General features: G+C 35.8%; 4 protein-coding genes and 1 long non-coding RNA gene across 8 annotated transcripts in view; 4 read left to right on the forward strand and 1 right to left on the reverse strand.

Annotated features, from left to right (window-relative positions):
- LOC123559921 (uncharacterized) overlaps positions 1-225 on the forward strand; it is a 13475-nt gene extending 13250 nt beyond the window's left edge. The window contains exon 4 of the long non-coding RNA XR_006688064.2: positions 1-225. This exon is cut by the window's left edge and continues 460 nt beyond it. This is a non-coding gene — a long non-coding RNA (uncharacterized LOC123559921).
- Positions 226-7433: 7208 nt separating this feature from the next.
- LOC128548692 (uncharacterized) lies at positions 7434-12681 on the forward strand. The gene is made up of 9 exons (XM_053524053.1): positions 7434-7466; positions 8827-8989; positions 9172-9380; positions 10178-10265; positions 10717-10790; positions 11040-11277; positions 11464-11669; positions 11842-12064; positions 12341-12681. The coding sequence occupies exons 1-8, from the start codon at positions 7434-7436 to the stop codon at positions 11905-11907; spliced, it is 1077 nt and encodes a 358-aa protein (XP_053380028.1). The 3' UTR covers positions 11908-12064; positions 12341-12681.
- Positions 12682-17336: 4655 nt separating this feature from the next.
- LOC123546554 (uncharacterized) lies at positions 17337-43521 on the forward strand. 2 transcript variants are annotated; one of them, XM_045332931.2, is made up of 8 exons: positions 17337-17529; positions 25998-26013; positions 28145-29009; positions 36625-36839; positions 37670-37761; positions 39634-39751; positions 41233-41358; positions 42363-43521. In XM_045332931.2, exons 3-8 carry the CDS (start codon positions 28147-28149, stop codon positions 42488-42490), a joined length of 1542 nt encoding a protein of 513 aa, XP_045188866.2. In that variant the 5' UTR covers positions 17337-17529; positions 25998-26013; positions 28145-28146; the 3' UTR covers positions 42491-43521. The 2 variants fall into 2 exon arrangements, with proteins under 2 accessions (XP_045188866.2, XP_045188875.2); XM_045332940.2 differs by lacking the exon at positions 25998-26013.
- Positions 43522-46244: 2723 nt separating this feature from the next.
- Positions 46245-94913, reverse strand: LOC123546573 (medium-chain specific acyl-CoA dehydrogenase, mitochondrial-like). Of its 2 annotated transcripts, none has more exons than XM_053524535.1 (14): positions 94887-94913; positions 81599-81701; positions 73265-73362; positions 67944-68013; positions 65530-65630; positions 63374-63454; positions 62980-63172; positions 60238-60284; positions 59805-59876; positions 58885-58953; positions 58056-58151; positions 55253-55429; positions 53047-53118; positions 46245-48300 (listed from the first exon to the last, which is right to left on the reverse strand). In XM_053524535.1, exons 1-14 carry the CDS (start codon positions 94896-94898, stop codon positions 48226-48228), a joined length of 1266 nt encoding a protein of 421 aa, XP_053380510.1. In that variant the 5' UTR covers positions 94899-94913; the 3' UTR covers positions 46245-48225. The 2 variants fall into 2 exon arrangements, with proteins under 2 accessions (XP_053380510.1, XP_053380509.1); XM_053524534.1 differs by lacking the exon at positions 94887-94913 and adding an exon at positions 84189-84229.
- LOC123546565 (uncharacterized) lies at positions 81311-116188 on the forward strand. 2 transcript variants are annotated; one of them, XM_053524532.1, is made up of 11 exons: positions 81311-81454; positions 92879-93083; positions 94212-94344; positions 94963-95070; positions 99761-99940; positions 101500-101660; positions 102590-102833; positions 106145-106250; positions 108703-108863; positions 110255-110333; positions 113139-116188. In XM_053524532.1, the coding sequence occupies exons 1-11, from the start codon at positions 81405-81407 to the stop codon at positions 113500-113502; spliced, it is 1791 nt and encodes a 596-aa protein (XP_053380507.1). In that variant the 5' UTR covers positions 81311-81404; the 3' UTR covers positions 113503-116188. The 2 variants fall into 2 exon arrangements, with proteins under 2 accessions (XP_053380507.1, XP_053380508.1); XM_053524533.1 differs by lacking the exon at positions 81311-81454 and adding an exon at positions 92666-92751.
- Positions 116189-144179: the final 27991 nt, after the last annotated feature.

Raw genomic sequence — 144179 nt, forward strand, 5'->3', positions numbered from 1 at the left:
GAACTTTCCAGCTTTTTAGGAATAGTAATACTCTAAATGTCCATACCAGCATTTTTCATGTACTGGCAGGCATCCGGGTAGAACCAACCTAATTTATGGCTTACTATATGAAAGAATTTTACAACCCAAGCAAGTTTTTGAACCGACAGCTTTGAGGGGCAAGTGATTTGAACAAAAGTTTTAATCTCAACCAATTTAAATTTGGTAGGAAGATCATTAGATTATTTAAGTTTTAAATGAAAGAATCTTCATGAATGGCTTTTTATGAGGTTAATATTTTATACAGAATGGAATTGTGCAATGGCTGTTCCGTATTATTAGATGTAAGCCACATGTGACCAAAGAAGAAGGTCAGAAATGCTTATTAAACTCCCAAAACGACGTATTATGTTATGATGCCGGTGTCCGTCTGTCTGTTAGCAGTTTTGTATCCACTCTCTAACTGTAGAACCCCATGAAGGATTTCAAAGAAACTAGACACAAATGTTTAATACATGCAGATGACATGCAGAGCACAATCGTGTTCTGGATGGCTCGCTTCAATGACATATATTGATTAATTAATATATGTTTTCCAGTTTCTGGCCCCATAGAACACTTAAGGTTTTCATGACTTTTGCATTAAAAAAACTCTTCAGAATTTAAGGGTTTTCAAAGAAGTTGTCCCCCTTTTTTGCACCATACAATACTAAAGTCTTTCATGCAATCTGTTCTACCGAGCCACACAGCTTTTGTTGCCAACAGAGTGAAAAGATTTAATTGTGTGTGGCAAAACATTAATGCAAGTAGAGTTTTCCTCCAGTTTCTGGCCCCATACAATACTTGTGAGCATGGTGAGATTTTGTGACCGCTCAATGTCCTGTGTGTATTGTGCATCCATCAACATTTTCTAAAAAAGTCTTCTTGAAAACCACTGGGTAGAATTACACCAAACTTCACAGGAATGATCCTTGGGTGGTCCCCTTTCAAATTTGTTCAAAGAATTGAATTCCATGCAAAACTCTGGTTGCCATGGCAACCGAAAGGCAAAACTATAAAAAATCTTCATGTCCAAAACCGTAAGGCATAGAGTAGTCTAGGCGTATAGCCTTGATATTTGGCATGTGACAGCATCTTATGGTCCTCTATCAAGATTGTTCAAATTGTGCCCCTGGGATGAAAAGAGGCCCCACTCCAGGGGGTCACAAGTTTTACATAGACTTGTATAGTAAAAAAACTTCAAAAAACTTCAAAAATCTTCTTTTCTAAACCCACAAGACCTAGGCCTTTGATATTATGTATGTAGCATTGTCTTGTGGTCCTCTACCAAAATTGTTCAAATTATGCCTCTGGGATGAAAAGAGACCCTGCCCCGGTGGTTCTCAAGTTTTACATAGGAAAAAAACTTCAAAAACCTTCTTGTCTGAAACTGCAAGGCCTATGCTTTTGGTATTTGGTATGTTGCCTTTCCTTGTGTTTCTCTACTATAAAAATTATTTAATACTTTATATCTCCTCTATTAAATTATGCCATTTATTGCGGGTCTTTCACTCAAAAATTCATCAATATTCACCATATTGTGCCAGTAGTCCAAAATGTAGCTCGATCCATTCTGTTGATGAAATTTGATATAGTGAGTCATATATGGCAGTAATATTTTTGGCTTAGATTTATTGCTTACTGTATTGAGAAAAGATCTAGACCATTTTCAGTATGAATTTCCAGGTATCAGTTTTGTTCTTTGAGAAAATGTCTATAAATGCGTAATTGCGAAACGGCTATTTTTATGGGAGCATTTTTCTGACGGTGATGTTTTTCAGAAAATATTATTTTTTCCTTAAATGTAACATAATATATTTTTGCGTCCTGGAGACACAGCATACACTGTAATATTTCGTCTCTCGTGTTTTGTTTCAATTTCTTCAAATTAGTTTGATGAATCATTTTCAATTCATTCTTTTTCCATTTCCGTTTCCGAGTATTTTTGTTTGTTTTCATCCTCCTAGACATTTTAGTACCCCTATAATTAGGACGAATTATTTTTCAATGCAGTTTATTTATAATCGTATTCGCATGGATGTTGCCACACAATTAAAAAACAGCAACTGATGTTTTTTTATACATGTATATGTTTGATCAAAGAACTATAAAAATAATATATTTTATACTTCTTTGGTTTGATTAATCTTACAAGTATACACATAATAAATAAAGCGCTGTATTCTTTATGTTGTACAAAGATGACTTTTTATGCCCCCGAAGGGAGGCATATAGTTTTTGAACCGTCGGTCTGTCCGCAATTTTCGTGTCCGGTCCATATCTTTGTCATCGATGGATGGATTTTCAAATAACTTGGCATGAATGTGTACCACAGTAAGACGACGTGTCGCGCGCAAGACCCAGGTCCGTAGCTCAAAGGTCAAGGTCACACTTGGACATTAAAGGATAGTGCATTGATGGGCGTGTCCGGTCCATATCTTTGTCAACAGTGGATGGATTTTCAAATAACTTGGCATGAATGTGTACCACAGTAAGACGACATGTCACACGCAAGACCCAGGTCCGTAGCTCAAAGGTCAAGGTCACACTTAGACGTTAAAGGTCATTTTTCATGATAGTGCATTGATGGGCATGTCCAGTCCATATCTTTGTCATTCATGCATGGGTTTTAAAATAACTATGCATGAATGTGTGACACAGTAAGATGACGTGTCGCGCGCAAGACCCAGCTCCGTAGGTCAAAGCACAGGTGTCTGAAGCTCAATCAATAAAATATATATGCGGGTTAGATCTCTTGAAGAGATCGTACATCTCTGAAAGAGATCCAGGTTGGCAACTTCACGGCTCGATTCGATTTTTATAACGGCGATTTTGAAGGCAAATGACGTTGGAATTATGTCTATGATACACCATTCCAAAGAGAAAGAATTAAATTTTGTACGTACTTATACGTCTATGACTGATTTCATGTATAGAATACACATATAGCAAATAAATTACATAAAATGTTCTGGTATTCGGCCATTCCGTATCTAACTTCCGGTCAGTCGGAGAGAATATATCGCTTAGCAACAAATTAAGTTAAGAATCTTTCATCCCAAAATGTCTACGAACAAGGAAGAGCAGTTGTTCAACTCGTAAAAACTGGACATAGCGTCATTTATAAATACTGGTCGTTGTGGAACAGAAAGAACATTTATTGCTACCCCTGGTTTGAAACATACAGCAATTTAAGAGTGTAAAGTGTACAGTACCTGACACATTTTAGAAGCTGAATATCCGATTGCCGAAGTTATCACGAATATGTTTTACACGAAATCTCCAATAACATAGTTACTTCCAAAGTCCATTTATCACATTTTATCGCAAATGACATTATAAACATGGCTGCAACAATTTCCAAGTACTATATGTATGTGATGTCATTTGTTATCTACGTCAGTAATGAAATGAAACCATTGAGGCCCGTCAAGGGTTTATTATTCAGTTTTGTGTATCCTGTGAAAAAAAGTTGATGCTCTGGAAATTATCGTTACTCAGACCGCTGGAATGTATAGCACTGAATTACTTCTTGGATAAATTAACAAGATATTAGAAAAAAATTATTGGAGAGTGTCATGGAGAAAAATATCTAACAGCACCTCAGGCGCGTAGCTGGAAACTTTTTCATTGTACGCAGGCGTGGTATTAAAGAGGTATATTGTCCCCCGCTATATTTTTAAAGTTAAAACGGCAAATCATGCATTTTGTCATATATTTGAAGTAAAAGCATTGTTAAATATATTTATATCTTGAATAATTTTCGTTCAAAATGTATAGATCTAATTTCACTAGACCTACACGCCTGTGAAATATGCACCACATCTGACATTTGCGACTTTTTTTATTACAGATTTATTTTCATTACATAGAATACCATAATTCTCACAGAAGAATTTTTATTGACGGGTGGTGGGGTCCATCGGAAAATCATAATTATGGGTGGTGGGGTCTATCAGAAAATCACAATTATGGGTGGTTGTCCTCACAAAAATCGTCTTTATGGGTGGTGGGTTGATTGTAAAAAATATGGGGTGTGGGTAGGTGTTTGATCACCTCTCTTAATTAATTACGTACATTTTTCTTTCTTTTTAACGACAAGTCGCTACTTTACTGACCGCGATACATGGAATGCAATTTTGACATCACCGATCTAAAAAAATATGATCTTTCTTTTTATTATTTCTGTTCATTAAATATTTCATTTTTCTCGTTGAATTCGGAGTCTGGATGATGCGTGCAGCATCCTTAATCGCCAAAAGTATGTCAGTCAACATTTCCTGATGTAATAGAATCGTGTCATCGATTATATCTCGCACTTGTGTAGAAGTGAATAAAATCTGTGGAGACCGATTGATACTTCTTTTTCATTCGCATTCGTGTATTCTGACTGGCACGTGACGCGTATATGAAATCGAGGCCTGTCGAAACGAAAAGATGCGAGAACTGAGTAAAAATTCTTTGCATGAAGATCATTTTTCCCTAAAATTAGTCGAATTTTTCCATGCACGCAGCCGTACAAAATATATGTTTATATGTTAATAAATGAATGGTACCGATTTCATTATCCGATGCCGACGTAAATTACCGTCATCATCAATATCTGACTCGGGTATTTCAATATATTTGCGAAGCATTTGCCGATTCGGAAACTTTTTCTTTACAAGAAACATGTAAGCCGTTAAGAAAACCCACATCATAGTATTCCCGACATTCTCATTTATAATTATGGGAAGTCACTAATGTCGCACACAATCATATTTACTGCAGTATTACGCAGAAGTTTTATTTGCTAATACGTGGCCTAACATGGATTTGAACTATTAAGCTGTTGCACACGCGGTGTCGAATTGTTCTGTTAAATCGCTTATGTATCAGTGCAAAGTTAAACTGTAAAAATCGCGAACATCAGTTTCTTTAAAATACTTGAATGATTTATGTTGGCATGATAAAAAACAAAAGCCACGTGTTCATTTGATTTCCAATCATATCTTGCCTCCAGATTAAAGCAAATGATAGATAGACCTATCATAAATGAGTGCATTTCTGCAGTTTAAAGTATAAATGACAAAGCCAGCATCGTAAAAAGGATTTTTGACTTGCGAAATATTTAATTTCTTTCCGGAAACATAACCTGCCTTAATTATTTCTGTTATATGTTAAATAGTATGTGGCCAAAAAGAACTCTTGAAAGTTGTTACTTTCGCGTTTAGCCATTTAAAGACACTGACCTCGAGATTTTCGCTTGGAGTTTGGTCATATTTTGAACATCAGAACACGAGTTTTTCTTTCTAATCTGTCTTAAAATGCCAAATCAAGAGAGAGAGAGAGAGTGAGAGAAAACATGCTCGAGTTGGGACTCAAACCCGAACAGCCGCGGCAATAAAAAATTTCCTGCGGTCTTGGTCAGTACACCATGGAAGAATATGCGCGAACGGTCGTTAAATAAATGTAAAGCTTTTATGATTAAGACTGTTAACCTCCAGAATCCCGAGTTTTGAATGGAAAAATCGCAAAAACAACTGATTCTTACATGCTTTTATAACATAATCTGTCAGTAACTAAGTTTTAAAACTTTAAGAAATAAAAACGGATGACTAAATTTCCATTGAATCGTGTCCAAAGGAATGACAAGTCTTGTCGGCGTCAGGACATGATACAATGTATGTTTTAACGACTCGACTTGGCTGGTTCGATATATATACATTTTTGTACGCTGTTCGGCAGATTTTCTGATGTTTAGTTGAACACACCTACAGATGTGAAAGTTAAGATGGAAACGTGAATAATAAAATAATCAGCCTTTCCGAATAAAAATCCTGTTTAAATATGCGTAAATATCGGGCCGATGAATTTCTTGTTAGAACCGGAAGCAGACGTTTCTTCTTTGTATTTTGGCGGGAAAACAGCACTTGCATTCCACGATGCTCCTTCGGTGCTTATAGTAAATAACGTATTGGCGTTATATTTTCGCGTTTACGTCCGTGACAGGCTCTGAAATGTCTGAATTTATAATATCTTTTATTAGAGTTCTTAATAGTCGGAGCCCGCCCACTTAGCTCAATAGGGAGAGCCTTGGTCTACGGATCGCGAGGTCGTGAGTTCGATACCCGGGTGGGGCGTATGTCCTCTACCTCTGATTCATGTGGGAGATTTGGCAACAGGTTTGTACTGGGGCAGAATCCAGGAGCACTGATTAGGTTAACTGCCCACCGTTACATAACTGAAATGCTGTTGGAAGTTGGCAGTTACTTCGTACTTGCAGAGAACAGGTTTGTACTGGTACAGAATCCAGGAACACTGGTTAGGTTAACTGCCCGCCGTTACATAACTGAAATACTGTTGAAAAACGGCGTTAAACCCAAAACAAACAAACTTAAAAGTCGGAAGCGGTAAACGTACATGTTTTAGGAAACGTGCTTAAAATAAATCTGGTGTGAGGGGTATAAACATTTTTCTATTCTAGCGGCAAATTTTCGAAGCGGAATGAAGCATTTGTGACTCTTTGATGTTTTTGAGATATAGAAAGGGAAAACGGTAAATGCTTCCGTCATTGGTTATAACAATAATACCTCTTTATGTTTTGATTTTCGTATATCTAATAATTATAGGTGGTGGGTTAGTGGAAAATTCATAATTATGGGTAGTGGGGTTGGAGGAAAATTAAAAATCATGGGTAGTGGGGTTGGAGGAAAATAAAAAACAAAAATATGGGTGGTGGGTTTTTTCAAAAAGTGCCTTCCGATCCCCATTTCGTTTAGAGAAACGTTTTCGTTAGACGTATATGTTGTTAAGATTTACAAATAAACCAACAAAGTATGACTTGTTGTGTTGGCTCTTTGTGTGTGTGTGTGTTCCTTTGTTTGTTCGTTTTGTCCTAATGTGTTGGCTGTGTGTGTGTGTGTGTGTGTGTGTGTGTGTGTATGTGTGGTGCACGCGTCTGCGTGCTGTGGGTTTCGTTTTGAGGAGGCTGCGTTTTTGGTGCGTGGCATTCCCTGTTTGATATTTGTCTTTGTTTTTTTAATATATTGAAAGTTTAGCGATCAAACATTAAGTATTACATATATTTTAATATAACGGCAATGAAAACGGTAAAATTGAAAATGATAAATAGAACTACTAAAATGCTAGGTTTCCGTCGTCGCTCATCTCGATAAAATAAGCACACGGCAGAACCTCTTTATCCCAAGGCTGTTATGACGTCACGAACATTACGTCACAGTTCCTTGAAACCGCTGGGGATTTCCAAAGTAAATAAAAGTTTTATTGACTGTATTCAGCTCGGATGGTTTACAAATTGGCGTTTTATAATTCTTTAATCACCATTGTTGTTCGATACGAATTGTTATCGGTGAATTTAGGTTTTTCTTAGAAGTGAGTCACCTCGAATTTTAAAACCGGAAGCTGGAGAAGGTATGGCGGAATACCAGTACGGCGATTTCGATAGTGTAAGATAACGAATGAAATGTACGACTTGGGTATGTTTCTCACTAGATGTGCTCAGCGTCCCGTAAGAGGAATGATTATTTTACTATTTGAAAGGGTATTTTCCTTGGTAGTTGCCTTGTGGTTCGATTTATCAGTCGATAAAAATTGATAAAAAAAGACAAGATTTACTTGCCAACCTGTACTATTTCATAGTATATTAGGTGGGTGGGATATGGTAATGCATATATCTATTGACAGAGCTTCAAGCGCCTGTGGTCAAAGGTCCTAAACTCTAACATCGGCCATAACTATTCATTCAAAGTGCCATCGGTGGGCATGTGTCATCCTATGGAGACAGCTCTTGCTATTATTATTTTCTGTTCACGCAAGTAGATCTATACTGGGTTCCCAGTAGTTTCCGGACCCAAGTAGTTTTCCGGACCTTTTACATTTCGTGCCGTATAAACTTTACACCGTCGTAAAGCATTTGGGTAACAATATCACATCATCTAGGCGTTTGTTGTCTTTACACGGCAGCGAAAACCTAGCGTTACCGACTTTATTCATTATTTGAATATCCCGGTTGTTTCAACTCACTTCGGTGCAATTGTTTACATAGAGACTCGCATCAGCTGGGGAATTCCATTTACAGCGCGCATGCGCAGCAATTGAGGCCCCTTGAAGGTAACTATCAGTTAAATGATACTCGTATTTGCAGACGATGTTTTAAAAATATCCACAGAGTAATAAAATAAAACAGTGAAAGTCAGGAAAAAATCACCATGTCCAATTAACGACCAACAATTACACGACCTTAAATTATCGATTAAAAATAGGAACCAAAATGAACGGAGATTTACCTCCTATACCGTATACAGTACGTATCTATTGTTAATACATATTTAGCACAAAGAGAAAGACAGTAGATATGGTGTTCGAGTGGTTAAGGCGTTGGACTTGCAATTTTAAAGTGCGGGATCGATTCCTACTCACGTCATTTTTTTTTTAATTTGTTAATTAAACTGAAAGTTGTTATTTTTTAAACTTGTTAATTAAACTGCAACTGAAAGTTGTTATTTTTTAAACTTGTTAATTAAACTGAAAGTTGTTAATTTCCTTTTTAAAAACATTTTTTCAGTCGGCTCAGAACGTCCCGTTGGACACATTATTTTCTTTTTTTAAGGTTTTGCAAACGTTCCTACGAATGAGCTGAAAACTCCTATCTGTTGAATTCTTATCTTAATCTTAGGTCAAGAACATGCCAAAGCAATACACCGAGGACCAACTTAAGCTGGCATTGTCAGCAGTCCGGCAAAAGAAAATGAAAAAAAGACGGCTGCTCGGCTTTACAATGTGCCGAAATCTACTTTATTTGATAAGGTGAAGGGAACATACATCGGCAAACAGCGGGGACCGGCGAGGCAGCTTCTCCCTGATGAAGAAGAGTCTCTGGTTCAGTACTTACTGTACATGGCTAATCAGGGGTTCCCGTTGACAAGGGCCATGATGAGATGTTATATTCAAGAAATAGTTCTTCACTCAGGTTACTGTTTATAATAGAAGCAAAATCAGTTTAATGTTCGAACTATACACTACCTAAAAGTAGGCTAATCTAATGTTTTATAATAGTTCAGAGTCTTAAAAGAAAACTGATTTTATAGAGTTGAATTTGTCATACAAAAGTAAAAAAATACCAAATTGTTGTATGACTAAATGAAATTTCAGGTCGAGAAACGTTATTCAATATACAGAAGGGCCCATCTGATGACTGGTTTGTGAAGTTTTTTAGTCGCCATCCAAACCTAGCACAAAGGAAACCGGAGAATATGGATAAAGCTAGAGTGTCCATGTCTTCAAAAAAGATGCTTGACGAGTTCTTTCCCTTTCTAGAAGGTGTACTGGATAAATATGGAATACGAGACAAACCTCACAGGGTATAGACTTTTATTATATACCTATATAAATTCTGTAAAAAATCGGCTTGTATTTCACAATTAAATATGAAGAGACAGACAAAAAATCCGTATTGTACCTTTTAAATTCCGTATTGTACCTTCCGTATTGCATGCTGCCGGACTATTTTCATTAATATGCATGATCCGATACATTACTATAAATAGCGCACATAAAAAACTTCACTAAGTCCCATCTAATATCGATAAACATTGAAGATTTCGTTCAAGAACAAAACAAGAATCAAAATGGTAAAGGTATATAATAAAAGGGTCATTATAACAGTAGCCAGTTCTGGGACTTTGTATTCCGCCCTCGTGGATTTTGCAAGGTCGGATCACACTCGGCGCTTGCGCGCCTCGTGAGATCCGATCTGGCAAAATCCACTCACCCTATTTTATTGTTCGGGTTATTTTTCAGCTAGGACTGTTTGAAAAATATAGACTTACACAATATAAGATTTTCACCATTTTGACACTCCAACACCGTCCAGTTGTCAAGGTTGTTAAATTCAAATCACTGTAACGTCTCACTGATACAGGGTTGTGGGTTCGAGCCCCGTTACAGACCATGTCTCTTTATGAGAGAAAGTAAGCAGTTTCGTACGGAAGACTGGAGTTTACACAGGAACGATAGTATGACTTTGATTGATAAAAGGGGGCATAACCTAAATATTTGTCCGTGCGTTCTTCTAGAATAACAGTTTTAACTGCTAAATTTAACCAGTTACTGTAATAAATATCTGTCTGTTCTATTCTGCTATGCTAAACATTTGTAGATTTTCAACTGTGATGAAACAGGATTCACAGGGAAAGAAGCTCCACGGGCAAAAGTAATCGGACCCCGCGGAGGACACCTGTTCAGACGTAAAACAGTTTCTGCTGACCATGTGACAGCTCACCTATGCGTTTCAGCAGATGGACATTTTTTACCACCTGCAATAATTTACAAGGTGCTAATAATGTTGTAATATTTTCATATAAGAATGTTCAGTCAGTTAATATCGTACAAGTATTTTTTTCACTTAAATTTGTATTGATTCAAAAGAAAAAAATATGTGTAATTTATGCAAGTGGTCAAAATGTTTTGAAAAATATGGCATACTTTCTCTCGCAGGGATCATTACCACATCAGCACTACAAAGACAGCGTCCCATCCTCATGGCACTTCGGTCACAGTGAAAATGGCTATATGGACCGTGATCTTTTTCACAAATGGTTTGTCAACGTGTTTGTCCCTAACTGCGGCAGAGAGAGACCCGTAATACTTGTAATGGACAACCATGACTCTCATATAAGTATCGCTGTCATTGAGAAGGCAATATCAGAGGTATTGTGCTTCTTGGTCTGCCTGGGCATTCCACTCATATCCTGCAACCTTTAGACGTCAATGTAAGTTAATGTTTTATCTGTGGGCTAACTTATTGTCTGCTATAAAAAAATAAATACTTCTTTGATTCAATGACATAAACTCGCACGATTAATCTACGTCAATTCCTCTAGTTCCTGGTAAATTAATTAATACAAAAATGTATTGAAAATGCCGAAACATTTATTCCAGATAAATGCTATAAAACTGCTCATTTAATCTAAGACAGCTGTATTATGATTTGTTTTGTAATTAATGATATTCTATTTCAGATTATATCACCGCTGAAAGACGCGTACACGAAAGTGGCAGCCGGTCTTGGCTACTTAAATACCGCTGTCAGTGTTGGGAAAGCCAAGTTTCCGGTCGTCTTAAAGCATGCAATGGACAAGATTGCGCCAGCTACCATAGTCAACGGTTTCGCTAAAACTGGCATCTGTCCGTTCAGTCCTTCTGTGATAGACACGTCACAGATAGTAGAACCGACTTTCAGAGACGACGCAAACGGAGGTACTAATTGTAATGCTAAGTTTTATGTATCTGTACAATGAGAGCTAATTCTAAATGCCTTTTTAGCTCCACAATCAAAACACATATTCACGGTGAAAATAAACCATATCGTCATTTGAAATACATTGAGAATTTATGTCAATCCTCTTAAGTTTAGCTATGCAGTTATATTTATATGATTTGTAGGACCAGATGAGCCCGAGGTGAGGACCTGTGGTACCTGTGGGTCTTACATTACTAACCCATTGGTGAGAAGAGGACTCATTTCAAATTCACTGGCAAACATTCTGGTACCCCCTCCCACAAAACCACAGAATAAACAGCAGAAAAGAACACGGGTTGTAGCCGAGGGCAGACTTATCAGCGGCAATGATATGCTGAGTCAGCTAAAGGTAAACATGTTTGAAAGTATTTAGTAATTTGTTACTCATATCATCAATCCCACTGTAATTAGTGTAGTTGCAATTTTTAAAACATACGTACCTTTCTCCCTATTAACTAAGGATTTAAATAAAATATTAGAAGCATCAATACGGATAAAAACTGTACTTTATGATATTCAAGGAGAAGGAAGAACTTGCTGAAAAAAGAAGAGTGAATCAGAAAAAAGGAAAACGGAAATGGAAATGAAAAGAAAACTGAAAGAAGAAGATGATAGGATGAAAAAGATAAAGAGAATGAAAGAAAAAGAAGAAAGAGAAGCTAGAAAGCTAAAGGACAAAGAAATGAAAAGTATTAGGAAACAGAAAAAAAAAAGGAAGAGCAAGAACGAAAACAGAAGGAGAAGGTATGATTTGCTTGGTATTGACTTTTTTCTAAAGGGACTTCTAAATTACATGTTGTGTGATATATGCGTAACTTACATAACAAATTTACGTTTTTAAATACTAATTTTACTACTAGGACGGTATATTACATGTTTATCAAATCCATTCATTCATTTTCTTAAGTTTTATCTAGTGCAAGTGGTCTTTAATTGGGCAAAAACAAAAGATATACCAAATCAATACTTTTTCAATACTTTTTTATGAATAATCAAATTCTTTATATTCGTCTGTCTAAGGTGGACCTTAAGAGAAAACGTCTATTTACTGAGGAGCAGATCATGTCAGCGAGCATGTATGTATGTGGCGGCTGTAAAGAGAAGGGGAGGCCAGATGATGAGATTAACGGCATTCTTTGGTTCGGCTGCGATGAAGAGACATATGGATTATGGTTTCATGAGCATTGTCTGACACAACAGGCCAAGGAATATCTTTTGGAAAGTTTAGAAAATGGGGAGGAGTGGTTTTGCCACAGGTGTAAGCCGTGGCTTTACGAGGAGTAGACTTGATTGTTGAATTCCATATCTGTGATATTCAGTTTGAGCCAGTTTTAATGATATCATATGAATATAAATTTTAACCTGTGTTTCCTTTTTGTATTTCCAACAGGTCCTCATTTTAATTAGATACCAACTCATTTTCTTTCTTAATTATAGCAGTCTGCAGGATTTTTATGGGGACAAAGTGTGTATACAGGTAGTCTCCAGGAAAACCAGTCTTAATGTAATAATAAATGTAAAATTAGAAAGATTAGATTTTTATGATCAGTTCCTGAAAATTCGAGTCAAATACATAATCTGTTTACAAATCTACAGATCTTCAAAACCCAACCACCGATATCATTTTAGCGTGACGTTGCAAACGTCATTCAAACGTGATTTTGCGTATTTGTACTGAGCGATTTATGAATCTAGTATTTGATAAACTCTTGAAACAGACTTTTCAAATCATCATCACGCTTCAGGATTATGTTTTAATTTTGAATATATATAACAAAATTTGAAATATTTTCGCTTACAGAAAGGTTACAACTGCTACAATGGAAGGTCCGGAAAACTACTCGGACTAACTGTGATATTAATAGAATTAATTGCCCCTTTTGAGGCCTCATCTACATTCGTGCCGCGAACAATGACGTAATACGAAAAACTGCATGGTGTTAACGAAGAACCCAGCTTTTTTTCAGTGAAAATTTTATGTTTCTACTATGTTTTGTTCGAAAGTTATTGGCAAAAAATAGCGATTTCGGTCCGGAAACTACTGGGAACCCAGTAGTTTTCATAGCAGAAGCTACTCTGCAAAGAAAGCATTTCTTTTCCCTTTTTACTGTTGTTTGCACATTTTTCAAAATGTGTATGACCACAAGGAACTGCAGTAAATCTTTTTGCGTCCTGAAGACATATCATACAATGCAATATTTCGTCTCTCGGGTTTTGTCTCATTTGATGTTCATTCTCCCTTTATTTCCATTTCTGTTTCCTAGTATTTCTTTTTCAATTTATATAAGCCCTTTATTCCTTTAAAAGAAGTTTTAGACTTTTTTTTGATTGATGTTAATGATATATCTGCAGTTGTTAAACATAAACTACTGACTCTGCAGTCTTAGATAAGAAAGGCTCAGAATGTCTCTCGAGTGAGGACTTGAATATTATAAGGGAGTGACTTGTTGCTAACACACTTTCTTTGCACCGTGGTAAAACTGAAACCAAACTGAAACCATCCTGTTTGGGACTAAACATAGGTCCTAGCTCAACATGAAATGCAAAGATCATAGCACTGAATCCAAAACTTCTGTTAAATATCTTGGTGCAACTCTTGATTAAAGTCTTCTTTTGAAACTATGACAAAGTCTATAATAAGAAACTCAAATACCAGATTAAAATTTATATACAGGAAAGATCATCTCTTCACTCAGCATACAAAGAAACTCCTCGTAGCGCCCCTCATACAATGCCATTTTGATTATGCGTCTTCTGCTTGGTTCTGTAGTTTAACTCAAGAGTTAAAACAGAAGTTACGGGTAACCCAGAACAAATTAATCTGATTTATTTGTTATTTAAACCCCAGGTCACATATTGATAAAGAACATTTTGCACGCCTTAACTAGCTACTTGTGGCAAGTAGGGTCGATCAAATAACTCTATGCCATGTCTTTAAGATGCACTCTAACCTTAATCCTGTTTAAATGAGAGAGCATTTTATTCCTGTTAGTGCAGTATATAAGTACCCCACAAGAGTTATTGTATATAAGTTATCTCTGCTTCGGACAATATTCAGATAGTAAACGTTTTACTTTTCCAAAAGTAAAAGGTTTCTGTAAAAATTCTTTTACATATAAATGGTTGTAACCTGTGGAATAGCTTGCCACAAACTGTTAGGAAATTTAGAAATTTCAACGTTAAAGTCAAAGGTCAAAGAACAACTGATTAGTAATATCTGCATTTGAATTTGCAATCGATTTTATTTTTATAGATTTATTTTCTGCTAACCATTTATATCAGATTGTTTTTCATGGAATGATTTTACCATAGTAAGTTTCATACCTTACATTTCATGATTTAGCTTCAAGTTTTAAATAAGGTGCAGTACTGCGCGCTTGGACTGCCCAGGCAGCGTACTTGTAACCTTATTTTACCAGATAATTTAGCAATTTCAGTTATAAAGAATAATATATATTACAAAAATACTTTTTTTTTTAATCAATCTATTGTGAAAATGTTAAGTCTTTTATAATTTTTATCTATGAATTGTGACAACCTAAGTCTTTCGGTTCTTTTTCTGTGATATGTCATCCCATGTCATAACCATATTATACTACAATGGAAATAAAGGATGATCTCTCTTTTTTGTGTAATCATTTGTGTTATAATGTATATGAAATGGCTTTATTTAACAGTCTTACTTGTTCATTCTTATCTGTATGTTATTATATATATTGCCATGATGTGAAATCCATCCATCCATCCATCTGTCATGTCAGTATTTTTCTATTTTTGATAAGAAGACATGCCATATTTTTCATATCATTGAAATGCTCTAAAGTACTGAAAATGAGGTCTCAAGATTTCATAGATTGTATGAAATAAATAAGAAGCTGAATTGGTATAGTGTAACCTGCTAGGGTTTTCGAATTATGTTACATGTGGTACTGTGTTGAATATGGATCACAGACCAGTTACTAGAGCACACACATCCGTCTTACAATCGTCTTGCATGTTTCATTTACTAGCTCGACTATAGGAAGTATGAAGAGCTATCCTACTTTACCTGGCGTCAGCCGCGGAGTCCTTCCGCGTCCGCACATTGGTTAAGTTTTGATGCATTTTCTCTTTATCTCTATTATTACTTGATGGATTTTCTTCAAACTAAACAAAAAATATTTCTCATCATCGCCAAAGGTTTATAACTCTCACACCAATATTTTGTTAAATATCCCCCTTTTTACTTAGAATTTTAGGTTAAGTTTTGGTGTTACTCTATCTCAGTTAATACTAAATTGATTTAATTCAGACTTAAAATATTTGTTTGACATCATCACCTACATCACATGACACATTGTCAATAAATCTGGCACCAATTTGTTATGAATTATGCCCCCTTTTTACTTAGAATTTTATGTTAATAATTTTGATGCATTTCCACTATATATCTGTTGGTAGAAAGGGATTTGATTCGAACTTAAAGAATGTCATATTAATTATGTATATTTTTGTTATTACTTAATGAATTTGATTAATTCTTAAATCAGTTCTTCCACGTCGTCCTCCTCATCATATGACACAAGGTCAGTAACTCGGGTACAAATATTTTATGAATTATGTCCCCCTTTTACTTAGAATTTCTGTTTAATTTTGATGGCTTTTCACCATATCTCTGTTGTTATTGAATGGATTTAATTGAATGTTAAATGGTTTTTCCATAGCTGCACCCACATAATATAACACGAAGTCACCAATACGTAATGAGGTATGCCCCCTTTCTACAAGTAGAATTTCGTGGCCGAGTGGTTAAGGTCGCTGACTTCAAATCACTTGCCCCTCATCGATGTGGGTTCGAGCCTCACTCGGGGCGTTGAATTCTTCATGTGAGGAAGCCATCCAGCTGGCTTACGGAAGGTCGGTGGTTCTACCCAGGTGCCCGCTCGTGATCAAATAATGCACGGAGGGGCACCTGGGGTCTTCCTCCACCATTAAAGCTGGAAAGTCGCCATATGACCTATCATGTGTCGGTGCGACGTTAAATCTAACAACAACAAGTAGAATTTCAGGTTCAGTTTGTGATGAACTTTAGTTCTGTGTCAGTTTTTACTTTGTAGATTTGAATCAAACTAAAAATATGTTCCACATTATTAGTCACATGATATGACACATGGTGTTTTACTTTTGCAGAAGTTTTCAATGAATTATGTCCCACTATTAATTTTGATACACTTTATCTCTGTTATTACCAAATTCATTTGACACAGACTTGTAAGCTGTGGGGCCCAATATCCGCATCCAAATTTAAGTTATTAAACACAACAGTGACAGCTCCAGCTTCCTCAGATGTGCCTATTTTCACTCTCCAGCGTCTAGTCCAAACAATAGGACGTTTTGGAAACGCGTGCTAACTTTTGACTGTCGCCGTCCCTTCCCTTTTAGAGGGATAACAACTATGAAATCGATCCCGATAAGCCAAATGAGTAAGGCTATCCAGCGTCGACAGCTCTTGTTACATACATGTAGCTATTTATTTGTTCAGCTCTATAGAGGTTTAAGGTTATGTAACCATACCTGTCAAAAGTGTTTCCTCTAGTGACTGGCAGCTTCTCCACTTGGTTCAGATGTGTATGGTGTATGATGCCTGTTAAACTCCTCTTTTTCATAAAAAGTGCAGTTCTTTAGATATAACAGAATTATAATTTACTTTGATTTAAAACATTTTGTTTGCATATATATGCTTAAATTTGGGACGTAGAAAAATTAGATATACGTATTAAGTTTTGGGCTATTCTTTATCAGGTATACATAAACTGTTACAAAATTTTAAACCAACACTTGTTTCAAACACATCGATCTCTTTTTATATTGAGAAAAATCGTATCTTTGTCTGTTCACATGATTATACGACATGATAAATAATTGATCGTGCTGAGTTTAAACCCAACAAAAAATAAAACGAACGCCCTATTACATTTTTAATTTTCATTCATAGTCGTGAAATACACAGGGTATTTAATTACCTCGGATTGGTTAATCGCCAAAGCTTCATTGGTTACAACATGGCGGCATTAAATCCTTATAGAGTTTCTTAAATTATTGAATAGATCTTGTCAAATTACAAGGTCTTGACACTGGAACCTTTAATTTCGATTAGCTTGTAAACAGATTGTTAACAGTGTAGAGATATGGAGTTGAAAATTTAACAGGATTTTAGACCCTTTAATCAAGTAAGTAAAATTTAAAATCGTTCAAAACTTTAACTCGAATATTATAATTTGAAATTAAGTGCTCCTTTTATTAAGTTAGTTAAAAGAGATCATTGACATCTTCGTGTCTGGGTTCTTTTGTGAAGGAAAAAAAAATGAAATGTGTTTATCATTACAAGTGCCTGCCAGTTATGAATTTGATATTGTTTAGCCAAAAGTCCGTGTTGATAGGTAGACACAGTTGCTTCTTCATAGTATTTTTCATACTTCGTTGAAGTTGTATTTGATGGTTTTAATTATAACGTTTTTTTCTTTGAAACATATTTTATAAAGTTTCTGATATTTTCGCACTAAGGTGTACTACAGCACATGATTCTTAATCAAAATAACACACTAAGTGAAAATAAAACAAATTTAATTCATAACCCGACACATTTATATAAAGTAAGTAAGTAAGTAATTTATTATAAGGACATGTATTATACAATATACATTTAGAACTAAATGTTTCCTACATAATTCTAAGAGCACCTGGCTTCCCGTGGGCTTATAAGTACATTTTTCAATGTGGTCAAATTTTATATAAATATTAGAAGAGAAACAAAAGTAAGAAATTCAGGTATACGTTTCAAAGTTTAATACATTTGTACTGTGTAATTTTAGTTGTTGTTTTTTTTTTTTGTTTTTTTTTTTCCGAACAGATGCCTTAAAATGGTTTTTACTTAAAGCTACATTCTTGCACAATAATTCCATACGAAAAAAGTTTGAAATGTAGTGCTTACAATAACTTGACGGGATAACGTCAACTGGAATCAAGTGCCGAAAATGTAGACTGTATATACTTTGTGCCATCCTTCATAATTGAGCCCACACTACCCCCTGAATCAAATGAGCGGTACCATGAGAAAGCCAACATAGTGCATTTGCGACCAGCATGGATCCAAACCAGCCTGCGCATCCGCGCAGTCTGGTCAGTATCCATACTGTTAGCTTTTAAAGCCTAATACGTGTATGTAATTTAGCTTCGGAGACCCTTGGAAGCAACTTGCTCACATTTTTTCTGGGGGAAAAACTTTTTCAAAGGACAAACTTATGCAAAAAAAAGATGTTTAAAAAAGAGTAAAATGTCTTAAGAGGCTGTTGGATGTTCACCTAGGTTTTTCACTAATAAGTGATATGATACTTATTTACTCATCATTATCATTCGCAAATAAATGTATTATTTGATTTTCTCTTTCTTTCTAACAAAAATTTGAACGATCCACTGTATTTTAATCCCATTTTCCCGTACCATTCTTTTAACATTTCAAATTAATAGTGTTTAGATGTATGGTATCTTTAGGCGAAAATGTATTTTCCATTTATCAGTATTAAATCTTTTGTCGGCCGGATAATACATGTACATGCAATATGGCCTAGGTATTGAACAAATACAGTGCTTTAAAATCTATTAAATCCTTTTATACATTAGAGATATTATAACTTGTCGCATTGTTAATACTTTGTACAGTAGGTCAATATATAAATTGCATTAAATTATAGATATTTACAAGTATAAATAAATCTAGCGATTGATTTTAGCATTATTTTGTACAAAAGTTAATCAGATGTTTTGATCTGTTCATGGATTTTTGTATGTGACGTTTTCCCAATTACAAGCACGAAATCTTCGAACCTGTTGACATTTGATAAAAGAAAATTTAGCGTTTTACACCAGATTGATTTTTAGATATTCGAAAGAAAAAAGACTCGTTTAGATAGATATGGCATGAAGTCTGTTGTATATGATGGTTCATGCAGGCAGTTTGTATATTTGAGTTGTTGTGTTATACTTTGGTATTACTATATGAGCTGCACCATGAGAAAACCAACATAGTGCGTTTGCGCAGTCTGGTCAGGATCCATGATGTTCGCTAACGGTTTCTCTAATTTCAATAGACTGAAAGCGAACAGTATGGATCCTGGCCAGACTGCGCGGATGCGCATGCTGGTCTGGATCCATGCTGGTCGTAAATGCACTATGTTGATTATTTCGACCATTGTTGGTTTGTTGCAAATGTAAATTGTCAGCCATCCAGTGGTCCATCGTTTATGTCATAAGATTTTGTTAGATACTTTGATACTGGAAGGCTCGGGGATCCATTGGTAGCAAGCTTGACTGCCAATCCTGGGATTTGGGTTTCAAACCCCGGCCGATCCGGGCGATGGAAATCACCTAGACGCCCTTGAATGTCTTCCAGCCTGCCGAGATGCCAGTACTGATTCTACCCATGGAATAGGGCTTTGAGTATATCGGTTCTTTATACTGAGCACATTAGAGAACAAAGTGGTATCTACTCTGAAAGAGCAACAGGGTATTGCACCAGGCCACTTGTATCTGTATCTGCACATCAAACGTAAGTTCTATATAGTGACTTCTAAACGGTTGTTTGGTAGTAAGACGTAGAAAAAAATTGGACATAGTCAGGCACTCAAAATCACTCATAGCCTTATCAAATAATGTGAAATCATATTTAGATAATGAATAGAACAACAACAGCAGCGTCTGGAGACAATCAAAACCTTGCGCTCAAACCCCCACCTCAACCAAAAACAAAAAATAAAACGAATGGAAATACATTGCAAAACGCGAGAATCCACAGAACAATAACTAACATTATGTTTTATGTACAAGCTAATCATTTGTTGCATATATACAGTATGTAACGGTATGAAACGAATTTAATTTCTAGGCAACTCAAAAAGCTAAAACTATATACAATTGGTAAAAGAATGAATGCTATTTGTAATCCATGCACCAAAATTCTAAAATCATTTTTATGACAAAAATAAAAGCACATTAAAAAAGTAACAATATTGTAATTACGTCTGCCTGAACATAAATATTTGCAATGGCTGGAAAAGACTGAAGAAAACTTTTCATGTTTATATATATTATATATTAAAATTTAAACATAGCAAAAACAATTACACTTAGTGATAAGATATAAAGCGGAAAATATATAAAAAAAATGCTGCGACAGAATTGTGATATGAAAATTGTAAATAACCAAAACGATACTAAAGCAATGCCTCTAAGTACAATTTAGTGAGAAATAATCGAAGAAACTGTGTAGATAATAATGAAAATATTATCTAAAAATAAACATTGAATAAAATTTTTATGTGAGAACTTACGAATGGGAATAATGAACAGTGCACGCACATGCAAAGATGTGGATGGTGGTAGTCAGAAAATTGAATGCACAAATCAAGAAAATGGAAATAAGCGGGCATAAGAGCAAGCTTTCCCTTGACGCTATCTTACCCCTGTTGCCAGATGCAAATGCTTAAGACGTTGCGTACGTTGTTGGCGAACATCGGAAATTTTTCAGTTTAGTTCACTTCAATGTTTCATGAAATTTGTTTTAGAAATACGGTTGTTTATCTTCTTATATCACAAGAAAGGCAAAACAATCTCCCTGTTAGTAAATATGATCGCATTTACGTTTAACAATTAGTAAAAATTTAATTCGACAGAGAATCATAGAAAACAACACTAAAACGTCATGTAAGATGTAACAGAATTCACCAATGCGCATTATTTAACGGCTTGGCAAATTCATAAAATTATTTTTTTCCGTCAAATAAGAAGACTCGGTGACGTGACGTTAACTATTATGTGACGTCATTGCAGTCATTTGCTGTTCAATACTTCCTGTAACAAACAGGAAGCAAAAGACAGATCCAACTTAAAACGTAAGATTTAATGTCTTCACTCGACAGGATTTGTTAAAATTTCTGTATTTTCTTTAACTATTGTATGCTTTCTATAATATTTATTTTGACAAAAAAGTACATAAATTCTACTTTTGAATTAATAAGTTTTTGTCGAATATTGACTTTGATAATGGCGTTTAATATATGTATACTTTAATCTAGCCGCGATGTCACACGTGTCAAAAAATGCAAAAAATAAAATTACGAAGTTGTTACGTGCCGAAATATTTAAAGAAATATGTATTTGTTTACAAAACAGCGACTACAGTCTGAAAGTACATACAATTGTCTGCAAATTGATATGCATAAGTCTTACGTTGAATATGAATTAAATTTAACACATGAAAATTGCAAAATCTAGCCGAGATGTCACAGCCGTGAAATTAATGTAACGTCGACGTTACGTTTGAAAACTAAATAATGTATATGTATTACAATTGTATCTGAACACCGCAATAAAATTCACTGTCTGATAAATAATTATATTGAATAAATATTATATAGTACATCTATATCAAATATTTCCTTAAATATCGAAACGACATGATTTATGAAAACTGTAGTCCAACCACCCCAAGTAATCCCTTTAACGTCTAAACGGCTAAAAACGACGATAACGTCAGTTACGCTAATGTACGCCAACAATGAGCGTAACGTCTTAAGGCCTCAAATGGTACGCCCAGGTGGATTGCACATAGGGTTTCAAACCCCTTGCATGTTTATTAATGCTATTTTTTTTATTTCTCGGAACATATTATACAACACTCCTGATGCGATAATACCATGGATCCTGTACCAGCAAATATGGAAACCTATACTGGATTATTAATGCATGGTAGCCCTGTCCGGAAGGTCTAAACATCCAGTTGGCAGCAGAAAGTAACCTGTCCAGTCTGTTGGATCATCCAGCTCACAACAGGCGCCTCCACTGCGGTGTAGACCAAGATTATTCATCATTCTGTCTTATCTTTCTTACCGGTTTCCTTACAAAATATTCCGCAATTTTAGTGTGTTTACGTATTCTCGATAGGCAATAACAAAAATATTTCCATAAAATCTGGAGAATGCTCAAGAAAACTTTATTTGCCGATTGTCGTTATATCTGGTATATTATATCATAAGTGTAAGGTAGATTAAAAAATAATTTTATGCTGTCGATAGTGTACAGTATTTAACGTGATACATGTATACTTTCTTTACATTTAAGGATTTTAGCTCGACTATTTAAAGAATAGTAGACTACTGTTGGACTCGCCTGTGTGTCGGCGTCCGCGTCCGCGTCCCGATTTGGTTAAGTTTTTTTATGTAAGTTGGTATCTCTGAAAATCTCAGAAATTACTTGTGGGAATGGATTGAAACTTCACACACTTATTCACTGTGATAAACTAACTTACATTGCACAGGTTCCATAACCACTCTATTTTGCTTTTTTACAAAATTATGCCCCTTTTTCGACTTAGAAATTTTTGGTTAAGGTTTTGTATGTAAGCTGGTATCTCAGTATCCACTAATGGGAATGGATTGAAACTTCACATACATTGTTCACTGTCATGATCTGACATGTAATGCACAGGTTCCATAACTCTACTTCGCATTTTTACAAAATTATGCTCCTTTTTCGACTTAGACATTTTTGGTTAAGGTTTTGTATGTAAGCTTATCTCAGTACACACTAATGGGAATGGTTTGAAACTTCACACTTGTCCGCTGTCATGAGCTGATATGCACTGTGCAAGTTTCGTAACCCTGTTTTGCATTTTTACAAGATTATGCCCCTTTTTCGACTTTTGTCTTCATTCAATTGACAAGGCTGTTGAATAGTCGAGCGTTGCTGTCCTCCGACAGCTCTTTTTTTTACATTTGATGGCCCGACAAGTACACTGATAACAAGATAATTCATGAAATAATCAACTTTTTTGTAACATTGGCCCTGACTTCGTTTGATAACACATTTTGATCACATGTTTTCAATATCATGCGAAACTGTCTTATATGTATTTGAAATGATTCACACCTACACTAGCTGGCTACACTTTATATTAAAAGTTGATTTTCATTCGTATTATTTTTTTATGTTTCTGGTTGAGGTGGGGGTGTGGCGAAGGAGGTCAAGACTAACACATGTCCATGTTCCATATATTGGCAAAATGTTTGTTGTTGTGTTTCTTTATTTTTGTTTTTGTGTTTCTTTATTTTTGTTTTTGTTTTTTGTTTCTGTTTTTTTTTTTTTGGCATGTCACCTGATTCGTTTTTTTCTTATTGTCGTAGAGGCACTAAAGAGTGATTGCTGTTTGTAACGTAAGAAGTGTTCAAGCTTTACATCATAAGCTACTTCATAATGCACTTGCTCTCCGACAATTTTAACCAAAATATGTATCATGAATTTTTTGAATAGCATGAATAAGATTGACATTAAAGAGCAAAATAAAAGAATTGATGCAACGACACATTAAATTAAGTCACACACCCGAAGTGGAATTCAGGCGTCAGAATATGAAAAAATATTGACGTTTCAGGTTCCACTGTAACTTAACGGGAAACAGAAACGAGTATGTAATAATTGTAAGTTATTGTGAATAAAATGCAATAAATAAAGTAGTTCAATAAGATCTATGTAATGCAAAATATTTAGTTTGTAACACGTGACAAAAAGCTTTCTGCTGCATTAGTTACACAGTAAAATGTTATGTCCAGCTGTTATGTAAGTAAAACATTTTCAAAGAACATCAACGAAAATGTAATTGATATTGCTATGATGTAGTATTTATTTAAATTTTGATATTGTGAAGTACGACTGGATGCTTTCCCGTTTACGGCATGAGATGAGTATCATATATTTTTTAGTGGAAGAATATTCCGCTCCTAAAGTCGCGCGATATTTACGCTGCAGAACTCGTGCATATTTTCCGATACAAAGCTAATAACCTATATATACTTATAGGTTATTAGCTTTGTATCGGGAAATATGCACGAGTTCTTCTGCTCCTAAAGTCGCGCAATATTCTTCCGCTGAAGAACGAGTGCATATTTCCCGATGCAAAGATAATAGCCTTTTTATTACATACGCATCTACATGTATAAATATTATGTAAATATCATAAATATGTTCAATAGCCTGAATAGGATTGACAATACTGAACTAAATAGAAAAAAAAATAGTGCAACAACACACACTGAATTACGTCACGCACCCGATATGAAATTCAGGCGTCAGTGTACGGAAAAATATTGACGTTTCCGGTACTAGTGTAACTTAACGGGGAATAAAAACGAGTATGTAATAAAATATAATACAATACTTTTTATTGCATAAAACATACAAATGAAAGAATAAACTGAGGTGCGTCCAGTTTAATTCATTTGAATGTGATGGCGCGCCCATCTCAATTTTAGCTTCACAACGATGCCTCCATCCTTTTTTGATTTTTGATTGAAAACCAACCTTTAAGATCGAATGTGTCTACTAAAGAATGATTTTTTCTTCTCTTTAAACGTAACATGTCAGGGAGACTTAAGCGATTAATAAATTAGTATTATTTTGTTGTGAAGAGATTGTCTGTCTATTCAACCTCTAGCTGGATATTTACATATACCCTCTACGGATTCAAATATTTAAATGAAACACTTGTGTATATTTAAACACGCGACAGTTTGTTTGTAAATTGTGTTTGATAAAGGAGAAATCCTTTTAATCTGGACAAAATTAGAATTTAGATATATTTAAACAGTATTACAAAGTTTGAAATACGCTCCCGTTTAACACTATCGAAATCTAAAGTTTTTGAATTTGAAACATATTAGCCAAAAAAAAAAAAGTTACAGGTTCAATAATGCACCATTGTCAACATATACGGACTATTTTTGATAGAAATCAGGCACAATGATAATAAAAATGGGGCCAGTGGTAAGTTGGAGCTTTATAAAGAGGCAAAGAGGCAAAACTTAGCTTTGATTTGGTACTCATTCCTATGTTGTAGCCATGAAAATGAATTTTTCTTGTAAATAATTTATAAATATCTGAATGTAATAATGGCTATGATTATTACTTATTAAAGAAACGTTGTCATCAACCAATGACCGGGTTGTCTAGTGGTAACTCAGGGCACCAGAAATTGAAACTACATCCAAATAAGAGGCCACCATGTTAAACAACTATGGGTTCTGTCTGCATAGAGCTAGGGTATCGCACCCAGATCCTCCGTATCTGAATCTGTCTCCTCAAATTATGTGTACCTGGCAGATAGCTCCTATACTAAAACTGTAGAGCCTAGGCATATTGTTAACGATTGTTCTTGAATTAAGTTTGGAATATTGTTCATTAGAGTTGTCCTACCTTAATTCCGTAAACTGATATATGTTCTTACTACAGTTTAAGCATTATATTGGTTCGCGAGTTTTAAGGCCATTCCTCATATTTCGGTGACGGATGCTGTACCAAATGCGACTTGTTCCATGCAAGCAATTGAAAATTTTCTGGCAAAATCAGATAGAAGGACGAATGTCTTAATTCCAAATTATAAAGAAACCTTTTATCATTATTAAAAATCAGTTTTCCACTTCTTTATAGGACTTTTACTGCGTAACTAACGCTATAATATACATGCAAGTTATATATATATATATATCTACAGTGCATCAAATTATGGTACTTTACAGTTTTTGTTCAGCTTTAATGTTTGTCGACATTTCCTTTTCCCAACTGACATTGTGTTTTATATCTTTATTTGCAGGAATGAACGTATACATGTAAGTTTTACAGAAGATTTTAACGAATGGAACTAATAACAGTTAAAGTTCGTGTTTGCACGTGTGTTAAATTGCATGTTTACTTGCACGATCCTGTTACGGTACTTCACCTGCTGGCTGAAAGTGGTTTTGCCTTTGCGGCCAATGCAGACCAAGACCAGCCTGCAAATCCGTGCAGGCTGATCATGGTCAGCACTGTTCGCTATTCAGTCAGTAAATTTTCAGTGAACATCCATTTGAATTGTAAGCGGTACTGCCTAAATTGAGTGATGGACCAGTCCATATTAGAGATCTAGCAGGGTTAAGGTTAAACCTACTTTGACATTTATTGGCTGGAAATACTTATAAGTGTTCAGTAGATGGCATCTCGTATTAGTTGGCTAAATCAGTGTTATATAGTGAAATAAATCTCTGAAAGGAAATAAGCTAAGCGATCGACTGCTGTATCTTAATGCTGGAGATTAGATTAATAATACGCTTCATAGTAAAGACTGATCATCTCTATTATGTCTGGCATGGGATTGGTTAAAAAAAGATGCAATATACTCTAAATGATACATTTTAACGAGCTATTTAGTGCTCCTTCTGAGGAAGAAAAATACAGAAATATGATCTCGTCTGGATGACTTTAACAAAGATCTTAATGCATATACTTTAGAATGATTTGTTTTAATGCATGCATGCTAAATGAACACTAATTGAGCATTTCTACAAGAGGATCAGCAGCAAGGAGGCGACCAAGACTGTTGTACTATGTTGAACATACAAAAATAAACAATAAAATAAAGAAGTTTTATTGCATTTGAATATTTAAAAAAAAAAAAACCGAAATAACCTGAGACACTAACAATTTTTGACCTTAATTGACATTTTAAAATCCACAATGTGATAATATTTTGCACTTTGCATCTTTACGCACAGTGGGTCAAACACTCTCAAAACCTTATTTGAGCCGCGCCATGAGAAAACCAACATAGTGGGTTTGCGACCAGCATGGATCCAGACCAGCCTGCGCATCCGCGCAGTCTGGTCAGGATCCATGCTGTTCGCTTAACAGTTTCTCCAATTCCAATAGGCTTTAGAAGCGAACAGCATGGATCCTGACCAGACTGCGCGGATGCGCAGGCTGGTCTGGATCCATGCTGGTCGCAAACCCACTATGTTGGTTTTCACATGGCGCGGCTCATTTAAGTGTTTGAAGCACACTTTCTAAAATATATAGATTGTATACAGCAATTATCATTAAGTAAACGAAAAAATATTTACCTAATATTAAGAGAACTAGAAACAGTTCAAAGATATCAAATGGCAAAATAAAGTTACGTCTTTCAAATGGTTGAAATATGAGAAGTATTTAAACAGGTCAAAGTTTTGTTAAGCATTTATTGTTTAGATTTTTTGATAATCTTAAACTAACCTTTTATTCAATAAACGTGACCCCTTTTACTGGATTTGTGTTTTGTTTTACTAGTGCCTATTTCCTTCAATCCGTTTATTATTACTATATGTTACATTCTATTTTCTGCCATCCTTTTCAAGAGTATTTGGACACGTTTAGTTCGTTTAAAAAGCGATAAATTTTGTATATTCGAAACGAAAACAAAACATTTAGTTTTCCTAGACAACCATGACTTTTTGCCTGTATTAAATGATGTAAAGGCACTGACAATACACATTAGTACAGGGATATTTTGAAACTTTGATACATTAGATTTTTGAATTTGAATACTGCATTTAAAATGAATACAATGAAAACTTGAGCATTAAAGATTAATACTTCATTAGAGATAATGGTCCATAAATCTCTCCTTTCTCAAAGAAAGACAAAATGAACTGCCGTGGAATAACGTAAGTGTGTAAAATGTAGTAAATTATAGAGAACTTTAGAAATTCTGTTATAAAATAAATGCTTGCATTTCGAGTTCTTTTGTGTAATTGTATGCTTGAGGTACAATTTTGTGGCTTTTAAATGCCATATACTCTTGTAAGAGCGAATTCAAAAGTTTGTTTTGTGCATTTTAATCTGTACTGTAAAGCTTCTTAATACGCGAACGATAGTTAATTAGAAATAAAAGAAAATAAATACAATATCCATCGCTTGGAAAATAACATTTTACTTTCACTTTTACAGGAATGTCCGCTACAGAAATTGCAGCCCCGCCCATCGGCCCTAATATACAGGGCGTACAGGGGCCAATCCTCGAAGATTCGAACCCGAAACCCTCCACAATCGATCCGGTCCCTGGACCAGATGGTCGTACTACCGGGGAGGACGTGGTCATTAGAAAAGAACCATCGCAAGCAAAACAAGAAAGTACCTGTGAAAAAGTAGATATAGAAAAAACAACTGCTTCAGTTAAAGAAGAACTTAAACTAGAACTAGATACAGCAAAAAGTGAAGAAAAGGTCAATAACAACGTTCCAATAGACACCAGAACAGATATGGAACCAGCCGAACAAAAGCCTGTAAAGGGCAATGCCAAAGTAACAGAATTCAAATTACCGGATAAAGTTGAAAAGGATTCTGGGAGAGGAGATGACGTAACTGATCGTTCAGAACACGTGGTGGACATTGTTAAACAATCAAAATTGAAAGAAACTCAAAAGAACGCGCCTTCAGAATTAGGAGAGTATTCAGATTTTCCATTATCCCGTCCATTGACCGAAACTTCTATACGAGATGGGACAAAAATGTCATATGACACAGAAAGGGAGAGAAAAGAAGTGAAATCAGAAATTGACCGAGACTCAAAAACTCCATTTTCAGTAAAGGTGGAACGGAAGCCCCTCCATACCGCACAAACACGCTCACATTCTGATTATTATTCGAAATCTCCATCTACAAGTAGATTCACTCATTTAGCTACTTCCCTTGGACAGTTTTACGGTTTTGCAACAGACCCGACAGCGAAAGATATGAGGTTCCAGCCACAAATGCCTAGAATGCGGAGACCACCAAAATTAGTGCGCCTTGCGACCGTAACCATGTCCCCAAAGTAAGTAAACTTTTGAAAATACATACAGTTATAAAGTTGACAAATAATGCGACAATTATATATTCAGTGTTTCCAAAGTAAGTAAACCTCTGAAAAAAGAAAAGACTTCCTAATTTGATTAAATGTTAATGTGTGATCAATTTGAACTTTCTAAGCACATCCCTCCAAAGCGGCTGAAGCTAGAATAGAAGAAACGAGTGATTGTCTACTATAAAATCAGACTATCATGCAAAAATATCCTGGGTTCGTATAATGGCTTGCCGCTTAATTATCATTAATAACTGTTATTGATTTTATTGTTTTATTCGTATTACAAGCAAATATATGATATTCAACTAATGGTGTACAAAATGAAAATATGAAAAATACGACTCTGCTTAAATCACTATGTATCATTAATTCGCAACAGTTTTCATGCAGTCTGTGCAAAATGAACATACTGTGTATTTAAGTTCATCCAAGTAGTTCGTCATTGCCTCTTCTAATACAGTTGAACTGACCAACTACATTAAATGAGATATTAAAGAGTTTTATTACAGAAATTTTGAACAACTCCAGCTGTTATATCGGATATATCGACACTTGTATTATCGGCCCTTATTGAATATTGTAATGCATAGATTAGCTTGAAAGTATTTTTGTAAAACACTCAAAACAAACGCGAAAATTGTTGATTTTACTGCGTATCTAAGTACTGTCACGATCGTGTTTTTGTACAGATTTATGGCGGGGAAAAATCTTGTTTTGTACAGATTTATGGCGGAGAAAATGCGTAGTGCTGCTCCCACTTAACCTATGTTCATTTCGTAGGACTATATAGTATTCGTGACGATAATAATAGTTATAATGATTGCGGACGATGACTGTGATGGAAGTGATGATGATGGTAACAACGATGATAAATATTGATGCTGCTGATGCTGATGAAAAAGACGACAATGACTACGACGACGATGATGCTGGTGGTTAAAATAATAAAGTATACGATCATACTGATAATAATAATGATGACGTTGGTGGTTGTGGTGATGATGATAACGATGATCGTGGTGACGATGATGATGATGATGGTGATGATGATGAAATCGTGTATCATACTTATGATTATAATTTTGGCAGTAATGATGATGGTGCATTCGTTTTGGGTTTATTTCAATGCTTGTACAGCATGTCATACAGGATTTATAGGGCAAGCGTTGTATATGGGGGTTTTGATACAAATTTGAAGTCGTTCAATTTCCTTTTAATCATAGATTGTCCACTTGTAATGCTGTAAAACATCGAGATAAAACGACCTTAAACACTTAAACAGCCTGTCTTGTATGGCTTTTATCAGTGTATGAAGATTTTGTGCGCTTTAAGACATATACCGAGAGTTGTTATGTTAATTTATTTTTCATAAATGTGGGGATTATAGAATGGATTAACAATCTTTGAGAATGGATTGTCAATGACAGGGTTTTACACCTTTTGTGTGCGCATGATTAAGTTCTAATTGTAGATTTATCGCTTGCTTAAGCAATGTATTGTAGACAAAAGTGTCTGGTATTAAAAAGCTGTAACATTGCAATCTCCTCACAATGATACTTACTTCTTGCACGGAAACTGAACTTTTTAAGTTGTACAGAGGATAATGTAAAGAGGTTAATCTACTGAGAATCTAAGAAAATATATCTCGTTGTATGGAGGGAGCTGATCTTCAGAAGTGACAGTATAAGAGGTTTAAGTAATATGACATAAAATACCCATGTCTGCCCATTCTGAAGAACTTGAGGAAACGGGACTGGAAAAAACGCGTGACCTTAAGGAACCATTTGATTTGCGATGTGTGTCATGTGACATAACACGTGACTACATGTTCCCTCCTCTGGAACCGACAGTAGTACCTAGATTTTGGTCGTACAATGGGAGGTCAGTATAACAGACCTACAATATATGAAAATATAAATATGAAAAACTTGCACTCTCTGTAGAACGAATACAACTCTGCACTGATGGTGTTAGTGATCAAGTTGAATAAATCGGATATTTTTTGTAATTTTGGTGGTAATGCTACTTGTTCTGCAGTGGGACGTGGGGAAGTGTGTGTGTGTGGGGGGGGGGGGGGGGGGGGGGGCTAATTGCATAAAAATTATCATATTAGATCATAAAAGATCATATTAAAATTGCACTGTCCGTGCGTGCGTGCGTGCGTCCTTGTAAATTCTTGTCCGGGCTGTAACTCTGCCATCCATAAAGGGGTTTTGTAATAACTTGGCATAAATGTTCATCATAATGGGTCGATGTGTCATGCGCAAAACCCAGACCCCTAGCTCCAAGGTCAAGGTCACACATAGAAGTCAAAGGTTAACAGGGACTGTTTTGTGTCCGGTCCATAATTTTGCCATTCATCAACAGATTTTGAAATTACCTGGCATAAATGTTCCCCATAATGAGACGACATGTCATACGCAAGATCCAGTTAATATGGTCTGTTTCTTGTCCGGTCCATAACTCTGTGATCGATGAGGGAAGTTTAAAATTACTTGGCATAAATATTTCCAATAATAAGATGACATGTCATGCGCAAGACCAAGACCCCTAGCACCAAGGTCAAGGTCACACGTAGAAGTCAAAGGTTAACATGGTCTTTTTCTTGTCTGGTCCTTAACTTTGCCATTTATCAAGGGATTTGAAAATAATTTGACACGAAATGTTAATTATATTGAGAAGGTGTGTCGTGCTTATGACTCGGGTCTCTCAGGTCAATGTCAAGGCCATAAAATGATTCATACCTAAACAATTCTGGCGTATTTTGCACAGACAACTGTATCATTCTTGGGCACGCTTCGGGGGCATTTGTCACTAATACAAAAAATGTAGTGACAGCTTTTGTTTCTTCTACATTTATCACATAAAACAAGTCTTTTATCAGTTCGCTATAGAGACGTTTTGTCCAGAAGTTGGGAATCAAGCCCGGTACGGTCTAATGTTGTCTTCTTTTATAGACAGTCACTGCTGATGTACGCAAGTTCAGTCAGTGACTAAGCTGTTTAAAGCTGCGTAAGGGTTTTACTTTTATGTTAAAAGAGATAAATAAATAGTAGAATATCACTACTTTCAGTATTACACATGAACTTATACAATAAAAACATAAAGGGAGGTAATAAGAATAATGGATTCAGTGATACTTTCTACAATGTTAATCATGTTGTTAACTTGACAAATATATGAGAGAACAATAGCTAACAATTATTGGAAATATGAATTAATATGAAAATGATATGTAATATGTCCATCATACCAAAGGTGGTAGCCACATTTTTAACAAAGGCATTATGAAATTCATGGTTGCAGTTTTGTTAAAATGAACAAAATCGTCATGGTATACAATCTGGCATAAGTTTGGAATTAACATAAAAAAATAACCAACGCGAATATGATACTGGTTACAGTATTTCTTTAATTAATTTTTGTGTGTTTTAATACATACATAAAGAACATGGCAGTTTATTAAATAACTACTTTAACGTTGCTAATTATTCACTGATCTGCTTTCAAATGAAATAGTTTTGTGAAGAGATAATAGAATTTTACCAACGCTATTAACTATTCATTAACGAACTGACAATGCTACAACAGTTTTCAAAAACTGTGCAGTTTTGAATTGACGGGCACGCGGTTACGCTTCTCTCTACCACATTCATTATCTCACAAAAAACCGCCAGAAGTTGAACTAAATTGTCCAATCATAATGTATCATTTAATATTAAGTATTAACATTTTCATGCCGGATAGATAATAGTAAATCAAGTTTCTAAATAAGCTACAAGAATACTCCTGACAGACATTAAAAACAGTATGTGTTAGCGCTGTATATTGTCACGGCATATGTTGTTGCGCAGAAAATGGTCAGTACGGGGATAGAATACAGCAGCTCAAGTCAGGCTACTTGGCCGTCGTTACATGAATGAAATAGGCAAATTGTGGAGAAAACGGTGTTGAAACCATATCAAATATTAACGCAAAATATTTGCCATCAAAATGCGTTTCTTTAACCGAAGCTATACATAGCTGATGCATATAATCTGTTACCATGAATTTTCTGACCCTAAAGACAGAGCGTTCCATGGGTACCAATACTTGACTGGCTACAAAATACCCGAAGTTACCCATGAGAAGCCTGTGTTATAATGTAGGGATAACGCATGTTTTTTTTTGTGTGTTATAACTTCTGCAAAATCCAGAGGGATTGGTTCATACCCGAGCCCGTTAAGGCGAGGGTACCAACGGTTCCCGAGGGATTCTGAAGATGTTATAACACGAAAAATACAAGCGCTAACGCTATTCTAGCATAAAACGCACAAAACCAGATAAATGATTCTAACACGATCCGATTCATTTTCCTATTAAACAAAGAAGGCTGGAACGTGAATTATTAACAACAATTCATGTTCTGAGTCACATATTACGTCATAGGTCAGCGGCGTAGGGCGCGCTGGAAAAGAACCCGACTGAACGGCAAATATTTAATGCATGCGACAAGGGTGTACTTAAGTTCTTGATACGTGTTAGAATCGAATAAATATCTATTCAGTGATTGCTCTTGAATAAATCACGTTTGTCGTTCAGATGCTGCATTATATCACTCGCTACGCCTCGTGATATAATTCTTGGCATCTGACCCAAACAGGATTTATTCACGAAAATCACCCGATAGCATATAATTTCTAAATATACTGTCCCTCAATGTCATTTAATTTCCATGAAATACGCGGTAAAGTCTACGTTGTTTTTTCACGTTGACGTCATTTCCTTTTGAATTATCCGTTTATCCTTTTGAATTATCCGTAATACGTTTACGCTTTGCCACGGAACGTGTTAATATAATTAGGTGTTATAACAGCACGTGAGCGCGAGAATCTCTCTGTTAATACACATTTTCTCTTCTGTTAAAACACCCTCGAAAAGAGACAATAATAGCAGTTGTATGCTAGAATACAATAAAACGTTAGCTATACGAACAGCCGCCAACTCAATGTGACTAAAGTACATCTCCTATTACGCTACGCTTAGGATCTGAGAACGAGCTATTGATAGCCCCGTTCTGACGACCCTTTCGCTAGCAAATCAGAGCTTAACTTACAACATTTTGCAAATCTATAGTTAGCCTTGATGTTTGATATTTACAACTCTTATGTCGTAATGTGTCAGATAGCCGGTTAGCTCAGTCGGTAGGTCATGTTTTGTAAGCGAGGGGTCCCGGGTTCAAGCCCTGGATTGACTGCACATTTTTCTTACTCTTTGACATTCGAACAAATCGTCTGATTAGTTCAAATAAATACAGATTTGCGAAAATAAAAATAGCAATATTGGAAATCCAAAATATACATAAGACGAATGTGAATGGGTCATTCTCAGATCTTCATTTAGAAGATCAAGTACTTAAGTCAGATTGACTAAAACTATTCATCATTGACAACAAATAAAATATGAAAATAGGAGTAAACAAAACTGTATAATAGGAGTAAATTGGCTTAATGAAATTTCCATCCAGATACGAAATATCAATGCTGAAACATTTCTAAAAGCCAGATGCATTGTACAATATCCAGAACAAAATTGTAAATAGGCTGGGAAACGTGCTCGATTTATGACCGATTTCTGTATGCCATATCCAAATTGTCACAGATCTTTGTCAAAGGGTGTAAGCGTATTAACGAACGTTTTATGTCATTCTTTTATTTTCTATGATTTCTATCGATCCTTTTGTCTTTCTTTTCCATGTATATAATGAAGTCTATGTAATCTGAAGTGATCTTTTTGTGTACATTTTGTGACAATACCTAGTCATACGGTTTTAGGTTTTATTTATTGAAATAAAAATAAACAAAAAGTGTGTTTACATAGCGATACAAGAGATTGCAGGATATTAAAATGGCTTAATGTTAATAATTTAAGATGACAAATGACAAAACTTCAGTTTGCATTCAAATAAATTTGTTATCTTTGAAATAAAGACAGGATAGATAACGTGAAAAGTGCATGGATATCTTTTTGCGAAGGCTGGAATAGTTTTAATTTTAACAAAGGAAACCGTGTGTCGCTACATTGAATGCTATTAATATTTAATTTCACTGCCAGATGCTGCGATTATAAGAAGCGAATCTAGCCCACACCCGGAGTATATATATTTTGATCTGTTTTTATACCTATGGACATTACCTTGTGAAATGATGCTAAATGACGCTGTATGACAAGGTATATAGAAGTATACTTAACATTCATAGCGGTGCTTATAAGTCCAAATGGCTGGATGGAACCCTGAAGCGTACGTATACCAGACTTACTCTGATTTGTAGGGATTTAGCAGATCGTGCAACTAGCAGTAGTTTCCTCTTTTTCGTTCCTTGCGATCAAATTTAAACGCCTGAATTTTGGAGACAAGTCAAACCACCGGCATTTGATTGTCTGTTTCGAAGTACATTTTAAGATTTGTATCCAAACAATTTATTACTTGGGTCCAGAACCATTTTCTTGCCATGGGATAGAAACTATTGCAAATAAATAAATTGGAAAACGAAAAAAAACAATAATAGCGAGTAAGATAAAGGGACAGGGCGCCAGATGTCTGTCCATCAATTTCAAAATCTATAGAATGTGCATGAGTGAAAACAGACTTATCCAGTGAGTTTTGTGTCATGTGATTGAATGGCATCAGACAAAGACTGCATTTCCGGTACCTTCGTGTTCGAGGAATGTAGTTAGAATACTAGTTTGTAATCGCAGTCCTAACTAAACTTTTAGCAGTCCTAATAAAATACATTTTACATATTCTTACCAGTTTCAGGAGTTTTACCGAGAAATAGCTGTATAATCAATAGAGTTCTTTGTAGCGGTTCTCGTATCGGTAGCTCAATTGGTAGAGCGTTGGCACAGTAAGCCGAAGGTCCGAGGTTCGAGCCCCGATCGGGGCTGCACATTTTTCCCGAGACTGTTACATTTGGAGGTTCTACCGAGATGGGCGAAGCATTTTTGCTGGGGTGTGCATCTGAATTCGGCAGACATTGGCCAGGAGTGCCATTGTCTCGCATTAAGAGGAAAGGTGTGTAGCTGTTCTCGATTCTGAAGGCCTCTCTGTAGCGTTGGCACGGTAAGCCGAAGGTCCGAGGTTCGAGTCCCGGTCGAGGCTGCACATTTTTCCTGAGACTGTTACATTTTATTATTTAGGATATCATTAAGAAAATTGTTTTTCGATAAAGGTGCAAGTTCTTGTCTTTTGCTGTGGTATAAACGAATTATGAAAACTTTTGCCATGGTAATTTCGTTTTTTTTTTCTTTCATAAATGAACGGATATTAAGAAGAATTTACATGGAAGAGTTTTTCAGATTGCTTTCACAATTTTTAACCATAATAACTAACCATTTTGTCGGGCGAGGCATATTTGCACATGTACAGTAAGATGTACAATAATGGCGCGACGTTGTAGGGATGATTGTACAACGTCACGCAAACATTTGATCAGCAGTTTAACGTCATTTCCGCTGTATGGTACTTCTTTATACAAAATATACATCAACAACCTTTCCTAGTGCACCGCAAACAAAAGCTCTAGCATAGTAAGTCTTCTTTCAGGACAAAGCCAGTACCGCGCGGCCCAAGTCTGTATTACGAGGAGCCCCAAAAGCCTAAGAAGGTTATAACATGGGATGAAGCCATGGAGTCCCGCCCTCCCCTGAGGATTGACATGGAGGGACCAGGGCCAACAAATTATTCACCAAGGAACAGACCTTTGAACGAGACAAACTCCCCTGCTTGGACTTTTGGATCCAAATGTTTTATTGAAAAAGGTATATTCAATCTTAAGCTCATATAATTCAGTTCATCATCATCATCATTTTCAGATGCTCAGTAGTCACCTCACTCTAAAAGAGTATAGTTGTTGATGTTATTTCATTTTGTTGAAAATGCACGAAGTAATTCTTATTGCTTATTTCACTTACTTGACAGATTCTAAAAAGATTTTTATAAGTAGTGGTCTTTGGTAGTCTCTAGTTTTTGACAATGCAAGATGTATTTTAATTGAAACGTACACTACAGTGGTTGTTAATCCTTGTTAAACATTTTTTTTCAAAAATCTTCATGGACAGTTTTTACAACGTGATTTTTCTGCCATCTGGGCCGAATGTGGAACTAATAGTCACGTCTACGCAACTCAAAACTCCAGTCATTCTATCAAACTTCTTCGAAATGTTTGACATGGTATTTTTGGACATTGTATTTCGGTCATATTTTGGCCAAAACAAAAAACATTTTACTTTTGGTTCCATTTGTCGCTTGATCCATAGGAAGCTTTCAGAATAGCAATGTTAGAATAAATCAAAGCAACATAGACTATGTAAAATATCTATATAATTTTGAAGTATTCATCTTTTAAAAAAACATTATGGACACAATATATAACCAAGATTGTTTCAATAGGAATTACATTTTTGCCGTCGTTAAGATGATTTTGAGCTCCATATCCGCAAATTAAAAAATGTAAACTTCCACCCTTAGAGATACAGAATATATATAACTGATTAAAAATATCAGTAAGTCAAGTTTAAGAGAAAGACATAACAAACCGGCTCTCTGTTTAGCTTATTTCGTTTTGTATATTTTGTGTTTTAAAACTCAGCTGGTAGTGGTTCAAGGACATCTTGGGAGAAGACATGGTTTCAGAACCCGGAAGTGTGGACGTCCAAAGTAGACTTCTATAATGACTCGGCGGTAAGTTCAAAATTTGTCATAAAATTATAATGTCCCACAAAGTCTGTATATACATGTTAACTTTATATCGTTTAACTTATGAATTCTCTTAATTAATTATACCCCCACCAAACATGTTTGAGGGGGGTATATAGGAGTCAGTTTTGTCGCGTCCCGTCGCGTCCCGTCCCGTCGCGTCCCGAAATCTATTATCTCAGTTATTGCCAAATGGATTTGATTCAAACTTAAAATACATGTTCCACCTTATTACCCACATCATGTGACACAAGGTGCACAACTCTTGACACCAAGTTTTCATGAATTATGTCCCCTTTTACTTAGAATTTAAGGTTAATTTTGTTGTATTTTCACTATATCTCAGTTATTACTATATGGATTTGATTCAAACTTAAAAAAGATGTTCCACCTCATCACCCACATCATGTGACACAAGGTGCATAACTCTGACACCATTTTTTTTATGAATTATGCCCCTTTTTACTTAGAATTTAAGGTTGATTTTGATGTATTTTCACTATATCTCAGTTACTACTGAATGGATTTGATTCAAACTTAAAATAAATGTTCCCATCACCCACATCATGTGCCCACATCATGTGACACAAGGTGCATAACTCTTACACCTAGTTTTCATGAATTATGTCCCCTTTTACTTAGAATTTAAGGTTAATTTTGTTGTATTTTCACTATATCTCAGTTATTACTAAATGGAACTGATCCAAACTTAAAATAGTTGTTCCACCTCATCACCCAGATCATGTGACATAAGGTGCTTAACTCTGACATAAATTTTTTATGAATTATGTCCCCTTTTACTTTAAATTTAAGGTTGATTTTGATGTATTTTCACTATATCTCAATTATTACAAAACGGATTTGATTCAAACTTAAAATAGATGTTCCACCTCATCACCCACACCATGTGACACAAGGTGCATAACTCTGACACCAATTTTTCATGAATTATGCCCCTTTTTACTTAGAATTTAAGGTTAATTTTGATGTATTTTCACAATATCTCAGTTACTACTGAATGGATTTGATTCAAACTTAAAATAGATGTTCCACCTCATCACCCACATCATGTGACACAAGATGTATAACTCTGACACTAATTTTTCTTGAATTGTGTCCCCTTTTACCTAGAATTTAAGGTTAATTTTGATGTATTTTCACTTTATCTCATTCTGATTGGCTTAGAGCCAAACAGAAGTAACTTTTTTTTAACTTTTGTACTGAGTTTCTTCCCCCTTAAATTCCAGGAATTAGTCTATTTTTAGAAATCCTATTTTTAGATTTTCAATATTTTAGGTATTTTTCTAACTTTTTTATTGTAAGTCCTATGTAAAAAGTAAAAACATTTTTCTGTGGTAACATGGGTCAGTAAGACACTTTTTTGTATTCACTTTTAGTGTATCTCTAATATTAGAGATTTAATATATTTACTAGTATTACTATACTAGTATTACTTATATGTGGAAGCCCAGGATGAAGTACTCCAAAGTATTTTTAAGATTTCTTATGGTTGCCATTCTTCTGTGACAAGACCGTATGGTGGGGGTATGAGTCACTCCTGTGACAGTTCTAGTCATGTTAGTTGTTCTGTACAATCTATTTCAACATACTGGACCAATGACCTAAACCTTTAAATGGGTAGGTCAGCAATGACCTGTATAATGAGTGATTGTTACAAAGCCCTATAGTGATCATCTGGAGATCTTTTTTAACTAATTGAACAATGCTCAACTGACATGACCATTAAGTTAGCCTACTTAATGCTGTAATCATAGTCTCAACTAAATATATATATATATATATACGCATACTTTTATTCAATATAATCTGTTCACGTGAAAAAAATGTTTTCTGCAGTGGCCCACTCCAACCCATTACCGTCACCGACCAGCCCTGGGTCCACGCCAGCGCACAATGATAGAGGCACCATCTTTCACTATCGGGACAAGAAGGGAAACAACGTTCAGCAAAGCAGGTAACTTCATGTTTCTAAAATATATGAATTGTGGCGCTTCGTCTGAACCAAAGGATGGTCGTCACCGACATGAGCGTCTTCGTCGGCCAACGAGATCTCATTTACCTGTCCAAAGATTTAAGACCCTTCATTTCGGAAGAATTGTCTAACTCGCAAATTGTACCTTATCCATTCTGAGATAGAAGCATGGACAATGGAATTGCACTTTTCTGAGTATTTAAAAAAAATCAGGCATCCCAAATTTTTAGCGCAACACTGCTATTTTGCTATACAATACGGACAGTTTCATACATATACATTAATAGTAACAGTAACATTTTTTTGTCAGAATCGGATGTTGTTAATCTACAATATCAATCATTTTACGCCCACACACATATGTAAATAGTTTGAAAAAATGCACATACATGTATTACTTAATCGTTGTAAGACTGCTGATGTGTCCGTTCGTCCGTGCGTGTGTCCGTGTAAAGTCTTGTCCGGGCTGCAGCCGTACATAAAAGGATTTTGAAATAACTTGGCATAAATGTTCAATATAATAGGAGGACGTGTCATGCGCAAGACCCAGACCCCTAGTTCCAAGATCAAGGTCACACTTAGAGGTCAAAGGTTTACAGAGTCTGTTTCGTGTCCGGTCCATAACTCTGTCATCCATGTAGATGTTTTAGAATAACTTAGCATAAATGTTTACCATACTGAGATGACGTGTCATGCGCCAAACCTAGACCCCTAGCTTCAAGGTCAAGGTCACACTCAGAAGTCAAATGTTAACATGGTCTTTTTCTTGTCTGGTCCGTAACTCTGTCATTTATCAAGGGATTTGAAAATAATTTGACAAAAATGTTAAAAAGGTGTGTCGCGCTTATGACCCGGGTGTCTCAGATCAAGGTAAGGTCAATGTCACAAAATGATTCAAAGGCCTACCTAGACTATTCTGTTCTATTTTGCGCAGACAACTGTAGCATTCTTGGGCACGCTTCGGGGGCATATGTCACAAATAGTGACAGCTCTTGTTTTGTTGCAACCGTAAAATGTTTTAAGTTATACAATAGCAGTAGATCTAGTCTATTATACTTTTTTTAAAATTAAAAACAAATAGCCATTAAAAGTGTACATCATTCAAAATCTGTACGTTTAGCGATTTTTAAGATACTGTCAAAATATCAAGTTACGTTAGTTAGTTTAAACATAGATTATATCAAACAATGATTGCATTGTAAAGATACATGCTAGTAAAAGGAGCAGAGCCGAAAGCAACATCTAACAGAGGTCTTCTCCTACAGTAAAATATTGTTGTAGGTACAGTAAGACAGTGTTTATGATTATCTTTAAGAAATACTCAGTATAGGTAAACTGAACGCTAAAACTGAGAACTACAAATTAGAACATTTTCATTAAAAAGATATTAGAGTGCGTTGCGTTAGATAGCGTATTAAGTGTTTGTCTAGCGTCAGTGCTGTTGGATACAAACTGCATTTCAGGTAGCGAAAAGGAACCGTCACCTGTTGACTACGACAAAGATGTGGCGGACAAGATTGTGTTGAAGAAAGCACCGGCATTCTCACACCAGTTTAGGCGGGAAGGAACTGTCGTCTGGTCATCAAAAGGTTAGTAATTGATTCGCACAATTGTTGTAGAATTTCCGCCAGTTAAATACTTATACAGCGACTGTTCGTACACAAAAGATATTGTTGTGCCCATATTATTGGTCCAGTCTAATAATAGTTTACATAATTATGCTTGCAGGTACGTATAGATACGACTTCTAGAGCTTATGGAAAAGCTAATCGCCATTTAAAAGACAAATGGAATTAAAACTATTATACTTGTACAATCCGAAATCCGTTTCTTAACTGCACTCACGACCAGCTGCGAAATTTTGGCTAGTTATCAAACTTCGCCAAGATATTATGCTCATAAAACATTTTGCAAAGTATGGTAAACTTTGGGTAGAACTGCTCAATTGGGGAGCCGGCACTGTCAGTTTTCAAAATTTTAAGTAATTCAAGGGCCACGACTAAAGAGTGACTGGGAGAATCTGGCTGATAAGATAAAATGCCCATAAACATTGCAGCCAAGTATGGTAAACATTTTGGATAAGAACCGCTCAAGAGATAACACACAGATTCGCAATTTTGAGTAATTAAGGGGCCGTATTTCTAGATAAACTTTGGATGATCCAGATGGTCATCGAACTTGGCTGAGATGATTTTATGCCTGTAAATATTGCTACTAACTTTGATGAACATTTGACAATTTTTGTAATGCAAGGGCCAAAACTTCAGAGCCTCTGTGACAAATCCAACTAATTATCAAATTTGGCAAAGATATTATGCCCAGACCAAGCTACTATTATAACAAGTGTAATTTATTGAAATAATATACCAGTATCGTATTGCACGATTGCTCTGGAATTAATTCATTATCGCGGAGGCTCAGTGGCGTGTTATATCACTCGGGCTGCACTTTTGTCATAGACCTACATCATGCGCAGCTTAAAACTGCAACTAATGGTTTTATTGAACAACAAAATCATTGTAATTTTTTTTTGAATTTATTCTTAAAATGGTCTTTTTTTCACGTAATTACTTCCGTTTCATTGTGTTTTCAGAAAAAGTTCCAGGACCGGGGAGCTACAGCCCTAAATTCTCCTACAACAAGCCCCACTGCCCGGCGTTCACAATTCGATCACTACGAAGGGAAAAGTCTCACGTGCTTGGGCCCTTTTCAACATTTTGAGGAAGTACACACAAACCATAGCCACACCAATAACAGTGTATATGTATTTTTTTTTCAAAGGATGGTTCGATTATATATAAACTGACACTTTCTGTTACCATTACGTTTTCCTAAGGTACCTGATCACATGTATGAGTGCACATATGATAGAAAAATTAAGACGTTATAATACTGGTTTGCATTTCGTATTCAATTTGTAATTTGCTCAACACAACACGCCTGTTTATTACGTATTTTTGCGAGAAAGTAAATGCTGCTGTAAATGCTATATATATTTGCAACTTTTCCCGCATATGTGCTGTCTATATAATAACAGTACTTTTTTCTGTGATGTGATGTATTGCCCATTGTTCTGCACAAGTTCAGCCTCATTTTGCGTATGCATGAAAGTGAAATATACATGTACCATTCGTAAGCTTGGTATAATTAAGACATTGTGTTTTCTACACAGATACCTAGTTCATTTTTACACCCGTTAGATCATCTAATAACATGTGTAATGTAAGGTAGGTCTCCTTTAAAATATTGTTTTTCTTCACAAATATTGCTGGTTCTTGTCTTAGGTTGAATGTTTTTGGTCAAGGGGTACCATGTCAGTGATGCACTATGTTGACAACTACCTTAGTCTAATTTTCCAAACTGAAATTTATGTCAGAAATCAAATGTTCTGAAGTCCTTTCAGATAAAACATAGTTGATAATTTCATATCTTTTTTAAGTTGTATTTCTTTCCCTATTTTAATTATATTTCATATTTTTCCATTCAGATTTCATCATCCATGCATTAATTTAACCAACTAACATGCCATCATTACTATCCATAAACATGTATATATAAACATTTAATATTTTGTCAGATTTCTATATTTACATCATTGTTAAATTTTGAATAAATTTATATTAAATGCATTTTGTGCAAATACCAGTATGGCTAAATTGTGTTTTGAAGCTGTATCAAATTTTGTTCACATGTTTTGTGTGCCAAACTTGTTTTCTGTTCTTACAATAAAATAAAACCATAAAAAAAAAAAACTTTTTGTTAAAGTACAATTATATTATGCCAACAGGTCTCTGTCTTACACTGGAGGAATCTATAAATGTTTGCCATAAATAATCTCCTCATTCATACACACAAGGTTCCCTTTAAGAGCAGATCATCTCAATATTCAAAAGCCATATTTGGTGGAAATCTGTATGGCACTTTTTCATGGAAGCAGTGAGAGTGAGAAATTATGTGTCATAAATCAGTTCATTCCTGAAGAATGTAATTCACAAAGATATAAAGTGATTCTATTTGACCTGGCATTCAATCAAAAAACAGAATATCTACTTTCCAAAACCTGAAATACCCTTTTTCAAAAGAGTTATAAAAAGAGTTATATAGAGACATCCCGGTGTAACGGTCAGTTTTTTCCCCAGTCAGTTCTTTCCCTGGGGAAAAAACTGACTAGTTAGTTTCTTCCCCAGGGGAAAGAATTGACTAGTCAGTTTTTTCCCCGGGGAAGAAACTGACTGGTCAGTTCTTTCCCCCCCTAGTCAATTTTTTCCCCCCAATCGCAACTGGTTACTCTTGATCATTCTTATGGGGGGAAAAAACTAACTAGTCAATTCTTTCCCCCCTCATCAATTTTCCTGACTAGTCAATTATTTGCCCTGTTAGTGAATTGGAACTGGTTATTCTTGGTTATTCTTAACTAGCCTGTTTTTCATTTTTGATAATCGGTTTTCATTTAAATTTCATATAAAATAAGAAATATGTTTCATATTTTGTGTAAATTAAAGAAATGTTTTTAAATGAACTTATTTTAATTTCTGTTGTATTTTTTTTATTTGCCTTTTTCCTGTTTCAATTTCTTCTAAGGTAAGGAAATTACTGCTGGTCAGTTCTTTTCCCACGTAGCCAGTACTTGACCAGTAAGGTGGGGGAAGTAAATTGACCAGTCAGTTCTTTTCCCCCTAGCCTGTACTTGCTCTGTTAGGTGGGGGAAGAAATTGACCGGTCAGTTCTTTCCCCCCTAGCCAGTACTTGACCTGTCAGGTGGGGAAATGAAATTGACCAGTCAGTTCTTTCCCCACTAGCCAGTACTTGCTTTCTCAGGTGGGGGAAGAAATTGACCGATCAGTTCTTACCCCCCTATCAAATACTTGACCTGTCAGGTGGGGGAAGAAATTTACTGGTCAGTTCTTTTCCCTCTAGTCAGTACTTGCTAGAAAGAACTGACCGTTTCTTCCCCCTCTAGCCAGTACTTGCTCAGTTAGGTGGGCGAAGAAAATGTCTGGTCAGTTCTTTCCCTCCTAGCCAGTACTTGACTTGTCAGGTGGGGAGAAGAAATTGACCGGTCAGTTCTTTCCCCTCTAGCCAGTACTTGCTTTGTTTGGTGGGAGAAGAAATTGACTGGTCAGTTCTTTCCCCTCAGCAAGTACTTGATCTGTCGGGGACTGACTAGTCAATTTCTTCCCCCACCTGACAGGTCAAGTATATGCTAGGGGGAAAGAACTGACTGGTCAATTTCTTCCCCCACCTGATAGGTCAAGTATATGCAAGGGGGGAAAGAACTGACCGGTCAATTTCTTCTCCCAACCCAACAGGTCAAGTACTGGCTAGGGGGGAAAGAACTGACCGGTCAATTTCTTCTCCCCACACCACATGTCAAGTACTAACTATATATAGGGAGGAAAGAACTGACTAGTCAATTTCTTCCCCCACCTAACAGGTCAAGTATATGCTAGTGGGGAAAGAACTGACTGGTCAATTTCTTCCCCCACCTGATATGTCAAGTATATGTTAGGGGAAAGAACTGACTTGATTTGATTTGACAAAAAAAACATTGATTAAAGTTACAATAAAGAAACATACAGGTTTATTCAAATGAAAAACAATACCCGTTTCATCTGAAATTTAAATGGAAAATGAATAGACACTTGTATCCCAAATAACAATACCGAAAGAATCCAGTACTTGATGGGAAAACTAGGGGAAAAATCTGACTAACTAGTCAGTTTCTTTCCCTGTCAGAAAACTTATTCCAAGGGGGGAAAAAACTGACTAGGGGGGGAAGAAACTGACTAGTCAGTTTTTTCCTCGGGGGAAAGAATTGACTAGTCAGTTTTTTCCCCGGGGAAAGAACTGACTGGGAGAAAAACTGGGCTGTTACACTGGCAGTCAGGTCTGAAATCAGGACCAGTCCTGAAAAATTGCATGTCTGTTCAATCTTATGTTCCACATTATTTCTGTTGCATATGAATTATTGACCCATCTTTACAATTTGGCAGTTGGAAAATATTCCTTTGTACTTTACAATTCCAGTCTAATTTCGTGGGCATGAAATTTCGTGGTACATTTGTACTGGTCAAAACAGCAATTTTGTTGGGATATGAATTTGTGGATTTCAACTTTTGAACATAGAATGAATGGGAATTTTACTTATTCATTGGGATTAGATTTCGTGGATTGACTCAACCACAAAATCCATAAAAATAAGTCCCCCCCTCCCCTCAAATATTAATGATTTCACAATACCATGTAAACAGTGGGTCATGAGCAAGGTATTTGCACCAGCACCTACAACCAGTGACAGAATCCTTCTCTTGCATGCTATAATCAACAAATAATAGGGAAAATTAAATTTAAACAAATAACTTTCTTTTAGCACTTCTTTCTCACAGCAATTTTTTATTACAGCAATGCACAGGAACTTTACATCTGTTAACAGGAAATGCATCATGGCAATACAAAAACAAAAACAACACAACAGTTCTAGTTTCAATTTATCATCTGAAGTGAAACGTTACTCATTTTTTTGTTCAATAATATTTTTAAACAGTAAATATATCAAATGGTACAGAAGAATTACCAAAATATATGATTTTATCCCTTTTTACATAATAATAATAAGTGCAGGAATCTGATAGCCAGATGTAGTATGTTACATGTCATGTACGACAAAATTCATCTTACTTCCAGGTGAAATTACCTGAAACTCCTGTCTAGTATGCAAGAAAGGATTCCTTTAACCATCACAAGCATATAGAAATTCACACCATGTACTGAATGGACCCCCTTCCCCAAACTCACAATCACATTTCAGTTTCCTACATAAACATGTCAACTGTAGAACCTAAATTTTATTTGACTATGAAATTCCATCATAACAGAACACATACCAGAAGTATATATTATTATATTAAATATATATCTTACATTATTTTAGGTTTTTATAATTAGTATATGCTTTTTTTTTTATCAAAATAAATCTATATACACAAACAAGAGCTGTCAGTTGACAGCGCGCTCGACTATTCTCAGTGCTTGATAGTATAATATAAGCTATGAGTAAAACTTTAACATTACAATAAGCATATTCTAAGTCAAAAAGGTACCATAATTCAGTCAAAATGCTTGATAGAGTTGCATCCTCCTTTTTACAGACTGGGGTCATGATGGTTAACAAGTATGCAAAATATGAAAGCAATATCTCAATGGACTTTGAAAATATTTAGGGTAGTACGCAAACTTTAACATTTATTCTAAGTCGAAAAGGGGCCATAATTCAGTCAAAATGCTTGATAGAGTTGCCTTCTCCTTTTTACAGACTGGGGTCTTGATGGTAAACAAGTATGCAAAATATCAAAGCAATATCTCCATGGACTTTGAAAATATTTGGGGTGGTACGCAAACTTTAACATTTGTGTGACGCCCACGCTAAGCTAACGCTTACGCCGGGGCGAGTAGGATAGCTCCCCTATTCTTTGAATAGTGGAGCTAAAGATCATAGTAGGATAGATTACCTTTGTAAGGCAGTATTGAACAAAACAACATTTTACCTTAAAATATTTCTTAGTAACTTTGTGAAATATTGAATTGCCTCCCTTTTCATAGACAATATATTTCAATATCATTCTGAAAACAAACAAACATCCTCTATATATTTCACTCTAATATTTAATTCTGAACCCGTCTTGATTTGTCTGCCAGTTAAACAAAGAAGGTCAAGTCATGTATAGTCTTAAACAAACATTAGCTAACGTGAGGACTTGTAAGAGAAAATTATGATGTCCAGTTCATTAATTCTGAAATTAATGCAACTTCTTTTTTACAACATTTAAATGAGAATATTAGAATGAAAACAGTCAAGGCCTTCTTGCCGTTCATTGCCCGATTTCGTTAGACACTTAATTAACACCTTGGGCTAACACCCTTGTTGTTCAATACTTGCAAATCTGAACTCTGAACCATAGTAAATCAGGCAATAAACCATAGAAAGGAATATTTGATAAATAACACACTGAAAACCATGTAATTATTACAGGTTATTACAAACCTAAGAAATATATAAGAGTTCTGTAGCGTATTTTGCAAAAGAACAAGCGTACATTTCTTGATGTAAATACAGTAATCTTTTTATTACATACATATCTACATTTGTCATATAAATTTTTAGGCTGAGTAAAATTGAAAATATTAGATTTAATGAACTTTCTTACACAACAAATTTGACAAAAGATGTCATGCACCAAATATGAAATTTGAATGTCAGCTTGGAAAAATTTTGTTGTTTGAAGTTCCATTGTAACTTAACAGAGATTAATTATGAGTATGTGATATACTGTTTATATGTTTTATGTAACTAGGCAACTATGAGAATAATGGTATAATGGTGCAAAGTGCATGTTACTCCAATGTATTCAATGAAATGTCAATCACAGACTATAGCTGTAGTATGGCTGGTTTGCTTTTCACTGTTGCTTAGCTTTGGTCAACATTTCTCGCGATATAATCAGCCGCTGAATCTGTGCTGTGCCCTCATAAATCTGACAAGGAAAAACAAAGGAAAACATACAGATCAAACGTTTGATAACCCATCTCATCCAAACCTCTGGTGCAATTCTTGATTCTATCCTGACTCATTCTGTGAAAATGGTATGGTGCTATGAGTCTCCCATTTTCTTTTAAATCAGAGTTTTTGTTTGTAAAATACATCTGTCTATTAATTGAATGTATAAACCAATTATGTTCAGGTAGAGACCACTTATAGATTGTCAAATAATTGAAGAGTGTTGCACATTAACCCTATTCATGCTGGACACAATTGATTCTGCCTTTGCAACCAGTGCAGATCATGATCAGCCTGCACATCCATGCAGCCTGATCAAGATCTGCACTGTTTGCCATTCAGTTAGTATCTTTTTGGTATGCACACCTTTTAACAGTTAATGGTACTATCTAAATTAAAAGATGGACAATTATAGAAATTAAGCAGGGTAAGAGTTAACCTTTAACTTCTTAAGGAAGAAAAGATAAACTTGTCTTTATACTAACAATTCTTCAACATGCTAAATGAATACTGAAATGTTTATAAAAAATATGCATGTATTATCTAAAATTATATGCACTTTACTCAATTCTATGTTGTCTGCAAGTTGCTAAAATGGTTTTGATACCTTTTAATTTCAGACATAACAGTGCTAAACTATAAATTGCTTTTGTAGAAAAGCGCATGTCTCCCCCAATGCATAGTCGTATAGGCAAGAAGTCAACAGGGGATAGAAGCGTTAGTCAAAGAGACACCGATGGTTGGCTGCTATATGGATCATCTACTTGGCATGTCCAATCATCCCATTAAATTTTTTCAACATTCTGGGTCTAATGGTTCTCAAGTTATGAATTGGAAACTGTTTTCTATGTTCAGCCCCAGTGACCTTGACCTTTGACCTTTGATTGAGTGACCCCAAAATCAGTAGGGGTCATCTACTCTGCATGTCCAATCATCCTAAGTTAAGTTTCAACATTCTGGGTCAAGTGGTTCTCAAGTTAGTGATTGGAAAGTGTTTTCGATGTTCAGCCCCCTGTGACCTTGACCTTTCATGGAGTGTCCTGAAAAATAATAGGAGTCATCTACTCTGTAAGTCCTATCAAGCAACCTATGAACTTTGCAGGTTCTAGGTCAAATTGTTCTCAAGCTATTGACCTAAAATGGATTTCCATGTCTGTCCTCTGTGACCTTGACCTTCAATAGAGTGATCCCAAAAATAATAGGGGTCATCTACTCTGCATGTCCAATCATCCTATGAAGTTTCAACATCCTGGGTCAGGTGGTTCTCAAGTTATTGACCGAACATGGTTTACCATGTTCATGCCCCTGTGACCTTGACCTTTAATGGAGTGACCCCAAAATCAAAAGGGGTCATCTGCTCTGCATATCCAATCAAACTATGAAGTTTCAACATTATGAGTCAAGCGGTTATCAAGTTATTGCTCTGAAATGGTTTTCCTATTCAATCCCCTGTGACCGTGACCTTTAACAGAGCGACCCTAAAATCAATAGGGGTCATTTACTCTGCATGGCCAATCATCCTATGAAGTTTCAACATTCTGGGTCAGGTGGTTCTCAAGTTACTAACCAGAAATGGTTTTCCATGTTCGGGCCCCTGTGACCTTGACCTTTGATCGAGTGACCCCGAAATCAACAGGGGTCATCTACTCTGCATGACCAAACATCCTATAAAGTTTCAACTCCCTGGGTACAGTGGTTCTCAAGTTATTGATTGAAAATGGCTTTCCATGTTCGGGACCCTGTGACGTTGACCTTTAACAGAGTAACCCTAAAATCAACAAGTGCCAGGATGTCACAATATACGCCCGTCATAACAAATTTCTTTACACTAGCACCTGTATTTGCAAATAGATTTTATATTCTGTGGTTGTGTAGTAATTATTGTTATTCTTTTGTTTTTTCTAAATCCACAAAAAAACAACTCCTTAACAGGTAGAGTTACCTTAAAAATTAACAAGAGTGCCAGATTGTCACAATATACGCCCGTCACAGCAAATTTCTTTACTCTAGCACCTGTATTTGCAAATGGAATTTTAATTTTGTGGTTGTTTAGTAATCATTGTAAGTCATTTGTTTTTCTAAGTCCACAAAATAACTCCTTACCAGGTAGAGATACCTTAAAATACACCTAAAATTTGAAAGTAACATCTATGTTGTACCACAGAAAAGTGGTCTTGTTTTTTTCCCTACGGTCAATTATAAAAAAGTTACAATATAAGTTATTTATAGTAACAACTAAGGGAAGATAATCTTACAAAAAAAAAAAAAAAAAAAAAAAAAAAAATATCAAAAAAAAAAAATTGTAAGTCCACACAAAAATCTTTACCAGGTAGAGATTGGTCAAAATACACCTCATAATTGGATGTAGCATGCATGTTGTACTACATAAAAGTGGTCTCGATTTTTCCCTACTAGTAATGAAAAAGTTACAATATAAGCTATTTATAGTAACAACAAAGGGAAGTAATTCTAAAGAAAGGAACTGCGCATGACACTTCATCTCATGATGATAATTGTGCCAAGTTACATCAAAATCCCTCCATGCATGAAGAAGAAATGCTTCGGACAAAGTCATTCTTGTATCTGACCCTTGGCCTCTAAGTGTGACCTTGACCTTTGACCTAGGGACCTGGTTCTTGCGCATGACACTCCGCCTCGTGGTGGTGAACATTTGTGCAAAGTTATATCAAAATCCCCCTATGCATGAAGAAGAAATGCTCCGGACAAGGTTTTCATTCTTGTATCTTTTGACCTCTAAGTGTGACCTTGACCTTTGACCTAGGGACCTGGTTCTTGCGCATGACACTCCGCCTGGTGGTGGTGAACATTTGTGCAAAGTTATATCAAAATCCCTCTATACATGAAAAAGAAATGCTCCGGACAAGGTTTTCATTCTTGTATCCTTTGACCTCTAAGTGTGACCTTGACCTTTGACCTAGGGACCTGGTTCTTGCGCATGACACTCCGCCTGGTGGTGGAGAACATTTGTGCAAAGTTATATCAAAATCCCTCTATGCATGAAAAAGAAATGCTCCGGACAAGGTTTTCATTCTTGTATCCTTTGACCTCTAAGTGTGACCTTGACCTTTGACCTAGGGACCTGGTTCTTGCGCATGACACTCCGCCTCGTGGGGGTGAACATTTGTGCCAAGTTATATCAAAATCCCTCCATACATGAAGAAGATATGCTCCGGACAAAGTCATTCTTGAATTTGACCTTTGACCTCTAAGTGTGACCTTGACCTTAGACCTAGGGACCTGGTTTTTGCGCATGACACTCCGTCTCATGATGGTGAACAACTGTGCCAAGTTTCATCAAAATCCCTTCATGCATGTAGAAGATATGCTCCGGACAAAGTCTGTGGACGCCGCCCGCCCGCCCGCCCGCCAGGGGCGTTCCCATAATACGTCCCGTTTTTCAAACGGGCGTATAAAAAACACCTATAATTTGAAAGTAACATCTATGTTGTACCAAAGAAAAGTGGTCTTGGTTTTTCCCTACGGTCAATTATAAACAAGAGTGCCAGAATGTCACAATATACGCCCGTCACAGCAAATTTCTTTACTCTAGCACCTGTATTTGCAGATGTAATTTTAATTTTGTGGTTGTTTAGTAATCATTGTAATTCTTTTGTTTTTCTAAGTCCACAAAAAAACTCCTTACCAGGTAGAGATACCTTAAAATACACCTAAAATTAGAAAGTAACAACTATGTTGTACCACAGAGAAGTGGTCTTGGTTTTTCCCTACAGTCAATTATAAAAAAGTTTCAATATAAGTTCTTTATAGTAACAACTAAGGGAAGTTAATCTTTAAAAAAAACAACAAAAAAAAACAAAAAAACCTTAGACCTAGGGACCTGGTTCTTGCGCATGACACTCCGTCTCATGATGATAAACAATTGTGCCAACATTCATCAAAAATCCCTCTATGCATGAAGAAGATATGCTCCGGACAAAGTCATACTTGAATTTGACCTTTGACCTCTAAGTGTGACCTTGACCTTAGACCTAGGGACCTGGTTCTTGCGCATGACACTCCGTCTCATGATGGTGAACAACTGTGCCAAGTTTCATCAAAATCCCTCCATGCATGTAGAAGATATGCTCCGGACAAGGTCTGTGGACGCCGCCCGCCCGCCCGCCAGGGGCGTTCCCATAATACGTCCCGTTTTTCAAACGGGCGTATAAAAAGAGTTCATCTACTCTGCATGACCAATCATCTTATGAAGTTTCAACATTCTAGGTCAAGTGGTTCTCAAGTTATTGATCCGAAATGGTTTCCCATGTTCAGGCCCCTGTGACCTTGACCTTTGATCGAGTGGCCCCAAAAACAATTGGGTCATCTACATCATAAGCCCTGCCACCCTATTAAGTTTGAAGGTTCTAGGTCAAATGATTCTCTTGTTTTTGATCTGAAATGAAGTGTGACGTACAGAAGGACAGACGGACAGGGCAAAAACAATACGTCTCCCCCGGGGGGACATAATAATCAATTCACCATATTTTCTTTCAAATGAATATTCTGATACAACTTGCTATACTGTCTGTAGCTCCGGAAGGCATTTTCATGCAAAGTTTTACTAGATTATTTACAATTTTTTTCACGACATAGCAAAAAGAAATTTCAGGATTTAAAAGTCAAAGTATAAATGTCTACTTTCAACTTTAATGAAAATGCCACTGGTTTTGGAACACCATCACCAAAACGGTTTAAGACTTACCTGGTAAATTTTTGCATCTCTCATCAATTTTTCAACAGGATAATCTGTGTTGAAACCATTTCCTCCAAATATCTAATCAAAATAAACAAAAGTCAGAATGATTGAAGATATACCATTAAATACACACAATAAAATAAGTTATTTTCACAAAAGGTACATTCAATTTTTTTATGTTTGAAAATTAGACTAACAATATGCACAACTATGCTTCACAATAATCACTTGTGAGGTTTGGTGAAATTCAGCCTAACTGTATACACTCAGTAGTGTAAACACTGTAAAATATGATAAATCAAGGGCCATAACTCTGGTGAAAATCACTGAACTGTAAGGTTTGTGGAAATCAACTTTATTACATAACAGTGGCTAAAAGGTAACTAGAAATGTGTCCATGGGACACAGATGCCCCCACTACATGACATTAAAATGACAATTTTTTCCTAGGTCAGGGGCCATAACTCCTACAATACTGAATGAATCTGGACGCAAAACCCCAGGTGCACAACTGCACATGCTGATCAACATTCCTGTAAACTTTGGTGACTCTAGGTCAAATACTTTTGGAGCTATGCACAACACAATATTAAAATGACCAATTTTTAACTAAGTCAGGGGCCATAACTCCTACAAGACTGAATGAATCCGGACGCGAAACCCCAGGTGCATAACAGCACATGCTGACCATCATTCCTGTAAACTTTGGTGACTCTAGGTCAAATACTTACGTGCGGCACAACATTAAAATGACCAATTTTTTACTAAGTCAGGGGCTGTAACTCCTACATGACTGGATGAATCCGGACGCGAAACACCAGGTGCACGACTACACATGCTGACCAACATTCCTGTAAAGTTTTGTGACTCTACGTCTCTTACCCGAGAGCCGGATATTCCCATATGCACCTATAACCAGTGACAGAATCTTTTTCTTGCATACCGATATCAAGATATAATAACAAAAAAAATCAGTCTAACGGCCTTCTTTTTAGAACTATTTCTTATAGCAGCGTATTTAAACAAAGCGCGGGAAACCAACATACGTAAACAAGAAAGACGTCATGACGTTTCAAAGACAAATAACAATGTTTAGTTCCGGTTTTGTTTTACCAGTTGCAGCGTAATTACGTTATGAATTTTTGATAAATTAACGTATTTTGAATCGAGAAATATACTATCAGGAACAAAGGGGAACTGTCAAGGTACTGGATTTTTATTCCGTTTTTTGAAAAAAATATAAATAACTACACAAATCTTCTACATATATGTAGTTCGTAATACGTCATTTAAAGCACGAGATTCATCTTACACCCCGGGGTGTAAGATGGATTTTTCCAGCACTGGTAAAAATACCGGAAATCTCCGTCTGGTATGCAAGTAGAATACTTCTGGAGCTAGGTGCGACACAACACTAAAATGACAAATTTTTACAAAGGCAGGGGCCATAACTCCTACATAACTGAATGAATCCGGACGTAAAACCCCAGGTGCACAACTACACATGTTGACCAACATTCCTGTAAAGTTTTGTGACTCTACGTCAAATACTTTTGGAGCTAGGCACGACACAACATTCTCAGACGGATGGAAGGACGAACAAGGGCAAATCTATATGCGGCCCCAAAGTGGGGGCATAATAAAAACTGACAAATCAAGGGCCACATATCTGCTGAAAAACATCAAACCAGAACATACCCATGATATGCACAATTAGACTTGGAATGATCACTTTTATGGAGTTTGGTGTTATTCCTCCTGGTGGTAATGGAGCCCGGACAAGGTTAATTACAACAAAGCAAGGTCTTTAACTCTACTGAAAATCACTGAATCGGAACATGCTGACAATATGCACAATGAGGCATGGACCTGATCACTCTTGTAAGATTTGGTTGAAATCTTCCCATATGAGAGAAGTGGCCAAAACATCATAAAATTTGTTGAATCAAGGACTATAACTCTGAATATCAAAAGACCGGAAAATGCAGAAGAAATGCACAACTAGGTTTGATGAAGATCACTCTTGTGAAATTTGGTGTAAATCTGTCCAGTATTGTCAGAGAGAGAAGTGAACAGACTCTGTGACAGACAGATGAGTGGACAGACAGATATCACTAAATCAATATAACTCCTCTTCTACATGTGACAGACGTAAGTATTTTAACCAAGTAAACTTTTCTGTGCAAACACTACGGCTTGATAAACAGAATACCTGAACAGCATCAGTTGCAGTTTTATTAGCAACATCTCCAGCTAAGCACTTAGCAATCGAAGCATAGTATGTGTTTCTACGTCCCTGATCTATCTCCCAAGCTGCCCTCTGTGTGGCCAGACGTGCAGACTCAATGCCAACTGCCATATCAGCCAGGATAAATGAAACTGCTTGATGCTGTAAAAAAGTCAAGTCAACATTCTTATAGCAATCAAGTGATACTTTGCTAAACATATAAATAAGCCATGTATGTAGAGCTACACTCATAAATAAATGTCATGCAGTAACAGCTGATTGATTAAAAAACTTCCAGTCTGGTAGTACTCATTTAATCCTGATGCATAGTCCTGATGAAACAAATAAACTTGTAAATTTTATGTATACAAAATCTATATATTGTATATTAGTATGTTTGCAAAAATATGGTTTGGGTGTAGTATAACTTTAATTATCTTGCTGACTCTGAAATACAAACATGTTACCCTTCCATTATATTTCAAGATATTTTTTCCCCATGTATGATACAAAGTTCTCTGAATAAAGAACTGATGTGAGATACTCTTTATCTCGCATCACTGGACTATCTTTAAACAAGCTATTCATTTGGTTCATGCATAACTTATTTCACAAAACACATGAAAAAATATAAACTGAATGGTAAGACTATATACAGGTATCTTCAAAGCCCACTAACTCATGGACTATAAGGATCTTATATGATTGTCTGTGTAAAAAAACAAGAGGGCCATGAAGGCCCTGTATCGCTCACCTGACCTATTGACCTAAAGATCATCAAGATTAACATTTTGACCAAGTTTCATTAAGATATGGTCATAAATGTGGCCTCTAAAGTGTTAACTAGCTATTCCTTTGATTTGACCCCATGACCTAGTTTCTGATCCGACATGAACCAGATCTGAACCTGACCTAAAGATCATCAAGTTTAACATTCTGACTAAGTTTCATGAAGATACAGTCTTAAATGTGGCCTCTAGAGTGTTAACAGACTTTTCCTTTGATATGACCTAGTGACCTAGTTTTTGACCCCACCTGACCTAGATTTGAACTTGACCTATAGATCATCAAGATTAACATTTTGACCAAGTTTCTTTAAGATATGGTCATAAATGTGGCCTCTACAGTGTAAACTAGCTTTTCCTTTGATTTGACCCGGTGACCTAGTTTTCGATCCTACATGACCCAAATTCAAAATGGACCTTAAGATCATCAATATTAACATTCTGACCAAGTTTCATGAAGATGCAGTCACAAATGTGGCCATTACAGTGTTAACAAGCTTTTCCTTTTATTTAACCCGGTGACCTAGGTTTTTTACCCCAGATGACCCAATATCGAACTCATCCAAGACTTTATTGAGGATAACACTCCGACCAAGTTTCATTAAGATTTGGTCAAAATTGTGACATCTAGAGAGTTAACAAGCTTTTCCTTTGATTTGACCTGGTGACCTAGTTTTTGAACCCAGATGACCCAATATCGAACTCGTCCAAGATTTTATTGAGGGTAACATTCTGACCAAGTTTCATTAAGATTGGGCCAAAAATATGACCTCTAGAGTGTTAACAAGCTTTTCCTTTGATTTGACCTGGTGACCTAGTTTTTGACCCCAGATGACCCAATAGCGAACTCGTCCAAGATTTTATTGAGGGTAACATTCTGACCAAGTTTCATTAAGATTGGGCAAAAATGTGACCTCTAGAGTGTTAACAGTCAAATTGTTGACGATGGACGGACGGACGGACGAAGGACACAGAGTGATCACAAAAGCTCACCTTTGAGCACTTCCTGCTCAGGTGAGCTAAAAAGGGTTTTCTTAAACTAGAGAAGCATTTTTATCCATGTTGTCCCTAGGGTTGCAAAAAAAACCTGCATTACTCAGGCAGGCAATGTCTGATCATTTTGCTTGCCTGTTCTTAACATTACTGCAACATTTTCAGAGATACTTAAAATCAATTGTTCAAACACTATTACAATGATGTCAAATTATGATGTTGGAGTATAAACATGCAGCTTATCTTTTCCCACTAAGGAAAAAGATAAGGTGAATACTTACCCAGACAACCATGTCTTTAACCATTAGGTAGGCAAGAAAAGTAAATCCAACTCTTGGTTTGAGATATGTCCAAAACTTGTAGAACGTGTTCTTGTGTCTGTGTGTTTTTCATTCTTTTTTTTTTTTTTTTTTATAAATTTGTATAGAGATTAACACTTTTGGAAGAAATTCACTTGTTATTTAACCTATGTGCTTTGACTTGACCAATTTACACATTCAAGTGAATGAATTCCTTGACTGTTGTCTTGTCTTACCTCATTGATAAATTTCCTCTAAACCAAAACTGACACATGGAATTACCTCCCTTCCCTCACTAAAGTTAAAAAAGTTCCTCTTATTCTTGGTTTCTAAACATCTTTATCAAACTTATCTCATATTATTAATTTATATTTCCCTACTTGTCTTGTTAACCAACTTGGCAATAAAATTCAGATAAATTTAAAAGAGAATTCATCTAAATTAATGGGAGAATTCATCTAAATTAAGAGGAGAATTCAGCTAAATTAAGGGGAGAATCAGCTAAATTAAGAGACTAATTCAGCTAAATTAAAGAGAAGAATTCAGCTAAATTAAGGGGAGAATCAGCTAAATTAAGAGAAGAATTCAGCTAAATTAAGGGGAGAATCAGCTAAATCAAGAGAAGAATTCAGCTAAATTAAGGAGAGAATTCACAAAAATTCTCCAAATATATTCCTATCCCAGCTCCCAAATCTCTATATATTTTCTAACCTCACAGATGAATTTTCCAAATGTTTTCCTCTCCATAGAGTATTTCATGGCCTCTTCCATTGCTCTCTGTGCAAGTCCAACAGCCCCTGCTGCTACCTAGAAAATGAACAAAATTATGAGCACTATTCATAATTCTTTTATTTTTTGCTTTGAAGTACCATTTACCTTATCAATGGAACATCAAGATTTGTTTTGGTCATTGTTTTTCATATGAACTTAAAAGACATTTACAAATAACTTAACAAAATTTAACAACTGAAATCCAGAAAGAGAGAATTACCATGTCTGTCATTTGACTTTGACAGACCCATACAAAATATTTTGTCATTTTAAGGTACATACACTGCTTTACTATAAGGCTATAGGTAAAGTGTCCTGTGAAATTAAATTTGGCACCAGGCTTTACCAAAGTATGAGCCAGATTACAACTCACAACAATCAAATCTGTATAAAATACAAACCTGTCCATAACATATTCTGTATTAGAAGATTACCTGTTTATAAAGACCATTCTTGGAGAACAGCCAAAATGAAGTTTTTTTTATGTAGGTGGTCATTATTTACAGGTCAAAATACACTTGCTATCTGCTGTCAAAAAACATAGTCTAAACCTGTAATTAACTGATTATTTGTTTGGATAACCAAGATAGAAAATAAAGGATTTGTTCTAAACTTTAATGTGAATATTGTACTCTAAATATGCAGGTGGTTATTAAAAATAAACACAACAAAAATATTTAAATTGTAAATAAAACAAGTGATCTTTGGAGAAGGGTGGCTTCTACTCATAGATTGTCTTTTAGCAAACGTTTGACTAAGCATGACTTACGGGTGGCCTAGTTTTGTCAAATGCTCCCATAGCGATCTTGAAACCGACACCCTCTGATCCTAGAACATTCTGAAAGCACAAATCAATACCACTGAATTATTTATACCATATACATCAAAGATTATCAGCAAAAAACACTTAAATATACTTAAACTACTGTTGTAATCTTTCTTTCACTGAAAACAATATGATCAAAATTACAGTTGAACCTGACATTGTGGTAACTTGTATGAAGCAGGCAGTTATTTTAAGCAGCCAGTCAGTAAACTTCATGAATAGACTATCAAGTTTCACATTATTTTCACATAATTTTACATAATTTCCACATACATGATGTAGTTTAAGCAGCTATCTGCCTTGAGTAGCCCAATTATGCAAATCTTTTTACAGGCTGCTTAATACAGGTTGGACTAAATTTATTTTATATACTTTAATTCTGTTTTCCTAATGATATATCAGATATATAACTGCCCAAGGTCAGTTAACTGAACAAGTGTTCAAGTATTCTGCATCAGTTACTGACTTCAACACCACACAAATCACTGGTGTAAGACAAAAGACCTTTTCTTATCAATTGATCACCAAGATCATTCACATTGTTTAGGGATTGAACTTTCAAACTCTCAATACAACAGAACAGTCTCAAGCTCTGCCTACATGTATAATCTGCTTGTGTAGGATTTAGCTTCAGACAATATGAAATGTATTCAAGTTTTTGTAATATGTGCATCACCTTTATCTTACTCTGACCAACCAAGTTCTAAATAAATGACTTAAGATACAAACAGCCATTCCAGTCCAACAACAACAATGGAGAACAGCTCTTAAAATCGCTGCTGAAAAATTTCAACATACCAAATATGGTTGCTGAAAGCTTTTAAAGCAATTATTAAAATATTAGCTATTGACTGAATAATCACCTCTGCTGGGACGACAACATCTTCAAATGTAATCCCTCTAGTATCTGATGCTCTCTGTCCCATGTTTATTTCCTGTGCAAAAAAGCAGTTACATTACATATTTTGTGTTACTTACTGTAAAAGCAGAAATTTTCGAGAGGGTTTAATTTTCGCTATATTCGTGAAGACCTACAAAAATACATGCTTTTAAATTAGTATACTTTGTTCATGTAGTCTAGATTTATTTCTACAGTTACGTTTCAAGCCCAACAGACATAATTATGTCATATCATGACTTTCAAGCTTTTAAATGGAGGTGGAAGACACCAGAAGTCCATACTTTAAGCTCCAGCAGAAACCTGGGTAGAACATATAAGCCCACACACCTGACCCCTATTCCATCATTTTAAGTGTATAAAAATGGAAGATAAAGACAAAGCTATATACAGCATACCTTTCTTCCTCTTGTAATACCAGGAGTGTTGGCATCCACAATAAAACCTAAAAAAAAATAATTAAACCTAGTAAGATATTTTTTCAGGTTCCTTCTAAGGTTCATAAGTAACAAAACACATTCAAGTTCTCAACAATACAAGTCAAAGTAAGAAAATATAGAGCAAATGAAAATTAAAATCTTGAAATACTTAAAAAGATGTATATATAGGTTTTACTTCTGATTCAGATATTTTTGCAGGCTAAAAATTTACTATTTTTTAAAATTAGTAATAGTTAGAAAAATTGCCATGTATGTCCAATGTATAAAATATATGTTTTTCATTAAAGGTGGTCAATCACATTTAAACAACATTTAATGACATTTTTTACTTTTTGTATATTCTGGAAGAGAATTATTTAAGGAACAAAAAGACCGATTACATAGAGTTAGATTCCTATCTGAAATGTATATTTTATTATTTTCATAAAATTTTGTAATTACTCCCCTTTAATATGAAAGTATATAAAAAGCTGGGTATTTCTTTTTATTTCGATACAATGTCTAGTTTTACATTTGCATTTGATAGACATATCAACTATTGAACAATCTGAACCAAAATGCAAGTTTAAAAGCTGTGTGTAGCTTCTGAATTCATTTATTTCCAATCTATCTTGGTTGCGCAACCAAGATAGGCAAAGGGAGGTAATAATAATTTTTCAAACTTGCGTTTCTAATGAATTCCATCTAAATACATAATTTTTAATGCAAATATTTTACAAATATATTACAATATGTCTAATATTTATACATTTCCTTAGGCAAAGTATGTTTATCAAATTTATACTTATGATAAAATAACTCTATCTTGGTTGGGCAACCAGGATAGGAAAATGAAATTTTAAAAATACCTTCAGTGAAAATCTAATTTGTATTAAGTGTTAAGTGAACATAAATGAGTGTAAATGATCAGATGCTAATGTTTCGAACAAATCCGTTACATGGCCAAAATCTGATTATCCACCTTTAACAAAAACAACTCTTTCCCATATACCAGTAGTTCTTTTTACAAATTTGTGTTGTGATTTCAAGAACATATATGCCTCATGAAATTTTCTGATATTTCAGTAGTTTGTCTGACCCAACATATAATACGACTTTTAAAGGAAATAGCCCACACATTTTAGGTGAAAAATAATTTCTCTCAAAAATCCATAAAAAGTCAGTAAACCTTTGACTAGTGTTACAAACTTACTGACGTAAGATTTTTGCAAGATATTCTTTTAAACTAGAGACGCTTTTGAGAAAAGCACATGTCTCCCACAACTGCCCCTCTGAAAAATGTTAGTTTCTCTAGATGTTTTAGATGAGTGGATCCAATTAGATGGTCTGGATGAGTGGATCCAATCAGTAATTCAAGGGTCATAAATCAAAAGTGCCAGGGCGGATTTGGCTAGTTATCGAACTTGGATAAGGTCTTATGGTCAGACACATTTTGTTCAAGTTTGGTGAAGATCGGATGAGAAATGTTCGACTTAGAGAGCGGACAAGAGCAAACAGACGGATTTTTTCGGAAACTCAAGAGCCGTAACTCTAAAATGCCTGGACCGATTTGACTAGTTATCGAACTTGGCCGAGGTCTCATGGTCAAACACATTTTGTTCAAGTTTGGTGAAGATCGGATGAGAAATGTTCGACTTAGAGTGCGGACAAGAGTAAAAAGGCCGATTTTTCGATCATTCAAGGGCCGTAACTCCAAAATGCCTGGACCGATTTGGCTAGTTAACGAACTTGGCCGAGGTCTCATGGTCAAACATATTTTGTTTAAGTTTAGTGAAGATCGGATGAGAAATGTTTGATTAAGAGTGCGGACATGAGTAAAAAGGCCAATTTTTCGATAATTCAAGGGCCGTAACTCCAAAATGCCTGGACCAATTTGGCTAGTTATCGAACTTGGCCGAGGTTTCATGGTCAAACACATTTTGTTTAAGTTTGGTGAAGATTGGATGAGAAATATTCGAATTAGAGAGCGGACAAGAGTAAAAAGACCGATTTTTGGTAATTCAAGGGCCATAACTCCAAGACGCCTGGACCGATTTGGCTAGTTATCGAACTTGGCCGTGGTCTTATGGTCAAACACATTTTGTTCAAGTTTGGTGAAAATCGGATGAGAAATGTTCGACTTAGAGTGCGGACAAGCTTTGTGACAGACACACACGCAGACTGGAGTAAATCAATATGTCTTCCACACCACTGTGTGGTGGGAGACATAATAACCGAAAATATTATACAGAAGTAGTAAACCATTTCAACACTTTTGAAATAATGCAAAAAATTTACATTTTTGAATTATTATCAAAATCTGAACTTTTATTTTCACCCACTCTATTATTTTTTAGTGTCATATATACATTCTATGCCAAATTAAGCGGAAATGAACATGTTCAAATTTTCTTCTGAACTGTGGGCTAGTAGTTTTAACCCTAAGCCTGGTGGCTGCAAGTGATTCTGCCTTTGCGAACAGTGCAGACCCAAGATAAGCCTGCACATCTGTGCAGTCTGATCATGGTCTGAACTGTTCGCCATTCAGGCAGTATCTTTTTGGTAAGCATCCCTTTTAACAGTTAATAGTACTGTCCAAATTGAATGATGGACAAGTTCAATTACAGAAATTTAGCAGGGTAGGGTTAAGCACTATTCACAAATATTTATCAAAGGAAAGGAAACTAAAACTAACCAATATCAACAATCAACAAAACCTACCTGTGAATGCTTTTCCGGAGGGAGCTTTTGGGTCAGGGTCAGACCGTGCTAGAACAAAATACCAGTCAGCAACCCCTCCATTTGTGATCCACATCTTTGAACCATTAATTACCCATTCATTTCCTTTCTTTTCTGCCCTTGTCTTCAAGCCAGATACATCAGAACCCGCCCCTGGTTCTGTGACACAGTATGCCTGAAATATCATCACTGACAGTTATTTTTCTATTTTTTACTCATATAAGCATCATCATTAAAGACTGTAAACCATATGTCATTAGTGTTGCCATTTGCGATCATTTGCCATTATTATTGCCATTGGAGATCATTTTCCATTATCTTTGCTGTAATATCATAATTTAAGACTGGAGATCATTTACTGTGAGAGTTTACTTACACACATGAGAGGAGCCTCCATCATTCTACCTAGGTACTTTTTCCTCTGTTGTTCAGTACCCGCTATGATCACAGGCATTTGCTGAAATAAAACAATGAAGAATAAACTAAATGGTACCAAAGCATTTCTATAAAAAGGCAAACACATTAAGAATATATTAACAGCCAAACTGATTTTCTGTCAATACAGTTATATGAAGCACACATACAGTTATATGAAGCACACAACTATACAAAATCCAAGAGTGCCTGGGGCGATTTGGGTGGTTATCATACTTGGTGGAGAAATTATGCCCACAAACATTACCAGCAAGTCTGGTAAGATTGTATGAAAACTGTTCAACTTAGAGAGCGGACAAGGCTAAATTGGTAGTTTTTCGAGAAATTCAAGGGCCGTAATCGAAGACAGCCTGCGGTGATTTGGCTTGTAATCGAACTTGGCCCGAGACATTATGCCCACAAACATTGTTAGCAAGTTTGGTGAAGATTGGATGAAAACTGTTCAACTTAGAGAGTGGACATGCTTTGGACTCCGACCGCATGCCCGCCCGCTGCTAAGGGTGTTCACATAATACGTTCCATTCTTTCAGAGACGGGCATATAAAAATGAGCCATTCCTAAGACCATAACCCTGATTTGACTAAGATGTTTCCTGGGGGAAATAACTGTTCTGACACAACATTAGAATGTTTGCTTTTCAAATAGCTGCTGACTATTTTGTTCACATCTGTGAGATATTTAAGGTATGACCCATGTAATAGTGTACCTCCTCTCTGAAGAGTATTCAGTTTCTACAATAAACCTACTTTGACTTAAATATTTCAGGGGCGTAGGTTCAAGCCCCACTGGGACCAAATTTTTTCCCCTTATATTCCTTTTTTCTAGTTATTACCTTATTAAAGACTTATTATTGTTTTATTGTACAAAAGTGATTGTTTTTCATTTGATAAGTGATTTCTTAATGTACAAAGTGAATTTACCTCTGAAACAAAAGGGGGCAGAGTTAGACATCTCTAAAAATACTGAGTTACATTCAGGTAAAAGTTCTCTATTTTGCCTTTACTCTTTAGATTACAATTGTTGAAGAAATGTAGGTAGGTTTTACTTCTGTCCCAAGGTTATTTTTGAATAAAGTGAGCAAAATTTAAAAAGGTCCCACTGGACTCAACCTTAATTTTTTCAATATTCGAGTTAGAATTCTGTCTCATTAAATCCTTTTACTTGAGGCACCCTAAAAAGAAATGGTATTCACAGTTTTATTTAGTGTTTTATAATTGTTTACCAACACTTTTATGTTTCTTTTATCAAAATTAATTGAATAATGAATTCTCTGCAAACGGCACAATAGAAGTTGTTTAAACTTTGTACACAAGTCTCTCACTGCATACAGTATATTGCTGTAAAATTGTTTTGAACTTTTGAAATGTTCACCATTAGGTGAGTCATACCTTAACTTCAAAAGTATGCAACACTGAATCAAATAAATGAATGTGGAGAAAAGACAAAGACTGGACATTGTCAGATGGCTCAATACTCAAATCTTCATGGCAATTAGTTTGAAATTACTTTTAAAATTAATAACTGGGACTAATTTTTTTATAAGTTTAATGTCACATCAACAAGTTATAGGTATATGGCAACTTTCCAGCTTTGACAATGGAGGAAGACCCCAGGTGCCCCTCCGTGCATATTTTCATCACAGGCAAGCACCTGGGTAGAACCACCGACCTTCCATAAGTCAGCTGGATGGCAACCATGAGACTAACACATACTGCATGACTGTGTCCTATGTATCCAGCATATAATCAGGCGAATACTAAACTTCTTTAGTAGCTTTTCAGATTCAAAACACTGTAAGGCACCAGTTTTTCAGTTTCCTTAAGAAAAGAAGCATTTATTTCATGTTTTCTATTGTTTATTGAAATAAAAGGGTACTTTTCATTGTTTCAAACTGCGAAATCATTAGTTTAGAACTTTCACTGTTACAGAACTACACTTGAAACATGAAAGAGATATGCTTCAGTAAAGATATATAACTATATAAATACTTATAAAAACAAAACGACAATACACTGTAATGGCTCATCAATTTCAAAGAATTATTTCTTTTTTTTCCCATATCTAGTTTCAAATGTCATCTTCTCCAGACTAACTTACCCCAAGTGAATTTGCTTCTATGGCTGTCTGAATTCCTGTACAACCGTAGGCCAACTCCTCAGTAATTAAACATGAGTCAAATATTCCCATGCCCAATCCACCTGAAAAATCATGTTACTATCGAAATTTCAAACATTTTCAATTTATAGTCAAAACTTTAAAGAGCTGTTGGAAGACATCAGTCCTCAAATTCTATAAAAAACTAGGTGCCCACAGGCAACATGTCAAGCCCATCAGCTGTCAAAAGGACTGGGACTTGCACATGACACTCTCTCTCACTGAGGCAAACATTTATGCCAAATAAAAAAAAGATTGCAAAAAGTTACAATATAAGTTATTTGTAGTAACAACAAAGGGAAGTAAATCTTAAAAAAAAAAAAAGTTTTAAGTCCACGCAAAAATCCTTACCAGTAGAGATAGGTCAAAATACACCTCAAAATTGGATGTAACATGCATGTTGTACTACAGACAAGTAGTCTCGATTTTTCCCTATGACCAGTAATAAAAAAAGTTACAATATAAGCTATTTATATTAACAACATGTTGTTACTAGGTTCTTGTGCATGACACTCCATCTCATGATGGTGAATAATTGTGCCAAGTTACAAAAACCCTGTATGCATGAAGAAGAAATGCTCCGGACAATGTAATTATTGAATTTGATCTTTGACCTCTAAGTGTGACCTTGACCTTTGAGATAGGACCCTGGGGTTTGCACATGACAAAGTTATTCTTGTATCTGACCATTGACCTCTAAGTGTGACCTTGACTTTAGACCTAAGGACTTGGTTGTTGCGCAAGACACTCATAGTGGTGAACATTTGTGCCAAGTTATATAAAAGTCCCTCCATGCATGAAGAAGAAATGCTCCGGACAAAGTTGTCATTCTTGTATCCTTTGACCTCTAAGTGTAACCTTGACCTTAGACCTAGGGACCTGATTCTTGTGCATGACACTCTGTCTCATGATGGTGAACAATTGTGCCAAGTTACATCAAAATCCCTCCATGCATGAAGAAGAAATGCTCCGGACAGTCATTATTGAATTTGATCTTTGACCTCTAAGTGTGACCTTGACCTTTGAGATAGGAACCTGGGGTTTGCGCATGACACTCTGTCTCACTGAGGTTAACATTCATGCCAAATATAAACAAGATTGCTCCATGCATGTCAAAGTTATGGTCCGGACAAACAAATCCGGATGCACGCACGCACACACATACACCGAACTGCCATTTGGACAACTATGTCTTCGCTTCCGCAAGCGGGCTCGACAAAAAACTCAAATACCAGGAGCTGTTGGATGATACCAACCCTCAAGTGCTCAACTGTTAAAAGTATGGCCACAAAATAAAGTTAAAAGACTGAACATGATGACATACATTTGTATAAACAAGAACAACACAGACAATAATTCTGCTTAAAAGTATACAGCAGCCTCTTATCATGCTAAATGAGATACCCAACCATCAACGTAAGGGATATAACTTTGTGGGAAAACAAGAGCTGCCTGTAAGACAGCAAATGCTTGGCTGTTTGAACTGTTGTCCCAGAAGCAGGAATACTGCCCTAAATGTTAAAATATCTACAGATACTCAATCAAGTATCTGCTTAAGTTTTGTAGATAGTAACTTGCATACAAAACTTTAACCAGAAGTTTAAAGTTCATAAGGTGACATAGTCTTGAAAAATACATATATCAGAGTTATGGAACTTGATGCTATGACCAAACTTTATAAACCCAAAAAATGTGTGAAGTTTCAATTCAATATTTGCATTAGTTTTTAGTAACTTGCATGTCAAAAGTTTAAACAAGTCCAAAAGAGGGCAAAATTTGGCCAAAATACATGTCAGAGTTATGGGCCTTGACCCAGTGAGGTTGGTAATTGACCTAGAAAAAGAAAAATAAGTTTCAAAGCTATATGCCTTTAAATGATAGCCTTATGTGTTTGCATGGAAAACTTAAACCAAGGTATGACGCCAACACTGATGCTAGGGTGCGTAGAATAACTAGATTATTCTTCAGAACATGTGCACTGAATGTCAGATCACTACAGTGAACAAGAAGGCAAAGTTTCAATCCATTCCAACAAGTGATTACCTGATACCAGATTTCATTATAATGTAAAAGTGCAATTTTCTTTGAAAATTCTTTTCAATCACATATTCCATACATTATTTAGATATGTTTTTCTAGCTCACTTCAGTAGACAATATTTGTTTCTGATTGTAAAATATTTCAAAATTGCTAGTCTTGCATTTGAATACTGTGACAATCTTACTAATCTTAGAATGCTGTAGGGTCTCTTGGCATTTTCACACCTTCTGTCCATTATGCCCAGTGTGGCTTGATAGCAACTGTAGTATATCTTTAATTACTTTCTATAAGTTTTTCTTATATTGGAAAACACTTACCACAGTCTTGAGGTATATGTGTGTTGATCAAACCAATTTCCCATACTTTCTTGATAACATCCCATGGATACTGAAAAGTAGAAACATTTACCTCCCTTTAATCAATAACTTATCTCTGCATTCTCAGGATATGCTGATGCCATTCTCTAAAAATGTTCATGTTAAACATTTTTGTTTTGTTTTCTTTTTGTTTGGTTTAAACATCACACCAGGTTACCAACAAAATTATACATCATATAGCAACTTTTACTAGTGGAGGAAGACCCCAAGTGCTCCACTGGGTATTCTTTCAGGCCTAGGTAAGCACCTGGGTGGAACCACTGACCTTCTGTAAGCCGAGTGTATGGATTCTTTACCTGATAGAGTTCTACACCCAAAGCCAGGAGATTTAAAGCTGTGAGGGCTAAGTCATCAGAAGCAAGTGACCTCAACCAACAAGGCCCCGCCCCCCATCCCAGCTTGAGTTAAACGTCAGAGAAACATTATGAAAAATATTAAAACATCACTATCTTTTATAAAAATACTTCAACTTATTACTTCTAAGCAAAAATATAATTATTCTAGCAGGGTAGCCATAGGCTTGCATGTTTTTATCTAATACGTATTTCACAAGGGCATATCCAAAAAGGGTGGATACTGCTGGCTTGCACCCACTTAAATCAGGCAACAAAACATTTTTTATTATCTAAAATTAAGACATGTCATTTTAGTCAAAAGTTCCAGCCAGTTCAACATGTTGCAATTCATGTCGGTAGTATTAGAGATTTTCAGCTTACTTCGACGCGTACTGCGGACCACAGACTGCAGACTTACTATAGGGGTTTTCTCAAACTGCACTTAAGTTAGATATGCATAACTGAACAGTGGCATATTTTAGCATCCGGTTCTAATGCCGTAATACTGTTTCCATTGAAAATATCTGAGAAAAGACAGTTATAAGATTTATTAATATCCCTTTTACAAGCATTCTTAACAGCATGGGTGCATTTTTTTAAAAGTAATCTTTTACATTTTTTGTATCGCTTTTTGATTAATGTACCTTTTCAAATCTTTCGACTACCGTATTTATGAACAAGAAGCTAGAGGATCTGTATCGCAAACTTGTTCTTTTTTATTTGAAGCGTTGCAACTTATTTATATGCTTGCTGTCAATTCCGTGAGGTTCTAGGGTTCTAGCCAGTGTTCGCTAGCAGCGAAAACGGCTATTGACTCAACGATCAACATAACCTATAATCCAGGATTTGAACCAATGACCACCTGGTGAGGAGACAGACACGCTACCCCTGCGCCGCAAGAGGTTCACCTATTTTAGATCAGGGGACTCCTATGCGTAGGGAATCACAACATCATATGTTACAAGTTATTACTAAATTGAATATTTGGTATCAAAGAATGTACATAGTGATTTTGGAAACTTGGAGTTTCGTACTATAGCACTCGCGACGCTGAAATGCACGATACGATGCGTGACATTTTGATGCACCGCGGTAAAAATGTCGCACGTGGTATCATACATGTATATTCTTAACCATTTCAAACCCTAAAAAATCAGTTTTATACGGTACGGAATTCATTAGGTTTTCCCGGTCACCTTACATGATATACATGATGGCTACATAATGAATTTTTAAACCAGTATAGACCTTGAGTTTTCATAGAGTTTAAATCTTAGTCCAAGTTCCCTGAAGCTGAGTATATGCATGTGTTCGAAAAGGTGCTTGACTAAAAAGGCTTTGTCAGTAATGATTAAAGGCTAGTCTCGACTACTAAGCCGGTTGTATATATCAAATGACCGCACAGAATTGCTCAAATGGTGTCACTGAAGTTGGCTAAGTCAAAAATATAAGTTCGTTGACAATTCTATGCATGTACTTGCCATAAAACATTTTTGGAAAATGATCGAAATTTTGACCGCTTCCCAGGCCTGATGTTCACAAAACAATTTTCGGTCTCAGTTGGGTTTTAGATTGAAATTTTGACAGCTAGTTTAAATGGTACTTAAAGATTAAATTCCAATTGAGACTGAAAATCCATACTGAATAGTCACTTGAAGATAGTTATGAATTTAAAACTTAAATTTTATCATTCAAAATTCTGATATCAGATTATGAAAATACGAAGTGGCTATTTCCTTTTTTTATTTTCAAACTTACTGATACATAACTACATGTAATTCAGGATGTTTTCATTGAATTATGGTAATGTATCGGATCTCGTTTCGACGGAGATGAAAGATACATGTATGAGAACTTCCTGTATGTTTAGAAAAAGTGTTAAACTTAATAATTCAAGATATTACATTAAAACTTCTTATTTTTAGCTCACCTGTCACAAAGTGACAAGGTGAGCTTTTGTGATCGTGCGGTGTCCGTCCGTCAGTCCGTGCGTGCGTGCGTCCGTAAACTTTTGCTTGTGACCACTCTAGAGGTCACACTTTTCATGGGATCTTTATGAAAGTTGGTCAGAATGTTTATCTTGATGATATCTAGGTCAAGTTCGAAACTGGGTCACGTGCCATCAAAAACTAGGTCAGTAGGTCTAAAAATAGAAAAACCTTGTGACCTCTCTAGAGGCCATATATTTAAAAGATCTTCATGAAAATTGGTCAGAATGTTCACCTTGATGATATCTAGATCAAGTTTGAAACTGGGTCATGTGCCTTCAAAAACTAGGTCAGTAGGTCTAAAAATAGAAAAACCTTGTGACCTCTCTAGAGGCCATATATTTCATAAGATCTTCATGAAAATTGGTCCGAACGTTCTCCTTGATGATATCTCGGTCAAGTTCGAAACTGAGTCACTTGCCTTCAAAATCTAGGTCAGTAGGTCAAATAATAGAAAAACCTTGTGACCCCTCTAAAGGCCATATTTTTCATGGGATCTGTATGAAAGTTGGTCTGAATGTTCATCTTGTTGATATCTAGGCCAAGTTTGAAACTGGGTCACGTGCGGTCAAAAACTAGGTCAGTAGGTCTAAAAATAGAAAAACCTTGTGACCTCTCTAGAGGCCATATATTTCATGAGATCTTCATGAAAATTGGTCAGAATGTTCATCTTGATGGTATCTAGGTCAGATTCGAAAGTGGGTCACATGCCATCAAAAACTAGGTCAGTAGGTCAAATAATTGAAAAACCTTTTGACCTCACTAGAGGCCATATTTTTCATAGGATCTGTATGAAAGTTAGTCTGAATGTTCACCTTGATGATATCTAGATCAAGTTCGAAAGTGGGTATCGTGCCTTTAAAAACTAGGTCAGTAGGTCAAATAATAGAAAAAACTTGTGACCTCTCTAAAGGCCATATTTTTCATGGGATCTGTATGAAAATTGGTCTGAATGTTCAACTTGATGCTATCTAGGTCAAATTTGAAACAGGGTCATGTGCGGTCAAAAACTAGGTCAGTAGGTCTAAAAATAGAAAAACCTAGTGACCTCTCTAGAGGCCATACTTTTGAATGGATCTCCATAGAAATTAGTCAGAATGTTCAACTTGATGATATCTAGGTCAAGTTTGAAACTGGATCACGTGCCATAAAAAACTAGGTCAGTAGGTCAAATAATAAAAGAACATTGTGACCTCTCTAAAGGCCATACTTTTCTTGGGATCTGTATGAAAGTTGGTCTGAATGTTCATCTTGACGATATCTAGGTAAAAATTTGAAACTGGGTCAACTGCGGTCAAAAACTAGGTCAGTAGGTCTTAAATTATTAAAATCTTTTGACCTCTCTAGAGGCCATATTTTTCATTGGATATTCATGAAAATTGATCTGAATGTTCACCTTGATGATATCTAGGTCAGTTTCGAAACTGGGTCATGTGCGGTCAAAAACTAGGCCAGTAGGTATAAAAATAGAAAAACCTTGTGACCTCTCTAGAGGCCATATTTTTCATGAGATCTTCATGAAAATTAGTGAGAATATTCACCTTGATGATATCTAGGTAAAGTTCAAAACAGGGTCACGTACCTTCGAAAACTAGGTCAACAGGTCAAATAATAGAAAAACCTTGTGACCTCTCTAGAGACCATATTTTTCAATGGATCTTCATGAAAATTGGTCAGAATTTTTATCTTGATAATATCTAGGTCAAGTTCAAAACTGGGTCACATGAGCTCAAAAACTAGGTCACTATGTCAAATAATAGAAAAAACGACGTCATACTCAAAACTGTGTCATGTGGGAAGAGGTGAGCGATTCAGGACCATCATGGTCCTCTTGTTCTTATCTTGTTGCTAGGAAAAACAAGGCTACGAATTATATGGATGGAACAAATTAAAACCAAACTGTGTTAACAGGAATCGCCATTATCTTCAAATCCATGTTTCAAGTTGTATTTTTTAATGCATGAACATATTAAGGTAAAGTATTATCGTAGTACAGTCGGTCTGAAACTTCACATGCCGGAGGATAAGTAACGCCAGAAATGTATCAAAATATCAAAACAAAATGAGCCACGCCATGAGAAAACCAACATTGTGGCTTTGCGACCAGCTGTTCGCTTTCAAAGCCTATTGCAATTAGAGAAAACGTTAGCGAACAGCATGGATCCTGACCAGACTGCGCGGATGCGCAGGTTGGTCTGGATCCATGCTGGTCGCAAAGCCACTATGTTGGTTTTCTCATGGCGCGGCTCAAATGTTAAAGCACATGGATATTTGAAGAACCTGCTAAAGGTAAGTAATATATGACAGAGTATTTAGATGAATCTAGAGGCATCCTACATTTAGACATTTATGGAGCCGAATCTTTAAAATATGTCATGAACAAAAAATTAATAGAATATGACATCTGAAAATTTCTATTCCTTGTGTTAATTAAATGTGTCCTGTTCACTATCCGTATATTTTCAAACCTATGTATGTATTAACAGATTATTAAAATACACTAAATTCTACAGTTAGAGCAAACGTTACAACACACATAGGTAAAAGAAACATATATACTATAGGTATGTTTTCTTTCTTGCGAACCTTTAAATATTTTGAGAAAACCCCTACTGTAAGTACGCAGTCCGCTGTCCGCAGTCCGGGTCGAAGTAAGTTGAAAATCTCTATTTATAATTGCTGGACTTGGACAAATTACTTTTCCTGTTGCTGAAAATTTACAGATTTAAGACGATGACATTGTGTCAATTATTTCATGCACAAATTCTGTTACATATACTTCCAAATGCACCATTTAAAGTATATTGTGGAGGGACAATTCCACCAGAAACCAACTAGAAACTTTGCGCCCATTCCCCTCTTAAGCTGAAATCCTGGATCCACTATTTATTTTTTTTATTTCCATTTGACATAAAAACACAGCTTTACATTCTATTACCTCTCCTGTTTTGTCATGGTGTGGTGCTACAGGAACGATTACCTCCCTTGCAAACTTTCTGGCCAGCTGCTGATACTCTTTCTGTTCATCTGTGAGCTCTGAAAATACGACATATTTCCTTTTTCAAGCTTAAAGCCAATTTTCAATTTTTACAACACTTCAGTTAAGATAACCTGCAACTGTCAGTTGAACTACCAGCAGTTCCTGGCTACCATACCAGTGAAAACAAAGGACAACCCCTTAAGGCTGTGGATCGTTGGACATGTGGCGATCCGATCCGCGAGTCGGGCCTGACTATTCACAGATCGAACCATGGATCACCAGCAACAACTTATAAGGTTACAAAAGTGCAAGACTGTTATATGAGTACCATTTTCTTTATGGAATCTAAACTTTGCAGTTCTCATAATGCTCAAGTTTCATGTTTCCTCATTAATTTAAGTCAAGCTTCGCGGATGGACTTCTGTAATGTTCGGCCATACTTGCAGACCAACGATATATAATGTCAATATTTAGTAGCAGTTTCCCATTTTTTTTTTAGAAGTAAACTTTATTTATAGGAAAGAAATTGCGCATTTTAATTTTTATTGGATTGAATTTCTTAAATGATAAATGTTAATTCACTGTTTTGACAGATTTCGCATTTAGTTTGAATATAAGACCAATGCTTACACTACCTTAGACACTACCTTGTTTACAACTTGTTGAAACTGACAACGCGTAGTCGTCTAAGGCGTGCAACAAAATTTGTTAAAGACGTTTAATGTTGCTTTAATTTAGTTTTATTGATATAATTTTATACATTGCATGTATTATTAAAAAGATCGCGATCCAATGATCACGACAATGACGAATATCCGTACTCGAACCTTTTGTCAGATTCGTGGATATCCGAGTACTCGGATACTCGTTACAGCATTACAACTCCTAAACTTTTATCTGAGGTGGAGGACAAAGTGACTCGAGTCAATCAGAACAATATTATTGCTTATTAATAAAAGTATGATTTTTTTTTTGTTGGATTTTGTTTAAAATTAAACTCATGCAATTTTAGATCCTATGGTGACTTTTAGAGCCTTTGATGGTGAAGGAAGATTTGAGGTGCCACCTTTGAGCACTGTTCCAGACATGGTAGGACAGCTCGATAGAACAAGTCATCTTCTATAATCCAGCTAGAGGCTTCCTCATATGTAGAATTTCCCACCCCGAGCAAGATTTCAAATCCAGTTAGGTGAAGGGCAAACAATTTGAAGTCAGCAACTTATTCAATAGGCCAACAAAGCAACTTAAAAAGGTTTGAGCATTATTAGGAAGTAAGAAATAATTTATAGGAAACGAGTGCTTTAACACTATTTATGCATGATGGGCGGTTATACGTCAGGCATAATAATTTCACGAGGGCGCAGCATGTTTTAACAGAGACAAGCCACATTAGAATATTATTTGAATCATTTTGTATACAAATGTTATTACATAAACACACAGAAAACAATCTTATAGTTTTCACTGAAACAGGAATTGCATATATACACAACTGATGCAGAACCGTAACTACCAGTATGTTATATCAAGATTTAATGTTACAGTACATTGTATTATATACAGAAAATATAAATTAGTGTTTTTATATACAGGATATAATATTACACGAGTGTCATTTAATGATTCGATGAATACTTGAGGTCTCGAAATTAGAACATCATAAAATCATAGAAAGAAAACGTTACATGAAAATTGCACAGCTTATTAAGTAAGTACATAATTCTGAAATTCCTATGTCAATTTAATGATAGAAGCTTGAATTTCCAAAAAGGAACCACGACAAGGGACCTCACTTTTGGACAGTTCAGTGCCTTTAAAATCTAACCATTTTCAAAGAAATGTTGCACATATTTGTTTTGATGCATTTGCAACTATGTGGGAGTACTGAAATTTAGAATAATAAGATTGATAATCTTTTCTAGAAATTTTGAAAATTGATTCGTTTTTTTCTTTACAAATGGAATTCTATTTTAAAGGGGAAAATATTTGATGTTTAATGTTGATGATGCAACATGTACTGGACCGAGTTTTTTGGTAAAGGTGTTGTCCATTTAAAGACAACTGTGAGACGTTCAATTTAGGGCTTATAATATCTTTTTTCTTGGATAAGCATGTCTTTTACATGAACGTCATTATCTGTTCAAAGTTTGTAAATGTAAAACTATGAAGTATTACATATTATGCCCAAATAGAAAAATGAGTCCTAAAATTAAATAACGAATATGTAAGTTTATCATTGATTTACTCATTTTTTTTTCTATTTGTCCACCATACACATTTTTGCCATTCGCAATCAAATCAAAGGGAAACGACTATTGTAAGCAAATGTGCATAATAACTTTTATTAAACGGAAATGATTAATCAATAAAATGAGAATTATAAACCATGAAAATGAGTTCTTACAATGTTTTTTATTCAATATATATTGTGTTAATATTATGCACATGATTCCAATCCTATTTGAATATTATGTTAACAATAGCGTTAAAACGAGGTTTTGGTGGGCAAATCGTAGTACTGAGGGTAGTACTTTCAAATAGGTTTCGAATCATGTGCATGAAATTAACACAAAATATTGAAGAAAAAAACTTACGCCCTGATTTATAATTTTTGTTTCCCTTTCCAATTTCACTTTCCAGCTCAAAATGACTTAGCGGGATCAAGTGATTGAGCACACTGACTTACGAAGACATGTTTGAAGAAATATCAGATCATCACGTTTCAGTCATTCAATTAAGATGTTTCATTTTTTAATGTTATCTATTAGCTAGTTCAGTGATTGATAAAACATTTCTGTTGCATATGCATGTCTGAATCTCTGGGATATGGTGAAAATAAGTGTACTTGAATATAGATTTTAAATCTGCCTTATGCACATTTTGGTAATACTAGTCCTACAGCTTAGTAAATATTTCACAACTGTCATTCATTTAATAATTTCTTCTGTAGATGCACACTTCTATTTCACTGTAAATGTTCATCGTGCTCAAATGTAAATGACAGCACACTGGCACCAGATCAGAAAGAAAATGCCTCCGTACGTGTTATACCCTACCCCTAGGTATTCTATAAGAACCATGGTCATGAACGGGAAAATATACTAACCCGTTTCAATCGCGCATTTCATACCTAAAACACGCAGTGCGGTAAATGTGTACTATGGATATCAAACAAGTGGTAATTTATCTTCCATTGAGTACCGGTCGCATTTCTTTAATACATCTTATCTTAGAAAAACAACGCGTAGTTTATAGTAATTTCAACGTAACACAAAAAACTTGCTTGAACTTCCCTGGTGAAGTTCCGTTCTAGATTAAAAAACCATTCTGATTGGCTGTTGTGAAAATGTATGTCAATCGTCACTTTACTACACGTGTTCGCTAAAATGTGAAAATGCAGCATTAATGTGCAAAATGAATAAAATAAACAGAACAGATGCAGACCAATGTACGATTTCAAATTAAATATCGTATACAAGATGAATTTCATTCATCATTTCGAGTTTTAGTGTAAAATTGTGATTTTTTAAATTCTGTTTTTGTTTGTTTACGTTTCGCCAAACATGTGCACACTGTCGTGACCTCTAGACCGGATGTTCATTAGGGAAGGTCAAGCAAGTTTTTTCTGTAACGTTGACGAAAGCATAAAATATGTTGATAATCTCAGCAATATGGAATATTGAGACAATGTGACTGGTGCACGATGGAAGATAAATTATCGCTTGTTCAATATGCTACATACCCATTCACCGAACTGCGCGTTTAAGTTGAGAAATGTACGATTGAAACGGGTTAGTATAATTTCCCGTTCACGACCATGGTTCTTATAGAATACCTAGGGGTAGGGTATAACACGTACGGAGGCATTTTCTTTCTGATCTGGTGCCAGTGTGACAGCATACTGGTTTATATCAACAAAAGTTTTACCACTATTACACAGTGGATGCCAGGTTAACAAAATTTTATATCATTTCATTATCTTTCCATATTTCAGACAGGTCGGTAACGAAATTTTTGTTATTTTCAAAAGATTTATCAGATATAATACTGAATCAAGATGTTTACTGTATCAAAATGACAGTATATGTTATCAGATACATTTGCATCATAATCTAAACACTGCTATATGCAAAAAGTATCTACAACATACTATGGAAAAAATGGTCCCATGAAACTGCTTTATATGTAAATAGCGAAATTCATGCCGCAAGGTAAGTTATTTTGCCATTTTAGTTGCTTGGGTCTCATTACTTGGTAATATGGGCATAAGTTGCAGTGTCTTTGCATTTATAAAACGAAACGAGAAAAAAAGCTCTTGATAACTGCATTTGAATAACATAAACACACAGAAACCATAATACTGTAAATGCAAGGAAATTCAAAAGCAGTGTTTTGTACCAACAGAAGATGTATTTAGCTACTTTTATTCCATGAAGAATGGCAGAATAAGTTTCCCGTCAAATTTAGAATTAAAACAAACAATAGCAGAAGTCTTTCGGTCAGATGTGTTGAACCTAACGATAACTTCTTGTTACACGTTTACACTAACCATTGTTTAAAAATTGTACAAGTATTTTATACGAATAAAAATTTATATATTTATCATACTAGAAGTTTTCTGAAGTATATCCCTGTAGTACACTTTAAGTCTTACAGCTTTAAATATATCCATAATGTCTGTCTCAAACAAATTATGTCAAACATTGTAGATACCAGTTTAAACTTTGATCTTCCCTATTCAGTTTCAAATAAACTCCAGTACTGTAGTATCAGCCAAAGATGAGGGTCAAAGGTGTTGCCCATAATTAATATCAAAACAATTTCATAGAACTTTTTATTCGAAACAATAGAAAACTCAGTTTGGGAAGTTTCTTGATTGGCTACTTAAGGCAATTGGCTGCTTAATTAATACCTGTAGGTGACTGCTAAGGCAGAATGTAATGTATACTTTTATCACATCCTCCCACTGAGTAGCTTCAGACTTGGTTGCGCTATGCCCCGAGTCCCCTATATATGTAATATAATAGGCCTGTTCAACCCACCAAATGGCTATTTCCAAACATTCACAAGGATTGCATTTTTCATGCATGTAACATTCGGATCCCAAAATGAAACTCGCACCCCTCTCATCATCTTTTCATACTTGGGTACTTATAACTGGAGCAATAATTTACGGAATCTGCGGATCAGGAGGTTGGGGTTTGATTACATGCTCAACCAGAAAAGTTTACTTACCTACGTTTTCTTGCTACTTTATGTTTAATTCTCTACAACATAAATTCAACTTTTTTCCAAATCTAATCCGATTTCATAGTATGGTTAAGATTAAAAATAAATCAATGAATTTGTTGGTGTCAAAAGCAAAATCATTTGAAACTTAAATATTTATAATTATAGTTTATAATTATGTATTTCATTTTTATCAAAATATCATTGACAGACAATGGTGCTGTTTATTTCATTTATTCTAAAGAATATTAAGGATGTATGAGCGAATTTTTTCTAACGTTAAGAATATTTTCATACCCTGTGAGCTTGAAGAACATTAGTTTCTAAGACAAACAAGAGCAGAAAAAACATAGATCACCGAACTCGTTTTAATTTTATAGGGTATTTTCTTCACCCACTGTTTACGCATTTCTGAAATTTTGTAAAATTGAAAAAATGTTGGTACTTTATAAAACATATAATATCCTACTTAATCTTATTGGGATTTCAGGTCTTACAGGTTAATATAAATATATGGTGATGTCAGTATTATATAAGCATAAATTTCACTAAAAAATCTCTTCAATTTTTACATGTTGACATGATTACCCCACCCACTTTATTTTCAGTGGAAAAAACGTATTTAGATCTACAAAAAAAATTCTGACGTTAAAATTTTCAAAATATTTTTCAGCATTAATGACACACAAAAATGCTTCAAAATTGAAAGAAAAAAAGTTGGGGTCACCATGCATCTAAGAGATTTATTAAGAAAAAACTGTTAAAAAGTGGTGAATTTTGATATTTTTTGTTCTTTTTGTTTTAATTTATATTTTCTAGATAATATAAAGTGCTATCTTGAAAACTTTTATTTTATTTATAGCTTAACATTATATGTATCAGTCAGAAAAATATCAAAACCAAACCCGATCTACTTTGATAGATATTTGAAATTACCTACCCCTACCCCATTGTAAATCTTACGTCAATTTTAGGCTAATGCCAACCAAAAATAAGGGTGAAAACTTATTTTTTTCGCAAAAAACACAATATATTTTGTTAAACAGTACATTATTAGCCATATTTTAATTATTTAGCATTAATTTTTGGCAAAACTTTTGTTAGAAAGCAATATTCTAAGAAACATTTTTCAAAATGGCGGATATCCTGAAAAAAACAACGCTCGTACATCCTTAAGCGCCAAGTTGCTGTTGATTGAAGCATCATATGCAGACGATAGATAAAGCCACATGGACATGTGGTATCATGATCCATTGATGAAACTTCATTTATGCTGTAATCATTAATTAATATGTATTTGAATGATTGTTTTCAACCTACGGAAGTTTTATTTTAATTTTACGCTGAAAACAACTTTTTTAAACGCATTCTACTGTTATCTCTGTGGTGAGTTATACTGATATCCAGTTTTTTTAGCAACATCCTTGTCATTGTATGAAAAAAGAACTTTTTTTTATATAAAACTAATGTGCTTTTCAGCATGAGAGCAGCATTAGATGGAACTTTGTAGGGGAATTGTTTGAACATTTTTACATATAATTTTACTTGTACATGTACGAGATAAATCAGGAGCTCCATAAAGAAGAATATTATACATACATTTTCCAAAAATTAAGTCCTGTGTTGCATCCCAGACCTCCATTGCAAGAGAGACACATTACAAACAAACCATAATTTTTCTCTTTTATACAAAAACGGGGCACCAGTGTGTTTTTCATACGAATGTAGGACGTTTTGGCCAGTGGATGTTTTGGCCCAGACGTTTCGGCCTAGGATCTTTCGGCCTAGGATGTTTTGGCCAGGCATATTTTGGGGGTAGGACGTTTTGGCCAAAAATAAACTGTGGTTCCATATCATGCAAAATATGGTCTGGAGATTATTCTTAAGAATGTTATAGTCAAAGAAGTATAAAAAACATTTATTATATATATTAAATTTTAAATTTATAGCTCTTTGTTATGGTGTAAGTGAATAAATTAAACTGATAATAAAACATATCATGGTATTTTATTTTTATTTCTTTATAATCTTTTATATGTATACACATATATATATATATATACATTGTGTATGTGTGTGTGTGTATGTGAAAATATTTGCCATTTACAACAAATCAAAAGAGTTATGAAAATTAATTTTCTTCACAATTATTTTTCTTAAAAAATGATCAATTATACTATAACATATTAATATCCAGATCATATTTTGCATATTATGGAAATAATTTTTTTTTTGGCCAAAACATCCTACCTCAAAAATTTTCTTAGCCAAAACATCCTAGGCCAAAAGATCCTAGGCCAAAACGTCCAGGCCAAAACGTCCGTCCTCCTTTTCATATCATATAATTATCCTATTTTTTCTTGAGGGAGCCCCCAACAAACCCTCCTATGGAGAAGGGTGGGACACAACCTTCCTAACTAACCCCTGTTGGAGCTTTGCTTTTACCATTCAAATTTACCTTAGTACGAACAACTACCAACAAACGTGCATACTCATTTGCCTTCGTAAAATTTAGTCTCTCCCTATGGCCATGATTACAATACAATGGGAGGCCCTGCTAAGCATTTCATCTTTTTAATTCAATGAGTCTGATAAATTCATTGTAGGAAGACAAAAGTGTAATATACTTTTTATCACATGATAGCTTTTCTGCTAAAACATCAAAATTTCTTCGTTCAGTACCTACTTAGGACGAAATCAATTCGATCAACTTATTCTATGCATGAACATCAAAACATTGTTACACTAACAATTTGTTTACATTTTTCCAGAGTTTTAGAAAATATCTGATCCTTATGAAACTCATGCTGCAAAAACTACAACTTTTACTGCTAATGAAAATGTATCAAGCACCCATTTAAGACATAAAATGTTAATTTCCAAGGGACCATGGGCCAAGGATGGATCAAACCCAAAAAGGTAAGGGGCAAGTGAGTGGAAAAAAGGAGTACTGAGCCTGTTGAAATTAGTGTCACTTTTTCCTTCTTTAAATAGCAATGTTTAAAGCCTGGCTGGTTTTTATTTGTACAGAAAGGAAATGAATCTATTTGAATTATATCATACCAAAGTTATAGCCCTTGAAAGAAGCATTTGTATCTGGTGAGGCGGAAGGTGTGGAGAGCGCTCGAACACCTGTCTTAGCAAGTCTTACACTCTGTCTTGTCACCTGAAATGTATATTTGCACACACTCATTTTCAACAGAAGCAAATTCAAGGTGACTGTTTTATTTCTTAACTGAAACATGAGCTGACAGGGCAGACAAATGGTTTGATAATTTGACTGTGGGACAGTGAAAAATGGCACACCTGAGGAAACAATGATGCTATTTCAACATTGCATGACAAAATTTTTGATACATGTAGAATGATAAAGTTCATATAAATGACCATAATTCTAGAAACAAGATCACCACCTATGGGTGCCATTGCTCATCTGCAAGTATTTCTGAATAAAAAATGGCCATATTCTCACAACCAGTGTTGGAGTCCTCTTAATTAAATTTCACTCGGTGGCGGTGTATGCAACCATTTGGTATTGCACTGATCATTACTGATGAAACCTTTGTGACATTTACAATGTGCATAATAAAAGTTTAATAAACAATGTATCTATGGCTCCATTTTAGGTCGCTGGCTGGTCAATGATTTCAGAACTGATGGTGGTCCCTACAAAAATAAAGTGTCATGGGTGACTAGGCCACCATTAATTTTACTCCCTGATAGTCTTCTTCTTCCATGTACTGGACAGGACTCCAATTCATAACTGGATTGTGCTTTGTCCGCAGTTGGGTTAGGGCAAGACAGTCACATCTCTAAAGGCTGTACAGTTAAAAGTTGACTATATACAGTTAAAACTATGGTACACACATTAGCTGTCTATGCCAAGTACAGAGGTGGGGCTGCTACTGAGGCATGGAGAGCAACCTTGAAGGCCTTGATGTCTGTGATGTCCTTGATCATGGTTGGAAAGCTGTTCCAGTCCTGTATCATCCTAGGAAAGAAGGACTGCTTGTACACACCTGTCACAATGACATTCATGTATGAGAGAAATAGCCTCCTGGAACCCCTGTTTCTACTGTCGCTGCCTCTGGGATGTCCACTAAGTTGTGGGAGATCTTGAAGAGTATGGTCAACCGTAAGATTCTTCAGCGCTCTTAAAGAGGTTCCCAGCCGAGTCCATTAACCATTGCTGTGACCCATCCCTGTCCCGAGTCCTGTCAGTGTAGTTGTTACACACGTATCTTGGCCCTGTCGTTAACTTGGAAATGCCGACCATGGAGATAGTAACTGGTCTCCCGGCTGTGACGTTTGTTTGTTGTTAAATCCTCAGCACGGTACATTTATCTGGGTGGAAGCTCATCTGCCACTTGGACACTCAGGTCTCCAGAGCTGTGAGGTCTTCTTGGAGCTTGGTGGCATCTTTATTTTTGCGGCTGTGTTTGTCAGGCTGGTAACATTGCCCGATCGGGCTTAAGACACAAAAGTAATATTTCTTGGAAAATAATGAAGATATTTCTTTCAAACTTGGTCTATTTGTTAAGCATAACATATGATGCTTATCTAGATAGAAATAACTTTGTTGCCTTCAGTTTTGTTAGAATTACTTCCCTTTTTCAGTTTTTTATGGTGCATAATTTTTGAAGTCCAAAAAAAAAATGTTTTAATGCAATGTTTAAAACAGAAAAGCTTCAGTGGCTTTCTGTTGCTCCAAACTTGTGCGCCAATACCTTTATTCTATATATTTAGGGTAAATACTTTGTTTCTAGTGCAGATGTATGAGCATTTTTTTAGAACTAACATTTCTCTATAATATCGTAAGTGAAAGCAGAGTAAAATGTATACATTCATGTACTAGCGCAATAATTTAGAGCATTAGGCAGCCATTGAACCCTTCTTTGTTTTAAACTTAGCATTAGAACATATTTGTTTGGACTTCAAAGATTATGCGTCATAAAAATCTGAAAAGGGGAAATAATTCTACCAATACTAAAGGCAACCAAGTTATTTTTATTCTGATTTGTATCATTTGTTATGCTTAATATATGGACCAAGTTTGAAAGAAATATCTTCATTATTTTTCAAGAAATACTACTTTTTGTGTCTTAAGCCCGATCGGGCAATGTTACCAGCCTGTTTATACAGAAGCATATTATCAGCAAACAGGTTGGCTTGAGATGACTGACAGGATTTAGATGACTTGATAGTGTTGTTGTTGTTGTTTTTTTCAAAATTTTGGCAAAATCTGCAGAATTTACTTTTGATCAGATGAAGGTCATGTGAAATATTGGCATCCCACAAATATCGACTATAGTTGCTGTCATATTACTGCAGTATAACTGTCCTAGTTGGAATAATGTTAGGACTAGTCTTGTTAAGGGGAGCAAATATTGATGTTTCGCGACTCCAACGTTCATCTGCAACCTGCGGCTGTGCTATCTGGTCATGTCCGAACTTCTACACATCCGATTTGTTAAACAAATTTTGTTACACAATATTCGGTACAAGATAAATACTGTTTTTACAACATTTCCGACTTGAATAAACATCGATGTAATGAAAATATTGATATTTGACATTTTTCGCCGAAAATTATTAAAAGTTAACATCAATTAATACTTAAAAGCGTTCGTTATAATAATTGATAAATACCTACCTGGCTAATCAATGACGCCATTTTAAAGGTTAGAAATTGTAACGGTAAAGGTTAAACGCCGCTAAATAAACACTTTCCGGCATATTTCTGTCACTGGATAGCTAGGTGGCTCTCACGATAATATTGTAAACTTTCCAGGAAAAGTGTGCATTTTTCTGAAACCATTCATGCGCGTAGCGTGGCATACTCGGTTACTCAGCTGAGTATCATTTAAGATCCAAAAATACAAAAAAAAGGCTAAAAACTCCATAAAAGCAATACAAAACTGATCAGGTATGGAGGTAGGGACAATGTCATAGCATATGAGTATGCTGTTGTCTTGGTCCTTGACTTTGTTATAATTTTTTTTTGTGACGGCAGACTGCTGTTGCTCTTTCATCAAAATTTATATCAAAATTTCTAAATGTTTTTTCTTGCTCCACTTGCACTTGTTATTGTAAATACTTATTTAAATCTAAATATATTTAAAATTCTAAATACATATATGATTTCAGATGCATATATACTATAGCTGCTATTGACCATAAGAACAATTGGCTAGTCACTAGTAAAATTTAGAAGGATAAACAACTGTATCTGTAACAACTATGAATTCCCAAGTATTTTAACATGGCTCGATTTGATTTCCAATTAAACAAAGAAGGAAATGTTGTGATTTATTGTCTAATTTACCACGGTTCAGATGCTTCAGTGTTTAACCACTCGATTTAAGGCCCTCATGGTTCAGTTCCTATTCTGAACTCTGAACCGTGGTAAATTAGACGATAAACAACTCGAAGGCCTTGATTGTTTGTTAATTATTTCCTAACTCGCTACGCTCAAACAAAAATAATCAAAGAGAATCAACGGGAGCAAAAAGAACAAATTCAAAGATTAACATTTAGGCTTTGTTATCCGCATTGCCATAGTATAACACTCCATAGTATAACACTCAACATCAGTCATATAAACTATCAATTCATTAATTTCTACGTTATGAATATACTTTCCGGGTAATTATGCTAAGAGGCACCTACGCAACCCTACTTCTCTCCGTCGTGGGAAGGGAAGTATAGAGAAACAAAGTTTCAACACCAGTCACCTCCTTCTTATGCCCTGACACCCATTTCCCAAAATTTATTGGCGGAAAAATACATCAATCAAAATTATTTAACGCATGAAGTGAATATACATCCTACACCTCAATACCTTTGAAATATGATAATACCTCGATTTCTTTAAACCTATGATACACATATGTAATAAATGCTCATAACCAGCATTTACAGTAAATTCTTTTTTAAATATTGCAGTTAAAGAAATATGTTGTAAGCATTATATTGATTTCTAGGTTGTTTACAAGCTGCATGTTGTGTTTTAATACAACAATCGTCCTTGTCATAAACATTGATTTTAAAAACTTACAATTTCCGTGAAATGTATCTATACATCCTTGGAAATCAAGTAAATAATGATACTGAGACAAAAGTCTTGTGACAGATGTTTAGGCTGAAATGGAAAATCTAAGTTCACGAAACGATTATAAAGGAAATGTGTAGACGACATCAGTAATTAAATATTTGTACTTGAAGAATGAAATAAGAATCTATCGAAATAGCTTCATCATTTTTCTTTTTTTAAAATTGTGCATAAGTCAAAGTTTGTCCTCAGCAGTCTAATCAGTTCCTAGGCAGTTTAGAGTATTTATTGCACGGTGATTTGCATATATTCCATTGTAACACGTATGTACACATGTGTACTTTATTTAAGAATTGAATGCTATTTTCTGGGACTTCTTGCAAATTCATGAATCGCGCTAGTGATTCTTTTGATTGATTGGCAAGAAGCCTTCCAGTATGGTTCATGCCTATATAAACGCACAAAAATACCATTCAATTTTACGACAGCTTGCTACAAAAATAACCGATTTGCTTTCCAGGAGTATCAGAAAATCAAAATAAATTTCAAGATATCGGATTTTTAGTCACAGTAAAAAAGACCCGCCAACGTCCAACTATAATTCGCCTTCCGACAAAAATACAGTTCCTGGGTTTTAGTTAAAATGTGTTGAACTCCAGTGATAATTTATACAGTCGCATCATTCAATTGTGATCTTTGACGTCAGAAAAATTACTTAAAGCTATAATTAAATGTTCTTTTTGAATGTTTTGGCGTCCACTTTTGAAAGAATGTTTGGAACGAGGCCATTTTGTCCATGTTTTTGGTGAAGGGCGTCAGATTACGCATGCAATCTCGCGGAAAGGGCCGTCATTGGTATTATTACTGCAATGTTTAACGCTTTTGTCTTTCCGTACTAAAATGTATAGTGAATGCAAATTTTGTATACAACAAATAAGTGTGGAAAAAGAGCTCAATGTTGCTTACTTTGTGGATAACAAATTTCGTCCTGAATAAATAAACAGCCTAGTTCAAGTCCTTCCAAAATGCCAGCCTCCACCCCTCTCCCCGACCCGATTTGTATCGTTCATCAACTTATATAGACCTTCCTTTACATTCCAAGTCGTTTGTGAATATTTTGTTCAAAACTGAGGAAGCATAGTTTTGGTGAGAAGTCACCAGAAGCCACCCTTTCTTCTCCCCCACACTCTTCCATTGAGTAACATCTAACCTGATCACGCTACGCCCCTGCCATTCGATATTTCAGCCATAAATAATATTTTTTATTTATTTCCTGATTATGTTTTAGCGCAAAATTTCGCGTTATTAAGTGCCCGGAACATCTACACCTACATCTACATCTTTCACCCAACCGTCGATTTCCGACTATCACTGGGCGGCGCTGTCAGAGAAACAGCTGTTAAAGAAATTATATGTTACAATGTTAAAAGAATAAAAGCTAAAAAAGACAGTATGCTACAATTAAAATAGGACAGAGGCAATTTAGCCTAGAATTACATACTGACCACTGTCAGCCTCTCTCTAAAGATACTGAGACTGGGGCTAGATTTGACATAAGTTGGTAGGGAGTTCCAGAGTCGGATGGTCCTTGGGAAGTAGGAGTTAGAAAAGTACTGAGTGTGAGACATGGAGATTAAGTAATTTAGGTTTCTAGTTGGAATAAGATGAGATTGGTCGACTGCAACTGTCTGGGTCCTTATTTTATAAACATTACTAATTTTATAAAACATTACTAATGAACTGTGTAACCTTCTATATTGGAGTGTATTCCATTCTAATGTTTTCAACATTTGTGTAACACTACTGGTGTAACTGTAGTCGTACATGACTTACCTAGCAGCTGACCTTTGAACATTTTCGACTTTGCTAGTAAGGGCTTTTTGCCAAGGATGCCAGACGCTTGAACAGTACTCCAGTTGAGGGCGGACATAGGTGTTATAGGCAGCAATTTTTAAATTTTTATTGTCAATTTTGACATTTCGTTGTATGAAGCGAAGAGTGGAAGTTGCTTTGGAAGTGATATTGTCAATGAGTTTGGACCAGTTTAGATCTTTGGAAATGGTTATGCCAGTATTAAGGGTCCTCCGTGGCCGAGTGGTTTAGGTCGCTGATTTCACTTGCCCCTCAGCGTGATAAAAAAAAGCACGGATGGGCACCTGCATGGCGTCTTCTTCCACCACCAAAAACTAGAAGTCACCAAAGACTAAATTGTGTCGGTGTAATGTTAACTAAACAAAAGCAAAAAAAAAAAAAAAAAAAAAAAAAAGAAAGAAAGAAAGAAAAAAACAAATATACCAGTTGTTACCTCATATCCGCCGCAATTAATTGCAAACTTCTCCGCAGGATTCAGAGGTGGGGGACGAAATATCTTGTAACACGATGCCTATTATCAAATCGTCATGAAGAATATACGCCTCGCCCGGGGATCGAACTCCTCCCTCGATCCGTAAATTTGAATATTATTATAAACTTAAAAGGGTTTGTTATTATATAATTTAACATCGTTTTCTCTTATCCATTTGTGCCGATTTCGTTGACCTTCCTATATCAATTATATTTCGAATAATTGCGACTGAAAGATCGAGGTATGTATGTTTCCTGCATTCCGTGACCATAACAAGACAGATCTTTAATTTCAGACCACACTTTGTTTCTACAGTGTAAGAAAATAATTTACATGTTGTATCTATGTTGTTTAGATGGATTCATAATCACATCAACACTGTTCAGGTCAAACGGCGATTTATTCCAATAAGTAAACTAGAAGAAGCGCATGTCTCCCCAATGCATAGTAGTAATACCCATAGGCAAGAAAGTCCAAGAGACACCAATGGTTTGCTGCAATTGGGATCATCTACTTGGCATGTCCAATCATCCTAAGAAGTTTTGACATTCTGGGACTAGTGGTTCTCAAGTTATGGACTTGAAACTGTTTTCCATGTTCTGTCCCATGTGACCTTGACCTTTGATCGAGTGACCCCAAAATCAATAGGGGTCATCTACTGTGAATATCCAATCATCCTATGAAATTTTAACATTCTGGACCAAAATGGTCCTCAAGTTATTGATTGGAAGGAGTTTTCAATGTTTAGGCCCCTGTGACCTTGACATTTGATCAAATGAACCCAAAATCTAAAGGGGTCATCCACTCTGTAAGTCCTACCACCCTATGAAGTTTGAAGGTTCTGAGTCAAATGGTTCTCAATTTATTGATCAATCTGGCCCCTGTGACCTTGACCTTAGTTGGAGTGACCCCAAAATCAATAGGGGTCATCTACTCTACATTTCCAATCATCCTATGAAGTGTCAATATTCTGGGTCAAGTGGTTCTCAAGTTATTGTTCAGAAACGGTTTTCCATAATCAGGCCCCTGTGACTCAGACCTTTGATCGAGTGACCCCAAAAACATAAGGGTCATCTACTTTATACGCCCTATCACCCAATGAAATTTGAAGGTTCTAGGTCAAATGGTTCTCCAGTTATTGATAAAAAATTAAGTGTGACAGGCAGATGACCCCTGTGAACTTGACCTTTGATAGAGTGACCCTAAAAACTACAGGGATCATTTACTCTGTAAATTCTATTACCCTATTAAGTTTGAAGGTTCTGGGTCAAATGGTTCTCAAGTTATTGATCGGATATGGATTTCCATGTTCTGGTCTCTGTGACTTTGACCTTTAATGAAGTGACCCCAAAATCAATAGTGGTCATCTACTCTGCAAGTGCAATCATCCTATAAAGTTTTAACATTTTGGGTCAAGTGGTTCTTAAGTTATTGATTGGAAATGGTTTTCCATTTTCAGGCCCCTGTAACCTTGACCTTTGATGGAGTGATCCCAAAAGCAATAGGGTCGTCTACTCCATAAGACTTACTACCCTATGAAGTTTAAAGGTTCTGGGTCAAATGGTTCTCAAGTTATTGATCGGAAATGAAGTGTGACGGACAGGACAAAAACAATATGTCTCCCCAAGTGTGTGTGTGTGTGAGGGGGGGAGGGAGAGAGATAGATATAATAAGTACGTCAGACTGTTTTATATTGACTTTATTTTAATCATAATGTTACATTAATAATTGTTATCATACCTTACTTTGATTACTGCAACTCTATTTTTCACTGATAGCATATATACGTAAGCTCGAAGGATTTGTCTCCCATATATCTAGGTATCATCAGAGCATCCCAATACTTTCAATAACTCTACTGCACATTGTAAGATCACACGAGTTACTGCGCGCATCTTGGTTTGACTATCTGAAGTATTTCTTCCTAAACGCACCTTCAGTACAACTTTTGATACACGTTGAGAGCAAATGGTCATTTATGCCTACTAAACATACGAGCATGTTCTCAGTCAAAGAGTTCGATTGGCTACGTCACGTCGTCGTGCGAAAAACATGCGTTTTCCCAAGTAACCCATGGACGGCGTGTGCTGTAATACGAACTGCACGTTGCTGTTCCAAAAGTCGCCAAAGTTGACGATTTTGTCGTCTCAGATACTTTTTACTTTAAAAAGGTATTCAATGTTTAATCAAATAAATAAATGTTAAGAAAGAAAAAAAGAACCTGTAAATAAAAAATGTATTGTTACGTAATTACCATCTGAATGTAGAATCTACATTACGTCAGTTTAAAAACAACATGTAAAATGGGTTATGCTGAATTGGTAGTGTGCAAATTGAAGCAGCATCTTACTGATAAACAACAATGTTGCATTGACTGTAACTAAAATAATCGTTCAAATTGTTATGAAAGCTATGTTTACTTGTGACATTTAAAAATGTTGAGGGGAAAAAAAAAGACATTGCTTCTTTTATATACATTCAATGCACGAATCAAAACAGATTTATTCACCCTTTAAAATATGAAATGTTTTACCAAAGTTTAGTTTTCTAATTGCTTACAGCTGGTCTTATATCGGAAGCATTTACTTTTTTCATTCGGTTCGTGACCACTGCAGAGTTACCTTTTTAGAAAAGTTTACATAGCTGTATATCATATGCCATCAGTGAATTCCAAATAAAATGTATAATTTAAACATACAAGTAAATGACAAAACCTATTTTTGCTGACTGAAGAAAAAAGTTTTTACTGAAATTCATTATCTTAGACAAGTGGTAGGAGTTAAACCGTTTAAAAGAATTAAATCAGCTGACTGAAACCCCGTTTGTTATGTCAAACGTAGCATGTATGCTCACATTAAATATTAATCCTTAAAACTTTGACATCAAAGGCAGTTTGACGTCATTCGTACAGAAAATCGAACTTCCAGTCAGACTTAAATATCGTGCCAAATGAAAACAAAAAGAACTGTATCTTGTAAACGAATTGCTAGGACTAACAGAAGCCATACCTTACAAATAAAACTCGGTATTTTAAACTCACCTCGAAATTCCAGATATCTCGAAGAAATTTTCAAGTCCCGTTAAAAATTCCTTCTTAGTGTATGTATCTCCGTTTTCAAGTCAATTTGATATACCTCGACAGTGAATTTGTAGTCCCGTCAGTCATATTGTTACGTATTTATGTCTCGATAGTTAGGGGACAAGAATGATTTCATAGATGGGTAACGTACACACATCCGTGCAGTCTGATCATGGTCTGCACTGTTCGCCATTCAGTCAGTATCTCTTTGGTAAACACCCCTTTTAACAGTTAACGGTACTGTCCAAATTGAAAGATGGACAAGTGCATTATAGAAATTTAGCAGGGTAAGGGTTAAGCAACTTATTCTGTTTTTACTGTTAGTTCTGCCTCTCAAAGATACAAGCCTTCGAAAAATATATATATAAATAAAACAAAATTGAAAATACAAAAAGAAAGAAAGAAACGCATTGACCTGATATAATATGTTAACAGTTCTAAACATATGATACTGTCTCAGGTATTAAATGATTCAGTTTCTTGACTGAAGAGTTCATTTGATATGTTTAAGCAAGCTTACGTCAGTATACTTCTAAAGAATTTAAATGATTCAAGCGATCTTCTAGTAAAATGAATTTACGTTATAATAGAAATGTTCTCACATCAAATCAAATCATCGTCTATGTGGCCCTATATTTGCAATGTTATTTTCAAGGGCCCCCTGGTTTATTCAACAGTGAAAGCTTCAACTTAATTTCACGGACGAATTTAACGTGATCTGCATTCCTGCTAGGATGTGAGCATTTTCAGTGTTTCTGCTGTTCAGTTTGTACAGAAGATGGTGACAGGTGGCCACGAGATACTGAAGTCTGAGCTTCTGTATTTTTGTAGTTACTCTGTACTTTTGTTCGTTCTCGTGTAACATTGTTCATTTAATTAAATTCTCTTCGCCGGATATGTCTCTTGTAATAAAACATAACCATAATAAAGTGAAGTTTTAACGCTGTTCTGTTTTGGTAAGCGACATCCGAGAAACATGTTTGGGTCACTTTCAGATTTGTCACTTAATCAGCTCGAATATAAGTATATAATTACTTTCAGTCTTTTGCGCCAGTAAACCAGCAGACCTACAACACCTCTAAAGTATAAAATCGCAAATGGCATAACTAGGAATTTCCTCCTCCTGCAAATAATAACTGTTAGAAGTTCAAGTTTTATGTCATTGAGTTACCCAGCATAAACTGCATAATGAAATGTATATAGTTATGCTTCAAACCAGTGTTTGACAAAGTATGTGTATCATAATACATTGTAGGTACGAATGTACTTACATTGTAGGTACGAATGTACTACTGTAACGTAGAGACCAATAATAGAACAACATAAGCCTATGATACTTATTAAGCCCGTCTGATGTTCCAAAGTTCTCTGAACCCAAAACTCTTGATCAACGTTAGCATGCCACTGTATTTTCAAAGACTTACACATGTACACATGTAAAAGTTTGTATCAATTATCTGTTCTGTTCTGTTCTGTCAAAAATGCTAATAAGATGGTATAAACGCCACAACAGTAGGTATTTGCTCGGTAAGTTGTGATATTGAATTCACTTTGAAGTCAAGAATCTATGAAATTCAAAACAAGAGTAAAAGTTACACTATGACGTCTATACCCTTTAAAAAGGTCATAAATTATTCTAAGTCAAACGGCAACATTCTAAAACTCGTTTCAGAACGCGCAATTCAGCCATTTTGCTTTGTTAACATTTCAGGGAAGGACATAAAGATGGCATAATTCAGAATGTAAGTTATGTTTTGTTTCTTTCCATGCCTTAATAATAGTTTTGACCAAGTGTCAACAAAGCTTTAACAATGACAAATTATTTCATACCGTTTCATTAAAGTGCTACAGTCCGCATTATTTTTACAGGAAAGCAGCCGTGTCCCTCTTGTTGCCCATTGTTATACATACACTAGTAGATGGGTATCAACATTTTCAACTGAAGATTCCCAATGGGGAAATAATTCCGCATCCTTGCAAACCAAACTTTCTTTGGAGAGGAGTCGGGCATGATAATTTAAACGGAGGCGGACCGAGAAATGCATTTGGCTCAGACTTTGAGAATAATGGCCAGGTACGTAATAGCTCTTTTTCGCTTATGATTCTATACTTACCATTGTCAATAATATTAAATGAGAAGAGCATATTGAAGCATAGAAATCATCCAAGCAAAACAATAGCAGACTCGATTTGATTGATAGTCGCAGATTTCACGTGTTGGTGAATTTAAAAAAAAAATTTTTTAAATGTTAGACATTATTTAATAATATTGCACACGTTAGCGTTTTTTCGTCTTTGGAATATTCTCAAAACAATATCAATGTCAAAAATCTTTAATTTCATTAAATGAAGTATTTTAACTCTTACCATGCCGGACACGATTGATTCTGCCTTTGCGACCAGTGTTTCAGTCAGCACACTTTTTAACAGTTAATGGTAATATCCAAATTGGAAGATGGACAAATTCATTATCAAAATTTAGCAGCGTAAGGGTTAAAACTGTAAGCACCACCACGTGTAAAATCTCTCCACGTGTAAGAAACATCTTTATACCATTTCTGTATGATTCCCTGAATACATAACAACATTTTTTTGGTATTTCTTTATTTTACAAGAGTAAACGGCATATGTAGATATCTTATATCAAATCTTAAATTATTTTGCTTTCATGAATAATAGGAAAATCACAGTAGTAAATTTGGATCCAGCGTCAAGAGTGTCACATTGTTTGGATTAAATTCAAACGCATATACTTTTCGTGAAGATAAATTCAAAAGAATTTCAATTAGAGTTCTTTAATATTATGTGTCGTAGTTTCAAAGAAATATTTCTATGAAACACCTTATTACAAAAAAAAGTGAGTACAAAGGTAAAATGTGCATTTTAATACCATATTCTACATATTTAAAGGCATCCGACCCAACTGACCTATAAATTACAAGGTACATAAAAGCTGAAATAAAAATGATTTAAGGGAGAAGTAGGATTACATATTGCATGCTTCTTAAGTCAAATTGAATGAAGAGGTACAAGAGAATATTAAGAGAGCGGACGCACAATGACAATCGACAATTTCCGTTCAATTACGTATTCTCCACACGCGACTTCGGCATTCTTCGGTAGTTATGTTACATAATCGTACGGAAATTGACGATTTCAAGTTTTCATTTTTAATTGTGGAACGGTTGCTTTAAATATCAAGATATGGAATTCCACTGTTTGCTTGATGGATTCTGACGGTGATGGTAAAACAAATGGTAAAGAACTCGGTGACCCAGATTGCGTGTGGAAGCCTAAAGACAAACCTTCGTTTATAACTGGACTGTCACACCCAGGTAAGGTATAAGTAATTCAAGCCTAGCTTTTCTGTTTTATTTATAGTTTATGCCGTGGGTAAACAGTACTTATGTCTGTTAAATTTAAAGTCTGAATGCTATCTGACTTGAGGACAATTTTAATACACATTATGTCCAAATTACATGTTTGACACATGAACAATTACTAAACAATTTCTATGAAAACTTATACTAAATATATTTGTGTATAAGGAGTACTGTATGTCAGGTTTAAAATGCTACACCCGCATAAGTAAACGCTACATATAGAATATAGTAATGCCACTGAAGAGTTATTGTTGAACAAACGGCTGATACTAGATAACATTTAGTTGGAAATACAGTTCTACATACATTCAGCAAAGTCAAATAAATTTTGATGGTGTTAAACCTCCCTTATTTCAGCCTTACATTGTCTCTTACATTTTAAACTCATTTCTGTGGAATCTAGTCTCAGATTGTTTGTCCATTTTGTATACCTGAGTACCTAAATCTTTGATTATTGCACGGAGTTACAATGTCAAAAGTGGTATTGTACTCACTTGTATGGTCATCTGCTACTACCATGTGTCGCATCTTGCTATTTCGTTATATAACGTCTTTATATCTTTTAACTAGGCGTCTGTGAACCGATGGATAGTCCGGAATGTGAGGGGAAAAATAGCTTCATGAACTGCGAGCTAAACGAATTCAAATGTCCTGCCTTGGAAACTGAAAACAGCAAAGGTAAGACATTTTCTAAGCGAACGATCAGTACAAACTACAAAGCATGTATTATAAAACTGGATGATACGTACATGGAAACAGGACTGATGTGCACAGAATTTCGACAGTTTTACGCGTAATTTTCCAGTGGTGTATTATCTAACTTATATGTGTATTGGCTAAATATCAAGTGTTATTTGAGAACAAATGTTAAGGGTGTATATGATTTCACAAGTTCCAGATTGTTCCTAAAAGAGAGCAAATACTTTTTCTATATTGTAGGGATAATACACGTTTTTTTGTGTATTAACGTCTGCAGAAGCCCGCGGGATTGTTTGTGACCGAGACCGAAGGTCGCTATTCTTGCATAAAAAAATATTTCACGACGATTTATGTATTGTTTTCATATGTGATGACTTGACGATTCCGGTACATTTTTTATTTACCATTCCAGTTGTTCTTGGAAACGGTAAACATGTTTTAAATATCCGTATCCAGGGCCCGGAAATAAACAACACTATCAAAGTCACATCCTCAAGGTTTTTAAGCGATTTTTTTTATCTCTCATTATTACAAACATAAAACTACCAATAACTGTTCATATCATTTCACAATTTGGTGGACTCGATCACAATTTCAAGAATAATAACTTTACATTCGAGTTATATTGAGTACGGACACGCAGTTGGAGTACGGATGTACTGGTTCACCTTTGTTTGTAATTCCAGTAAGTAAATGTATCACCTCAGTAATTAGTCAGTATTGCTTGAAACAATTGAAAACGTTGCTTAGAACTTTGATATAAAGCGTGTTTGAACCTTCGTTTTATCATTGGTTTGTTTTAATGATTTTAAAAATGTGATAGCCTATGTAGGCCAACAATGTCGGAGGAGATATTTGAACAGCATATACTAGAAAATAAAAGAAAAGAAAAGAAAAAACGATAATTTGCCAGGCCATGAATTCACATGACAAAAATTACCAAGTCATCCATATTTATCGATTGATTTTCACGATAATACCAACTTTTCTACTTTAAAACAAGAGAGAGATATTAGTGGAAGCTTATCTTCGTTTTTTCTATCAAGGCCTAGATTTCGATTACTTTAGATAATTGGCACTGATCATGACTAGTCCAACTATTTTACTTAAACGATTTGTGTGTATCCTTGTTAATATTATTGCTGTTTTGACTGTATAAGTGAAAACATGGGAGTCATAACTCCACTTCGACAATCAGGAACATTGTAGGGATAATACACGGTTTTTTTTGGTGTATTAACGTCTGCAGAAGCCCGCGGGATTGTTTGTGAGGTCTCAGTCACAAACATATCCCAAGGGCTTCTGCATGCTTTAATACACAAAACAAACGTGTATTGCCGCTATTCTTGCATAAAAAAACATTACACGAGGACTAAATGCATTGTTTTTATATGTGATGACTTTACGATTCCAGTACATTTTTAGTTACCATTCGGTTGTTCTTGGAAACGGTAAACATGTTTTAAATATCCATAACCGGGGCACACATAACAACAACACTACTAAAAGCGTGATTTAAAGGTTTCTGGGCATCTTATTTTTATTTTTAGTTATTTCCAACGTTACATTACACATAATTTGGCATATAACTTAAAAATTTGATTAACAGGAAAACAATTTTAAGAATAACAACTTTACATTCGAATTATTTTGAGTACGAACACACTTAGAGTACGGATGAGTACGAAGCTAGTGACTAGCTTTTGAGGTTTATTATATGAATTCTGCGAAAATTCAGGTAAAAATAAACCGACTGATACTTACAAAAATCATTAATATAATACCTAACAACGGGCAATAGCACAAGTTACACGCAATACTTATTTATTCACAGTTATTAACAATAACTGAACAGACGCTTTGTAAAGGGAGTAAACTCTAAGAGAAGCTAGTGCGTACATTGATGGGGGCAGTACGTTTGGGGTCGGAAACTGATACAGCTAAACATACTATGGATTACATTGTATCTATAATGCTACAAGAAGAGGTTATTATGGAAGAAACAAGATGCAGATGCCAAATATGTCTGTGCAGAAATACATACATACGTCCCTGGCAAAGCATTTCAAAAATAAAAATCATGTATTAACAGCACGTGAATTGCCTTGTTTGCACACGATTTTTCTCCCGTTTATACATGGGCGGATCCAGTGAAAAAAGTAGTTTTTATGCAAGAATAGTCATTGGTATACATTCTCTGTTCAGACAACTAACATTGTTGCCACAGTCTTTAAGTTTTGTATCTTATTGTAGTGTCCACTTTTTCTATTTTAAAATATATAAAATTACGTTTTATTTATCTATGTTTGTAGAATGTTTACATAAGAATAATTTGCAGTATCTTTCTAGTTTTGCTATAAATAATTAATTCACGCCATGACTTACCTATATTCCATTCGCGTTCAAGAACATTTTTGTAAACTTTAAAGGGTTGTCTTCTGAAATAAAGTCAGGACACTGTAAGAGTGATTTGCTCCTGTACCCGCCCCTGGCCGCATGATTTAGGAAAATGTAACTGTTGTAACCGTGTAGAAATAAATGTTGTTGAAAGTCAAAACCATGTATTACTTGACGATCGTAGGACAGAAGCTTTTCTGTTAAGCGTAATTAAGGTAGATAAATATTCCTAAAGACAAGAATTTTGTGAAGCTAGCGGACAAAATTTACCATCTTATCTTAGACTATAGTTCAGTATGATCGATTCTGGGAGGAATCTCCAGTGATTCGCAGAAACTGAATTGCAAGCAGAAGGTCGTAGGATCGAGCCATACACTGTTTAGATGTTTTGCTCCTTAAAATAAAACATTGCTATGTACAGTGACCAGGTTGTGTTGAGCATGCGGTTTGCAGGGGTATATTGTGTTGAAAGCTGAATAGCTGATGCCTCGCTCGGCGATTCCACTGTAAAGGAAAGTTAAGTGGTTAGTAAAATAGAGCATGTGGTATTTGTTGGGGTTATACTTTGTTGGTAGCTGAACAGCTCTATGATTTAATTGGTTATATGAAATGACTGTGTTAATTTTAAAATGATATAATGGGGAAAAGAACATAGCATTATGTATTTGTATGAAAGAAGTTTCTGAAATTTTGTACAAAACTTTAAGGCCCATAATTAATACATTTGTTTATAGTTTGGCCGCCACATCTTTTGTTCTGAGCATAACATATTTCTATTTTTTGTTAAAGTCTACTTTTCGGTAATTGTTTCCTTACATATTTGCCAAAGTTTGAATACTGATTAACATTATAGAAAATATTATCAAAACCATTTACTGCTCTAATACTAAGCAAGTGGACTTGAAGGTAGTGGGTAAAATATGAACTTTTCATCCCTCGCGCAAGATAACTGGAATAAAATGGTTCCAGGCAGAATTAAAACTCCACCCAGAGTTACTTCCCCTTATCGATACAGTAGACACTGCAATCAAGAATAAAGGCTGAATTTCAGCCGAGTTATATTTTTCAATATCTTTATGGACTGTATTTATCAACCTTTTCCCTGTCATCCTTCTAAATCATATTGTCTAAATCGGTGTTTTAGTGAAGAATTTAAAGGATATGTTTGACGAAGGATAAAAAAATTGCGGCGATGTTCAGAAGCAGGTTATTGTAAACTTCATCACAAATAACGCAATGTCAAGCTGTCAAGCAATTTTAATTATCTAATAGATTTTGCTCGTATGTATTTAACGGTTTAGTTTTTCATCTGAGGAGACGTGTTCTTATACACATAAAATTTAGCAGATAGAGCGCAGAGATCAATTTGGACACTGTCAAGTGTCGAGCAATTGTGTCTATTGCTTTTATCCGATTTCTTTAGGATATTTTTTTTTCATGCGTTTGCTTGTGTCAATAATTGAATACAAGAAGAGTTGTTCAGTCAATTAATAAGACCATTTACTGATATACAAACTATAAGTTATCTGGCCCTGATTTTTGATTTTTTAAAAGAAATGTTAAGTTTTAAAAATATACGCTGATGCAGCATTTAAAAGATATACGCTGATGCAGAAAATGTTATCGGATAACAACCAATCCCTCGGGATTTTGCAGATGTTATATCACGAAAAAAAAACCCCAAAAAACAAAAACAAACATGCGAAATCCCAACATTATCGAATAGTTTTGTCTGATACCCAAACTGCCAAATACAGTAATCTAGTTTCATTTCCTTATATTTTAGACAGTCACATTGTGACTCGCAATAAATGATATATGCCAATGCCGAACATTTCTTTTAAAAATAAACACTCATCTGGATAAACCTTTACATGCTTCGGAGGGCAAAACGTTAAATACATACAACAAAATCTATTAGATATCAAAAATTTGTCTGACAGCGTCAAAACTGCCGGTCATTGCGATATTTGTGATGAAGTTTACAATAAACGTATCCAGCTGGAAATCAGTGATATTCAGAATCAGAGAGCCTCTTTTTCACACATCTTTCAGACTACACGACTATTTTTAAAAACATAATCTACCTAGATCTCACTTTATCATTTTAGATTTATTTACAATTACTTACTAACTGGATTACGATAAGGATACTCAGGAAAAGTTGAAAGTAAATACAAGCACAAAAAAAAAACGAGTTAAACGTCAATTTCGAACTGTTGTAGAACCCCGTAATTTGAAAGACATGATAACTGAATATATTTTTTTCCAGAAGTATCCATATTCAACGCAAGACTTACGAACAGTGGAGTACCTCGGAATAGAGAAACCACTTATGTATGTCAGGCATTTGAGTTTCCACACAAAGAGCAGCATATAATTGCTTTCAAACCTATTGTAATTAACCAACAAATGGTCCACCACATAACGGTATTTGGGTGCCGCGGTACATGTAAGTTTCATACATATTGTTTTGTTATGTTTTCTTTCCTTTGATCATGTAAATGGGACTGCACAAGAGCGGTACCATGTTCTGAGATGGCAAGATGTATAGTGGTTCTTTTGTTCTAACTATTAGTACCTAGACTAAATCTACTGGGATTGAAACATTTTTGAACCAAAAGAATAGAATTTCTCATCTGCCAAACTCGCGCGACCAATCGAATATCGATGTAACACTATAGTGCAGTTTTATGCTAGCTTGAATAAAGCAGATTTTCAAGTTTTAAACAAAAGGTAATATTTTTTTCTTTCCTCAAAGTTGTCGTGGAAAATATAAAAGAATGTTAAAAAGCCATGCATCATCAGGTTTTGCTGTTTCACCACTGCCAAATGGTCAATAGAAGTATTGTTTGAATTCAGTTTTGGTTTACTTTAAGGTTTTGCTTAAACATATTGTGACTTCTAACTTTTAAACAGAACAGAACAGAACAGAACAGATATTTTATTCAGACTTGTACGTAGTACATCGTCTAATTCACATAGTTCACATATATACTGTCAACGTGAAAATAAACATGAAATAAAGGACAAGTTACAAACAATAGATACAAAATAAATATAATTAAACAAATATAATGATAATCTGATGGAGAATGAACATGAAAATTTAGGCTTCAACATTTAAAAGTGCATTTCTAATAGTAAGAGCTTCTTTAACATATCTGGATAGGTGAATAAGTTCTGCTTTATTAGTTGTATTTAAAAGTTGTATAAATTTATATAACTGATGGATGTCTATAATAAAAAGCTTTTAAATATTTCTTTCTAATATCAGCGTAACATCTACATATACAAACAAAGTGGTATTCATCCTCAATATCCAAAGTATTACAACATAAGCAGTGTCTTTCCTCACGAGGAATTCGATTTCTATTATATCTGCCTGTCTGTATTCTGAGGGGCAAACCACTCATCCTAAGTCTACAGAAATAAAATCTAAAACATCTTGGCAGAATATCTAAATAACGTTCATATTCAAAAGAACATTTAACATTTTTATACATATACAAAACAGAGCTGTTTTCCAAATTAGCATACCATTCTTGTTTAACAGAGTCAATAATGCGACATTTAAATTCGCGCAAAAACATATTCTTATTTATACCGCTAGAATTACCAAACATATATGAAAATCCATAATCGTTCAAAAGCTTTTTGACGTTTGAAACCCAGTTTTTAAGACCATTATTGCTATCATCCAATGCTAAATTATACACTGTTTTTAATATTAAAAATTTATTTTAAAGCAGAATCTCCATTCCAGCTCCGATGCCTAATAACATTATAATACAAACGGGCGTACACCCGAGTGGAGAACCGCTGAAACCCAATGCAAGATTATGACTAAGCTGATCAGCATTAGAGAGAGAGAGAGAGAGAGCGAGAGAGAGAGAGAGAGAGAGAGAGAGCGAGAGAGAGAGAGAGAGAGAGAGAGAGAGAGAGACTCGCTCTTGTGTCGGTTTCAATAAGCCATTCATTAAAGAGTTCATTCTTCTCTTCTTGTCTAAGTTTCAGGGGATACACGCTGGAGACTGTGTGGGATGGTACCCAGTCCTCTGTGTCTTGATATGATTGCTGTTTGGTCTTTAGGAATGTCAGGACACTGCATGCACAAAGACTGCGGCATCCCGGTTGGCGGCACCAAAGGTTATAAATGGGCAGCGTTACAGGTGCTGTTTAACTAGATTTAACTTGGTTTTAGTATCCGTAAGATAGTGCGATTACGTATTTTCTTTACGTTTTTCGACCATTTGCGCACATGGTGTTTCCTTTCTACTGAAATCGCATACACCGATCACTAGTATTCATTTTTTTTTTATTTCACATGCTTTCATTTTGTCAAGTAAGAATAAACCAGGTGTAAGTAATTAGTATGTACCTGAAATAAGCATATACTGTTATAATTATTTTCTTCGAAAACTAGTAATGTAAGAAAATCAATGTGATAATTATTGTTTTGTACGAGTATATGCTTATCTTTAATAATATTTCATAGTAGTATTCCAATGTAATGTTCAATATTTCCTTGACAGTACTTTTTTCTGTCTGTCTTCTGTGGTTGGCGTCGTTGTATGTACGGTTTCATATATATTTAAAAATTCCTACGCAGCACGTTGTCTGACATGTTGCCTATGGAGCAAATCGTTAATTTCGCATCTTCGTAATGGAGAAAATACAATTTTTATTCATACCTTACATTCAGAAGAGGGCACTTTTGGAAAATATAGAAGTACGATTTCATGCATTGAACATAACACTAACATTTTGTGTCAGATCCAAAAATTATTTCTGTGCAATATTGAATAAAAAATTAAATACTATACATGCAGCAAATAAAACAATTAATTTATTATCTATCACAATACATGCTTACCCAGTGAAGTTTGCTAGACTGGAATGAACTTTACTAACCCACCGTAAACACTCCTTATTGATTGGTATTCAGTACATATCTTTTAAAAGAACTTTGGCATAAATGTAAAAATGGTTTTATTTAAAACTTCGATTTATATATTACATTCGATATCTTATCGACAAAATAACTTTCGTGCCTCATCCAAACATAGGATAATTCTTCTTTTTTTCATCCCTAATTCAGATTCACTGGAATAACCCACAGCATTTGCACAAACAATTCGATTCATCTGGCATTGTGTTTTATCTCTCGTCAAAACTACGCTCCTTCAACGCTGGAATCCTAAGCATCGGGCAGACCGAGCTTGCCATTCCTGCGGGGAGAGAGGAATACACAGAATGGGGAACATGTGATGCACAGTGCACGAAACTGATCATACATGACGATATCACTGTCGTCTCAGTATACAATCACATGCATTACCTAGGTAAATGATTTGTTTGGCTGTAAATTAAATAACTAATTGCAGTATATGATCTTTCAGTAAAATATTTATTGTAAATAGCTGAACACAGTGTATATATTTATTTTTGTTTATGAACAACAGATACAAAAACAAAACATACAATTAGAACGGATGCTTCATTACACTCTTTCACTGATAAAATGCATTGAGAGACTGTTTTCAGGTTTATATTTAATAAGGTTTAATTTTCAGGTTTATATTCAGGTTTAATTTTCATTGTTTGCCTTGTTCTCGGTGCTTTCGAGGTATCTACTTTTCAGATTTTATTTACTTTACAACTGCGGTGGTAAAGTGCTGTGTGGCGGCCGTAAAAAGTCGCCCCGACTTCATCTCAGTGTAGTTATATTTTCTGGTCCTTCGGGATCATTGATTTCAACGCATTTAGATTAGAAGATAGAATACTGCTTAAGCCGGTTCTAGGAGGCGTGGGCAATGTTGCATTTTCCATTACTGGTCATGAACAGTCTCAGTCAAACCGAGTCTGCAATTTTCAACGTTTGCCTTGTTCTCGGTGCTTCCGAGAGATCTACTTTTCAGATTTTATACACCAACGTGACAGGGGTGTTTTTTCTGAACATTTACATTTCCCCTATTCTTTTCGATTGAAAATAAGGACATTAGGCTTGTATGAAGGCGCCAAAGTTACTACAACGCTGCTTAGTGATATAGTCAGGGAGAACTTACTTTAGATGTCCACGCAGTTGTTCCGTCTGGTGAACAGAATGGCCGATGTTAAATGCAACATAATGTGTGTAATTAATAATATAGCAAGTGGAAAAGAAATATAATGTAAATGGAACAACTTAATTATTAGTTCATGCTGTTGCAGATTTGCGAGTTATTTTTGTTGGTGTGTTTATAGACTCTATGTGTTATGTTTAAGTATAGGCTACTCCGTTGTTATCTCCGTTACATATCTTTTGTCTGAATTCGTTGTGTAAGTCCGCGTTATTTTTAAGTAGAGCAGTTTTAATGCAGAAATTGTTTTTCACGATGTTCTTTATTTTATTGTTCATTGAATGCCATGTGATTTTTAAGCGGGATTTTTTTTTATATAAATAGCCGAATTGCGAGTTTATAAAGTAGCAATAAAAGTTTTCGCTTGGTTACTAAAATTGTTGTTCATTTAGAAGTTGGAATATTTGGAATTTATCGAAAGTCATTGAAAGGTATGTGTGTTTCTTATCTCAATAAAAACCGGAAAACAAGCAGTTTTCATACACATGCGAAATCAACGACAGAATAAGATCGGCATCGCTAGAACGATTTATGGACTCACTGATCCTATTTTGTCACTGATTTCGCCTGAACTCTCTTAATTAAACAGGTACGTCTTCTGTCTGTCTGTCTGTGTCTGTCTATCTATCTATCTATACTGCATCTCTCCTCTTTACGAGTATTACGTGCAGCTGCGCGCCTGTATAAGAAATTTAAAAAATGGACGGGAGAATAAAAGTATTGCAAGCATGAATACAGTTAGAATTAGTGTTGAAAACGAGAAAGATTTACAGATAAAAGCAGTTTAAAAACAGGTCTATCATGTTAAGCATTGTGTGCAAGTTTGGTCACACCCTGCTTAAACTGGTTCAGGGTGGGGGCTTGCACAAGTTGTACTGGAAGGGAATTCCAAAGCACTATGGTGGCTAGAAAAAAGGAGTACTTATAGTAATTACAGGGAGTGAGGATCTGGGTATAGGAGTGGGGGTGCATATGTCTTGTTCGACGGGATGGGGGGCTGACATAGGGAGGAAGTGGTACAGCAACCAAACCATTCACTATTTTGTAGAACATAAGGAGGCGTGAATCAAATCTCCTATTTTCAAGGGTACGCCATCTCAGCTGAGACAGTCGGGTCAAAAACCGAAAGTCAGACGAAAAAGTAAGAAACAGTCATCAATCAAACAAGATCATGCAAGTAGCTAGTGCCTTCACAATGTAATGTTTTATAAGTTTCTAATGCTATATTTCTTATTATAATTTTTAATGTTGGTAAATCGGACAGTATCAAAAGATCTGTATAAGATTTCGTATAATCGTCATAAATAAATCTCACGGAGCACGTTCCTGGATTTTCTCAATCTTCTTTGTATTTATTACATTAGTAAATTTCCAAGTAAGCGGACGGTAATTTAAGTTTGACTTGACAAGAGTGATACATAGTTAAACATCCTAATCTGTTGAGATATTTTTTGAGTCGTTTCATAACATTTAATTACCTGGATGCCTTTCTGCAGATATTTGATATTTGCTATTGAAGCTGAGCAAGAAGTAAAATGTAACCCCTAGGAGTTGTTTCACTTCGTCCTCACACTTTAAACCTCAATATCCTGCAGCTTAAACGTCAGGTTCAGACTACGTGTTTTGCTTCCTAAGGCAATTGCTTGGAACTTATCGGGATTGACCTCCATGCGGCTTTTAGAGAACCAGTCAATAAGTACTAAAACTTTCTTCTTCAAGGGTTTTTACCAAATCTTCTTTAGAACTGCTGGCATAAGATAGTGTGTTATTGTCAGTGTAATTCTAGAGGGTTCCCTTTTCAATAAATGCAAAATTATCGTTATAAATATATCAAAGAAAACGGGGTCCAAAATTGAGCCTTTGGGTACGCCCTTGACTAATTCCCTAAAGCTACTGAATACATTTTCTATTTTAACGCACTGCTGTCTGTTTGACAAATAACTTTTAACAAGTGACAAAGTATCTTTTGACAGATTATAGTGTTTTAGTTTTAACAAAGCAGGTCATGTCGGAGTCGGAGACCTTTGAGAGGTCCATAAGTATGGTAATTTCCAGTCTTCAGTTATTTTAAGAAGAGTTGTGTCACAGCCATAACCCGGCCTAAAAGTACTTAAAAATGAGTTAAACATATCATTAAAATAATTAGGTAGCTGCTCATAGATAGTCCTCTCATAGAATTTTGACATAACCAGTAATAAACTAACTGGTCTATAGTTTCTTTTGTCTAAGGTACCATTCTTTTTATAGATTGGTACAAACTTGAGCAATTTTCATGTTTTAAGGAAAGGTTGCTTCACTAAAAGACCTATTTACCAGATTGGCTAATGGTTCAGAGAGCACTGGACATGCAAGTTCAGCATTTTCACACAGAGGTCTTATCATTCCCAGTAGCTTTCCTAGTATTCATTGCCCACATCTGTTTATGAACATCCCATTGTATAATAAGTGGTACCTCCCAAACAGAATGACATACCAATCCATTTTAAATATTTAGCAGGGTAAAGGTTAGATAACTTAATACTGTTATATTTCAGGAAAGGCACAGACTACCGATCTGATCAGAAGAACTGGCACGACAGAAAGCATCCAACATCTTGCCGAAGATAAACTCTATAGCTATGACGACCCAAAGCTTCATGAGTAATTCATTTATTCATAATCAATTTTCACTTTTCTGTCTCCTGTATACAGTAAGACAGTAAGGGAGATTAGTTTGAAGAAAAGTATTTGATGAAAATAAAAAAAAAAGAAAAATAATAAGAACAAGAACCAACAATGAGAATAATCGGCACCTCGCATAACTCCATAACCTGAGTATAACCAAATATGGCTGGAGGATGATTTCTGAAAAAAGTCACTCAAGATCAATATGATATACTTTGTACTAATATTATCATATGCAGACTAATGAAATTTAATCAAATTTTAATGAATAACCACCTTATCAAATTGATGTCTGTGTTGCCACATTTTGTTAGTCAGAACACATGAACAGTTAGAATAAATTTATTAGTCTGGTCAATCTGATCAAAACTACACTAAATTATAGATTTGTATTATGTTGATTATTGCTATCAAAAGTTGTTAATGGACAAATATGCCCCAAACATTTCAAGAGTTAAAAATTTGGCAAGTAAAAAAGATATGTCGCGTGCTCGATTTCTTGCTTCACCGATATGAAAAATTTGGATCTCACACCAGTTTTCATAGTGTCTATGGGAAAATCAAAATTTCTAATGTAGATTTTAATGAAACTTAGCATAATCGTAAATAAATAGATCTATATTATTTATAATATTGTAAAATAATCTGTAAAGCTCCTTGTGCTTGTTTTTTTTTCTTTGATAAATATGAAAACTTAAACTTAACCTATTTTGTAACGCAGGTTCGAAGACGGCGTAATTGTGAAAGTTGGTGATGCTTGTTTTGTTTACTTTGATAAATATGAAAACTTAAATCCTATATTGTAACGCAGGTTCGAAGACGGCATAATTGTGAAAGCTGGTGATGCTTGTTTTGTTTACTTTGATAAATATGAAAACTTAAATCCTATATTGTAACTCAGGTTCGAAGACGGCATAATTGTGAAAGCTGGTGATGCTTGTTTTGTTTACTTTGATAAATATGAAAACTTAAATCCTATATTGTAACGCAGGTTCGAAGACGGCATAATTGTGAAAGCTGGTGATGCTTGTTTTGTTTACTTTGATAAATATGAAAACTTAAATCCTATATTGTAACTCAGGTTCGAAGACGGCGTAATTGTGAAAGCTGGTGATGCTTGTTTTGTTTACTTTGATAAATATGAAAACTTAAATCCTATATTGTAACGCAGGTTCGAAGACGGCGTAATTGTGAAAGCTGGTGATGCTTGTTTTGTTTACTTTGATAAATATGAAAACTTAAATCCTAAATTGTAACGCAGGTTCGAAGACGGCGTAATTGTGAAAGCTGTGATGCTTGTTTTGTTTACTTTGATAAATATGAAAACTTAAATCCTATATTGTAACGCGGGTTCGAGGACGGCGTAATTGTGAAAGCTGGTGATGCTTGTTTTGTTTACTTTGATAAATATGAAAACTTAAATCCTAAATTGTAACGCAGGTTCAAAGACGGCGTAATTGTGAAAGCTGGTGATGCTTGTTTTGTTTACTTTGATAAATATGAAAACTTAATCCTATATTGTAACGCAGGTTCGAAGACGGCGTAATTGTGAAAGCTGGTGATGCTTGTTTTGTTTACTTTGATAAATATGAAAACTTAAACCCTAAATTGTAACGCAGGTTCGAAGACGGCGTAATTGTGAAAGCTGGTGATGCTTGTTTTGTTTACTTGATAAATATGAAAACTTAAATCCTAAATTGTAACGCAGGTTCGAAGACGGCGAAATTTGTGAAGCTGGTGATGCTTGTTTTGTTTACTTTGATAAATATGAAAACTTAAATCCTAAATTGTAACGCAGGTTCGAAGACGGCGTAATTGTGAAAGCTGGTGATGCTTGTTTTGTTTACTTTGATAAATATGAAAACTTAAATCCTATATTGTAACGCAGGTTCGAAGACGGCTTAATTGTGAAAGCTGGTGATGCTTGTTTTGTTTACTTTGATAAATATGAAAACTTAAATCCTATATTGTAACGCAGGTTCGAAGACGGCGTAATTGTGAAAGCTGGTGATGCTTGTTTTGTTTACTTTGATAAATATGAAAACTTAAATCCTATATTGTAACGCAGGTTCGAAGACGGCGTAATTGTGAAAGCTGGTGATGCTTGTTTTGTTTACTTTGATAAATATGAAAACTTAAATCCTATATTGTAACGCAGGTTCGAAGACGGCATAATTGTGAAAGCTGGTGATGCTTGTTTTGTTTACTTTGATAAATATGAAAACTTAAATCCTATTTTGTAACGCAGGTTCGAAGACGGCATAATTGTGAAAGCTGGTGATGCTTGTTTTGTTTACTTTGATAAATATGAAAACTTAAATCCTATATTGTAACGCAGGTTCGAAGACGGCATAATTGTGAAAGCTGGTGATGCTTGTTTTGTTTACTTTGATAAATATGAAAACTTAAATCCTATATTGTAACGCAGGTTCGAAGACGGCATAATTGTGAAAGCTGGTGATGAACTTAAGACGACATGTGTGTACAAATCCACATCAAGACACAATGTCACTTACTTCGGAGATGACACTGATGATGAAATGTGTTTCTCCTTCTTAACATACTTCCCAGCTGAAAACTCAGAAACAGGTAAACGTATTTATAACCGTATATTTGTTGAAATTTAGATATTTACCGATTTCTTTCTCCGCTCAATAATTCAGAAGGCCATTTCCTTTTAGTTTAAAAAAAACCCTTCAGTATTATATAGAGGATATATGTTTTAATGTAAGATCTAAGATTGAAATATCTTTCAGCCAGTCAACACCAGATTAACATTTTACGAGTGGTGTAGCCACGATTGAAAAGTTGAAACCTGATGTTCACGAGTAAATGGTATTACCATCAAACAAATATTCTTTTTACTAGATGTCATTTTAATGGATGGCTTTCACCAAATTATACCAGTCTTAAATGGAAAAAAGAATAAGGCTAAGTAATTCTGAAAGATTTTTAGATTTTCTTCTACATTTTAATGCGATGAAACACAATTTTTATGTGTTGAAAGTATCTATATACTGTACTTATTACACCCTCACCAAACGGTTTGCGGGAGCTATATAGGAATCACTTTGTCCTATCCAATCTGTCCCTGTCTCGTTCCATCCAGGGAACTAGTATAGGTATCATGGTGAAACTTACAATATAGGATCATAAAAAGTTGACATACCAGATCCAATATCTCTGACTTAAGTTTTGGAAAACTATAATTATGCCCTTTACCAAATTGACAAAATTTCTGAAATGTACTCGTGCATTTCACAGAAACATTTAAAATCATGTTAGTTCCAAAACTCTGCTTGTTATTTTGATAAAATTATTCCCCTTTTTGACTAAATTGACGTTTTCTTAGAACATCTCTAAAACAATAGAAAGTATTGCATTGGAAGTTAAAACAAGTTGAAGGGATCACAAGTCAAGTTCACATATCACGTCCCATAACTCTGACTTTTGTGTTGATGAAATTATTTCCCTTTTTTCACTTTGAAGATGGCCAAAATTGACATTTAATACATCTAAAACATTTTCATGCATTTGATAGAAATGTCACACAAACCTTTAAAGGCATTGACCTCCAGTGTCTCCCCAGATCTTTGATTAAAGAGAATGACATCAGAACCGCTGAAGGGAATCTATCGTGACCATGTGACATAATGGAATGACCTCCAAAACAATACAGGTCATCAACTCCATAAGCCCTATCACCCTATGAAGTTTGTAGGTTTTAATTCAAATGGTTCTCCAGTTGTTGATAGAAAATGTGACAGACGGACAGGCAGACGGGGCAAAAACAATATGTCTCCATAAATATGGAATACATCCATCTGATAAATGGTTCTTTTCTATAGAGGTCCGTTCAAGCTCCAGAATTTCGAAAACATTTTCCAAATGAAGGAGCCTTCTTTTCGAAAAATTAAAAGGATGCGTTTTGAATAGGTCATCAAACCAGTTGTTCATAAACCCTATTTGTTATACTTCAGCCTGTTTGTCACGTGGTAAAGGAAGTCTGTGCAGACAAACAGACGCTGAAGTATGTGATCTTGCCAGGTTTGATATGTCGTAAGTAGAATGATTTTTAAATTTTCAATATGACATAAACAGCGTGTTGCTAGGCGAGATATGATGAAAGTAGAATGATGTTTTCATCATAGATATGACGTCGGTAGTATGTCACCAGGTTTGATATGATGTCTATAATTTTATAATAATTCTCTTGAAAAAGATATGACGTAAGTAGTATGTTGCCAGCCTTGATATAACGTCAGCAGAATATTGCAGAATTGATATGACATAAGTAGTACATTACCAGGTTTGATATGGCGGCAATAATTTTATAGTAAAACATTTGTAAAAGATAAGATGTAAGTTGTAGTAAGTACATGTAGTATGTTTTCAGACTTGATATGACACGAGTAGTACGTTGCTAGATTGGATATATTGTAAGTAGTATGTTGCTAAACTTAGTATGTTGCCAGACTTGATATGACATCAGAAGTATGTTGCCAGACTTAATATGACATAAGAAGTATGTTGCCAGACATGATGTGACATACCGGTAAGTAGATGTGACATAAGTAGTATGCTGCTAGAAGTTATATGATGTAAGTAGTATGTTGCCAGACTTGAAATGACGGAAGTAGCTGGTTTCTATCATTAAAAGCTACTTTGTGAGGAATAATGTTATAAGTAAATGTCATTTTCTTAAAGAAATATGCTCTAATGTATATGTTTTGTAAATTCATTGTCAAATATGAAATACTTAAGCACATATTTCCATGTAAATTAAACCTGGCCAGATTTCTCAGTGACTTACAAAATCATTCAAAAAGACTGTCTGTGTTGTATTGTGGCAGTAACTCCCGCAAATACTCGTTCATTTGTCTAGTTTTTATCCGAAACATCTGTACTCACAGCCTCACTGGTAGGATGTACTTTTTGCACATATTTTCTTATAAAGTCAGTTTTGCTTTTGCAGTTATTTTGTCTAAAAAATTGTCTTGTGGAATTTCATAAATTCTCGTGGAATGACCCAGAACCCCTAACATCTGTTCTCCAATTATGCATACTAGTAATCATGAGTAATGTGTAATTTTCAATGATTAGGCTGTGAATTCTAAAACCTCTTGGGTAGGGCCCTCAAAGTAACCCAAATGTCATTACAATCATATCAACTCAATACAATCATATCAACTCAAGTTTCAATACTCTTCAAATATATGCAGTTGCCTGTTGAGTAGATGAATTTTATGCGATTGCTTTAACCCATACCCTTACTTGTGCCCCAGCCTTCCAGGCTAGTATTATGCTAGTATTATGTACTGTTCAAACTCTTTTGCTGATTTTTTTATTTGTCTAAATGGCTCAAATTGTGGCAATTTAATTGTCTAGTAAAAATTCAAAATATATCCGCAACTGAAGGATGCCTCCGAATCCTCACCATAGCAATAAGCATATATCCATATTTTCTATACTTCTAGTTCTATACCTGGAAACGTACTCTGTTATTTTTTATCAATGAAAGAATATTGAAAAATCTGCGGTGTGTTTTTCATGTCAGGTTATTGCACTATCTAATCTTCACCACCATTTTGTTAAGAAAATAAACAATTTTTAACTCTTTATTGCATTAACCGAAATAAAAAACAAGAGCTGTCGGAGGACAGCAACGCTCGACTATTCAACAGCCTTGTCAATTGAATGAATACAAAAGTCGATAAAAGGGGCATAATTTTGTAAAAATGGGAAAAAGGGTTATGGAACCTTCACAGAGCTTATCAGCTCATAAAGTGAACAAGTGTGTGAAGTTTCAATCTTTTCCCATAAGTGGATACTGAAATACCAGCTTACATACAAAAACTTAACCAAAACTGCTAAGTCGAAAAAGGGGCATAATTTTGAAAAAAATGCAAAGTAGAGTTAAGGGACCTACACAGTGCATGTCAGATCATGACAGTGAACAAGTGTGTGAAGTTTCAATCCATTCCCATTAGTGGGTACTGAGATACCAGCTTACATACAAAACCTTAACCAAGAATTTCTAAGTCGAAAAAGGGGCATAAATTTGACAAAAATGCAAAGTAGAGTTATGGGACCTACACAGGACACGTCAGATCATGACAGTGAACAAGTGTGTGAAGTTTCAAACCATTCCCATTAGTGGGTACTGAGATACTAGCTTACATACAAAACCTTAACCAAGAATTTCTAAGTCGAAAAGGGGACATAATTTTGTAAAAAAGCAAAATAGAGTTATGGAACCTGTCCAATGTAGGTCAGTTTATCACAGTGAATAAGTGTGTGAAGTTTCAATCCATTCCCACAAGTGGTTACTGAGATACCAGCTTACATACAAAACCTTAACCAAGAATTTCTAAGTCGAAAAGGGGGCATAATTTTGTAAAAATGCAAAATAGAGTTATGGAACCTGTGCAGTGTAGGGCAGTTTATCACAGTGAATAAGTGTGTGAAGTTTCAATCCATTCCCACAAGTGGTTACTGAGATACCAGCTTACATACAAAACCTTAACCAAGAATTTCTAAGTTGAAAAGGGGGCATAATTTTGTAAAAAAGCAAAATAGAGTTATGGAACCTGTGCAATGTAGGTCAGTATATTATAGTGAATAAGTGTGTGGAGTTTCAATCCATTCCCACAGGTGGTTACTGAGATACCAGCTTACATACAAAACCTTAACCAAATCGGGACGCCGACGCGGACGCCGACGCAGACGCCGACGCCGACGCATGGGTGAGTCCAATAGCTCTACTATTCTTTGAATAGTCGAGCTAAAAATGGCTTCAATATATTTTGAACCCCTTTAATTTCCAAATGTAAAATTTTTACACTACTTTAATACAATTTTCAGAGGCCCAGAGATGCTAACTATGCTGAATGATATTCAGAGATTGTGTACGCCGGGATTGTGCAGGAACGAATGTCTCGTGTTCGTCAGGGAATGGCGGAAAGACCCATGCTATGAAGAAGTGAATGGAAACTTACGGAAACAACTTGTTCGTGTTAAGGACTTCGATTACTACATTAACACCCTGTTCGCTGCCTTTGATTCATGCAATATGCAGCTTCTTATGGAAGAACTTAGCATACAACTAAGGGAAGAAGGTTGCAAGTTAGCTGGTGACGGATGGCAAACCCTCAACCATGCTTCGAAAAGTACAGGACTCAGTGTGTACTTGTGGCTGTCCTTGATTTTTCTTTTAATAAGATTTTAATACTTTTGACATGTCAAGTAAGACATTAGAAGGGGAGTCATTGAAAATTTAAGTAGGAAGTGTGGACTATGAAGATGTTTTTCTGTTTTCTTTTAAATGTTGTTACAATTTATCTTAAAAGAAATGGTATCCATTCTACTGCCCAAAGAAATACCACGGTGCCGGGCATCGCCGAAGTTATAAAACCTAAATTGGACACCAGTCTCATAAAGTAACCTTATCATTGGTCAATTTCAAGAAACAACCAATCAGTTTCTCGAGTCTTCAATTAGAACGTTCTCGAATTGCAGGTTTATAACTCAGAACCTATACCGGGTCTTCATTGTTTTTCTTTCCACTGATAGGAATTAAGACTGATAATCTTATGAAACCAACTGACAAAAATCAAAACAACATTGATGTAGACAGTTTTAATTGCATTCCAGTACCCTTTATTTTGGGCATATTTATTTGTTATCATATTTAAGAGCAAAGAAAAACAAACACGGGCAACTCGTGCATTGACAGTAGTTCATGCTATTTGGAAAAAAATTGGTTTACAATAAAAATTATTTAAGATATGGAATTCAAATTTATACCGTTCAATTATTTGAGCTCACCCGTCATGTAGTGACAAGGTGAGCTTTTGTGATCGCCCCTCGTCCGCCGCGTGTCCGTTCACAATTTCTTGTGAACATGAAGGAGACCACATTTTGCAATTTCGTTTTTATCAAACTTGCACTTAACTTGTATTGGTGTTATATCTCGGTTCCTCTTGAAAACAGGCCAGATCTCATCATGGGTTTAAGAGTTACAGCCCCTTAAAGGGCCAAATTTGCTATCTGGCTTTTGCAGCAATATAGAGACTTCTTTTATGGTTTGGCTTTGATACAAACTTACAAAATATTTTTACAACAATAGATCTTGGATTCCGTGATTAATCTGTCTGATCCAATCATAGGTTACTGAGTTACTGCCCCTGATTGACCCCCGAAAGAGCCAAAATTTATTAATATTTACCTTGTGAACTAATAGACGTGACATTTTCATTCGTTTTTAACCACACTAACATACAAGCCATAGTAAGATCTCGATTCCTTTTGCAAACCGGCTAGATTCCATCGTGGGTTCTAGAGTTACTGCCCCTGAAAGAGTAAATTTTTTTCTATTTTGGCACTTTCAACCATACAGAGGTTTCATTTAGGCTTTGATTTGACACAAACTAGCATAGACTATTTATCTTGATGATTTCTAGGCTAAGTTCGAAACTGGGTCATGTGGGGACAAAAAACTAGGTCACCAGGTCAGACCAAAGGAAAATTTTGTTAACACCCTAGCGGCCACATTTATGATCCTATCTTCATGAAACTTGGTCAGAATGTTTAACTTGATGATTTCTACTGCGTCATATGGGGTCAAAAACTAGGTCACACGGTCAAATCGAAGGAAAAGCTTGTTAACACTCTTGAGGCCACAGAATGTTTATCTTGATTTTCCTAACCCTAGTTTGGAACTGGGTCATGTGGGGTCAAAATCTAGGTCACAACTCAAATCAAAGGGAAAGCTTTTTAATACTGTATAGACCGCATTTATGACCCTATTTCATAAAACTGGCAGAATTTTATTTTGATGATTCCAAGGCCAAGTTTAACAGGTGAGCGATTTAGGGTTACCATGACCCTCTTTTTTCTTTTGTTCTCCGTTTTGTTCTATTTTCAGTGTTTATCAATTGAATTAAAATAAAATTAAACATTTTGTCTCATTTGAGAACAATCATTCACCAACTGATATAGAACATGAGGCAACTGCAATTTGAGAAAAATATACAATACTGTAATAATGAACCATAGGCTACAAAAAGGTGAAATATTATACAGCATCAATGTAAAAAATAGCAATGTTTACAATGTACCGGTAATCATAAAAGAAGACAGAAATATGAAAAAAATTCACATTGTCAGGAGAAATACACATAAAGTGATACTTACAAGTATATGTTATTATATTTATGTCTCCCCCAACCACTGGGGGAGACATACTGTTTTTGCCCAGACCGTCCCAGTAATTTGACCTATAAAGTTTAAATTAAAATAGAGTAGATGATGCCCACTGTTGTTGGGGTCACTTGATCAAAGGTCAAGGTCACAGGGACAAGAACATGGAAAAGCATTTCTAATCCATAACTTGAAAAACATTTGACCCAGAATGTTGAAAATTCATAGGATGATTTGACATGCAGAGTAGATTACCCCTATTGATTTTTGGGTCACTTTATCAAAGGTCAAGGTCACAGGAGCTAGAACACGGAAAACGGTTTCTGGTTAATTACTTGAGAGACATTTGACCCAGAATGTTGAAACCTCATAGAATTGTACATGCAGATTAGATGACCTAATTGATATTGGCCCATTATTTCATAAGTCAAGGTCATAGGCGCCATAACATGAAAGACCGTTTCTGCTACATAACTTGGGAAGCACTTGACCAAGAACGTTAAAAATTAATTGGATGATTAGACCTGCTGAGTAAATGATCCCTATTGCTATTTCAGTCACTAAGGCAACCATCAGTGTCTCTTTGACTTTCGCTTCTGTCCCCAATATTGACTTATTGCCTATTACTACTATGCTTTGAGGGAGACATGTACTTTTCTACAAAAGCATCTTCTAGTTTCTCATTGATATTGTAATAAATTTCTTTTGCATTTCTTTGGTGTTTTCTTTCAGTATGTGAAATTAATACGACCCTTGAAGCCAAACAAATGCCATTTTTAATTCATATTCATTTGAATGGCAACCATTCAGTTGTCTTTTAAGGTCTTCTGTATTTCTTAAATTATTTTGTCTCCATGTTCATTATAAACAGTCGTATTTTGTGGTACCGGTACTCATCCTTGTAAATATTGTCCTCTTTATAAACATACATGTGTCCCTTTGAAAGTTCTCTTTGCGGTACTGGTACTGATATTTTTAAATTTTGTCGCATAACAAGTTGTATTTTGCGGCACTGGTACTCGTCTTTGTAAACATTGTCCCATGACAATTTGTATTTTTCAGTACTGGTACTCATCAATATGATCACTGGATTAAAAAGATATCTGGTACATTTATTTCTGACAAATTACAAATCTGATATCATACGCCAATTATCAAGACTCTAGCTATTATTGATTCAGAGAAGAAAAGTGACCAGACCCCCTTGTAGCCATGTTTTTTGACGAACCGGAAAAATTCGAACAATCTTGGTAGAGTTTCACAATAGAACCATTTGTGCAAAATTATTTAAAACCGGGCCAGCAGTTTCACACATTTTTTTAAAAAAAAGTTTCCACTATTACATACAGGGAAAAGTGACAACGCCCTCTGACGGCCATATTTTTTGACGAATCGGTATAATTTGAACAATCTTGGTAGAGGGTCACATAAGGACCATTTGTGTAAAATTATTTTAAAATCGGTCCATTAGTTTCACACAAGAAGATTTTTAAAGTTTCCACGCCCTCTGGCGGCCATGTTTTTTGACGAATCAAAATAATATGAACAATCTTGGTAGATCACACAAGGACAATTTGTTTAAAATTATTCTAAAACTGAAAGCAGTTTCATAATAGAGATTTTTAAAGTTTCCATTTTAAACATATAGGGAAAGTGACCACGCTCTCTGGCGGCCATGTTTTTAACGGATCAATATAATTTGAACACAATCTTGGTAGAGGGTCACACAAGGGCCATAATAACAGTGTGTTCATTTTACGCCTCTCTTTGGGAGCATTAAGGTAATGGACATACATTGGAGAGTGTGTTCACTTTACACCTTTCTTCAGGAGCATCAAGGTAGTGAACAAATAATGGACAGTGTGTTCACTTTACGCCTCCCTGCAGGTGCATTTAGGTAGTGAACAAATAATGGACAGTGTGTTCACTTTACACCTCTCTTCAGGAGCATTAAGGTAGTGAACAAATAATGGACAGTGTGTTCACTTTACGCCTCTCTGCAGGTGCATTTAGGTAGTGAACAGGTGCATTTAGGTAGTGAACACATAATGGACAGTGTGTTCACTTTACGCCTCTCTTTGGGAGCATTAAGGTAGTGAACATATAATGGACAGTGTGTTCATTTTACGCCTCTCTTCCGGAGCATTAAGGTAGAGAACACATAATGGACAATGTGTTCACTTTACGCCTCTCTTCAGGAGCACTAAGTAGCGAACACATAATGGACAGTGTATTCACTTTATGCCTCTCTTCATGAGCATTAAGTTAGTGGACACATTATAACTGTGTTCACTTTACACCTCTCTTTGGAAGCATTAAGGTAATGGACACATATTGAAAAGTATGTTCACTTTAGGTCTCTGTTCATGAAACATATAAGGGACAGTGTGTTCACTTTAGGCCTCTCTTCGGGAGCATTAAGGTAATGGACACATATTGAACAGTGTGTTCACTTTAGGCCTCTCTTCGGGAGCATTAAGGTAATGGACTCATATTGAACAGTGTGTTCACTTTAGGCCTCTCTTCGGGAGCATTAAGGTAAAGGACACAGGATGGACAGTGTGTTCACTTTAGGCCTCTCTTTGGGAGCATTAAGGTAATGGACACAGGATGAACAGTGTGTTCACTTTTGGCCTCTCTTCGGGAGCATTAAGGTAATGGACACATGATGAACAGTGTGTTCACTTTAGGCCTCTCTTCGGGAGCATTAAGGTAATGGACACATAATGGACAGTGTGTTCACTTTAGGCCTCTCTTCGGGAGCATTAAGGTAATGGACACAGGATGGACAGTGTGTTCACTTTAGGCCTCTCTTCGGGAGCATTAAGGTAATGGACACACGATGGACAGTGTGTTCACTTTAGGCCTCTCTTCGGGAGCATTAAGGTAATGGACACATAATGGACAGTGTGTTCACTTTAGGCCTCTCTTCGGGAGCATTAAGGTAATGGACACATAATGGACAGTGTGTTCACTTTAGACCTCTCTTTGGAAGCATTAAGGTAATGGACACATATTGAAAAGTATGTTCACTTTAGGTCTCTGTTCTGGAAACATATAAGGGACAGTGTGTTCACTTTTGGCCTCTCTTCGGGAGCATTAAGGTAATGGACACATATTGAACAGTGTGTTCACTTTAGACCTCTCTTCGGGAGCATTAAGGTAATGGACAGTGTGTTCACTTTAGACCTCTCTTCGGGAGCATTAAGGTAATGGACACATATTGAACAGTGTGTTCACTTTAGGCTTCTCTTCGGGAGCATTAAGGTAATGGACACAGGATGGACAGTGTGTTCACTTTAGGCCTCTCTTCGGGAGCATTAAGGTAATGGGCACAGGATGGACAGTGTGTTCACTTTAGGCCTCTCTTCGGGAGCATTAATGTAATGAACACATGATGGACAGTGTGTTCACTTTAGACCTCTCTTCGGGAGCATTAAGGTAATGGACACATGATGGACAGTATGTTCACTTTAGGTCTCTGTTCTGGAAAGATATAAGTGACAGTGTGTTCACTTTAGACCTCTCTTCGAGAGCATTAAGGTAATGGACACATGATGGACAGTGTGTTCACTTTATGCCTCTCTTCGGGAGCATTAAGGTAATGGACACATGATGGACAGTGTGTTCACTTTAGGCCTCTCTTCGGGAGCATTAAGGTAATGGACACAGGATGGACAGTGTGTTCACTTTAGACTTCTCTTCGGGAGCATTAAGGTAATGGGCACATATTGAACAGTGTGTTCACTTTAGGCTTCTCTTCGGGAGCATTAAGGTAATGGACACATAATGGACAGTGTGTTCACTTTAGGCCTCTCTTCGGGAGCATTAAGGTAATGGACACATATTGAACAGTGTGTTCACTTTAGGCCTCTCTTCGGGAGCATTAAGGTAATGGACACAGGATGGACAGTGTGTTCACTTTAGACTTCTCTTCGGGAGCATTAAGGTAATGGACACATATTGACAGTGTGTTCACTTTAGGCCTCTCTTCGGGAGCATTAAGGTAATGGACACATGATGGACAGTGTGTTCACTTTAGGCCTCTCTTCGGAAGCATTAAGGTAATGGACACAGGATGGACAGTGTGTTCACTTTAGACCTCTCTTCGGGAGCATTAAGGTAATGGACACATATTGAACAGTGTGTTCACTTTAGGCCTCTCTTCGGAAGCATTAAGGTAATGGACACAGGATGGACAGTGTGTTCACTTTAGGCCTCTCTTCGGGAGCATTAAGGTAATGGACACATATTGAACAGTGTGTTCACTTTAGGCCTCTCTTCGGGAGCATTAAGGTAATGGACACATGATGAACAGTGTGTTCACTTTAGACCTCTCTTCTGGAGCATTAAGGTAATGGACACATATTGAACAGTGTGTTCGCTTTAGGCCTCTCTTCGGGAGCATTAAGGTAATGGACACAGGATGGACAGTGTGTTCATTTTAGGCCTGTCTTCGGGAGCATTAAGGTAATGGACACACGAAGGACAATGTGTTCACTTTAGGCCTGTCTTCGGGAGCATTAAGGTAATGGACACAGGATGGACAGTGTGTTCATTTTAGGCCTGTCTTCGGGAGCATTAAGGTAATGGACACACGAAGGACAATGTGTTCACTTTAGGCCTGTCTTCGGGAGCATTAAGGTAATGGACACAGGATGGACAGTGTTCATTTTAGGCCTGTCTTCGGGAGCATTAAGGTAATGGACACACGAAGGACAATGTGTTCACTTTAGGCCTGTCTTCGGGAGCATTAAGGTAATGGACACATATTGAACAGTGTGTTCACTTTAGGCCTCTCTTCGGGAGCATTAAGGTAATGGACACATGATGGACAGTGTGTTCATTTTAGGCCTGTCTTCGGGAGCATTAAGGTAATGGACACACGAAGGACAATGTGTTCACTTTAGGCCTGTCTTCGGGAGCATTAAGGTAATGGACACATGATGGACAGTGTGTTCACTTTAGGCCTCTCTTCGGGAGCATTAAGGTAATGGACACATGATGAACAGTGTGTTCACTTTAGGCCTGTCTTCGGGAGCATTAAGGTAATGGACACATGATGGACAGTGTGTTCATTTTACGCCCCTCTTCAGGAGCATTAAGATAGAGGACATAAAATGAACATTGTGCTCACTTTACACCTCCCTTTGGGAGCATTAAGGTGGTGGATACATAATGGACAGTTTGCTCGATTTTCACCTCTCTTCGTGAGCATTAAAGCAGAGGACACAATGGATAGTGTGTTAACTTTATGCCCCTCTTCGTGAGCAGTAAAGCAGTAGACACATAATGGACATTGTGCTCACTTTACACCTATCTTCGGGATCATAAAGGTAGTGAACGCATAATAACAGTGTAACAGATGCGTTTATTGAACACTTGAATGACTAATAAAATAAAGACGTAATAGCGTTTTTACTTCAGTCCACTGTCCATTGTATGTCCCCTCTCTTCCCCTGAGCAGTAAGGTAGTGGATATACAATGGACAGTGCGTTCACTTTACACCTCTCTTCAGGAGCATTAATGTTGTGGACACATAATGGACATTGTGTTCACTTTACGCCTCTCACTGGGGGACATATAATGGACAGCGTGTTCACTTGACGCCTTTCTTCGAATAAAAAATCAAACAACAGGCCCAGTTTTGTAATGAAATGCAGCTGTTTTTCGTAATCATCACATTCAGTTCATCGGAATAAACGAAGATTCGACGCACTTTTCTTTATGTGTTCAAAAGTTTGTGGACACAAATTAGACAGTGTGCTCAATTTATACCTCTTCGGGGGCATTATGGAAGAGGACACATAATGGACAGTGTGTTCACTGTACCTCTCTCTTCGGGAGCATTAAGGTAGAGGAAACATAATGGACAGTGTCTTCACTTTACACCTCTCTTCGTAAGCATCAAGACAGAGGACACATAATGGACAGTGTGTTCACTTTACACCTCTCTTCGGGAGCATTAAGATAGATGACACATAATGGACGGTGTGTTCACTTTACGCCTCTCTTTTGGAGCACAAAGGTAGTTGATACATAATAGACAGTGTGCTCACTTTACGCCTCTCTTTGTGAGCATTAAGGTTGTGGACACATGATGGACAGTATGCTTACTTTACGCCTCTCTTTGGAAGCATTAATGTAATCGACACATGATGGACACAAGTGTTAACTTTACGCCTGTCTTCAGGAGCATTAAGGTAGTAGACACATAATGGACACTGTGCTCACTTTACGCCTCTCTTCAAGCGCATTAGGATATAGGACACATAATGGACAGTGTGCTCACTTTACACCTCTCTTCGGGAGCATTAAGATAGACGTCAAATTATGGACAGTGTGCTGGCATTACACCTCTCTTTGTGAGCATTAAGGTAGTTGATACATAATGGACAATGTGCTGGCATTGCACCTCTCTTTGTGAGCAATAAGATAGTGGATACATAATGGACAGTGTGCTCACTTTACACCTCTCTTTGTGAACATTAAGATAGTGGATACATAATGGACAGTGTGTTCACTTTACACCTCACTTTGTGAACATTAAGATAGTGGATACATAATGGACAGTGTGTTCACTTTACACCTCTCTTTGTGAGCATTAAGATAGTGGATACATAATGGACAGTGTCTTCACTTTACACCTCTCTTCGGGAGCATTAAGATAGTGGATACATAATGGACAATGTGCTTGCATTACACCTCTCTTTGTGAGCATTAAGATAGTGGATACATAATGGACAGTGTATTCACTTTACACCTCTCTTCGGGAGCATTAAGATAGTGGATACATAATGACAGTGTGTTCACTTTACACCTCTCTTTGTGAGCATTAAGATAGTGGATACATAATGACAGTGTGTTCACTTTACGCCTCTCTTTGTGAGCATTAAGATAGTGGATACATAATGGACAGTGTCTTCACTTTACACCTCTCTTCGGGAGCATTTAGATAGACGTCAAATAATGGACAGTGTGCTGGCATCACACCTCTCTTTGTGAGCATTATGACAGAGGACACATAATGGTTAGTGTGTTCACTTTACACCTCTCTTCGGGAGCATTAAGATAGATGACTCATAATGGACAGTGTGCCGACTTTACACCTCCTCTCTTTGTGAGCATTAAGATAGTGGATACATGAATGGACAGTGTAATCACTTCACGCCTCTCTTTGGGAACATTAAGGTAGTGGATATATAATGGACAGTTTACTGGGTTAACACCACTCTTCGTGAGCATTAGGACACAGGACACATAATGGACAGTGTGTTCACTTTACGCCTCTCTTTGGGAGCATTAAGGTAGTGGATATATAATGGACAGTTTACTGGGTTAACACCTCTCTTTGTGAGCATTAAGACACAGGACACATAATGGACAGTGTAATCACTTTACGCCTCTCTTTGGGAGCATTAAGGTAGTGGATATATAATGGACAGTTTACTGGGTTAACACCTCTCTTTGTGAGCATTAAGACACATAATGGATAGTGTAATCACTTTACGCCTCTCTTTGGGAGCATTAAGGTAGTGGATATATAATGGACAGTTTGCTGGGTCTTCGTGAGCATTAAGACACAGGACACATAATGGACAGTGTGTTCATTTTACGCCTCTCTTTGGGAGCATTAAGGTAGTGGATATAATTATAATGGACAGTTTGCTGGGTTAACACCCCTCTTCGTGAGCATTAAAATAGAGGACACATAACAAATAGTGTGTTTACTTTACGCCTCTCTTCGGGAGCAATAATATAGTGGAAACATAAAGGACAGTGTGTTCACTTTATGCCTCTCTTCTGGAGCATTAAGGTAGTCGATACAAAATGCACAGTGTGTTCACTTTACGCCTCTCTTTGTGAGCATTAAGGTTGTGGACACATTACTGACAGTATGTTCATTTTACACCTCTCTTTGGGAGAATTAAGGTAGTGGATACATAATGGACAGTGTGCTCACTTTACGCCTCTCTTTGGGAGCATTTAGATAAAGGACATATTCGAACGTGTGTTCAGTTTACACTCTCTTTGGGAGCATAAAGGTAGTGGACACATATTTGGAAGTGCGTTCACTTGACGCCTCTCTTCGTGAGCATTAAGATAGAGGACACATAATGGACAGTGTGTTCAGTTTACGCCTCTCTTTAGGAGCATGAAGATATAGTACACGTAATGGACATTGTGCTCGCTTTACGCCTCTCTTTTTGAGCATTAAGGTAGCGGACACATGATGGACAGTGTGTTCATTTTACACCTCTCTTTGGGAGAATTAAGGTAGTGGATACATAATGGACAGTGTGCTCACTTTACGCCTCTCTTTGGGAGCATTTAGACAAAGGACACATATTCGACAGTGTGTTCAGTTTACACCTCTCTTTGGGAGCATTAAGGTAGTGGACACATAATTGGAAGTGCGTTCACTTGACGCCTCTCTTCGTGAGCATTAAGATAGAGGACACATATTCGACAGTGTGTTCACTTTATCTCTCTTTTGAAGCATAAATGTAGTCGACACTTAATGGACTTTCTTTTGGGGGCATGTAATGGACAGTGTTTAACCTTACACCTTTCTTCGTGAGCATTAAGGAAGTGCACACATTATGGACAGTGTGCTCACTTTACACCTCTTCGGGTGCATTATGATACAGGACACATAATGGACAGTGTGTTCACTGTACGCCTGTTTGGGAGCATTTAGGTAGTGGACACAATGGACAGTGTGTTCACTTTACACCTCCCTTTGGGAGCATTAAGATAGAGGACACATAATGGACAATGTGTTCACTTTACACATCCCTTTGGGAGCATTAATGTAGTGCATAAATAATGGACAATGTGCTCACTTTACACCTCTCTTTGGGAGCATAAAGATGGAGGACATATAATGGACAGTGCGTTCACTTTACACCTCTCTTCAGAAGCATAAAAATAGAGGACACATAATGGCGATGTGCTCACTTTACACTTCTGTGGGAGCATAAAGATAGACGACATATAAAGGACAGTGCGTTCACTTTACACCTCTCTTCAGAAGCATAAAAATAGAGGACACATAATGGACAGTGTGTTCACTTTACGCCACTCTTTGGGAGCATTATGGTAGTGGACACATAATGGACAGTATGCTCACTTTACACCTCTTTTCGGGAGCATAAAGATAGAGGACATATAGTGGACATTGTGTCCACAGTACACCTCTCTTTGGAAGCATTAAGGTAGTCGACACATAATGGACAGTGTGTTCACTTGACGCCTCTCTTTTAGGAACATATAATGGACAGCGTGTTAACTTTATACCTTCCTTCGGATCTGTTAAGGTTGTGTACACACATTAGACAGTGTTTTCACTTTACACCTCTTCGGTAGCATTGTGGTAGAGGACACAGAATGCTGCATGGCTGTGTGAAAATAATAGTCTAATGGAGCTGCCCAATGTCATCTACTACCTTAAAACATTTATGGGCAAAATGTATCAACATTGATCTCAATCAAAGGAATATGGCATATGCTTGAATAAATGAACAAGAGGGTCATGGTGGCCCTATATCGCCCACCTGAGTCAAGTTACTTGCTTGAAAAAAGTTCTTTGCTAAAGCTTCAAAAACAAGAAAGGATGTCACTGAAAGTCAGTTTTAAGATTAATGTGCACAACTGTACATGCCATCCAAATTTCAAGGCTGTATCTTAAAAAACCAAAAATAGGTCAGTAGGTCACATTCATAGTCACTGAAAGACAGTTTTAAGATGGGTGTGCAAAACTGTACATATCATCCAAATTTCAAAGCTGTATCTTTAAAAACAAGAAAGTAGGTCAGTAGGCCAAGGTCAGAGTCATGTGAGCCTTATCACTTCGGGTCATCAGGTAAATATAAATAAACAGTCTTGGAAATATGATCTGATAATATCTGAAGTATTTTTTCCTATACAACTCATATATCAAGTGACCCCTGGGGCGGGGCCTCTTTTCACCCCTGGGGCATAATTTGAATAACCTCTTTTTTTATTAGAGATCAACTAGGCAATGATACAAACAAAATATCAAAGGCATACGCCTTGAACTTTCAGACAAGAAGATTTAAAACAAGAGGGTCATCAAGGCCCTGTATCGCTCACCTGACCTACTCACCTAAAGATCATCAAGATTAACATTCTGACCAAGTTTCATTAAGGTATGGTCAGAAATGTGGTCTCTATTAACATTCTAAGTTTCATGAATATAGTTATAAATGTGGCCTCTAGAGTGTTAAAAGCTTTTCCTTTGATTTGACCTAGTGACCTAGTTTTGAACCCCACCTGACTCAGATTTGAACTTAACCTGTAGATCATAAAGATCAACATTCTGACTAAGTTTCATTAAGAAAATTTATTATTATGGTCATAAATGTGGCCTCTACAATGTTAACTAGCTTTTATTTTGATTTGACCTGGTGACCTAGTTTTTTATCCTACATGACCCAGATTCAAAATGGACCTTGAGACCACCATGATTAACATTCTGACAAAGATTCATGAAGATAAAGTCATAAATGTGGCCTATACAGTGTTAAAAAGCTTTTCCTTTGATTTGACCTGATGACCTAGTTTTTGACCCCAGATGACCCAATATCGAACTCGTCCAAGCTTTTTTTTTGAGGGTTTCATTAAGATTGGGCCAAAATTGTAACCTCTAGAATGTTATCAAGCTTTTCCTTTGAATTGACCCAGTGACCTAGTTTTTGACCACAGATGATCCAATATCAAATTCGTCCAACATTTTATCGACGGTAACATTCTGACCAAGCTTCATTAAGATTGGGCCAAAATTGTGACCTCTAGAGTGTTAACAAGCTTTTCTTTTGATCTGACCTGGTGACCTAGTTTTTGACCTAAGATGACTCAATATCGAACTCGTCCAAGATTTTATTGAGAGTAACATTCTGACCAAGTTTCATTAAGATTGGGCCAAAATTGTGACCTCTAGAGTCTTAACAAGCTTTTCTTTTGATTTGACATGGTGACCTAGTTTTTGACCCCAGATAATCCAATATCGTTATCGTCCAAGATTTTATTGAGGGTAACATCTTGACCAAGTTTCATCAAGACTGGACCAAAATTGTGACCTCTTGAGTGTTAATAGTCAAATTGTTGACGACGGACGACTGACGGACACAGGGCGATCACAAAAGCTCACCTTTGAGCACTTTGTGCTCAGGTGAGCTAAAAACATTTCCTATATTTGTCTATGTAAAACTAGAGAACCCCGTGACAGGGCCTCTTTTCACCCCAGGGGAATAATTTGATCAATTTTTGTAGTAGACTACTAGGCAAAGCAAATTAACAAATATCAAAAGCGTAGGCCTTGTTTCAGGCAAGATTTTAATTTTTTTCCCTATATATGTATATGTAAAACTAGGGAACCCCATGGCAGGACCTCTTTTCATCCGGGGGAATAATTTGAACAATCTCGGTAGTGGGCCACAAGGCAATGCTACATACCAAATATCAAAAGCCTAGGGTCTTGTGGTTTCAGACAAGAAGATTTTTAAAGTTTTTCCTATACAAGTCTATATAAACCATGTGACCCCCTCTGGGTGGAGCCATATTTCAGCCTAGGGGGATCATTTGAACGATCTTGATAGAGGCCCACTATATGATGCTACATACCAAATATCAAAGCGCTAGGCCCTTTTGTTTTTGACAAAAGATTTTCAAAGTTTTTCGCTATATAAGTCTATAGAAACAATGTGACCCCTCAAGGCAGGGCCATATTATATCCTAGGGGGATAATTTGAACAATCTTTGTAGAGGCCCACTAGATGATAATACATACTAAATATCAATGCCCTAGGCCTTATGGTTTTGGACAAGAAGATTTCCAAATTTTTTCCTATTAAGTCTATATAATCCATGTGACACCGGGGAGGGGCCATATTTGACCCTAGGGGGATAATTTGAACAATCTTGGTAGAGGACCACTAGATGATGCTACTTGCCAAATATTAAAGCACTATGATCTGTGGTTTTGGACAAGAAGATTTTTAATGGTTTTCCTTTCGGTTGCCAGGGCAACCAGAGTTCTGTACGGAATTAAATTCTTTGGACAATTTTCAAAGAAGACTATCCAAGGATCATCCCTGTCAAGTTTCATCAAAATTGGCTTGGTGGTTTAGGAGATGTTGTTTAAAGGAAAGTGTGGATGGACGGCGCCAGAACGACGGACACCAGTCGGTGAGCGATCACAATAGCTCACCCTGAGCCAAAGGCTCAGATGAGCTAAAAATGGAGCAACAATATAAGACAAGATGAAATAAGTTGATTAAAGTCTCACTTTGCATGATATACAAACATATACATAGTAAAGTAACATCACACATTAGATCATATGAGAGACTATAATCTATTCACAAGTAGCTAAAATATCTTAAGAGTTCCCTTCTATTTACAGACAAACTTTTATAAGCATAAAACATTTTAGTAAATTCGATCAACCTTTAGCCTGCCGGGGGCGAATGATTTTGTCTTTGCAGCTAGTACAGACAAGGTTAAACCAGCACAATGAGTGCAGACTGATCTTGGTCTGCACTGTTGGCTGTTCAGTCAGTAAATTTTCAGTGAGCACCCCTTTGAAGTTCTGCCCAAGTCCACTTTAGAAATTTAGCAGGGTAAAGGTTAAAAACTGTAAGACCAATTTAGTATTTTCTACACACATATTTACAAATCTACTTAAAATTGGCACATGATAAAGAATTTCTGGATTTGTCAGCAAAAAACTGATTTTTAGAGCTGTGAAACATATATTGATTCTACAAACTTCTACTAATAGTACTGTAACACAGACAATGTAATAAGATAAAAATTTCATCCTCAACATTTTAAAACAATTTAGAACAATTTAAACAAGCTTTGTCATTAACAGGAAGACCATTGTATTTACCAGTTTCTATATATATTGGAGCTGTACCACTCCTAAACTTAGCTAATGGGTGAAAAAAAAAAAGAATCCTGATAAAGCCAGGAGTAAAATTGCAGTTAAATACTGAATTGAAAAACAAGAAAAAATTGCAAACTTAAAATACACTAATGATTTTTGAAAAAATATAACTTTTTGTAAAATGTGTGCAATACTTTGATACAACAAGAGGACCATGATGGTCCTGAATCGCTCACCTCTTCCCACATGACCCAGTTTTGAGTATGACGTCGTTTTTTCTATTATTTGACATAGTGACCTAGTTTTTGAGCTCATGTGACCCAGTTTTGAACTTGATTTAGATATTATCAAGATAAAAATTCTGATCAATTTTCATGAAGATCCATTGAAAAATATGGTCTCTAGAGAGGTCACAAGGTTTTTCTATTATTTGACCTATTGACCTAGTTTTCGAAGGTACATGACCCTGTTTTGAACTTTATCTAGATATCATCAAGGTGAACATTCTCACTAATTTTCATGAAGATCTCATGAAAAATATGGCCTCTAGAGAGGTCACAAGGTTTTTCTCTTTTTATACCTACTGACCTAGTTTTTGATCGCACGTGACCCAGTTTCGAAACTGACCTAGATATCATCAAGGTGAACATTCAGATCAATTTTCATGAAGATCCACTGAAAAATATGGCCTCTAGAGAGGTCAAAAGATTTTAATAATTTTAGACCTACTGACCTCGTTTTTGACCGCAGTTGACCCAGTTTCAAACTTGACCTAGATGTCATCAAGATGAACATTCAGACCAACTTTCATACAGATCCCATGAAAAGTATGGCCTCTAGAGAGGTCACAAGGTTTTTTTATTATTTGACCTACTGACCTAGTTTTTAAGGCACGTGACCCAGTTTCAAATTTGACCTAGATATCATCAAGGGGAACAATCTGACCAATTTTCATGAAGATCCATTCAAGGGTATGGCCTCTAGAGAGGTCACAAGGTTTTTCTATTTCAAGACCTACTGACCTAGTTTTTGATCGCAGTTGACCCAGTTTCAAACTTGACCTATATATCATCAAGATAAACATTCAGACCAACTTTCATACAGATCCCATGAAAAATATGGCCTCTAGAGAGGTCACAACGTTTTTTCATTATTTGACCTACTGACCTACTTTTTGAAGGCACGTGACCCACTTTCGAACTTGACCTAGATATCATCATGACGAACATTCTGACCAATTTTTATGGAGATCCATTCACAAGTATGGCCTCTAGAGAGGTCACAAGGTTTTTCTATTTTTAGACCTACTGACCTAGTTTTTGACCGCACATGACCCAGTTTCGAACTTGACCTAGATATCATCAAGATGAAAATTCAGACCAACTTTCATACAGATCCCATGAAAAATATGGCCTTTAGAGAGGTCACAAGGTTTTTCTATTATTTGACCTACTGCCCTAGTTTTTGAAGGCATGTGACCAAGTTTCGAACTTGACCTAGATATCATCAAGATGAACATTCAGACCAACATTCATACAGATCCCATGAAAAATATGGCCTCTAGAGAGGTCACAAGGTTTTTTCAATCATTTGACCTACTGACCTAGTTTTTGAAGGCACGTGACCCACTTTCGAACATGACCTAGATATCATCAAGGTGAACATTCTGACCAATTTTCATGAAGATCTCATGAAATATATGGCCTCTAGAGAGGTCACAAGGTTTTTCTATTTTTAGACCTACTGACCTAGTTTTTGACCGCACGTGACCCAGTTTCAAACTTGACCTAGATATCATCAAGATGAACATTCAGACCAACTTTCATACAGATCCCATGAAAAATATGGCCTTTAGAGAGGTCACAAGGTTTTTCTATTATTTGACCTACTGACCTAGTTTTTGATGGCACGTGACCCAGTTTCGAACTTGACCTAGATATCATCAAGGTGAACATTCTGACCAATTTTCATGAAAATCTTGTGAAATATATGGCCTCTAGAGAGGTCACAAGGTTTTTCTATTTTTAGACCTACTGACCTAGTTTTTGATGGCACGTGACCCACTTTCGAACTTGACCTAGATATCATCACGGTGAACATTCTGACCAATTTTCATGAAGATCTTGTGAAATATATGGCCTCTAGAGAGGTCACAAGGTTTTTCTATTTTTAGACCTACTGACCTAGTTTTTGATGGCACGTGACCCAGTTTCGAACTTGACCTAGATATCATCAAGATGAACATTCTGGCCAATTTTCATAAAGATCCCACAAAAAATGTGACCTCTAGAGCGGTCACAAGCAAAAGTTTACGCACAGACGGACGACGGACGCTGCGTGATCACAAAAGCTCACCTTGTCACTATGTGACAGGTGAGCTAAAAATAATTAAAACACTAGAAGATGCGCATGTCTCCCCAAATGCATATTTATATATGCAAGATGTCAATAGGGAACAAGAGCAAAAATCAAAGAGAAATTGATTGTTGGCTGCAATATGGATCACCTACCTGGCATGTCTAATCATCTCACTTAGTTTCAACATTCTGGGCCTAGTGGTTCTGAATTGGGTACAATTTTCCATGTTCGGGGCCCCTGTGACCTTGACCTTTGATGGAATGACCCAAAAAGCATTAGGTGTCGTCTATCCACTGGCCACCCTATGAAGTTTGAAGGTTCTAGGTCAAATGGTTCTCCAGTTTTGATCGGAAATGAAGAGTGACGTAAGGAAGGATGGATGGACAGGGCAAAAACAGTATATCTCCCCCAGTTAATTCCGCACAATAACTCAAACGATTACATGTTTGATAATTATGATTTTTCTTCCTTAAAACGTTTCAATACAGAAAACAGTTTTGTAAAACATTGCAGTATGCACATAACTTCTATCACTGACAACCTTTCTGCATGAGAACCATAACAATCAAACAATAATATAAACATGCTGGCGTTTAAATTACCTTGTGGGAGCAGTACTACTTGCACACACAGTATTGGTAACAATAACATGACAGTAAAAAGCACACACAGTATTGCTAACAATAACATGACAGTAAATTTCGCGGGCTTAGCGCAAAACGGTTGTAACTTATATGAAACAAGTGAATGAAGTATTGCCATGCAATACAAAGTCCCCTACTGGAAGGCACCTTATTGTTTCTACTGGATGACAGAGTTATGGACCGGACAAGAAATTGCGGATGGACGGACGGAATGACAGAAAAGTGCATTCCTATAGTCCCCGAAACTGGTTTTCAACCAGTAGGGGACTAATAAAGGAGTTACAACCGTTTTACGCTAAGCCCGTATTGAGAAAATGGGAATCGGGTAGTGAAACCATTATCCGTGACAAAATAGTTGCACTACTTTTGAATCGTATTGACTATAAAAAAAACCCTGATATACCATGAAGTAAATCTGAATTACCAATAAAGACATTTTCAGATAATGTTTTCGTTATTGTTTTCTATTTATACAGGTGTAAAGCTTTAAGCACAATAAATATAATTATAAATACACTATATAAGCAACATTTAAATAGTCATTTTTAGTGGTAAATTTCTACATTTTCAAAACTTCAGGATGTATGCATGTTTCATATCAATATATCAAAATTTGTCAAAGATATAGAAATTTTCATACGCCTTAAAAAAATTCTTTGTTTCCGGTAACAAAATTAGATGCTAAAAACAAGAGCTCTGCCAAGTGGGGCAATATACGCCCGAAGGGTTAAATCACAGGATGGGAGCAAAATTTGTAGCCCAAAGGACTGGAACAACGAAAGGAAAACTTCAAAAAACAAATCTAAGTCCACAAACAAGAGGGCCATGATGGCCCTATATCGCTCACCTGTTATCATTGCACTTGAGGACAAGAAGATCCTCAGAAAAAATATCTAAATCCAAAGGACAGGAACAACAAAGGGAAGAAATTTAACCAAAAATCAAATCATAAATGAAGCTGCTATTGTACAGACAAGGTCAAAATAGCTAATTTTGGCTCATTCAGGGGCCATAACTCTGGCACCCATAATGGAATCTCGCCAGTTCAAGAAAGTAACCAAGATCTTACGGTGATACAAGTTTTGTGCAAGTTTGGTTAAAATAAAATCATAAATGAAGCTGCTATTGTGCAGACAAGGTCAAAATAGCTAATTCTGACCCTTTCAGGGGCCATAACTCTGAAACCCATAATGGGATCTGGCTAGTTCAAGAAAGGAACCAAGATCTGATGGTGATACAAGTTGTGTGCAAGTTTGGTTAAAATCAAATCATAAATGAAGCTGCTATTGTGCAGACAAGGTCAAAATAGCTATTTTTGGCCCTTTCAGGGGCCAGAACTCTGGAACCCATAATGGGATCTGGCCAGTTCAAGAAAGGAACCGACATCTTATGGTGATACAAGTTGTGTGCAAGTTTGGTTAAAATAAATTCATAAATGAAACCACTATCGCGCAGACAAGAAATTGTTGACGGACGGATGGACGCAAGCACAGACGACGGACGAAGGGTGATCACAAAAGCTCACCTTGTCACTATGTGACACGTGAGCTAAAAACAAGAGCTGTCACTAATGGTGACAAATGCCCCCGCAGCGCCTTGACCTTTGACCTGGACCTTTGATCCGGTGACCCCAGTCAGTAGGGGTCGTGTACTCAATAAGTACTATCAGCATGACTTTTGTGAAGTTTGAAGGTCCTGGGTGCAGTGGTTCGCGAGTAAAGTGCCTTCATGCTAAAAGTTAACGTTGTGACGAATGAACTAACGGACGGACAGTTGAAAACTAATATGCCTCCCTTCGGGGGCATAAATCAAGAGGACCATGATGGTCCTGAATCGCTCACCTGACCTATTGACCTAAAGATCATCAAGATTTTGATCAGTTTTGAACTGAGTATGACGTCGTTTTTTCTATTATTTGACATAGTGACCTAGTTTTTGAGCACATGTGACCCAGTTTTTAACTTGATCTAGATATCATCAAGATAAAAATTCTGACCAATTTTCATGAAGATCCATTGAAAAATATGACCTCTAGAGAGGTCACAAGGTGTTTCTATTACTTGACCTAATGACCTAGTTTTTGAAGGCACGTGACCCACTTTTGAACCTGACCTAGATATCATCGAGGTGAACATTCTCATCAATTTTCATGAACATCTCATGAAAACTATGGCTTCTAGATCGGTCATAAAGTTTTTCTATTTTTAGACCTACTGACCTAGTTTTTGACCGCACGTGACCCAGTTTAGAACTAGACCTAGATATCATCAAGGTGAACATTCTGACCAATTTTCATGAAGATCCATTAAAAAATATGGCCTCTAGGGAGACCACAACGTTCTTCTATTTTTAGACCTACTGACCTAGTTTTTGACCGCACGTGACCCAGTTTCGAAACTGACCTAGATATCATCAAGTTGAACACTCTCACCAATTTTCGTGAAGATCCATTGAGAAGTATGGCCTCTAGAGAGGTCAAAAGGTTTTTCTATTTTTAGACCTACTGACCTAGTTTTTGACCGCACGTGACCCAGTTTCGAACTTGACCTAGATATCATCAAGGTGAACATTCTGACCAATTTTCATAAAGATCCCATGAAAAGTATGGCCTCTAGAGAGGTCAAAAGGTTTTTCTATTTTTAGACCTACTGACCTAGTTTTTGACCGCACGTGACCCAGTTTCGAAACTGACCTCGATATCATCAAGTTGAACATTCTCACCAATTTTCGTGAAGATCCATTGAGAAGTATGGCCTCTAGAGAGGTCAAAAGGTTTTTCTATTTTTAGACCTACTGACCTAGTTTTTGACCGCACGTGACCCAGTTTCGAACGTGACCTAGATATCATCAAGGTGAACATTCTGACCAATTTTCATGAAGATCCATTGAAAAGTATGGCCTCTAGAGAGGTCACAAGGTTTTTCTATTTTTAGACCTACTGACCTAGTTTTTGACCGCACGTGCCCCTTTAAACTAGCCCTAGATATCAAAAGGGGTGAACTTTTTCTGACATTTTTAAAATGAAGATCCATAAAGGAAAATATGGCCTCTAAAGAGGTCAAAAGGGGTTTTTTCTATTTTTAGACCTTTTGACCTATTTTTTGGCCGCATGGGGACCCAGTTCGAACTTGCATGATATAATCAAGATGAACTTTCTCACCCTTTCTTTAAAGACCCCATAAAAAAAAGTGCCCTCTAGAGTGGTACAAGAAAAAATTTTACGCACGGACGGGGGGGAAAGCGGCGCGATCCAAAAGCTCATTTTTGCCCACTATGTGACAGGTGACAAAAAATTATTTTTAAGTAAAACAAAAAAAGAGATCTGCCAAAAAAAAACAAGGCCGCAATCCCGGGGCAATTTTCACAAAGCAAAGTTTAAAAAGGGGTGCCCTTGCCCTTTGAAGCGAGTCACCCAGAACAGGGCGCTCTGCACTTTGTCTCAGTTGGTGATTTCTGCCAATTTTCTTTAAAAACCCTTCCCAGCAGTTCAAGAGTTACAGAGGGGACACAAAACAAATGATAGGGATTTTTGCCCCAAAAGTGTGCCTTTGGACCTTGGGGCGAGAAACCCAAAAAGGCCTCTGCATGGTCTTCGGTGTGGTGAACATTTGGGGTCAATTTTCCTTGAAATCCTTCAAGGGGTTAAAGGGAGGTACAGAGGGGGATACAAAATTGCTAACGGACGGGATGGACGGGACCCCAGCATAAATAGCATAAAACGTCTCTTGGGGGTATTTAAAAAATTATGGTAGGAAAGGCCCGGAAATTTTTAAAAAAAAATTTTTTTATTTCATTAAGGGAGCCCTTCCCCAAAATTATTTTTGTGTCAAAAAGGGGGATTCCTATAGAGCTAACCCAAGTTGTTTTTTAAACATCATGACCTTTTTTAAACGCTAAGAAGGGATTTTTGAATTTTTTGTTAAAAAAAATAAAAAAAAATTCTTCAAGGCTATAAAAAACTTTTTGGGAGTCAGGCCAAAAAAAAGGGGTTAGGTCGGGATCCCGAAACTTTTTTTTTTTAACCTAAGGCATTTTTTGTATATTTTTTTTTACACTTTGGACTTTTATTCTTATATGATAACTTTTGTAACTAAAACTAAACCCAATACTACTTAAATTACCTCCCTTGTTTTTCTCCAGAATTTTAAAATGCATTTTTTTTTTTTTATTTCTTTTTGAAATGTTCCCCCTTTTGAAATTTCATGTCTTTTTATAGTTGTTTTTTTAGTTTAAAAACTGGGGAATTTTTGTGTGGGACATTTGCTAAACCCTGATTTAGTTTGTTGTTTCCCCAGCTTATTTTAAAAATCTTTTTTTTTGTGGTTGATCTAGGGGAGAAAAGTTCGCCCAGCTATGAGGGAAATCAAGTAAACGGTCACTGACGGCTTTATTTGTTCTGTAGCATAAAAATTATGCCCTTTCCCCAGTTTTAAAGGGCGTTTCACCATTCTGGCAGCATTTTTCTGTCCAGCGCATTGCTAATATGTGAATTTTTTCTTCACTCTTTTTTAGCTGGTCAAAATTTTTTGTAAAATTTTTTAAGGTTTTTCTATTTTAACGTCACTTACATTTCCCAAGGGAGGAAAAACAGGGGGCCCAAAATTTCCCGATCTGTCCCAAATGGGGAAGGGTTTCCCGACAGTGGTTCCTGAACTTTTTGTAGATGGGGTTTTTCTTTTATAGTGGGGCTGGTAATTTTTAAGTACAATGCTTTATCTAAAGGTGTTTTATTTTACTTTTGTAGGTTTCATTTCCAAATTATGTTTTACTTTTATAGGGGCACATTTTTTTACTTGTCAAATATTCTTTTTGTTATGTATTTTGTGTATTAAGAGATAGGCCTTCTATTCTCACTATAGTTTTTTAAATTTAATCTGTCAAATTACAGAAAAACACACAAGGTTCATACTAGTAAAATTTAAGCCAAAGGGTAGTTTTCCAAAACCCCTTTGGTTTTGGGCAAAGTTTATGGAAAATTACTACGTATTTCGGGCCTCAAAATTATTTTTATTTTTCATTAGTTTTTACCTTTTGGGTACGAATAAGCATTGTTGTCAAAATATTGATTGCAATATCAGTTTTTTCCCTTCCCAAAACATACCCCAAATCGGGGGTTTTAAAGTTTTTTATTGTTTTTTCCAGGTTAAAATCAAAATTTAGATTTTCGGCAGCTTTCGACATTTTTTATTTTTTGTGTTTAAATTTGTTGTAATTCATATTTTTTTCTGTGAAAATCTTAAGTTTGTCGACACCTGCCCCTCATTATGTTTTTATTTTTCAAATTACCTTGAACTGCCAGTTTTTTTTTTAACCATCGGGAGAATGATTTTTTTAAATTCGGCAGTTTTTAACATCAAAACTTTAATTTAAAAAACGAATAAAGGTCAAAAAATAATTATGAACAGAAAAAAGTATTTTTGAAAAAGAAAATACGCCCTTTTAAATTGCCCCCCGTGGGAAAAATTTTAAAAGGGGAGCGAATAAGTCGGAGTACAAAAAGGGAAAAAAAATTGCCCAAAGCCCACGCTAAAAATAGATAAAAAAATTTAAATTTTTTTGGTTTTATTAGGGGGCCCCTTGGTGAAAAGTTTAGGGTTGGGATAATGGATTAAGTATATTTTTGGGAAGGAATTAAAATTTCAAAGAAGGTAAGTAAGTTTCATTTGATTTTTCTTTTTGTTTTTTTTTGAGACGCAAAAATGTTAAACAAATTCATCCCCATTTTTTTCCCGCTTTAAAAATTGCTTTTTTCAATGACCCCAGCTTAAAAAGTATTTAATTCCACACTTTGTTTGGCTTTTTACACTAAATTTCACTTAGTTCATTTTTGGGAAAATTTTGATGTTTGGGAAAAAGGGATTCTGTAATCTAAGGGTGAAAAAACTGTCCGTGCATTTTGTGGGAGGTTTTAACGTTGCTGATTACATACAAAGCCCATGGACATGATTTTAAATAGTAGTGCGAAAATGAAAAAAAGGTTTTGAACAGAGTTGCAGCCCGTTAAAAAAAAAAGGGGGTAGATGTAAAATAAATATTTTTAAGATAATTTTTTTTTTTTTAAAATAGTACATTAATTTACTTTTAAAAGTAACAAATTTCCTCGGTAGCGCTTAATTCACTCCCCGTCGTGGTTTCAATAGCCAATGAAAACCCATCTGAAACCCAAAATTTTTAACCAATCAAAACCCAACAATGCCCAAACCTAAAACCAGAATTGCTTTTCCCAATCAAAAAGGTACCGTTTGTTTCTCAGCATCCCTTATGTTCAGTTACGGGGCCAAAGAAACCCAATTTATTAAAAGTTTCAAACCCCTTTTTGAAATATCCCTTTAACCTGTAGTGTATCGTTTCTTTTCGAAAAAGGTAATAATGTGTTTCGGCCAAGAAAAAATCTTTTGGTTGGCTGTAATTGAAAGAAATGGGGCAGATGGTCCGTGGGGCAGAAATCCGTGCAGACCCCACATGACCGAATTAATAATAATATCTTCACTTTCCGCGTCGGACCTTCTGTTCCTTTTTTATCTGGAAAATTAGGGCTTAAATGTATTTTATTCCCCTGGCTTTTTAATAAAAAAATTGTCCTTTATTCCCGATCGGGCCCACACTTTAACTTGAACACCCCCCCCCTCCCACTCTATCAATTCTTTTGGGACCCAATTAAACCCCCTAAAGCAAAAATTTTCCAGGATAAAACAAAAGTTAAAAGTTCCAAAAATGCAAAAAAATGAGTTTGTATTTTGGGGAAAAAAATTTTGTTTCAAATTGTTGTGGAAAGAGTCAATTTCCAAAAATTTAAAATTTATTTTGCGGGTTTGGGTTGGGCTAACAATCCCAGTGGTTCGGTCGATTCTACCGCGATATGTTTATAAAACAATTTAACATTTTGGCCCGAAATTTGTAGAAAATTAAGGTATAAAATTTCCCATGGTTCATTTTTTTGGGATATGGTTTTTTTAATATTGTGCTAAAAACCCCGAGTCGGGTTTTCAATTTCAAAGATTGAATTTAAAACCCAGTGTGTAATATGATAAAGCAGCGAAGGTATGAATTATTTGCCCAATTATACCACAGGTTTCAAAGATTGAACAAAAATTGGGGTTTATTTACGTAAGGGGGGGGTTGTTGTTTGGTGATTTTTTTCTATTTTTTCAAAATTATACAAATATAACAAATTTGCACAAAATTTAAATGTAATATGAGCAGCTTTTTTTCCGATATTGGTTTGTGTGAGTTTTAATGTGCCTGATTTTCCAAATATCAGGCCCCATTCGGGCTGTTCAAAAAAACAAGATTTAATACTTCCACGGGGAATTTTAAAAATATATACAAACTAACAGTAGGGCTGTCATTGTTGGGTTTAAGGGTATCGAGGGATACCATATTTCAAAAGGGACAAATATCGACGATACATCATTATTGTTTTTTAAATTTGGATTAACGACCATTTGTTCATTCCCATACAATATCCTTCCTGAAAATGCTATTTTAATTTTTAATTCCCTTTTTTCCCCATATTTCTGTTTGTTTGGGTGTTGTTTTTGTTTTTATGAAAAAAGGGAAAAACATAAAAAAAAATTTAAACCTTTCATTTTTATTTTGCCTTCACTCCTTTTTTGCATTTACCCAAAATTTTACAAACTTTGGGGATTGAGTTGTTTTTTAGGGTCTGAGTGTTTTTTTGGGTTGTTTTTTTTCTTTTGTAAAATACCCGATTTTTAAAAAGGGGAATCGATAATCGATCGAAAAAAAAAATACTTTGTATATCGATATCGTTTTTACGATGACGGGCCCTAACAAAACAGTTTATTTTAAAAAGAACACAGGGTTTTGAATACTTTAATTTCCCCCGGTTCTTTGTTGTAGTTAAAAATAAAGTGACAAAAGAAAAAAAAGGCAAAAAATAAAAGAATTTAAAAAAAATGTTTGAAAGGAAAGGGCCCTTTACGTAATCAAAAACCTTGGGGGGTTCCTAGCATTTCTTTAAACTTGATTCAAAAAAGCGCGCAACAAAAATTTTTTAAATGTGTTTCATTTAAAAACTTATGCTTTTTAAAGGGTTAAAACGGGTTTGGTGTGCCTTAAGGCGTTATTGGCATATTAATAATGTCAAGGGAGATACCCCGAGGGAAGGGTTTTTCCAGCAACAGTTTTTTAGTAAATGCCTTAAATGTGTGTTGGGCTTTTAAATTTTTAAACTTATTATTTGTTAAAAAATTTCCCAAAATGTAATTGGGATTTACGAAAATCATTTTTTTTAAATTTCTTGGTTCTAACCCTTTCTTGGTAAAGGGGGAATTACATTTATTCTTTGGTTTGGGGTGTATTTTATGGGGTAAAAAATCATTTTTTGTGGTTTTGCACATGAATCCCCTGTTAGCCCCCAATGATTTACAATACACAGAAGGAAATTGATGGGGGAAGGGGGTTTATTTTTTCCTACCCAGGGGGGGAAAGTATACTTTTTTTCCCGGGTCACTTGCATTTTTTTCGCCCCGTTTATCAGGGTTTGCCGTATTCTTTCTTGTTTACCGTCAGTTGATCTTGTGCCAGTGTTTATACGGTAAGTTGTTTCGTTCAGATGCTTCCGTTATTTAACCACTTGGGCTAACGCCCCCCTTTTTGGGGTTAAATTTTCTTAGGAATCTGAACTCTAAAACCGGGGTTTAAACCCTGGGAAATAAACAACTCAAAGGCCTTGATTATTTTTTTCATTCAAAACCACGCTCGATTTGTTTATCAGTTAAAAAAAGAAGAAAAAAAAGCCTATTTATCCTGTGTTTAAAAAAACGTTTGACACGGGGGGACCGGAAAGAGAGCATAAGGGACGTCACTTTTGTGTAATTTTCCCGCCTGGTCCAATACATTACTTCTTCTTTAATTTAAAGCCCGCTTAATATTTTTAAAATATATCGGTGAGCATTCAGAATGAAACAGTCAAGGCCTTTTTTGTAATTTTATCAATAAACCCACGGTTATTTTTAGTTTGCTTCATTATTTAACCTATCGGGCAAATGCCGTCGGGGTTTCAATTCCTACGCATCTGAACTCGGGAACTTTTTTATTAACCGTTGGGGCAATTTAAACATTTTTTTTTTAAAATACTTATTTCTTTTTTTTTTTTAAAAAAAGTACCCCAGTTTCCCGGGGGTTCACCCGGGTTGGGATGGAGTTGATTTGGGGGTTAGTGAGGAGGAAAAAGGGGGGAAGTCAAAAAGGGCCCAAGATGGAGCCCTGCTATTTCTGCAGAAAGGGGTTTCAGTCGGAAGCAACTGAAGGGGGGGAAAAACCCCGAAATGGGGACCTCAGGATGGGGATGTTTTTGGTAGGGTAGAAAATAATTTCAATAATTTAAATTTTTTTAATCAGTACTACCTTTGTCAGGGGTTGATAAAAAATTTTTGGGTCAGATATTCATGGGGCGGGCCCTGCCCGGGGCCCCCGAGGTGGGGAAAAAACCCCTAAAATTCTTTATATGAAAAATTTTAAAATGAAAAAGGTTTAAATATTTTGAAGGGGGGGGGGAGCTTTGGGTTTTTAGTGGTTTAAGGTGTCGTCCGTAAATTCCGGGGTCTTGGCTCGAGCCCGGGCCTGGGTTGCGACCATGCTTTTTTAAATGTTGAAAATCTGGGCCAGAAAGTTTTAACGCGGGAAGTTCATTTGTTGGGGAATGTAAAAAAAAATTGGGATTCCCCCACCCTGGGTGTTAAAAACAAAATTTGTGGCCACTAGAATCATTTCAAAACCCACTGTTTAAATTTAACTGACAATAAGCTTGGTGTTTTTTTGGGTTAAAACATCCTGATTTTTTTCAAGTTTAACCCTTTTTTTTTTTTGATAAGGTTTTTTTTGGCTGTCTTGATACACCCCCAAAATGAAAGGATATTTAATGAAAAATTGGTAGCGGAACTTAAAAAACAAAAAACTGTAAAGGGATTGTTTTTTTGTTAGGGAGTATGTGGTCCAGTTTGGTTCTTTTGGGGAAAGGGGAGGTTCAGGTGGCTCCTTGAGAATTTCACCAGGATATGTAGGCGGGTTTTGGGGGGCCCTCAGGTGACCCAAAAGAAGCAGACAAAGAAGCCCGTCAAACGGGGAAAAAAAACCCAAACTTCCCTTTTTGGGGGGTATTTTTTTTCTTTCAACTTTAGTTTTAATTTGTCATCCCATATCCCTCTTTAACACTCTACAAATTTTGGTTTTTACATTTAAAAAATTGTCGTTGTGACTTTCTGTAAGTAATATTCAGTTATAATTGATACTTTTTCCCTTGAAATCGGGGGGGGGCAAATTCAATTGTCCGTATTTTTGCGGTTTTGTCCCAAAGTTGGTACGGAAAAAGTAAAATTTTGGGCCCCAAAATTTTAAACTATAAAAGTACATACGGACAAGTAAAAACTACCCAAAGGGAAAAAAAACCAGAACCCCGGCAAAATAGATTTTGCCCCCCAAATGAAAAGTTTAAATTTGTAAATCTGATAATTAAAAATTGTTATAAAGTTTTCTATTTTTTTTCCCTTTACATACAATTTTACTCCAGGGCCCCAAATTGGTTGTAAAAAACATTTCAAAAATAAAACTTTTTTTTGGGTTTTGCAGATTTATAATTTCTAAATAAAACATGTTTTTAAACTTTAAAAAACCCCAACAGCTTATTAAAAACTTTTATCGGTGATTTTAATTAGTAATAACCTGGGCTTCCCTCTACCCAACCCAAAAATTAAAATCCCTTAAACCCGGCCACGGTAATTTCACATAGAAAATAAAAGGAAATAAGTGGAGAAAACTTTTTGGGCTCGTTTTTGTCCCCGCGGGCCCCTTCCACTGTTTTAAATTTTATAAATTTTTAGTGATTTAAGCCAGCACTGTTTCATTTTTTTTAAAAATTTTAAAAATTTTTTTGGGTAAAACAGGATTTATTACGGGACCGACTGTCTTTTAAAAATTTGAAACCGTCCTTTAGCTTTAGACTGCAATGCAATGTGCTTACGGGACTTTTTTAAACAATTTTTTTTTTTGCTTTTTATACGCCATCTTTGGAGGGAAAGGGCGTATAAGGGACATCTGTGGCATGCCAAAGCATGTCCCCCCTCAGCAAAACTTTTTAAACCCACCGTGCTTATTTTGTAACAGTTTTGGCCCACATACAAAAGGGTAACAAATTTTTTTTGAAACCCATCAGTTGTTTCTGTTTTTTTTCCCGAAGTACATGATGATGTTTGAGGAGGGGAAAGGGGATTGTGAAGAGAAAAAATTTAAACCAGCCCCCTCTGTCAACCCGCCGTACTTAAAACTCGATGAAGGGTCCCCTTTTCCCCCCACCAGAAAAATTTTTTTGAAGAAAAGAATAAGAGGCCCATCTTCTCCCCAAAGTTTTTTTCCAAATAAGCTTTTTGTTTCCCCTTCAGGTAAACTTTAATTTTTTTTATTGCAGAATTTGCCCAAAAAAAGTACATACAGCCCGAAGTGGTTTTTTATGGGGGTTTTGTTTTACTGACCAATCCTTTCCCGGGGGTTTAAAGTTTACACCGAATCCCGTTTGTAAATCCAGGGGCCCGCCGGGGCGGGGGTAAAGGAGTCAAAAACGTCAGAAATGGGGGAGGGGGAGGGGGAAAAATTTAGTTTTAACAAAAATTATTCTTCATAATGTTAGTCTATATGTCTTTTTTATATATCTTGTGAAAGGTTTGGGAAAATACTGATTTTTAACAGTTAAAAGAGTTTACTTAAGCCAGTGCTAGGGGGGGGTGAGGATGGGTTTTACATTTCATTACCCCTCATGAACCCGACTCAAAATACGACTTTTTTGGAATGACAAGAAAAAATTGCCCCGTGGTAAGTTCACAGCTCATTTGAATGGGCATAAGATGATGTTTTTTTGGGATTTAAGTTTTTTCTTTTTTTTTATAGAAATTTCCCAAACCCGAAAGGCAAATGAAACTGTAGCCCACTTAAAAAACAAATCTCACCTGGGGCTAGGTCCCCCGGTCTTTACTTACTGCTTTGAATTTATCCAAAATACGAAATTTTTAAGGGATTTTATTCAAATAAACTTTTAAGAGACCCAATGGTCCCAGTCCATTTTTCTGTTGTAAAATACACACTGTAAAACCCCAAGATTCGCTTTGAAGGCACGGTGAACAGTTGTGAATTTTTTCTAGGCCAATTTTAAAACAGATGAATTGAAGTTCTCGTAATTTATGAAAAAGTACCCTTTAAAATTTAAACCGGGTTTATTTCAAATTTTTGGGCAGGAAAGTACATTCCTTTTTTTAAATCGGGAATATTCGACTATTTTGAAAAATTGTTTACCCTTTATGACCCAGGGCTGTAAAAAGGGGAGGCCCAAAGTATCAAAAAACAAATTTTTACTGAAAATTTGACCCCTTTTCAACTTTCAATAAGCCCTTTTTGTAATGTTGAAGATTTACTCATAGCTTTATAAATACTATCAAGCACTGAGAATAGTCGAGGCGCTGTCCATGAAGCCCCCTTTTTTTAATTTCCCTACACTTTTCGGGCCCCATGAATTAAGGAAAATCTGGGAAAAAGTTATTTTTTTTTATCCCAAAAAGTGTTATGAAGACATAAATGCATTGCCTTTTTTTAATTTTTCGAACCCTTTAAAAAAAAGTTTTATTATGGCCAAATTTCCCCCCAAAAATTGCTTTAAATTTTTAAAATGAGCCCTAAAGCCAAAGGATTAAAATTTTTAAAAACTTCCCCCAAAATATTTCTTTTCAGATACCCCAACAACGAGGACATGGAAATTGTTGCATGCCTTTAGAAAAACG

Source organism: Mercenaria mercenaria, chromosome 15, assembly GCF_021730395.1.
Source record: "Mercenaria mercenaria strain notata chromosome 15, MADL_Memer_1, whole genome shotgun sequence".
NCBI lineage: Eukaryota > Metazoa > Mollusca > Bivalvia > Venerida > Veneridae > Mercenaria > Mercenaria mercenaria.

Excerpts from the sequence above, each read along its gene's own strand:
- LOC128548692 (XM_053524053.1), top strand. The coding sequence starts at position 7,434 with ATGGCGGAATACCAGTACGGCGATTTCGATAGT. Across the intron at positions 10,791-11,039 it reads TGCAACCTTTAGACGTCAAT|ATTATATCACCGCTGAAAGA; the intron begins GTAAGTTAATGT and ends ATTCTATTTCAG. Across the intron at positions 11,670-11,841 it reads ATATGCTGAGTCAGCTAAAG|GAGAAGGAAGAACTTGCTGA; the intron begins GTAAACATGTTT and ends ATGATATTCAAG.
- LOC123546554 (XM_045332931.2), top strand. The coding sequence starts at position 28,147 with ATGTCCGCTACAGAAATTGCAGCCCCGCCCATCGGCCCTAATATACAG. Across the intron at positions 29,010-36,624 it reads ACCGTAACCATGTCCCCAAA|GACAAAGCCAGTACCGCGCG; the intron begins GTAAGTAAACTT and ends GTCTTCTTTCAG. Across the intron at positions 41,359-42,362 it reads TGTCGTCTGGTCATCAAAAG|AAAAAGTTCCAGGACCGGGG; the intron begins GTTAGTAATTGA and ends TTGTGTTTTCAG.
- LOC123546565 (XM_053524532.1), top strand. The coding sequence starts at position 81,405 with ATGTTAATTTCCAAGGGACCATGGGCCAAGGATGGATCAAACCCAAAA. Across the intron at positions 101,661-102,589 it reads ATAAATGGGCAGCGTTACAG|ATTCACTGGAATAACCCACA; the intron begins GTGCTGTTTAAC and ends TCCCTAATTCAG. Across the intron at positions 108,864-110,254 it reads AGCTGAAAACTCAGAAACAG|CCTGTTTGTCACGTGGTAAA; the intron begins GTAAACGTATTT and ends GTTATACTTCAG.
- LOC123546573 (XM_053524534.1), bottom strand. The coding sequence starts at position 84,209 with ATGGCGTCATTGATTAGCCAG. Across the intron at positions 73,363-81,598 it reads TTTCAAGGGCTATAACTTTG|AGCTCACAGATGAACAGAAA; the intron begins GTATGATATAAT and ends TCGTATTTTCAG. Across the intron at positions 55,430-58,055 it reads TTGGAAAATTCATCTGTGAG|CATCAAGCAGTTTCATTTAT; the intron begins GTTAGAAAATAT and ends ACTTTTTTACAG.